The following is a 144,179-nucleotide window of genomic DNA, read 5'->3' on the forward strand; positions in this document are numbered from 1 at the left end:
CACATTCGAATACAGGTATTGGAAACATTTCTCCTGTGGGACGATGTGATTATCTAAGTGCAAATGAATATACTAGGAACTAATAATTGATGTGGATAAATTCAATACTGATTTTCTTATTGTGTTGGGTATTCGTATTCATGGTGTTCGATATAGTTATTGTGCTCGGATTTTTAAACTGACTTTTTGAGAATAGTCACTGTTTTTAGATATTATTGATGTTAATTATATTGCTGTATTAATGTTGTGCAAATTTTTAATGTTGTATTGAGAAATCATATGTTACTATATGTTAATTGGAAGGTTACCATGGGATTTACATAAAATAAATAGTTTAGTCTTGATCTGGCCTAATGGCATCAAGCTAATGTTGTATTTCTTCTTATTTATGTAAATCAATATCCAGATTTTCACTCAAGAAATCTTATAATGTTCTATTCTAGGATAACAAACTTCTAGTATGGATATTTAATGCTTTTCTTGAAAAGGAATGCTACTTTGGTAATTTCATGAGTGTTATAGCGCGATTCAATAATCAATCAAATTCAATTCAACACAATATACATAAAAGAAATCAAAATACAAAACATCACAATCAAATAATAAAATACGAAAACCAGGCTGAAAAGAAAAAATGGAGGAAAAACCTTGCCAACTATGGTTTCCCATGTAACAGGCAGGTAGAGGGTATAAAAGTACGGAATGAAGTGTGAAGAGGAGCGGAGAAGGAAGAATTGGAGAAGAAGGTAGGTAAAAAGAGAGAAAAAAATATGAGCAAAAATTGTAAACGAGTCCACTTTTAACAAATGTATCAAAAAGAAATGGCTTCAATAGTTAGAGCAGAAATCTCGAGCCTCATACGTCGATATAGAATAATAATTTACTTTATATGTCCAAGTTTTTATCTCTAGTTTTTCTACTAATCTAGAGTTTATGAGGAAGTGGTCCGGAATAAGTTTTATTATTTTAGTGCTCATATAGATCAACTTCTATAAATATTATATCTATAGAAGATGATGTATATAAGCACTGAAATAATAAACCCTATTCCGGACCACTTCCTTACAGACTCCAAATAAGTAGAAAACTAAACTAGAAATAAAAACCTGGACCTACAGTAAATTTTTATTCTATATCGACGTATGAGCCTCGAGATTTTTGCTCTAACTACTGATTGCAAGACCATTATTTTCTTTTTGATACATTTGGTAAAATTGGACTCACTTACAATTTTTGCTCATATTTCTTGGAATTTTCTCTTCTATCCCTTCATTTTGCCTCAAATTGATTCTAATGGATGTTTCATCAATAAAACTTACTAGTTGTATAGTAATGTATCTTGTTGTTATCATAATTTAATGAATAGCATAGTTCTAATAATGTAGAATAGCATTTTTCCCAATTGTTTTTTAGGTAAATATTATGATATCATGATAAGTTCAATCAGAAAGGATAGAATACAATTTGTATTTGTATCATAATATTTACCTAAAAAACAATTGGGAATAATGCTATTCTACATTATTAGTAGTCGTCCAGTAGTATTAGTAGTAGTAAGAGTCGTCCAGTTCCAAAACTCGTTATGTCCTTAACATCAAATTTTACATGAAACAGAAAAAACTTCCTTCTCATGTTCTGGCGGTAATAATTGATCAAAAAAATTATCAAATATGTAATACAATATAAGAAATGATTCTAACATAGCCTGTAAAATCATACTTCAGTAGTTATTAAGATAAAAAAATTTATTTGTTGGACTTAATGTGTTTTGGAACTGTAATGGAACAATAATTATTATTGTATTCTTTTTTTCTCTGGTTCAACGTGAGTCTTTGTGATCTTAGACAGGGGTGCCCAGCCCCCCCCCAAGGGCAATGGCGCATGCCCCCCCCAATCCAAGTGTAATGCCCCCCCAAAGTACCCCAATTCCCTACCATTTAGTTTTTAACATTAGTCAGTGTACGTATGACAATAAAATTCACATCTTACATTCTAATCTTCCAAAGGACATTATTTACCTTTGGTCTTGTGAGGAATTTTTTCTGTTTTCATAATATTGTAAAAATATATACCATCGTTTCTTATCTCTTTTAAAATAGAAATAAAGTATCTTTTTGATATCATTTTTGAGACTAGCAGTACACCCGTTCTTGTTCAGGAGGACTAAAAAGTACTACATTACATCAGGAAAAACTACATGACAAATATTTTAATAAGATATTAAAAGATGAGTAAGGGAGGTTTTGCTTTTTAAATGTTAAGGTTACTTAAAAAAAGCTTTTTTTTCGAAAGTTTTCCAATTTTTCTCGATGGTTCTATATCTATCTTGTGCCGCTGAATTCTAATATTAAATTTGCTGACACGCCAGAGGGCGACTTCACCCCCAAAATTTTGGGCTTTTTTTAGGTTTTCCATTTTATCTCGAGAACCTTGAATTTTTGGAGAAAGAGCATTCTCTATATAATATTAAAGATAATAAAATTTCCAATGAATTGAGTGGTCGCGCAGGACTACTTTTAGGATTTTTTATCTGAAGTGTTCCACAAGATACACAACTTTAAATGTGCGAGAAATTTTTGATGATTCCCTCATTTCCACAGTCTCGCATATGCAACGTTGCGTATCTTGTGGAACACTTCAGATAAAAAATCCAAAAAGTAGTCGAGGTTATGATGAATTTTCTCCTCTTTTCACTCCCATGAATATATACTTTTGTTTTCAATACAGTTCAAAAGTTACAGCCAATTAAATGATGATTTTTATTTTCTCATTTTTCTTGCGATTTTACTGTTATTAAAGAGTCTCTGAAATGAGTACAATACACGATAGAAACTTGCGATGCGTCTTAAATGAGAGAAAATTTCATGTTCTATAAGCTGAGTTGCCTTAAATTGATCTTGCAATACTGCTCATATCGAAAAACTGTCGAGACTGTGAAAATGAGAAAAATATCGCAAATTTCTTGATTTTTTGAAACAAACGTATCTTACTTCACAATTTTATTTTTACAAAAATCATTAACCTCACATAAAAGAAGAGATTCTTTTCTTCAAATCAAGACCAAGTATCATTTTGTGTTACCGAGACACACAGTTTTGAATATAGAAATCGGTCATTTTTCTATGCATTGAAATATGGGCTAAAATACACTGAAGGAGGAATTTCCTATTTTTTTAACAGATTTTAGTGAGATGATAAATGATTACCAACTGCCTTGACGAGCTGGTATGAACAAGCTTCAGTACGAGGAGATGTGATCATTCAGTCAAAAGTTATAAGTGTTTAAAGCTTTGATCCTGGATGTATCCTTATGTGTGTCCCCCACTAAGAAATACTGAAATCTAACGAGTGATTATCATGGAACATAACCCTCGAAAGGTGATTCCAGCCGAGATATGTTTCTTTTTTGTTAGGAAGGCCATGAAGAGGTATTATAATGGAAATTTGAATTTTGGCTGTAGGACATGATTTTCTATTCTTGGGTGTAATCCCCCTCCCACCACTACTAAATTCAAAAATAGGTACCTAAGGTACCTAAGGAATTCTGTTCAGAATTATTAATATCGTTAATTCACGTGATGTGTGGCTTTCTATCATTACTATAAAAAGATCCTAGTTGTATAGGGTAGAAGTGGTAGGTTTGCGTAATTTTGAAAATCCCTTAAAAATACCCCTTTTTTGAAAACTCTTAGCTCCAGAATCAAAAATCGTACAGTTCCGCGCGACCACTCAATTTATTGGACATTTTATTATCTTTAATTTTTAGGGAATGCTTTTTCTCGAAAAGTTAAAGGTTCTCAAGATTAAATAGAAAACTTGAAAAAAGTTCGAAATTTTTTTGGGAGTTTTGGGGGTGAAGCCGCCCTCTGGCTTGTCAGCAAATTTCAGATTAGAATAATTCAGCGCCCCAAAATACATATAGAACCGTCGCGAAAAATTATTTCGGGCTGTTTCCTGAAAAACGACCATTTGACTGGCCTATTATACAAAACAGAAAAAAAGTAATGAAGCATTACAATAGTTACTTGATTAATGTGTGGTAAATAGGGTGTAAATTTGAAAGATTGAAATTGGCTTCATTTGATATTTTTCACAATTTTTTTCTCTGACAAATTCATTACAGTTTGCGATGTTGTTTATAATTGCATTCCCATTTCAGAGACATTAATATCATCATGAAACGCCTTCAAAATTAAAATAATTATTAGATTAAAATGTACATTACAATTCAACTTATCATTGTGCTTTCAAGAAAATTAGGTTGCAACAGCAAGAAACTCAAACACAGGACCATTAAAAGTTAAAATTGAGCAAAGGAAATCAGAATAATATTGGATGATGAAGTTATAATTTTTTTTTGTCAAAGATTTACCTTCAAACTCATAGGCTTGAAATTACTAAAATTCCTGCATAAAAAATATTATCAATTGTATTTTTTATGCTTTTTATTGAGTTACACTTTGCAAAATGATATAACATTGTAACGGTGGGAAAAAGTATTAAAATTAACTACATTAGGATATCTCTATTTAATACCTTAATTTTTTAGCCATGATACAAAATGTTGACATAAAATATAAAAAAATCATGCCCCCCCTCAAAAATGTTGATGGAGCAAATTGCGCCATGCCCCCCCTTGTGGGCACCCCTGATCTTAGGAAAGAATTCATAATAAGTCATATCATTGTAATGTTTCTTGAAGTTAATAATTGAATGCATCAGATGTATTATGATCGTTAGTTAATGTTGAGTCCAATTTTCATTATCTTAGTTAGTATTTTCTACTGTATCACATTCGATATTCTCACAATGCATGAACAAACTTAAAGTATGCTTCCAACCTATTTTCACACCAATATTTCATGAATTTTTTCATTCTTTTTAATTTTTTTAGAGAACTGATTGAAAATGTGAAATTAGTTGGTTTTTGAGAGTTCTGTTTATCATTATTTGATGAAAATGCGGGATTTTCGCAAATATCAATATAATTTCAGATGATTTTTGGTTTTTCTATCATATTTCAATAGTTTTCCGATGAATGTAAATGTTTCTACTAGCAAGCGCCTACCGGTCAATAAACGCTACAAAGTTTTCAAAGTTTCATACGAGGAAAGTGAGTTAAAGTACGATTATCAGACTTAAATCAGCGCTTTCAATCAGTTTGATAAAGGAAAAAACATTTCCACTACATAAAATATAATTCAGGATAAATTAAAAAGTATGAAATCATTTTTCAAGCTAACTAATGTGATGCAACTCAAAAGCTCATGCGGTTTTCTTTCGCATAAAGTTTCTCTTCTTGATAATGGGTTGTAATTGAAGTTATTTTTATGTTTTACGCATGTGAAGAAAGAGCTAGTTGTTTTCTAGTAAAAGATTGAATGTAAAATTAGTTAGTTTCTAAGAGTTCTTTTATCATTATTTGATAAAAATACGGGGTTTTCGTGAATTTCAATAATTATTTTCAGTTAATTTATAGTGTTTCTATCATTCTTCAACGGTTTTCCCATGAATGTGAATGTTTCTACTACCAAGCGCCTAATGGTCAAGCAGCGCTACAAATTTTTCAGTTTCCTACGCGAAAGTGTGTTGAAGTACGTTTATCTCACTCAAATCAGCGCTTTCATACAATTTCATAAAGGAAATAACAGTTTCGCTGCATAAAATATAATCAGGATAGATAATAAAGTATGAAATCATCTTTTAATCTAACTAATGTGATGTCCCTTAAAAGCTTATGTGGTTTTCTTCCGCATAAAGTTTCTCTTCTTGATTATGGGTTGTAATTGAAGTTTTTTTTATGTTTTAGGCATTTGAAGAAAGAGCTAGTTGTTTTTTAGAAGAAGATTAAATGTAAAATTAGTTACTCTCTAAGAGTTCTGTTATCATTATTTGATAAAAACGCGGGATTTCTGCAAATTTAAATATTTTCAGTTATTTTTTGGTGTTTCTATCATATTTCAATAGTTTTCAATGGCCTTCCCATGAATGTAAATGTTTCTACTAGCAAGCGCCTACCAATCAATGAACGCTAAAAAGTTTTCAAAGTTTCATACGTGGAAAGTGAGTTAAAGTACGATTATCAGACTCAAATCAGCGCTTTTATACAGTTTAATAAAGGGAATAACAGTTCCAAAACATAAAATATTATTCAGGATAAATAATAAAGTATGAAATCATTTTTTAACTAATGTGATGCGACTTAAAAGCTCATGCGGTTTTCTTACGCATAAATTTTCTCTTCTTGACAATGGGATGTAATTTAACTTATATTAGGTTTTAGGCATGTGGAGAAAGAGCTGGTTGTTTTGTAGTAAAAGATTGAAGGTAAAATTAGTTAGTTTCTAAGAGTTCTGTCATCATTATTTGATAAAATTACCGGATTTTCGCAAATTTCAATATTTTTTAGTTAGTTTGTGGTGTTTCTATCATATTTCAATAGTTTTCAATGGCTTTCCCATGAATCTAAATGTTTCTATCAACAAGCGTCTACCGGTCAAGCAACTCTACAAAGTTTTCAAAGTTTCCTACGCGGAAAGTGTGTTCAAGTACGTTTATGAAACTCAAATCAGCGCTTTTATATTGTTTGATGAAGGAATTGATTGTTCCACTACATAAAATATAATCAGGATAAATAATAAAGTATGAAATCATTTATTAATCTAATGTGATGCGACTCAAAAGCTCATGCGGTTTTCTTCCGCATAAAGTTTCTTTTCTTGATTATGGGTTGTAATTGAAGTTATTTTTATGTTTTAGGCATGTGAAGAAAGAGCTAGTTGTTTTCTAGTAAAAGATTAAATGTACAATTAGTTAGTTTCTAAGAGTAGTGTTATCATTATTTCATAAAAATGCGGGATTTTCGCAGATTTCAATATTTTTTAGTTAGTTTGTGGTGTTCCTATAATATTTCAATAGATTTCAATAGCTTTCCCATGAATGTAAATGTTTCTACCAACAAGCGCCTACCGGTCAATTGGCGCTACAAATTTTTCAAAGTTTCCTACGCGAAAAGTGAGTTAAAGTACGATTATCACACTCAAATCAGCGCTTCCATACTGTTTCATGAAGGAAATAACAGTTTCAAAACATAAAATATAATTTAGAATAAATAATAGAGTATGAAATCATTTTTTAAGCTAACTAATGTGATGCGACTCAAAAGCTCATGCGGTTTTCTTCCGCAAAAAGTTTCTCTTCTTGATAATGGATTGTAATTTAACTTATATTAGGTTTTAGGCATGTGAAGAAAGAGCTAGTTGTTTTCTAGTAAAAGATTAAATGTAAAACTAGTTAGTTTCTAAGAGTTGTGTTATCATTATTTCATAAAAATGCGGGATTTTCGCAGAATTCAATATTTTAGTTAGTTTGTGGTGTTTCTATCTCATATTTCAATAGTTTTCATTGGCTTTCCCATGAATGTAAATGTTTCTACTAGCAAGCGCCTGCCGGTCAATCAACGCTACAAAGTTTTCAACGTTTCCTACGCGGAAAGTGAGTTAGAGCCTGTTCACATGACAGCGATTTACGTTCGGTTGTCGCGCGGTTGATAAACCGAGCGGTTGCCAGGTATAGGGAAACACATGGTGCCGTACACATGCATTGTTCGGTTTTAGTAGTCGCCGGCGAATCGCCGGAGTCTCAGACTACAACCGCTCGGTTGTCGCTCGGTTGTCGGCTGATTCGAGTCTGATAAACGTACTTTAAAACACTTTCCGCGTAGGAGACTTTGACAAATTTGTAGCGCTGATTGACCGGTAGGCGCTTGCTAGTAGAAACATTTACATTCATGAGAAAGCTATTGAAAACCGTTGAAACATGATAGAAGAACAATAAATTAACTAAAAATATTGATATTTGCTGAAATCCAGCATTTTTATCAAATAATGATAATAGAACTATCAGAAACTAATATTACATTTTTAATTCTAGAAATAACTAGCTCTTTCTTTACATGCCTGGAAACCTAAAATAAGTTTTATTTCAACTCATTATCAAGAAGAGAAACTTTAACCGGAAGAAAACCACATGAGCTTTATATTCGATTCACATTAGTTAGCTTAAAAAATGATTTCATACTTTATTATTTATCCTGATTATATTTTATATAGCGGAACTGTTAATTCCTTCATCAAACAGTATAAAAGCGCTGATTTGAGTTTCATAAACGTACTTAAACACACTTTCCGCGTAGGAAACTTTGAAAACTTTGTAGAGTTGATTGACCGGTAGGCGCTTGTTGGTAGAAACATTAACATTTATGAGAAAGCTATTGAAAACCGTTGAAATATGATAGAAACACCACAAACTAACTGAAAAATATTGAAATTTGCGGAAATCCAGCATTTTTATCAAATAATGATGATAGAGAGCGTAAATCGCTGTCATGTTAACAAGCTCTTAAAGTACGATTATCATACTCAAATCAGCGCTTTCATACAGTTTCATAAACTAAATAACAGTTTCAAAACATAAAAAAAATTCAGGAAAAATAATGAAGTATGAAATTATTTTTTAAGCCAACTAATGAGAAGTGACTATAAAGCACATGCGGTTTTCTTCCGCACAAACTTTTTCTTCTTGATAATGAATTGAAATTAATCTCATTTCAGGTTTTTAGGCTTGTGAAGAAAGAGCTAGTTGTTTTCTAGGATTAAAAATGTAAAATTAGTTAGTTTCTAATAGTTCTATTATCATTATTTGATAAAAATGCTGGATTTCCGCAAATATCAATATTTTTAGTTAATTTATTGTTCTTCTATCATGTTTCAACGGTTTTCAATAGCTTTCTCATGAATGTAAATGTTTCTACTAGCAAGCGCCTACCGGTCAATCAGCGCTACAAATTTGTCAAAGTCTCCTACGCGGAAAGTGTTTTAAAGTACGTTTATCAGACTCAAATCAGCGCTTTCATACTGTTTGATGTAGGAATTAACAGTTTCGCTGCATAAAATATAATCAGGATAAATAATAAAGTATGAAATCATTTTTTAAGCTAACTAATGTGAATCGAATATAAAGCTCATGCGGTTTTCTTCCGCTTTAAGTTTCTCTTCTTGATAATGAGTTGAAATGAAACTTATTTTAGGTTTCCAGGCATGTAAAGAAATGAGCTAGTTGTTTTCTGATAGAAAATTATATAAGAAATGTCGGTTTCAGAGCACAAACGTTATTTTCAATGTAGCCTCTTTCTCAGCATCGCGTTTCAAGTTGATTCATTCGTTGTATATATTGTAAAAAAGTTTGAAAGGTATTTCATTGCTAGAAGTATTATTCTAGATGAATTCTAGTATTTTTTTTATAATGCTAATGACTGGAAAGATTCTGTGATTGTTGACACCTGTTGCGCCTTGGTTCAAGCATTGATCGCTTCGTCACCGCTTTTCAATGATAACGTGTTCAAGAAAGAATAACATTTCATGAAAAAACATCGAAAGCAGTCACAAATAAGCTACAATAACAGTTAAGCGCACATTCACATAAAAAGAAAATAGAAAAAAATGCTAGTGCTGTCTACATTACTCGGAAAATCTGAGTTGCATATGGTGGTAGTGCGCTGCTAGGGAAGATTTGATGTGGAAATCCTCGTGTCTGCCTGGTTACTGAGCGAACTGCGAGGTGGTCGTGAGGTTGTTCTCTTTATCTATCATCAAAATTGCATGCAGGAGAGCTCAGCGGATTTGATACGCGAGCAGCCACTTGCAACAGAGTGAATTTCAGATCACTCTCATGAGCATCAGTATCAAGTAAAGCTTTATTCAATAACTGGATTCATCATAATTATAAATTACCAATTCTTTTCGAAGACATCATTATGATAACAATACTTTGAGACTTGATAATGTCGTGAATAGTCCGAGAATAGTCACGTCTCAAATAAAAAAAATAGATTATACCAATAGTTTTTTGCAGTGATAATCTTTGTATCAATATTTCGAGTGGCCCATTCAAAATAATTGAATTTTTGCACTAATACATGAGACAGTGGCTCTTGCTCATGGAAATTGAAATGATGTGTTCTACTGCTCAGGAAAACATTGTCTGTGGAAGTAACAATACAATATTTATCTACAAAGAATATTTGGACTCAACTGGATCACTGTAACTCGGAAATAACATTAGATATCTTTAACAATCGTAGATAGTAGAACCCGAATCTGTTTCAACCATTTTGCATTATTAATTCTATTTATAATCATTATAAGAACATAACAAGATCAAAACTGCAGCTCTACGGATTTGAAGCCTACTGAAAAGCAACTGTCAGTCCGATGCAGATGAAGAGAGTAAAGCAGCGATTATCAAATTAGAAAAATCTGCTAACATGTTACTTTTGAATAAAGATAAAACGAAAGAAATACCTTTCCGGACAACAAAAGCAGGTAGCTTGAAAGTCAATGACCAAAATATAGAATCAGTAAATGAGATGCTAGGTGCTAGGAGTGGTGATTGACTCTAGCCTTACATGGAGACCTCATCTGGAATGCCTGAAGAATAAACTTAACTCTGTAATTTTTGTTCTGAGAAAACTAAAATCTACCCTGGATTCGTCTTCTCTCAGAAGTGCTTATTTCTCTAAGGTTCCACTCACTCACAACCTACGGAATTATTTTCTGGGGAGATTCCAGTGGTGTGTTGGAGGTGTTCAGATTACAGAAGTGGGCCTTGAGGGTGATGATTGGGAAATCAATACGAACATTCGAACAAGTTGTCGGCCCTACTTCAGAGATCTTGAAATTCTTCCACTTCCTAGCATTTATAACATATTCACGAATTTAACACAGGTAAAGCATTTCATAGATACTCGACCAGGCACAGAAGTAACTTGAGAGAGGATGCGCACCGGAGTAGCATGTATGAACGAGGTGTATTAGAATGTACAACCTGTTGCCATCTCTCTTGAAAGAATATCACCAGGGAGGAAATTTAGAATTTTATTGAGGAGGGAACTGCTTTCAATTAATGCATATTCAGTTGAGGAATTCAATGAATATTACAAGCCTCAAGTTGGAGGTTTAAGAGGGTTGTACACATTTTCTTGTGGTATAAATTTGACAAATCCATATACCCCTTTTGTAGGAGGTCAGTGGATAAAATGAAATGAAATTCAAAAATTAACACTTTTCAATCATGAATGCAATGCAGGCAATTCATGAAATAATCCAGGGAATATTTTTTGAATGGATTTTCTAAGCCACTATCGTTCTCACTATCATTCACTACCATTCTTACTATCGGAGAATGTAATCAGTAATTATTGAATGACAAAAATGTGAAAGTCGGATGGATGTAGTATTTGCATTTTCAAATCTGAAAGTAATGAATAGTTTTCCTGTCAATGATGAGCGTGTTGATGGATATTGGATATGTGGAAGAAAAATCGACACATATCTGTGATTGATCTGCAAATGTGAGATTGTCAATGATTACTGCTTTGAAAGACACTGCAAAAGAGAAAATGAGACAATTGCTGAAGCCCTACAAATAGATGTGACCTTTAAATCTCCGCCATCACTCGCATCTCTCAATTTTTTCAACCGTCTCAAAAGACTACAAATTCTAACATCACTTCAGTCTAAAATGATCTAATTGGCTATTAATATCATCTTTCATTTGCTAATGGAGCCTTATTATGAAGCTTAAATCATTCTCTCTCTGGATACCTATGGATCTTGGGTGAGAGTCCATTTAATTCAAGTTTACGAGGGTGTTTAAGAATAATCATCTTGTAAACACACTCCTAAAGGCCAGACAACATTCATCATTGCATCAATACAATATAAATAACGTCACAGTAAAAGAGGTCAAAGAATTTCAACATTAACAACAATTCAATTTAGATACTCCTGAATTGAGTAAAGGCTCATAGAAATTAAATATCTCTTCAGTTCTCTCTTGAAGTCTGCACCCTCCTTCTCTCTGACATCAATCGGCAGCTTGTTGAAGAACTTTGCTCCCATGTATGATGGCCGTTTTTCAAAGAAGTGTCTCCTGTGCTGATGAAGTGCATATGTTCTCCTTGAGCGTGTATGATACCGGTGGGTAACATATTCTTCATTTTTAAATTTCAATGTCAGAATACATTCCATTATGTACAGTCCATAAACATTCACATAGAATACATGAGAAGAATATAAGAAGAATAGATGGGAAGATAATTTTTCCGATTGTTACTGGGCTTGTCTCATTATGATAACATGATTATTCTTAGCATACAAATGATTTTCATGGATTTACATCAATTAGCTTAGAACAAAGGAATGAGACAATAAGACAATAATACATGAGACATACTATAGAGCCCATGCATTTGAGGTGCATCTAGGAAAGTTATTATGCATTCAAGCTAACTATGTTCAAATAGTTATGCATTCACATGTACTGAATACCTAAATTGTATCAGAGTGCACTAGCACATTATTAAACTTTAAATGACGTCATCAATTAATTGACTGAACCTCTCAGCTAAGATAGTCATTAATCTTAACTGAGACATATAAAATTAAACTCGCGCTTCGCGGTCGGTAGGGGGCTTCGCCCTCTGCACTACCCAACCGCCTTTTACGACTGTACAGGGGTGAGTAGCAGCCTCCGTGCTTCGCGCTACAGCTGGGTGGCGGGCTTCGACCGCCACATAACCATATAGATTAGGTAAGGTAGGTTAGGTATGATGGTGGTTTAGGTAGGGTGGTTAGGTGGTTAGGTGGTTAGGTGGGGTAGGTTAGTCAAGGTGGTTTACGAAGGTGGGTTCGGGATACTCCCATGACCCTCCTGAATATACGTGTTTTACGAAACCATTGCATTGCGGACTTCCGGGGGGGGGGAGTCCTGGGCGGGTGGAAAGATGGGAGCTCTGCGGGTTCAGGCTATGTACGACTGCTACGTATATCAACAACCTGCAAACATTCATCTTTCCACTTATTTGTTGCGCTACCCCTGTTATTTCTTCTCTTCATTGACTGGAAAAATAACTTGTTTTTCATACGTTGGTATAAATAATACCATAACTAGTAGAAACCCGTGCTCCACAAGGATCTATTCTAAAACTTGACAAACTGAAAACTTGACGTAATGAAATTTTGAAGAATTGAAAATAGGCCTATAACCATCCTTGGTTAATTAAGAATCTACATGCAAAATTGCAAGTTAGTTTCAGTCCAGTAGCTTATATTGAATGAACTCACGGTTAAGGTTTGCCTTTTTCTGGCCGTGCAACAAATAATTGTATGTATAATAATAATATGTTCGACATTTTTTTTTTGTAATCTTGTTGTCTATTAACCCTTAAGTGGTCGCGCGGGGTGTTTTAAACACCCCAGTAAGGTAAATTTTGCTCTAGCTTGATTGATCGATTGGCTAACCTGCTGACCGGTACAGTACCTTCAAACCAGTGCATTAGTGGGAGAACCAAATCGAAAAAACAGTTCTGCGACACTAATTGTACGAGTAAGATCTCTTCAATTGTCTTTGGGGTGTCGGCAACACCCCACGCGACTACTAAAGTAACTTTTTGTTAAGTTACTGACACATGAAAACAGTATGTAACAATTGCCCAAGCTAGGTGAATGATGTTGATGCAAATAAAATGTAAGTTGAACATGGCCTAAATTTACTTTTTCTCATATTTTACGTCAATTTTCAGATCAATATAAAGTTACCTATTTAGTAAAAATTTCTGTTACACCTTCTCGCATAATATATGAATTGGTCATATTTGGATATGAGCTGCCATGTCATGGAAAGCATGATTGGATTGAAATTCATGGGATTAATTTAGTATTATTCATATTCAATGCAGTAAAACATTGAAAACAAGAAAAACATTATTCTGAATATATATATTTTTTACAAAACTTGTACAAATACAGCTTGACTCGAAATCTGGTAATCTTTTATTTAAAAATCTGATAATTATAAACTAAATTTTGAAATCACATGAGTGTAAGCACAATGATATCAGGGAAGTCCATTTTATTGTTTAAAAATAGTTTCTTCCCTTACTAACAAAAAGGAAAGCAGTTATGAAATTTTTCATTTGGGGTGTTCTGAACACCCCATGCGAGCACTTGTGTTTCAAAAAGCTGCGCGACCACTTAAGGGTTAAGAAAGTTTTCAATGTGATTTTTGATTGAAATAGAATTTGAATTTGAAAAAATAATTATCAACAAACTCCTAACCAAAGAAAATCTCTGTGCTCTGTTCTAATCGGAATGTATGAAACTCCATATACAGCTGATAGAAGGCGCAAACCGAACTGGCCAAAAATACAACAATGAAACACACACGTGGCAAGCTCGCGCTCTCGATTTACGAAAAATTAATTCGATCAGCTGATTGATAAGATTATTTTAAGCTTTCCAATTTATTACAACATATGTTAGAATATCATGTGTCATTGATCTCAGTTTCATATGGTGTTCACCTTACCATGTTCATAAACTTACTTAATAAGATCCTTTTTCATCCTTTGAAATCCTTAGAGGCAAAATATCTCAAAATCCGTTCTTAGTGCGCGTCTAGCATGTTTGAAGAATGTTTGTGTAAAGTTTTAAGTCTGTAGGCCAATCAGTTTTAGCTGTAGTGTGATTTTACATAAAAAAAATTTCGAAAAAAAGCCCTCTCCTGAACCCCCCTGTGCTCCTGATCGGAATTTTTCTGCATAGATCTAATTATTTTTCGTAGCTGAACAAAAAAGTTCCTCATGACTTTACTGTGGAATGAGCGGTTAAAAGGTACAAAATTTTTGGGGGCCCCAGCTCCCTCAGGGGGGCAAATTTTTGAAAATCCTTCCGTAGTGGATGTTTTGAGGCTACCATAAACAAATGTGCAAAATTTCAAGTTTTTAGGCTCAGTAGTTTGGGCTGTGGTGTGATTTCAGTCTGTCGGGGCTTAGCCTTTTATAGATATAGATGTAGAGCTAAGATTTGTTTATCATAAATGTAATGTATGGACAATAGCAGACAATAGCAGTTCAAACCACGATTAGCTCAACCTAGAATTGAGTACCATCTAAGTTTAATGCTAATCCAGTATTACCCGTAAATATGTTAGAATTGCTCCCCTCTACCAATAGTTCTAGTAAGTTTCCAATTCTATCAAGTATTATTTCTTGAAGCCTCACCTTAAAGCCCGGCTATCATCATAGATCGATTTTAGACTAAGAGTCTATTTTGTAGATACTTACACTTACTGTCAAGAATTCCATAAGTGCTGATCTATGGAGATGTTTGCACTGTAGTCGTAGAAAAATTCCAATTATTGGACTAGAATGCTTGTTATGTCCGATCACTGGTAACTCGTTTGACAAATTTCTGGCTGCAGGAGTTTTGATTCTGCTCAAAGTAATCGCTTCTACTCCACAGTACCTATTTCACAAATTGTTATGATAGTGACATTGGAAAATTTAAACTTACCGCCATAGCTGGCAACACAGTGGCAACACTGAATGAGAGAACTTGAAGATTTATTACAATTATTAACATTATTTATTCACAATTACATTTATTTACATAATTTACAATTTATAAATACAAAGACAATTAATTCAAACACTGATTTCAATTCTATTCATATTGCTAAAATTAATTACAATCAGTGTGAACTGGACTCGTTCGGCTCTGCTTCTCTAGTTCTCTTGTTCATGGTTAACTTCAGCCTAAATTGTTCTGTTCTATTACATATTGTATTATGTGCTTATAATAATTCATGTTCCCGAATAAAATTTTTTTCACTTCAATATTCGTTGTTTCTTCAACACAACACAAATCAACTGACCAATATTGATGACCATTCAAAACTGACTCTGTGTATTATTTTGTGTTGGTTGGTGGAATTCGAAAAATCTAACAAAATATTCTCATGAGCTTCAATAAGATAGATCTCAATGGAGACACTTTGTACTTAAACTACAGAGTTTGGATTCCTGATCCAAAATGTGAGGGAATACTTTAAGATCAAACTAAAATCTCCCAGATCTTATCTCATCTAATTTGACAACCGAGAAAGAGTAGGAAGAAACAGGACACGCATTCTACCTCTACTTTGAAAGCTTCTCCAATTTTTCAGGGGGGGAGTGCGTACATGGGCCTGAATGGGTGGGTGGGCACCCCTGAATAAGATAATACGGAATTAATGATTAATGTTTTCAAAAACTTGTTGAGCACAAGAACATTCATCATGGAAGAGATGTGATAAATTGTTTTATATCCAGCTATGATTGTCATTGAATCGAGCTCCTCAAAATAACACTAACAAATTGCATTTGAAGAGAAGAGTGTAATTCCAGCTGTAATTATGATATTATAATGTTTCATTGGAAAATTTATAACAACTTATTCTTCAGACCCCATTACTGTCTTGGTAACGGAAACATTCTATGACTTGGGCTAATTAAGTTGAGTTTTTTGATGCACCACAGTCGATTGACTGGAGAATCGTCAAAGTAAAGCCGTGGAAACACTTGTCATGTGCAGCATTCCGATCACACTCCGATCCGATAACGGATGACAACGGCCTAGAATGTTTCATGCCGCACACGTCCGTCATGTTATCTATTCTAAATTCAAATTATTAATTTGAAATTTCATTCGTTTACAATATTATTCACAACATGTAAAGAATTTCTGCATTTGGGTTCTACTACCAACCCTCCACCACACATGAATATCGGACATGAGTAGGATTGGAAAGCTGCATGACAAGTGTGTCCCGGTTTAATTTTTTCATCCAAGGTGTCCTGGGGTGGAAATACTATATAAGTAAAGTAGGGTCATAGCACAAGAACCTAACTTACTATCTCAAATGGTCTTCAATTTATCGAGTTACTGCATAATATGGTTTTGCTAGTGGAAACTGTTTCAATTTCGAAATGAAACATGCACTTTTGCTTTCTATAGATTTGAGATGAAGCTGTTGATTTATAGATGGCATTGAGCCCTGTACACCCCCTATTGACCGAACGTAGTGAGGTCTATGTTTCAACTCGGATTTTCTTTTGTATGTTTGTATGTAACGCAATTATTTATTTATTTATCTATTCATTCATAAATGGAGACAACGGGGGTCACCCCAAATCTGTCACCTTTACATATTTGTACAATAAAATATTGAGATTAAAAAAAGGAAAAAATAGTTATGATATTATTGATAATAATAAGAAAAATATTAATAGGAAAATTAATGTATAAGAAAAAGAAGAAAATGACAAAAAAATACAATGAGTACAAAAACTTGTAATCTAGTTGAAAAAGAGAAAAAAAATTGATAAATGCAAAATTGAAAAAACAACGATTGAATCAAAATATGATCAGAACTTTTTATATAAATAATAACAAAATACCGTACCTCTCGTACCAAACCATGTGCACAGCCACACCCATGCATCCAAAAGATATTGTTGACATCCACCTAAACCATACTAGCGTATAAAACTTTGCGGAATTTAGCACGAGAAAACCAGAAGACATCTAGTTGCCCCGTTAAATTATTGTAAATTCTCTGCATTCTATTCAGGGGGGAGTGATAGTTTCTTAGAGTTCTGGAGCGGTGAACCATGAATGAAAAATCAGAACGTCGAGCCATAGGTGATACATATATATTCAACTTAGATAGTAAATGTGGTGCATCTATTTCATTATTCAGGAGACCAAAGAGGAAAATGAGTGCTCTGACATCACGCCTTACTTTTAAAGATTTAATGTGAAATAAATTTCTCAGTGACTCAGTTGGAAAATCTAACGGACAATAGTAATTGAATTTCTTGTAAAACATGAATCTCAAAAATTTATTCTGCAATCGCTTCAGTACACTAACTCTGTCTGCATGATATGGGCTCCATATCTCTGAAGCATATTCTAGGAGACTTCTCACAAGTGACTTGTAAATTAATATCAGAGGCAAGACATCATTAAAGGGTGAGCAGGTTCTCAGAATAAAACCCATTTGCTGATTTGCCCCAGTAGCTATCCAATCAATGTGTGTATTGAAAGAAAAATCAGAAGCAAATTGAACTCCAAGGTCCTTGAAGTATCTTACCTGCTCCAATGGTCTGTCACTTATATGATACACATTTATTTGAGGGTTGAGTTGACGATTGAAACTCATGAATTTACATTTTTAAACATTCAACCTGAGTCCATTAGTCTCACACCAATGAAAAAAATTATTGATATCACCCTGTAAATTCTTGAAGTATCATCAACATTCTTGATCTCCTTGAACAATTTCACATCGTCTGCATAAAGGAGACAGGAAGAATTCTTTATAACTGATGGAACGTCATTTATGTACAGGAGAAATAAGAGAGGCCCAAGGTTGGAGCCCTGAGGTACTCCCGATGAACATATGAATGATTTTGATTTAAAATTGAGAATTTTAACAAATTGCGTCCTGGACTGTAGATAACTTTGCAGAAGATTGACAAGGCTATCACTGAAACCCATCAGTCCAAGCTTTATCAACAAGAGCCTATGGCTGATAGTGTCAAAAGCCTTGGACAAATCGGTATAAACAACATCTACACGACCTCCATTGTCCAGTACCTGGGATACTTTATCACTGAAGGTCATAAGATTAGTCACTGTTGAGCGACATGGTAAAAAGCCATGCTGCTCCTCTGCTATGACACTCCTGACCTGCATAAATATATTTGAATGTAGTATTTTTTCAAAAACTCTTGAGAAACAATTCAAAATTGAAATTGGCCTATAATTCATTATATCGGTTCTTTTACTAGATTTGAAAACAGGAGTAATTCTAGCAGTTTTCCACTTCTGAGAAATTTACCAGTTTCCACAGCTAAATTCATGATAAACTTCAAAGGCATTATAAGAACTTTTGTGCAACCCTTGACAATGAAAGTTGGTGTAGCATCAGGGCCCTCAGAGCACCCAGACCTTAGAGCTCTTATTGCAGTTAGAGCCTCATTGGTAGAGATTACCCCAATTTTAACATCCAACACTGGCATCCCAGATGTCTCCGGTCTCTCTTCTTGCTCACCAGGGGTGTTAGGTGTATCAGCCTCATATACAGACTGAAAATATTCTGCAAACCCCTCAACAACGTTACAACCACTGTAGAACCGCCCATTGAATGTCATTGATGACTCTACAAAAGATGTTTTTCTCTTGGAATTAACATAATTCCAAAAGTTTTTAACATTGTTTGTTATGCCCGCCTGAATCCCTGCAATATAGTTGTCATGTGCAATGGTGATTCTAGCTTTAAGAGATGTACGCAAAGTCTTGAATAGGTTATCATGGTAAGGAGAATTTCGCCTTTTCCTTGCACATTTATTTTTAATTTTTAAATCAGAAATTATATCATTAGTGAACCATGGAGGGTACTTATTACTTTTTCTCTTAATCCTCACTTTTGGAATACATTCATCTAAGCAAAAGTAAAGTTTTCTATAAAATTCATCAATGGCACAATCAACATCAGTACAGCATATTATATAATATTTGGACGATTTGTGACAAAATCAGGAAATTGAAGAAGTTTTGGGCAATGGCCTGTTTTTTCTTTTCCGACTATTGTATTGTTCGCTCTATCTAATAAATAAATAAATAAATAAGAGGGAGTCCCAACAACAGTCTCTGAGCAGGTAATAAAGCCCAAGAAAATCACCTCTTGCAAAATTGTAACGGTACTCCTGAGAATCATTTACAAAGAATTCGGAAGGATGGTCAATATATGAGGCTTCAACACACAACGCGGGATGATATTTAGTATTCTTACTTTAATTGAACCAGCTGCAAAATCATATTCATTGGAAGTGATTTCAGGTAAATTAAAATCTCCAATTATCATGAGCCTACCGTCAAGCACACTACTAAGTGACTCGACATATTCTGCATATTGTAGGAAAATATTTGATTGGGTTGATGGGGGAAAATAAACCGCGCTAATGTAACAGAAATTATCATCTAACTTGACTTTAATTGCAACGGAATCATAATGCGCACTATCTCTAGACAATTCATCGCATAATTCAGGGTGTAAAGATCTTTTGACTGCAATCAGCACCCTACCTCCTCTCTGACCCCCACCCCTGTCACTCCGATAAACAGAATAGCGCTCATCGAAGAGTTCCGAGCTCACCATACCACTATGCAGCCAAGTTTCAGTCAACACAATTACATCATAGTCGGTGCTCAGTAAGGATGTGTGAAAGTGCAACGATTCGGTACGAAGTCCTCTAACATTCTGATAATAAATAGAATAATGAGAATTTGAAGACATACAAAAGAAAAATTTTTAAAAAAAAGAGAGAGAGAAGAAAATATGGAAGGTTTTAGATAAAATAATTTATCAGAAATCAAGCTAATGATATCTTATATCTATGGTAAAAAGTCAGTTCTAGCCACTCACAATCAATAAATTGATAACACGGACAATCAGAAAAATATAAGATCCGAAATTCAAAGTTAATCTATCGTTTATCAGCATTCCATAGATATAAGCTTAGATGATTTTTAACTAGCACCTTTCTGCAATATTCATTCTCAATGAAAGACTGCTCAAAACAGATCAAGTATCATTATATCAAACAGAATATCATTTATTCGATGTAAGCCTCAAATATGGTGATAACTTAAATATAAAGAGCATGTATAAACTATAAATAGATCCAGAAACAATTTTCAAATGAGAAGTTCTGATTAATAAATTTCTGAAGAACAATATGTAAATAGAAATATAATAAATATAAAGAAAATAATTGAAAATCTCAGTACCCTTTTTTAAAAATATTTTATCACGACATGTTTCGGTCAATTATGCCATTTTCAAGTGATATGAATTAAATAAATGAATACTAATGGAAGACTCTTATTTTGATCATATGTTAGTGTATTCATATGTTTTTATGAACTAGGACTGTAAATTTTGGGTTTAAATTCGCATGATTCTATCAAAAATGGGGTTATTGGTGTCTAATTGGATCAAGTTTATTATTTTATCTCTGTTTAATTTTGCTGCTTTATAAATATGAAATTCTTCTTTGACATTTAGTTTTTGACTTTTATTACCATAATTAAGTATTTTCATATTGGAATTATATCTGTAAAATTATGGCCTGAATCTATCAAGTGTTCAGCAAATGCCGACTTTTGTGTATAATTTTAGATTTTAGTGCTTGGATATGTTCTCGAAACCTGATATGGAAATTTCTACCCGTTTGCCCGATATAGAATTTGTTGCAATCACTACATCTAAGTTCATAGATACCAGATTTTTTAAACTTATCTTGCTGTACATTTAAATTTGATTTCTTTTTTATCAGTTCGAATGCATTATTTGTTGTCCTATAACCTAGAATGAATTTATTTTTTGTAAAGGTTTTTCTTATAGCTTTATTAAATTTTGTGTTATATGGAACACAAATATATTCTTTATTTCCTACATTTCCTTGATTATTTTGAGTTCTATTCTGTATTAATTTTCCTTTTTGTTTGTGAATCATTCTATCAATAGTTTTGGTATTATATCCATTGTTATTGCCATATATTTTATTATTTTCTTCTCTTTTCTATAATTATATTTTGACATGGGAATATTTATTAGCCTATATATCATTGCATTGAAAGTTGAAATTTTTTGTTGCCAAGGATGATTTGAATCTCTAGGAATAATACAATCTGTATGTGTGGGTTTTCTATAAAAATCACACATACAGATTGTATTATTCCTAGAGATTCAAATCATCCTTGGCAACAAAAAATTTCAACTTTCAATGCAATGATATATAGGCTAATAAATATTCCCATGTCAAAATATAATTATAGAAAAGAGAAGAAAATAATAAAATATATGGCAATAACAAATGGATATAATACCAAAACTATTGATAGAATGATTCACAAACAAAAAGGAAAATTAATACAGAATAGAACTCAAAATAATCAAGGAAATGTAGGAAATAAAGAATATATTTGTGTCCATATAACACAAAATTAATAAAGCTATAAGAAAAACCTTTACAAAAAATAAATTCATTCTAGTTATAGGACAACAAATAATGCATTCGAACTGATAAAAAAGAAATCAAATTTAAATGTACAGCAAGATAAGTTTAAAAAATCTGGTATCTATGAACTTAGATGTAGTGATTGCAACAAATTCTATATCGGGCAAACGGGTAGAAATTTCCATATCAGGTTTCGAGAACATATCCAAGCACTAAAATCTAAAAATTATACACAAAAGTCGGCATTTGCTGAACACTTGATAGATTCAGGCCATAATTTTACAGATATAAATTCCAATATGAAAATACTTAATTATGGTAATAAAAGTCAAAAACTAAATGTCAAAGAAGAATTTCATATTTATAAAGCAGCAAAATTAAACAGAGATAAAATAATAAACTTGATCCAATTAGACACCAATAACCCCATTTTTGATAGAATCATGCGAATTTAAACCCAAAATTTACAGTCCTAGTTCATAAAAACATATGAATACACTAACATATGATCAAAATAAGAGTCTTCCATTAGTATTCATTTATTTAATTCATATCACTTGAAAATGGCATAATTGACCGAAACATGTCGTGATAAAATATTTTTAAAAAAGGGTACTGAGATTTTCAATTATTTTCTTTATATTTATATTACAAGTAGCCCTATACAGGAAAGAGATAGAAATATAATGTATGATAATACGATTAGCTCATACATGCAAGTACGTTCATTCACACATTCACAGTGCTCATTAATTAGTAGGTAGGCTACAACATTTTGTTACGTACTTGCATGTCTGGTATGAATTTTTTTTCAATCTTGAAATTTGAAATGCATTGTTATTGCCAAAATGAAAAAATTGAAGCAAAAACAATTACACAGAAACTTGGAACATGGAACAACGACACGATTTATCATTAATACAAAGTATCACTAATAAAATCTGAAATTGTTGGTGTGATTAATGAATATCGATATCACACATGAATGACAAATATAGAGAGGTTCATTCAACTATAACTATTATATTATTTAACAGAATATTAAGTTCATTCAACTCAACACAGATTTTAATATATGTGCATCAACACTCTAAATTCACTCTTGCATATCGTAGATAACGAAATAATCTATCTTGAGGAACAGAATTATTATAATAACACCAACACAAAACTCTTCTTCCATGCATAATAAAGGCTACATCAATAATAAACCGTATACTGTACAGTAAGTTTTCAACTGAGTAATAATCTGCTGACGTAAAGATCAATGAGCAAATAATACTAGTTCTCGAAGGAAGAAAGTATAAATATATATATATTTAAAATGTTACTTCACCATTTAAATAAATAAGGAAAAGAGAAATCTACACAGGATATAACCCTGAATCTACTCAAGCAAATTTAACCCCAGACATTTCAGCATCCACAGCAACAATATCCAAATCCTTTTCGTCTCGAATAGTATAGACACGCCCCCCCCCCCCCCGGAACAATCCTCACTTTAACATTTCCGCCTCTATCAACCCAAACATATTTCAAATTCAATAGTTTTTGCAGTTTCCTAGCCTCATTAAACAGTTTCCTTCGCAGCATAGTCAATGATAAGTTAACAAAAATCTGTCGTTCCTCACCTTGAATACCGATGTGTGTTGTTGAGAAGCCTTTTACCTGGCGTCGTGCACCCAGCATAACATGCGTGTGCGTTCGTCGCACAAACTTGACGATGATTGGGGGCGGCGCATTGACACGGCCCTTCAGCCGGTGGCAGATGTCTATCGCCTCGGCCGTCACATTCACACCCGCCGCCACACACGTCTTCACCACTAAACCGGTCACGTCCTCCGGCTCCGTCATCGGTATACCCTGGATCTCGAGAGTATTCCTGCGTCCATACTGCTCTAAATCATCACACCTTAACGTTAAATCACTAACTTTCTGTTTCAAAGATTCATTCTCTGATTGTAGAGCCTTTATAATCTCCTGCTGTGTCTCAATCAATTTTTCCTGTTTCGATAACAGAGTAGAATTTGCACCTAATTTATCGTGACAAATTTTCAAAGAGTCCTTCAATACAGCTTGACCTTCTAAGATCTCATTCCTTAAATCACTTAGTGCTTTTTTAAAGTCAATGATAGATGTCTCGGATACAGTCTCTCGCGAATCACAAGTTTCTGACACATGTTTCACCGGGGTCATGTCCACACTAGCACAACGGTTCTTACGAAATTTTGACAAGCATGCAGGACATTTCCATGTAGTTATAGTAAGTAATTTGAATTCGTCGTCAGTTAACTCCTTACCTCCACCGGCATGAATACATTTACGGTGGAAAAGTGATCTACAGTCCGTACAAGAAATTGTGTCCTTATCCGTTCTTTCCACTGACAATTGACACTCAGCACAAGCACTCATTACGAAAATTTTGGTGAAATTTAACTCGAAAAAAAGGAGAAGAGTATTTAGAGTCCGTACTTAATCTTCCAAAATAATATATCGGGCTGAACTAGGTGACTATAGAAGTTAAGTTGTACTATTCATTGAACAGGATTAGTTACACAAAACGATAAGACAAGCACAACAAACAAATCACGTCCGACCTCGACCAGCTCTAATCGTCGACTCGGCCAAACGCGTTGATAGAATTCGATGAGATTTGGCAGGAATATCCCTTTTTCAAGTGCGCATCGATGTATACACAAGGTTTTTTGGAATTTCACATTTTAAGGCCAATATGAAAAGAAAAGGAATTCCTCCATACTCCGATATCACTATATATATCGTCTACTCTGAAGATAGGATTAATCAGACTATAGAATTATTCATAATCAATCAGTGAATTACACAGATGTCTGGAGAAGCTGTGTCTATTTCTATAAGGTCTATAGTTTCAATCAAAGACCTGAGGTATGCATCTTTAAGGTGTTTGATTTCAATATTTTGTTTTGCAGTCATGGTGTTATTATGCGTGCCCATCAGTATCAACATCCTCACATTTGAGAAAACTAATGTAATAGGTGATTAAAAATAATCAAATGATCTAATGCTGAAGAAATTATAATATTTTTAATTGTAAAAAAATAATTTTCATCAGATAGGAAGATTATCACTGAACTGGATAAATTATATGATATGGAATACAAACTCAAACGTGAACTGAGTTTGTTAACATTTCAAACAGGTGACATCAGATACTTGTGGATGAGAAAACTGCGTGAGGTCTACTGTTCACAGAGCTACTAGTTAAATCATCTTCCTATTAGTTGGTCTCTACTGCTCAATCTATAACTTCCCCTACAGCATTGTTTATCGTGGTAGATTTCAATGTATTTTCGTTTTGTTGCATGCATTCGACATGATACATTAGTTCCACTGATGAAGAGGAGGAAGAATGGTTGTCGATAATTTATCAACTTGAGAAGATGGAAATTCAGCCTTGAAAGTTGTATGAATGTATAAATCAGAGAGCAGCTATTCCTACATCTATAATGTAGAAATGAAATTTATAATAACTATTATTAAACGAAAATCTCAATTAAAACATTTAATTGGGACTTCCGTTCAATAATTATTATTCATTAATTAGCATTTGAACAAATGCAATTTCGAATAATTTATTTCCATCTATTTTCATCTTGGAAAAATATGAGGATACGAGAAACAAAGAATATCTTAAATATTCAGTTTAACCACAGAGGTAACGTAGGTAATGATTGCATTCATCCTCTATGGTAGAGCTTACTTCCAGATATAAGATCGTATATACCGAGAACGTATATAGGAGAACGTATATAATAACAGCACCTAAGGTAATCGCTAACATAACACTTCATCAAATAAGTTTGACTGGACAGGCATTTGTCTTCAAGTGAACTTGAAAAGCAAAAAAACACAAACGCGACTTTTAACCAAATGGTTTTGAACAAAACCATTACTCAAAAACGATTTGTGCAGTCAAAAAATAAATTACACTGCTATCAAATAAATAGTCACTCCATAATTGTATTAAAAATATGATTATATTCTACTGTAAGATATTTGACTGGAATAGAATTGAATTTTTGATTTTCATTTCGCGTTTGCATAATGAGAATAGAACTATTCTATTCCCTTCTCTGTTCTTTCTGGTTAGCAATGATATTTAGAACTTAAATAATAGTATAGGAAACCCAAGCTAGAAGTAGTGTTAGAAAATATAGTTCTAGAAGTGATATCAGAAGACTTGTTTTCTGACAATATAATGTGTAAAGATGAGTAGAGATATACGCGCCACGAGCACGCTCCGATCATGAACGTTACGCGAGACGTTACGCGAGAGGTTCGCAATATGTTCGCAATATGATCATGCGCTCGTCTTATTGTCGACTTCAATATGCTACAACAATGAACTAACCTTACTTAATGAGAAGCATTCAATCCAGCTGATCGGGCTACAAATAAAATAAAATATATATAAAATATTTTATAACTAAATAAAATATTCTGATCAGGAATGATAGGTAGCCTAATAAAAACCTCATGTTTATTAATTACATAAAAAAATAATAAACAATAATCAATAAATAATGAATCAATCGATAGTAAATATCATGTTTATTTTTACACAAGCTTATTTTCTATTATAAATGTTTGTCAATGTTTGAAAAGGTGACAGGGTCGGTTGGGAGTTCGGCTTTTTGCTTTTAAATGCCAATATGCTGGTATAATAACATTGTTCTAATAACTTGATATTTTATTATAATTTTTATAATTGATTATTTATTTTGATAATTCTATATTTTAACGCATTATAGATATTTCTATATTTTTCTATCATAACTGATCTAACAAAAACGTTAACTGCGCATGCGCAGCTATTGGCTAGTTTGCCCTACGAACTCGCCAAGTTCGTGTTCTGTTCGCTTTCTGCTCTTGCGCGACTGGCAATCATCTTACGAACTGCTCACGTACCGTTCGTTTTCGGGACAGCGCATGAGTCTGTATGCAGCTTTAGAAGACTTGTGATATACGAGATCAGAGGATTTGATACAATGGAGCGAAGTTGAATATTATTTGCAAATCTTAACTTCGAACTACGAAAACACAGAGCAGGATGAAGCAAGCAATCGATCAGATACGCGTAGATAATTTCAATTTCTGGTCCCAGGTAAAGCTCCCTTCTCCTCAACTACTAAGCTTACGATCAAATAATATCGTTAACAATCTTTAACATATCAATGAAGGCTAGCCCTACATGGATACATATCATGTGAGCACGGTTGTCAAGGTGACTGTTTCGGCAACGAACTGTTTATGAGAAAACAACAAGTTAGAGTTTTATGATGAGCGTTTCAAATTGATGAAGTATATCATTTTTCATCTTGTTCATAAATGTAAACTTTTGATGAATAGAGTGTTAATTAAAAAAACACATTTGCAACATTGATGTCGGAAGTACGATTGAATCCTTGAAAAATTTGTGCTAAAAGTGTGTAACACTTAAACACTAAAATGTTTTTCATGGAAATGCGAGCAAGATAAAAAATGGTGATGGAGCACTCAACGAGTTAGTAAATTCGCTCAAAAAAAAGGTATGTTATCTTTACACACAGGAAAAGAATCTGTATCTAATATGGGACAAAACTTGCAAAAGGAAATCGAGGAAAATTTTCAAATATTGTTTGAGACTGTTTGTTGGGGGAAAAAGAAAATATGCTGGTCGACTTTTAGAAGAATCATGGTCATTGGTTTGCTCTGCACTTTGATCAACCTTCCAGGTTGGCTCTGACATTTTAGTATAACATTGTTAGTGTGCCACAAGTTATAGTGATTTACTGACAGCGAAATTTGATCATGTGGAGAGGCTCACAAGAGATACAGGCGATTGGAGTCGATTCTCTTGTAACCTGGTCTGACTGTTTGAAGAATTTTATGAATTTTAAAACAAGATTTTATGAATTTGAATTCCTTCGTCTGATTGATGAAGAATGATTTTAATTAGATAGAAAAACTGGGAATGTATTACTATGCAGTAATGGAATGAATTGAGAATGGTCTAGCTGATTGTGAAATGGTTTCAAATATTAAAAGTTGTTCAACGATAACGCCAAGAGAAGAATGGTATTTCTATCTCCCGACCTAGAGTATCAGAGATGGATAGTTGGAAGCAACAGACCGTTTGAAGTAACATTGTTTGATGCCTCAAAGAAGTTACACATAGGTTGTGTGCACAGGTAAGGCTAGGGTGTGCAGGCTACGACATGCATTAGAGTATGCATATGTGAGACCATCAGGAGCAAGTGAGGGTATCACTAGCTCGAATGGGACTTCTCAGTCGTCAGCATGTAGCTGAGAGGAAGCACAGCTGTCCGGAACTGCAGACGCATGGCTATCTGGCAGGGAGGAAGTGTGTCTGCCCTGAGGTTTGGCTTAGCAGATGAATTTGAATTGAATTGAATTGAGTTTATTTCGCCAAATTATACATGATTACAATATTTAAAAAGGGCACAAAATGCAAGCAGCACAACTTAACAATTGTGTAAAATAAAACTTAAGACATCATGACCTAAGGAGTAATACAATAATTCTATACAATAATTATATTAAATTATAATCGTGATACATATTATAAGAGATAATAAAGGTTGATATCTATTAATAGTGTTATAAATAGAGAGCTTTAGACCATTATAGTTTATCCTTAGATCTGAGAAAATTGCACTGCTTAGCAAATCTGAACCCTAATAGTGAAATACTAATTGCCCACATAGGCCTAATGGGCCTGTTCGTGGGTCAATGAGTTCAGAACTGTATAATATTTATTATTCTACTGATAGTATTTTATGTTATTTAATAATAAAGACACACACACACACCACACACACACACACACACACACACACACCCAGACACGTTGAATACGGAGCAATCACAATGGCATGGGATATATCCATGAGAAAAGGGTCTTCACTTGACAGTCTGTTGACAAAGAGAGAAAGGGGGAAAGAAAGAGGAAATTAGGTAGGCCAATTTAGTGTTGGTAGGCAGATTGTAGCAGCCGCTCACATTGATCTACATCCAGAGTCTTCAGCCAGTTTGAGACGTTTTTTTTTGTAATTGGATATTTTATATATGCCCGGCTGACTAATTTCATGAGAAATATTATTCATAATGGTGTGACACAGAAATGATATATTCCTGTCGCAAACTGAGCGTAAGAGACCCGAGTGATGAAATCGCGCATGCCTAGTAAAATGAGGGTGATTGGACTCTGAATTGAAGTATATTTTATTCTTAAACATGTACAAAAGAACTGCCTTGATGAAGAGTTGCCTAATTCTGAAAACATCAAAAGTCAGGAACAACTGATCAGATGGAAATCTTCTGCAAAGGCCAAGGCCAGCTTTTATAATTGTTTTCTGGGTGACTGATAATTCATCTAGTAAGGTTTTGGGCGCACCTCCCCATAAAACAATACCATAGGACAAGACAGACTGGACATATGCAAAATAAACGGTTCTCAGGTGATTTATACTTAAGATTCCCCTCAGCTGGCTGAACACATAAATCATCTTCCTCAACCTACTATTGAGATATCTAACATGAGTGCTCCATGTCAGTCGACTATCTATGCATATACCTAGGTATTTGTAATCATACACGGTTTCTATCACATCACAGCTGCAATCGTCACACCAATCAGCACCGCATGCATGAACCCTCAGTTTAATGTTGGTAGGAGGAGCACGGCTGTCACGTAGAAAAACAGGCAAACATTTGGTCTTTTTAGTGTTCATACTGAGTATATTTGTATTGAACCAACTTTTCAATTGCCTCAGCTCACTTGAAGCAATTCTGTAGACATGCTCCCAGCTGTCCCCCTCAAAATAGATTGCGGTGTCGTCAGCAAAAAGCATCATTTTCCCAGACATATTTTCCTGAATGATATTATTGATGTAAACCAGGAATAGAATCGGACCAAGGGTGCTACCTTGGACCACACCATATCTAATGTTTTGTACGTTGCTTTCTACTTCTCCAATGGATACCAATTGGCGGCGGTTCGACAGAAAACTTTTGACCCAATCATGTGCTACACCAGTAATTCATTCCTATGGCCGTTAGTTTATTTATCAGCAAATCATGATCAATAGAGTCAAATGCCTTTGCCAGGTCAATAAATAGTAATAGGATATATTTATTATTATTTATGCCCTGTCTCAAATAATCACTGAGCTGGAAGAAACAGTTGGAAGAGTTGCGGTCATCCCTAAACCCAAATTGGTTATCTATTAGTATGTTATTATTCTTTAGATATTTGATGAATTGCTTCTTGAAACATTTTTCGATAACCTTAGAAATGAAGCTGAGAAGGCTGATTGGTCTGAAATTATTCAAATCGTCTTTGGCACCAGATTTATAGAGTGGAATGACTTTTGCTAGCTTGAGAACGTCTGGAAATGTACCCGTAGTGAAGCTTCTATTAATAATGTGTTGGAGGGGAACTATAATAGAGTTAATATTGTTTTTCAAAAGACTTGCTGGTATACCATCGCAGCCGGGTGAAGAACCACCACGCAGCTCTGTAATGCAATTTTCCACATCCAACTCACTTACTTGTTGCAAGACAAAAACCGAGTTGATTGGCGGGTAGTTCTTATGAAGTAGGTTATTATTTTGGTTTTCATTTTTTATAACATTTGCAAGAGCTTCTCCAACTTTAGAAAAAAAAAATATTGAATTTATTAGTTATGTCAAAGGTGGTAGAACAACTCTCTGTCTGGGGGTTCCGGTTAGCATAATTACCATTTAGAAATTTTTGAATTGGGAATGAGTTATTTTGAGGATTAATACCCGATATCTCATTAATAGTTCTCCAAAATGATATGGGTTTAGTAGCGGATAGTAATTTTTGCCTGTAGTAGCTATTTTTGGTATTTTTTAATGATCTGTTCAAGGTTTTTCTATAGTTATTATAGTATTTTTGATTTTTTAAAATAATAATATACAGTGCTTAAAATTCAGCTCATAAAACTAATAATAAAATTTGAATATTGAAAATGAAAAATAATAAAATATTGAAAAATGATATCATTCCTTTTCTAGAGAAAATAAAATAATACAAAAGAAAATATTTCCAAGAAAACAATATTCTATGTTCAAATGTTCAGATCCGAAGATTTAATATTCATTTACTCAAACGTAATCCCAATAGGATAGTTGTAGAAAATTCGAATAAGAGAATAAAAAGATTGAAATAAAAGAGATGAGTTATTATCGATAACATAATAATACTATATACTGGTATTCAATTAGTATAATCAGAACATCGTCACAGAAGGTGTATATTTTCTCTGATCAATTATTGAATGAGACAATAATCTCTTACTACAGATCAAATAAAATAATTCTCTGGATAATCTAAGAATATCAGATGGTATTGTAAATAATTACAAGCGCAAAAATACAGAGCTTCTAAAGTGTTCAGCTCCGTTATTTATTTAATTACTCTAAAGTAATCCTGAAAGAGCTCCTAATATTTTTATAAGAAGAAAACGATAGATATAATAACGATAAATAAACATGATAGCATTAACTTATGCTAGTATTACTAGTTCAGTGATAGTTAAATAAATTAATAAAAGCGTTGAGCCAAACTCCAAATAGATAAAATAATTTCCTAAATTATATCAAAATGAACAAAAGTAAACTTGAGAAGAGAAATATTCCTAGCTCAATATTATTCAGCTCAAGTAACTATTTTTCTCATTTGTTGACTCAAAAATAATCGTGATGGAGAAATTTCAGAATGTTAAAAGAAGAAAATAAGTAAAGAAAATATAGATAATAGTGTTGAAAAATAATAGTATTCTTGTTGAAATAAATCCATATCAAACAATAAGCACACTAAAGATGATGATGATGATGATCTTTCTTTTCCACTAAAATGCAATGAATCCAAAACAAAATTAACCTGACTAATTTACTAGCTAAAAATGAAATATTACAAAGGATAATGATTAGAAAAAAGATTATTGTTCGATTCAGAGGTTTGAGACATCTTTGGTGGGGACGCGATGGAGCCCAGAAGGTTGAGGATCAAATGCTGCTATATAAAATTGTTTACGTTTGTTATTTTGCAAGAATTGAATTTGTCAAATTAAAAAAAAAATGTTTGCTCAAAATTAGAAAGAGCAAGGGGAGACCTGTACTACATTGTGAAGAGGATAATTTTGTATAGGATTAAGAAAACTGAAAGGAGAACCAAACTTAAGGTTGTACACTAATCGTATAGCACCTTATCAAGGAAATCTGGATATTGGGGACCAACATCCCTGAGGGGGGATAGTGATGTAGGCTAACCCTACATGGATACATATGATGTGAGCACGGATGTCAATGTGGCATTTACATTTAGCAACGAACTGTTCATGAGAAAACAACAAGTTAGAGTTTTATGGTGAGCTTTTCAAATTGATGTAGTATTCTATTTTCTATCTTGTTCATAAATGTAAACTCTTATTGAATAAAGTGTTAATTAAAAAAGTACATTTACAACAATATAATAGCACATTATATTGAGGGAAAACGGGATAACTGGTGCAGTAGCTACAGTCCGAGAATACTTCTTGCGAACATCTGCGATGTATTCAGCTACAGTCTATGTGTCGTATAAGCCCCAAAAGCAGGGCACATAGTGAGGTCCACGCTATAATGGCAGTGGAGAAATATGGGAAAAAACGTTGCCCATCAACAGTCTTCAAGACAGTCTTCTCTGTCTTGTAAATGCCTTCTATGGACAGTAGCTGATACAGGTTTATTAATGGATTATCAAATTTTCATTCTCGTTTAAAATAATAAAATATATTTTATTAAGCAATAAATTATTAATATTATTTTTCAATAATTTCATAATGAATTTACATAATTAAGATGAAATATTTTGTTCAAGTACATCTGTACTTCCATGTTTTGTCAGTATATTATTTTGTTCTGCTCTATTATCTGTATCAACGCCTTTAAAGTTAATGGAGACAAAGAATTTGGACAGGTAAAGCTTTAATGAGTTAATTGAAAGGAGAATTTCACAAGAAATTCTATGATTCAATTAATAGATAGTATGTTATTGTTACTCAACAGGGTCATATGTCTGACAGTATTGACTCAATTCAAGTTCATCCTACCTCACGGTGGAAAATTAATTTTCTTTTGTACGTCTTCCTCCTCGAGACTAGAGTCTTCACTTAATATGACATCAGACAGGAATGAGGGGAGCTAGCTAATGGAATGAATTCCTATTCCAATCAATAATTTATTCAGGAAGAATATATTGAACCCTGACTAAGATTTTTTGTATTGAGAACGTCCTTGATTAACATGAAGCAAAGGAAGACAGACTCAAGAGGAGGATCAGACAAAATTGAATTAATTTGAAGTAGATGAGAAGAGTGTAGTGTAAATGAGAGATTCCTTTTTCTTATCAATAGTTTATTCGGAAAGAATATTTGAAAGGATTTACCAAAACCTAATCAAGTGTTTCTGTATTGAGGAAGTCATGACCCTGATCACGATACAAGATACTGGAGCCATAAATGATACGCTGTATCACGATACTGAAAACGGTAGATTGTGGATATCAATATCAGGGCATCGTGGTACACATATCATCTCGTGGTAACAACATTCATGTTGTTATAAAAGATGCTAATATTTATTTCGAGAAGTAGTTGAATTTCATGTAAAATCTAACAAGCTTGCGTTTCCAGTTTTTATAAAGGGCTTTGGATTAATGCCAAAAATACGCCCAAAATCGGTCGTTTTTCTAGAATTTTTCAGCATTTTTTGCGTTTCGTCAGACTTTTCAAAAACTAATTGACAGAAAATATTCAACTTTGATAAGTTAAGGTGCAGAAATGTTGAATGAGAAGTGTTTTAGTGTAACACAAACAATACACCCGAAATTGGCGTTTTTTTCTGCGTATTCTGAGCTTTTCAGAGAAATTATTGTCAGAAAACGTTCAACTTCGATACAGAGGTTCATCTAGGGTTTGGGAATTTAATGCTCAATATTTCGCTTAATATATTCTTCAAAATTCGCGGCTTATATAGGTTTTCTTTATTTTTGCAGCTTTTTCATTATTTTATGCACAAAAATTGTACAAATTTTGTACACAGGCCCACCAAATATTTTCTCGGAGTTTGTGATAAGTTCAAAGTGATTTTTTTGGGGGTTTTCAAGTTCGACTGAAGTTGGAAGTCGATATGAAAAGTCCACAGGTTCATCTAAGGAGGGTTCTCTGATTTCTAATTCCTTCTCACCAGTATTTCATCAAGTTTTCAATTTGTTTTAACTATATTTCTCAAGTAAATTGAAATTGAAAGGGTTGAATATGAATGCTTTGTAAGTTCTCTACATCATCTCTATCTCAAATTATTTCAAATAAATTGACTGAAATACGATAGTTCGAATTCAAATATAAATTCAAAGAATAAAGAATTAGAATTTGAATACAATAATATTCTAATAAAATCTTAACCAAGTCTCCACGAGGGTATAACTGAATATTTTATGCATTCTAACAGGATTGAAGATTTGTGCAACCCTCTGCTGCACAATTCAGATCAACCAGGTGATTGAATCTAGCCTGAAAGTCTCTTTCGACTTTTTGATGGAAGGAAGCAAGCTCAGATGACAAATGCAGGGAGCGAAGCGAGTCTTCTGGTATTATTTTTCTGGTTCATTTGGTCGTGGGCCGGGGGTGAAGCCGCTTGTCTAGACGAATAAGGCAAGCGAACGGAGCATGCCGGCTAGTTTAGAATAAAGAATGGAAAGAATATATAACAATTTAATAGAGAGTTTAATCTAGAGGAAGAGTATTATGTATCTAGTCATTGAGAGTTACCCTAGCAAATATACTAAAGTAGAAACATTTAAGCAAACAATTAATTGACCAAACGTAGTGAGGTCTATGTTTTAACACGGATTTTATGTTGTCGATGATAGAATTTTATGAGATTGGGCAGGAATATTCCTTTTTCAACTGCGCGTCGATGTATTCACAAGTTTTTTTTTTGAAATTTTGCATTTTAAGGATAATATGAGAGAAGAAGTAATTTCCTCTATACTCCGATATCACTATATATATCATCTCCCCTGATGATAGGATTGATCAGACTATAGAATTATTCATGATCAATTAGCTGACAAGTGGATTATTAATTGCATGCATTACACAGATGTCTGGAGAAGCCGTGTCTATTTCTACAGCTAAATAATGTGAAGAAAACGTCCATCATCTTCACCATATTCAACATTTTATTCAGGAAGTTTAATAGACTGTAAAAAATATGACAGATATTTTGTAGAAAGACTGGTACCGCTGGATGAGAAAACTGCGTGAGGTCTACTGTTCACAGAACTACTAGTACATTACATATGAGAGGTGATTGATTATTCATAGGTAATAATGATTGATAAAAAGTTAGAAGGAATTTGAGAGACTGTGTTTCGTCATGCTTGATCGACCGACGGAACTATTCACAAACGTACTACACCTGTGTACGACCCATCAAAAGTGCAAAAATGTGTATAAGCCCACATCTCAGTTGAGAATAGCCTACGCTGCATTCTCTTCATTGATTTATGCTATTCATAGTTTGTTCTGTTGATGGCAATAAAGAATATCATCATGTGCGATCTTGTAGCCGTTCGAGGAACGTGATCATCATCGATATATTTAATATCATATTAATATCATATTTAATATCATATTTAATATCATTAATCATCGATATATTCAATAACATAATTATTTAACTAGCTTAAGAAAAAGATGCTGTGCATATTTCTCTTGAAAGCCAGCGTTCTCAACTTGAACTGCTCTCGAAGGGTTCTAACAGAGAAATCAAACGGCAATATCACTCTATGTTTCATTCAGTGCAAATACCTAAGGAATCGATCCTGCACCCTTTCAATGTAATTAATTGCACCAACCCGTTCAGGCACCCAAACAACTGAACCATATCCCAATCCACTCCGTACCAAGGCACTTTATATACTCTGATAATAGGAGTACAATGATTAAAATTAATACATTACCTATATAAAAATCCCAGAACTTCTAATGGGTTGTTGATAGCATGTGATCATCAAACTTCAAGATTTAATCAAAGATGATACTGAGGTCTCTTAATAGTTTCACACAACTCTAAATTACGTCCCTCTTGATGTGCAGGTAGTGAACATGTTCGTCAATTCGGCTTCGTATTCGAACCACTTTTTCGTAGAGTTTATCAGTTCTATAAAAGTTTAATTTCATATAAATATATTCAGTTCAATTAGTGCTGTGAGAAATACAAAGGCAGCTCTAACCAGGCAGAGTAACTAGATTTGATGGAATGCTTGGCTTCAAAAAAACATTCCGAAATTCCAATAATGTTGAAATCCTAAAATCGGAAGATCGCTCTGAGTTCATCAATGTGACAACAGTTGTAGTTACTATGTGATTGAACGTTCAGGTGACAAACTTTGACATGCTTTTTGGAAGGATGGAGCTCATTTGATAGAATCAGACCTGTGTCATCATTAGTATTACTATATTATTATTTTTTTAATTCATTCATGGGTACAATATTACATATTATATGAATCTGATTGGGGTAGAACAACTCAGCGATTGAGCGTGACTGCAAAAGAACTTGTCTTCTAAATGAACTCGTAAGCATAACTGGATATGAATTAAACAATATTGCACGATCAAAATGTCTTTCAGATATGCAATAGATGGATGATTAACTAGATGGAGTTGGTATTAACTTAGCTTGAATTTGAATCCGTACGATTACGATAGGAACGAATGTGTTTTCAAATTAAACGAGGTTGTAAGATTCATTTTATTTTAATTCGACTTTAATTCTTTGGATGAATTTTGATTGTCTAAGTTATTGACTTTATAGAAATTTCTGTTCTAAGGATTGAATGATCGGCCGAGCTTGTTATGACCGACGTGAGTGTTTTGTCTTTTATTACAAGTTTGTCTTATCTTCATTTTCATTAATCTATTGGCTTTTCTAAGAACTGTGAATAATTTTATCAAATGATCATGTAGTTTAATTATCAGCAGGGTTGAGGTATTTTCACAGAACTGTATTTCTGTTAGCTGATGAAGAATACACTAGTATTTGGGAATATTTAAAACTTGCATTTCCTTTTCCCATTATGATTATTTCAAATTCCATGGTCGTCTTTTTGGTGAAGGGGGAACATAATTAGCGTGGGAAAGTCAGTCTCAATCAAGCCGCAACCGAAATCAGATTAAATCCAGAGGTAGCCCCGGGCCTCGAGTGCCCAAATTAAACGTGTTGAATTTAGTGAGAATTGTTTGTACAAAATTTGTAGAATGTTTGCTCTCATGATTTTATGAAAAGTTCTTGGATACATTGAAAGTGTACTTGTGCCAATTTAGTGATGATATCAGTATCAGTATCAGTATCAGTATAATATAGTGTAGTGGACATTCTAATGAGGAAGGATCAATAATTTATTCGGTGATATGGTGAGAGCCATTATATTTTCTAGCTCACGTCTCAAACCCCGAATTGACTGAGTCCCTAACAATTTATTTGAATTGGTGAAACAATAAATGTTCACGCTACCTTTGTAAAATATTGCAGATCAGTTGACAAAATCTTACCATGATGAAATTTATCCAAATAACCTGATTTTACAGTTGATTTGGTTTGCTCAAAATTTCAAGAATATTACCGCTCATAACTCAATAAAATATACAAATTAGATAAAAAGCAAATGTGCAAAAGCAATCGATCACTTGCTTCACAGATCATAACTTTCAGATCTTGCTAACCGGATTCCATTAATCTATCAAGCTAATATTTTTGTAATCTAAACTTGATTCGAAATCAAATTTACACTCTTAATGTTTTTCGATGAAATTCCTTGTGGAGGTCGGATTAATATTTAATTCCTTGACTATCTTTCACCTCCACTCTTTAAACTGTGTTTTTTTTCGAGTAATATCTACCTGAATTCGAGGGCTTAGGATCACATGAGCGTAACTACAGAAATTGTTATTTTTGGATTTATTAGCGTATCTGTGTAATTTTTGTTCTCTATTTAGTGACACATGAGCTTATCTCATTGCCCTATTGGTTTACAAGTTGGGTTATGAGCCTATCTACATTGTGAAAAAATGTTTAGGATCACAAAAGCATATGATGAGTTGGGCTAATGTGACTCTAATCTAGTTGATGGCATTTCCTGCATAAGTAGAGTTGAGCTTCTGTGGCTCTAAGCATATGTCAATTCAGCTGATTTCTAGCCATACATAAAGCAGCGCGTGGCACACTATACAACCTCTATTTCAAGTCTTTCTTGTCACCTCCTTCTAATATTAAGGGTATATTCTGGTTATTCTTAGATATTTTGGGAAGGTTGCCTGTTCAATGAAGACAATGAATGAGTTTATTATGTCCAACAGTGGAACTACTAAATTCGTCACCACAGAATTACAGAATTTTGCCAGTTATAGTGTTGTATCCATCTGAGTTGTTGAACTTTTGCTTTTTTAGAAGTTGATCCAATCCCGTTTAAGTCTTTCAAATTCACAGAGTATTGGAGCATCTTCTATGTTTTGTTTGTTAAATTAGTAGTACTGTAGTTAGCTTTGTATTTTGTGTGAAGTAAGCATTTAGCATATTGCTAACATGGTATGGTTTATCTACTATCCTGTTATCTTTTGTAAAGTGAAGGTTTTCACGTTTGCCTGCATTTAGTTTGCTCCTCTCCTCATTTATAATCCTCCAAAGCACCTTTTATTTATTATCATCCTTCTCTACCTTGACTTCGATTTGCATAATTTTTTTATTCATCACATCCAAGTCAAAAGATCTTTTTAGATTATTGTAGTGTTCTCCATCTGCCGTAGATCCAGTTAGCATACATTTTAGATTTGCATTGAGCAGTCTATTCTTCAGAGCTATGGTGTCTTTGTTCCTGAAAACTGAGTTTTTAAAACAGTTTATTCTCTTAGGTTCTCTAGGCATTATTTCTTCTATAAGTTGTCGCATTATTTTTGTGAAGTGATTATATTTAGTTTCAGCCTGTAAAGAGCCTGACCAATAACAGGTCTCCAGTCAACACAACGTAGCTTTGATTTAAGCTCTACCAAGTTGGACATAGAATAATTTCTGGCATACCTGTACATAGCCGCTTCATGTTCAATCCAACAGTTTATCTCACAGACTATAGTGTGGTAGTCAGGAATTTGATTTGGATAGGCCATGGATTTTATCATTTCTATTGGCAGATTGTGATAGCAGTCGTCAATGCTTGTGGTTGGTGTCCGGTTACCCTAGTAAGCAGGCTCGTCTATATTGGATATTCCTCTAAAACTAGCTTACAATGCAGCATATAAAATCAACGCCGAGAAAATCAACGATTTAATGGTCTAGTGCAACTAAGGGGTTATTCGTGAGCAATACAAAAACTTTTGAAGAAGTTTGTTTCCTGAATCAGCAGGAGAACAATTAGATTTCAGTGATTAAGAAGCATGAAATAGGCTAAACAGGATTGGGCAGGGAGGTATGGATGATTTGAAATAACAATTATACACTCATTTTTAAACGAAACTCGAAATTTATTTTTTCAGTGTGTACCTTGGATGTTGCCTTTATTAGAGAGGAAAAAATAAAAACATTGATCATGTATGAATAACATCTGTTATATGCTGTCCGATTTTGTCCATTTACTCCTGTGGACGTTGTGAGAAGTTGTCTATACTCCTCAGAAGCATTGCATGTGGTACCGTCAAGGCAACATTCAAGGTACACACTGAAAAAATAAATCTTGAGTTTCGCCTAAAAATGAATGTGTAATTATTATTTCAAATCATCAATCATACCTCCCTACCCAACCCAGTATTATTGCTTACAGAATATCATTTACCATTGAAAGAATTCATTGGAAAAAATCAAATTCATTGAGATTTTAGATCGTTTTTTAGATATTCAAATAAAGAAGAATTCATTGAAGATTCATTACATCATTATTATGATTCAATAATTTATTAACATCTCATTTTCATTTTGTTTGTCTAGTAGTAGGCTTTAATTAAATGATAAAATTATTGAAAAAAGCCGCTGTAGGTCGATTATTTCAGTAATAAAAATAATATATATATATATATATATATATATATATATATATATATATATATATATATATATTTCAACTTGCCTAAAATATTATTTTTCTTTATTTGATATTTTTTTGTATATTTAAATATTATTTATTGTTTTTTTTTCAAGTAATATCACGCCAGGAATAGCGAGCAAGAAAACATCCTAACAAAGCCATTCATGAAATATATTAGAGTCACAAAAGCGTAAGTCAGGAGTAAATTTTTCAATTTAAATTTGTTCGATGAAATTTTGTTTATTCTTTGTATGAGTTGTATAATAATGAAGCAGTAAGAACCATATTTAAATACTGTATAAATGTTTTAGTCATGGAAATTGTATAAATTGCAGGAAAAATGAAAAATTAATTCTTAAATCAGTTTTTAGGCTGTACTGAAAAATTGCCATTTTGTAGTTACGCTCCTGTGATCCTAAGCCCTCGAATTAGAATCTACTACATGGGTCTAGGGTCTTCTACATGTCCTTCTATGCTCGTATCCGTTTTTCTTCAAGCATTGTCATAGCATCTGTTCTTTCCCTATCATTGTTGTTCTGTCTCTTTTTGCCCGTTCGTGCCGTGTGCGGAAGTATGTATGTGTGTGAGTTCGTATACGAGGAGCATCCACATCTTAAACGTCATATTTCAACTTCACCGTCTTCATTTATCTTATATTCTTCTGGCAGAATCAGAAGTGAACATATATCTTCTTCTCCTACGGCTATCTGAAGTGCACTTCTGAAGTGTGGTGCGTTATCATTTCATTTCCCATACTTTCCTTGTTACGATTATCTACAGCACACGCTCTCATTAACAATCGTCGAATCTAGCAGGTAATGAGCACGGCAACTCGTGAAAATTACATTTCACATTAAATTACTAATATTTTTGTATGAAACACGTATTGGTGTCATTAAAAATTGATTATCAAGACTGATTTCATGAAGCCAATATATCCATGTTAACAACTTGGCATTGTAATAAAACTGTAGCTCCATCTGTGATAGATATATAAATGTATAGATGTATAAATTCTTATCAAATTACTCTTTCTCTAAATATATATATTTTTATGATTCACAATATGTTTTGGATTCAAAACCATTTTTAAATGAATTGACTTGAAAATAGCTTTAAAGTCGAAACATGTTCTGAATGATACAAAAAATACATGCTGCAAAAGGGTACTTTGATATATTTTTATTAAAATAGAAGTAGCCCTAGAATAAAAAGTGAACATGTATAAATTCCTTTATTCTCACACTTAATACACTTGATAAGAGAAATAATTAATAGAATACAATTTGTCGTAATTGGGGCTGATAATATTTCTTGAGCTACGACACGCTTTATTAAAGAGGTCTGAATACAGCGCATCAGAATCTATGAAAGCAATGCTACCAGTTATTATTGTCAAAAGCAAGCTTTCATAATTGACTGTATCTGACGCTAAGAAAAGGAATGAAGTCGTTAAAAAGTTTGAAAATGTATTCTATTCGCTTGAAACGAAAGCTATTTTCAAAGTTGAGCCACACAAGTAGCCTTTGTACATTCCACATTCAAACTTGCTTGAGACGCGTTTGGAAACCAATTTGTGACTCCAAATAAGGAAATAAATATTTCAATATTGAATCATCATCTTTTCCGATTTTGTATCAGCGCATTTTATTGTGCAAAAAGTCACAAGACGGTGAAATTTGAGCAAATCTTCAACTAAGATATTTTCAAGTTGGAGAGTTTCAGGCAATTTTGATCTGCTTCTTGTAAGCATTTTTGCAAGTATAGAATGATTTTTCTGTGCTTCTTCAGGAAAATCTAGGGACTCTTTTTAACAAGAATCGAAGAATTTGACCTTTCGATAGAAAATCCTTATACAATAGTCAAGGAATACTACTAATACTGTGATTCCATCACAATTCGATTCTTCAAATAATGAGTAAATACTCATAAAAATCATTATACTGGAAGAAATATCCTCGAGGAGAAAAACACTCCACATACCAGGCGTTCAACGGATTCCGCCACCGGAAAAATGAAGGCGACTATGTCGATAACTATAATCATCTTTTCACGCTTGGATTGAGTAATTTGTTGCGACCGACACTCAAAAGAATCTCATCCAGACGTACTCTTTTCATAAAAACAGCAAACAAAACTTGTTTCAAGACACATTCACTGTTCTAACTTCTCTTCTATTTCATTAAACTTTCTGTTGGGTTTTCTACAGTTCAATATAATATTATATCTCAGTCTGGATCGGTAGATATTTCAAGTTGAAAGCTAGGTACTTCAAGATTAAAAGCAAGTATCTATGTAAAAGGTTGTGTGTACAGAGGAAGTGAGAGATAGAGAGAGAGAGAGAGAGAGAGAGAGAGAGAGAGAGAGAGAGTAAGTGGTCAGGCGTTCCTGGTTTCAGCAGTCTTAAAATGATATAGATTTATTATATGGATATCCAGTGGCGTAAGCAGAGGTGCACAGGGGGCACGTGCACCACACAAGGCAGTAGAAATTTCAGAAAAGGTTGTATGTGGATATTAAAGGGTTCTTCTCAATCAGCGAAAATTTATTCAGTAATTTGCATTTGGTTATTTTGTAATTAATCAGGGCATCCCACTTTAAATAGGTCACTTAGATATTGGTCACTTGTGATAACGTCTTGTTTTACTAAAACTTCCCCCGCAATTACTTTGTTGATCTATTGTTTAGTTCAAAAGGGAGTAGGCTACACCTTATATTATACCTTACATATTATACTTAATATCCTATGGAACTGACTCGCATCCATTCATTTACTCAATCACCTATGAATAAAACTAGGTTTCTGCTAGATCAAATACATTCAATTTTACAGATATGCTCGGTTGGCCCTCTACAGGCGCACTGAGAATGGATCTGAAAATATCCTAAATTCATTTTCCAAAGATATGCCAAAAATATGCATTTTCACAGCTTTTAGAGAACAAATGAGCATAAAATATTCAAATTTGGTTCAGAAGTTCAGTTGAGGTGTTCAAATATTGTGTCAGAAGGGGATTAAAATTACGCCAATAAGCTCGGAATCGGTGTTTTTCTCCATGGTTTCACATTTTTCAAGAACCGATAGACAGAAAATTTTCAAATTTGGTACAAAGGTTCATGTAAAGGTGCCTACAGACTTACGCGCTGGTTTGGTACAAAGGCTCATGTAAAGGTGCATACAGACAGATAAAACAAACAAACTTTGCGCGAGCAGTTCACAAAATGATCGCAGGTCGCGCCAGAACAGATTGCGACCAGAGTGCGAGCTTGGACAAACAACGCTCCCAGAGTTTCAATTGTTTGAATTTGATACTCATATTCTGATACGGTCTGGATATTTACGTATTGAGAGGCTTCAAAATGTTGCACAAAAATTCGCCTAAAATCGGCATGGTTCATGGAAAACTGTGTTACGAAGTGTCAAATCATGCCTTATTTTTATTTCGTGATTTGATTTTTCAAGTTTTCCAAGAGTTTTCAGGAACGACTGAGCTTGAAAGTCCATACTCAATACAGGTTCAGCTCTCAAGTAGTGAGATTATTACATTGTTTATTCCTCCAGTTTTTCAAAGATTTTTCCTAGATTTCTCAAGTACATTTGAATTTGTAAAAGTTTCAATTATGTCCTGTACAACATTTCCATCTAGAATTTTAACAAACAAAACTGATTCTGATATACAATGAATATCATCGTTTTTCAATATTTTCTTCGTGGGCAATTATATTTTGTTTATTAAAAATATTTAAAATGGACAGAGAATTGTAGTTGAGATACAGATCCAAGAAACAGGTGATTGAATCGAGCCTGTAATCTCTAATGTATAACATTACAGACATGACAGAAAGGTGCAAGTCCAAATGAAAAATTCCAGTTTAATCCGAGTGTCCAGAGGTCAGAGCCTCCTTGTTCTGCTGGCTAGACGGATAAACCGAGCCTGCCAGCTAGTTTCCAGGAACCCTGGGGAGTCCTCAATTTCCATTTAGGTTATAGAAATTTGACAAGAGTTTTTTCTGTTTTTGGAACACTCAGTGTATTAATACAGAAAAATTCTGTTTTTGTTTTTTAATTTTGCAGTGTATTAAAATAGAAAAATGCTGTTTCTGTTTTGATTATTAGAATTTTAATTTTTAAGAAGATAGTATTTCACATTATGTAATCTTCTTAATTGAAATTTTGTAATAATATTCTTTTTCATTCTATTTATCTGATGGAAAATAGAATTTATTCATTATTAGTTGTATAGATTAATGCTAGATAGCGCTGGCAGTAAACATGATACGAACCAGGCGGTACTGTATCATTTACTCAGCTACAAAAGGCTATCTTGGTTCCGAGAAGAAGAAAAAGGACGAGGAGAAGAAGAAGAAGACTTCCAAAAATCAATCATCTTCTTTCAGCAGCGTTACCACGTCGAGACTTTATGACCAATCGCCGAAACTTCTATCGCTGCACTGGTGATGGGCGCAATTACTAAGCCGAAACTACTATCGCTGCACTGATGATGGGCGCAATTACTACATTTATTTGAATCATTTATTTTATTTATCCCCAACTTATCATCCATGCACTAATCATAAGCCGATGCAGACATTATCAGTAAATGAAGAAACAATAAACACATTATTATTTATAATTGGAAGTATGTTACTGAACTGGTTGCTAAAACCGGAATCATAAATGTCAATGCAGTAATCGTATTGGAACGCTTAAAAGTGTCATCTCTGAATTCTTTCAATTGGCATTATTTTTGAAAGATGTTCCATTATCCTCTATATTTAGTAGCACACTGCAAATGATTTATTCAAATTATCAAATCTTTGTACAGATATGGTAACCTAAATTATAAATGCATCGTTCTAGTAAATTAATATCTGAGTAGCTTGCAAATATTCAAGCCAACTGCTCCGAACGGTAAACAAAAGAGTAAGTGGGCCAAAATTTCTAATTCATTTAATTCGACGCTAATAAACACTGATATAATACTGTCACATCTAAAGAATATATGACCAAGCTAGTCCAATACAAATAAAAGCCAATCTCTTGAGTAAGTGTTACATGAATAGGAAATTACATTTCATTTCATAGATATTGCATATCAGACAGTCAAATGTGATTTCAAAGAATGCTCTTCCGAGATGTCAGTTGTTTAGTTACTCTCCAAGTAACGTTGTCGATTACAATGTATTAAACTGCAACCAGACGTTTTTCAGGTAAGAATTTTATTCGGATTTCATTGTGATTACATCTGTTGAAAATTATAATTTCCATTAAATCATAATTGGTTAATTAGAAACGCTCTAAAAAGCGTCTCAGATTTTTCTTCAGAAAAGTTCTAGAATAAGTTTTCGCTATTATTTCAAGTTATAAATACGGTTTATGTTGAATGAGTTACATTCACAGTTATAGATTTCTGTTGAATTTATCATCTCATGGAGGTGAAGCTTATTTCAATTCTATTATCATCCTCGTTATCATTTGAAAAAAATATATAAAGTCGAGGATGTTCAATATATTTTTTAAAAACAAACCGATTGAGAAGAATAAGGAATGAATTGTAATTATTCATTTACAATAGTTCTTATAACTGTAGACTATCAAATACGTTACGAGAAGAATCTATGTTTTGGAATCGGTTTCCATAAAACATTTTCAGTCATATGGAACAGTAATACTGTATTTGACGAAACGATGCACTTCTTATTACATGGCACACCTATGTCTTGTTACACAGACCATGTCTATCTAGTTTGAATTGCGAGAATGTGTATTACGCCATATCAATGGTGTAGTACACTGTTCTTGTATCATCGAATTCTGAATTTCTTCACACAAGACCCTGTTCCTAATTACGAAACAAATGGTAGGTAGGTGCCCTATGAATTTTCAAAGATACTTCAATTACTATTTGTAACTTATTGTAGATTCATCCAGAATATCTGGTTATTGTCTGATGATAATAATGAACTTGTAAATATTTCACGGAGAGCTTTGTAATCAACAAAATAAATATTTTGAAAAAATCATAACCGATGAAAAACGTTTTTTTATATTTATCTAGATTAATGGCCTAATTCCATTCAAAAAGTTAATGGAAATCAAAGGATGCGAGATATAATAAGGACAATAATTTTCCGCAACTTTGAGAAATCGATTATGCTATTTCAACGAATGTGAACTGTTCATAACCGAAGCTTTATGTGGCAGTATTGTTGATTTTATACAATGTAATATTTGTGTCGATACTTTCAACAATTGCGCTGGGAATTCATTTCAGGTGGAGAATAAGATCAAAAGGATTCTCCTGATATTCAATCTAAATTTCATACAGATTTTCCTACCGAGGTTTTCATGAAACTGTTCAATTAAAAGCTGGAACATGGAGGAAAATGCTACCAACGTATCAGATGTCAACAATTTGAAAGGTTGGAACTGTACAAATGTTCAAATATAATGATTTATTGTTATTGATTGAAACCACCAGCAGAACAGGAAATGCAACGAGTAACAACTCATTCACTTTTCAACTTTCATGCAATTAATGAATAGCTGTTTGATCAATTTCAAATAAAACTAGTGATGAGGTTCATATAATATATAATATCGCACTCGATTTCAATCTGAATTTGTCTCTATAGCCACGCTGTATAACTATATCCACAAACCGCAGCCACAGCCTTCAATTACCAGTTTTCCAATTCATGCCAATCTATCAGCTATCTCAGTTTCCATTTTCCAATTAAATAAAGCGATAGTCCAGACCATAGATATTTTATCTGCACGAAAATCTCCGCTTCATTTGATCATACGCTCCGAGCAACGCGTGACGCTTGTTTCGTTAATGACAGAGTGTCAATGTCACGGTTACTTTCCACCTAGTAAAAGGCTTCGAAATAGATAAAAAAAATGTTTTTATGAGGTGTTTGATCCCCCTAATATCCTTCGATATTCTATTTTTCTTCTCTGTTACAAATAAATTTGATGCATTTATTACGCTCATTATCACGTATATTTTTCATTACAAGTGAATGGGGAAGCGATTTGGTTTCGTGGTTGCGCTGATAAGCTATCGATAAGATAAGGCAAGCTTCATGTGCCTGCTACTCCCTTAGTAAGAGCCGAACCCCTTCAAATACCATTAATGAGTTTAAAAATTGCTTCTTGGTGGTTCGGAACCTACCTACAGATTTAGATCCACTCATCTCTCATCATCATTCGTCTCATTATACACCATTTTAATTCAATTTTAATGATTAGAATATATGATCAATCAGAGTTTACAAATTTATTCAATAGCATAATGATAAACTTATGAATAATCTCATTTTGTACATCATTTTCTAGGTGGAAATGATGAGGAGTCAGATTCTATTTCAAAACAGACGGAGAGGAATAATAGATTGAACAGTGATAAAAAAACTGATTACAATGATCAAACAAAAGAAACGGGATTTTCTATTGATGATCACCCTGAGCCAATGCGTGTTCATGATCTTGCCTCTGTTGACAGCACAAGAAAATTCGAGCTTTCTGATGACGATCACAATTCTCATAGGTAAAACAACTCAATAATATTCCGTTACAATTCACTACCAATTATACATCTCTTGCAAGATTTTGCAAATTCAGACTTGAGTTCCTATGATTCATGGCATTTTCAACATTCTACATATCTGATTATGATAATTCAGATTTAGCCGTGCTGTCGATTGTATGATTGTCAGCTTCAACAAACTGAGTTATAAGCTTTGAACTTTATTACGGTGGTTTGGAGTCCACCTGAAACCGTAGGTCTTACGTCAATGAAAAATAGAAACATAAGATGAGAATATGTTCTATTTAAGATATTAAAACTAATGTTTTTCTATAGATATCAGTCACACACTACAAAACGTTCACGGTAACGATAAAGAAAACTATTGTTCTAAAAAATAATTTTTCTAAACGTTCTGTATGTAGTTCCCTGATAACTCATATCTTATCACATATTATTAGTAAGCTGGATGTAATGCATAACATCGAATGAACTTGATACAAAAACCCAGTTTCTATTATCCAATACCCGAAACTATCATTATTTACTCAAGATGAACAAATAACCTTTTTCAAACAAATATCTCTTACTAAAATTTCCTATTTGCCTTGCACAATCCGACTTCCCATGAATTATTGTCATGAATAATCGAAAAGGCTCCCATAGAGTACAACTACAGTAGTTAAAATTATTTAATTTCTGATGATATTATAAATTCATTATCAACAGTGTCTAATGAACCTTATCTCAGTTGAATTGGATTCATCATTTATCATAAAAGGAATGCAATTAAAATACACAGAATTTCACAAATTTAACAGAATCTTCTGTTTTTTAGAACAACCAGCATTTTCAATAAATCTTATGAAATTGAATCAAGCGATTATATCTATTGTTTGATTTGTTTAATCAAAATGTACATAATACAAGTTTTTATTAATATCTGGGAAATTTGAGAAAATAATTATTGAATATCCTCCTGTACTAGAGACCCAAGACGCTGTTTTGCAATAGAATAGAGTTGTATGACTGCTATAGATTAAATAAAATAGGCTTCAGTACAAGTGTATTTCAAAATGCAAATCATTTTATATGAAGTCTTTAGCTATATCAGAGATTCAAATCTGAACAGTTCAACACAGAATTGATACAAATGACTCACCACTCACTCTTAGAAATGTCGTGAATATTACAGTTTCAAAGAAATCAGTTGATCTTTGCAGGTAATCAGTTCTTCAATTTATTGGCATATACAGTGCATTCTCTCCGAATATATAGTATGGGTGCAGCTCAACGATTGGCCGTCAGCTGTTGACCAATGACAGTTGACTTCAACCATCATCATCATGATGGTTGAAGTCAACTGTCATTGGTAAAAACTAGACACGTCCAAGTATTCCAAATAGAACCGTTACGAACTGGTCGTGAGGAAAACGTTAAGCAACAAAAAAATGAACAAACAACAAACTCAGTGACCTAACAAATAGAAACCAAATGGATAATATGAGAAGGAATGGAAGAGTATACAATTACAAGTCCAGTTGTACAGTATACTGTATTTGTCTAGATACCAAATTGTTTGTGTTTACAGATTTTCAAATTGTACATTCATCCATTCCTCCTCATATAATCATATTATCCACAAACCAGTAGGTTCGCTTCGCTCGCCTTATCCGCCTAGCCAGGAGGCGAAGCCCCCTGGATCCCACGCTGAATAATCGAGAGATAAAAAACAGCAGACTGGCTTCGCTCGCCTGCATTCTTCATTAGAGCCTGCTTTCTCCCGTGGAATAGTCAAATACAGAATGATTCAATCACCAGTTGACTGAGACCACGAAGGAAATCACCGATTTTGGTCGTATCGCTCGCGAAATTTGGAAGCTTTTTCTATATTTTTAGGCCCTTGCTGAGCCTGTATACCAAGTATATGTTTCCTATCCATCAATTATCGAAAAAGTTTAAATCAACTGACTGTCTGGGTTAAGAAAATGACTATCCATTTTGAATATGAATATTATTTCCCACGTAAAGTGATTAAGATATGATAATTTTTTTCAGTCTAGTTTTTTGAATCACATAATGTACAGAGCTTACAAAACATTCATTCAATCCTTCAAAGTTCCTATCAACTTGAAAAATCTGGTAGAATGCATTGAAAAGCTGTAGAAAAGGAACCCTCAAAAGTACCACCGCCATTACCGTAACTGAATTCTTGTATCGATTTTTAACTTTCAGTCTTCTACTATTAGTTTTAAAGTTCAGTCATCCCTGAAAACACTTTTGAAGGATCTTGAATCTCTCTCCCCACAATCTCTCTAGACTCTAGCTGGACCTCTGCAGAGCCTCTGTTCTAGCAGATGTAAACGCTTTCTGTTCATTGGTTCTCGAAAAAGCTGGGAAAGGCTGATTTAGGAAGTATCTTTAGTTGAACCACTGAAACAACTTATCTATATCTCAAAGTTTTCTGTCAATCACTTCTCATGAAACTGAAGAACAAATATTTTAGGCGTATCTTTGGATTTTTCTTCAAAATTCATTCTTAGTGCGCCTTCAGAGGACCAACTGAACAATGTGAACATGCATACCAAATTTGAACGTTTCTATATAATTATAATAGATTTGGTATTGTCAGCTTTTTTTGCCAAGTTTCTCCTCATTCTTGTTATTGTTCAACGGTTCATTTTACCATATTTGGACGTGTCTAGTCTCGACCAATGGCAGCTGAGCTCAAACTTCATTGGTCAACAACTAATGGACCATCATAGAGCTTCACCCATGCTATAATATGCTGATGCTCAATGTTCAAGCTTTTAGTTCACTATAGATTGATGATGGTTTAGCAACCGAAATCAATATATCAAATTGTTCTAATAAATTAGTGGTTTTCACAATATCAAGTCATTCCCATTGAATATCAAGACAATTTCATGCCATACAATGTTTGGGGGGGGGGGATTTATTGATTCATTCTAATTGGAATGTGGAATATACTGTATTTATGAATGTTAGCAATATGGAGATTTCAGGAAAAATCACAGGTTTTATGTTTCTAGATGTGGAATATTCTCCTTCTCACCTGACTGGTTGCAGGCTTTTACTAGCAAAAAGTCCTTCGTACTATTTTATGGAGTTTTGGGAATGTCTCAGTTTGCGCTCTCCACCTACTTCGTAGCAACTATTTCAACAATTGAGAAAAGATTTAAAATGCCGACACGCACAAGTGGTAAGTTTCTTCAAGTTTTTTTTTATTTTGCCATATACGTCAACTGTCTGGTTTATGGAATAGATGATATGCTACTTATTTCATTCAGGTCTAGATGTTATGCTGAGCTGAACATTCAATAATGGCAACTGAATAGACCCACTGTTTTTGGTGGCTTCCTTGTTCTGGATTTGAGATTTTCAAGCTCACCTATTATGCTTTCTGTCAGTAGAACTGACCTCAAAAGTCCAGTCAAAAGCATTCTTTCCTCAACAATTTGGAAACATTGTATCTTTTCGACATTATTGACCTAATCAAAATTGAATCTCATCTTATTCACTACAAAAGCTCCTCTCATCCGATACAATATACATCGCTGAACATAACGACTACAAGGTAAAACAGCATAATATTCAATTCAATTTTTTCAATTTTTTCAATTTTATTTTCCTTTACACACATACATAAAATACAAGTAATATTAAATTACAACAAGAACAAACAACTAGCAAAATTAGTACAAAAAAAAAACAAAAATGTCCGTACAAGATGCTAATTCAGAATTTGGTGTAAAAAAAAAAAAAAAAGGGGTGGGATTGGAGCTCTTCCAACTATGGTTACCCATGTACTAGGAAGGCTTTCAATCCTTGAGAGGGAAAAAAAAGGATTAGGAAAAAAGGTGAGGTGGGATGATAGGATAGTTAATTTAATAAAGAAAATAAAAAAAGGTCCACACTAGATTGGTAAGTGAGCACACAAAAACACTAAGTTCCTCTTTTACATTGTTTAATTTACAGGTAGAAAAAATAGTTCGTTTTAATCCAAATACTAATATCATGTTTTATTTTTTTAGTCAATTTTGCGCAGCAGATATATTCTTCAGGAATTTTATTTATCAATTTAGTGCTTAAATATATAAGTTGTCTTCTGATGGTTTCAATGTTTGTATTGTACATAAGATACTTATTTGAGGAGGGTCTCAGATTGTACAGGTTATTGATTGTGTTATTTGTGCAAGGAAAATTAGCTTTATGTTTGATTATATATTTCGCTACATTTATTACGTACAACTGCCTAACTGTTAACACATTAAACTCTTTGAAAGTCAAGTCGGTTGGGTAAAGTCTGGGTTTATTCAAAATTGTTTTGATTATTGATTTTTGAACTATGAAAAGCTCTTCTAAGTGAGAATTATAACAGCCCCCCCATACGGATATACCATACTGAATTATGGACTGGACCAGTGCAAAGTAAACCATTTTTAGATGTTTTGAGTTCAGGATTTTTTTTGCTTCGTAGAATTTATAGGATAGATATCTCATTCTTCTGCAAATAAATTTTATGTGTATGTCCCACTTCAAATTTTCATCTATTTGGACACCTAGATATTTGGTACTTTTGACTCTTTTTATAGTAGGGCAGGTGCAGTTATTGTTGCAGTTTGAGTGGAGTTTCAGATTTAAATTCTCATCGGGTTTACCAGTTGTATTGAATGCAAAGGTGATGTAATTGGGTTTTTCAATGTTCAGGCTCAGGGTGTTTCTGTCCAACCAATTTTTTATGAGCAAACAGTTCTGTTCTGCAATTTCATGTACCCCAGTCCAAGATTCCCCATGGAAAATAGCTGCAGTGTCATTTGCGAATTATATAGTTGTGGCGTTTTTTAATTTCAGCTTTAATAAGTCATTGACATATAATATAAAGAGGATTGGTGATAGTACCGTTCCCTGAGGCAAACCGTAGGAGGTCATTTTGGAGACATCAGTAAGTCCGTCGATTGTTAAAGACTGGGTTCTATCTCTCAAGTAGCTCTTTATGAGTTCTAGAAATATTCCCCTAAAGCCATATCTTTCGAGTTTATTGTAAAGAAAACTATGTGGTATAGTATCAAAGGCTTTTTTAATATCCAGGAAAACTGCTATAGATTTGTAATTGGAATTCAAGTTTTGTGAAACAGTATTAGAAAATTCAATTAACGCATCTTCGGTACTTTTCGCAGTCTGGAATCCAAATTGATTCTGATCTATTATTTTATGCTTGTTCAAATACACAACTAATCTCTTCTTTATAATTTTCTCCATGATTTTTGCTAGATTACTAATAAGGCTGATTGGTCTGTAGTTACTTGGGTCCAAGGGATCTCCTTGCTTGAATAAAGGTTTTATCTTGGCGGTTTTGAAATGTTTAGGGAAGTAGCCTTGTTCAAAGCATTTGTTGAAAATCACGGAAAGCGGCTGTGAAATAGTGTGGCTTATATGTTTGAGTACTGTGTTATTGAGATTATCCAAGCCTGGGGTGCAGTTATTTTTCAGCTCTTTTATTGTCGCTTGAACTTCATTGAAGTTTGTCGGTCTCATAAAGAAGGAATTCGGTAGAGGAGTTTCAATTACATCGTTGTTGAAATTGAAGTTTGGAGAGCTTGTGGGATCATTGTTTATAGTTCTAGCCTGTCTCTCCCCAACATTGGTGAAAAAGTCATTCAACCTCTTGGCATCAACTCCAATTTTACAACACTCTTTCTTCCCCTCCCCGATAGCCTCATTAATACACCTCCAAAGCTTTGAACTATTGGTGTTACATTGTTCTATTTTATCCCTATAATAGTTATCCTTCGCCTCACTTATGAGCCTATTCAATGTATTACGATAAACTCTGTATGTATTTATCGAATCAGCATCTGCAGGGCCTTTTCTTATTTTATCATGCATTTTATCCCGTATAATAATTGATCTTATTATTCCGTCCGTAATCCAAGGTTTTAAGGGACGCTTCCGGCGAGGAATATACTTCTCAGTTTTACTTGAATCCATAAAACCATTTATACGATCCACAAAATTGTCAACTAGGGTATCTATAGTATCATCATTTCCAAAAATAGTATTCCAATTTTCTTTTTCCGATTTTTCAGCAATTAGTTTGTAGTTGTATGCAATTTTAACGTTATTTGTAGGCCTGTTTCTATGTGAAGTGGTTCCAGGATTTTTCTCATTACCCAAGTGTAATAGTACAGAATAATGATCAGTTATTGTTGTTTTGAAAATATTTCCAAAGATATAGTTGAATTTGCTGTTATTTTTGAAAAATATGTGATCTATGCACGATTCAGTTGTGGTCGAGACTCTAGTACTCCCATTTATATAAGACTTATAACCTCTGCTCAGTAAAATATGCAGGTATTCCTGAACCTGTGTGCTAGTTGATTGAATATTAATATTTATATCACCAACCATGCAAACAGTTATTGAATTAGGTATATTATCGAGGAAGTTATTTAGACTGCTGATAAAATTCTCAGTGTTTTGATTTCTAGGTGATCTATAAATTCCTATAATTCTAAAAATCTTTTCATCCGACATCTTCAATTCCAAGCACAAAGAGTTGGCATCAACTATGTTTCAGGCAATCTCACAGACATCAATACTATCTCTAACATAAATGCACAGACCGTCGCATTTGTTCATCTTTGAGCATTTATTTACTTCGGTGAAACCTGAGATCTTGTAAGTGAATGGCATGTTCTCGGTATGCTAAGTTTCGGTTAGAACAATTACATGTATATCAGTTTTTAAGCTGTTTATACAACAAATGAGCTGGTTGAAATTTGCATGGAGGCTACGGATATTAGTTGAAAAAATATTTAAAAATTCAACATGTTTTCCATTTATGGAAGGAACAAAATTAATGTAGTCATCGATTTCTGGAGTGAAGTTATCAGTTTCCAGTGATGTAAGGATTTCATCGATATCAGCCATGATCAATTTTGTTAGTATTAGCTTCTCCTTTCAACAACCTTTCTCGATTCCATGACAAAAGCTCTTTTCCTGTCCTGTCCTTCACTCTATCAATTATGTCCTGAACTGCATCATTGTAGCCTGTTGTTAGATACCTGAAACTTTCTGTATGCCTGGATATTGCAACAATAGCATGCGGCACACTGTTATAAATTGTATTGTCTCTTGTGTCAATTCTCACTAATACTACATCCTTTGATGTGAGCCCCTGTGCTTCGTGAATTGTGTTAATTCTTTGAGACTTATATTTTTTCATTGAATCACTTAGAATTTGTTTCTCTTTTTGCGTAAATGTCAGTATCAGAGTATCTTCCTTTAGCTGATGAGTTTCGCCGTTTTTGAAAGTTGGAAGTATAGATTTTATTTGGGGGTTTTTTGTGCTGATTTCGTGGTAGAATGATTGAAGGGCAAAACAGACATCTACAGGACACCGCTTAGTCATTGTTATATATTCCTCAGGCTCACAGAAATCTGAAATTTTGTTCCACTTGGTAACTACTGGAGATCTTTCTATGTAAGGTATCTGGTTGGAGTCACCTACTACTATAATTTCCGTTGCTCCACTCAATTCTGCAATAAATCCGATGTATCCCGCATGCATCATTAGTCCCTCATCAATGTAAACTTTTTCATATTTTTTGCCCGAATTATTAATTATGTAGGATGCTACTGTCCTATAATCTAATTTAAGCTGGATAGATAAGTTCTCTTTTGTGTAACGTCTTGAGACTGATTCTCTTATATCTTTAATGCTTGCTCTAGTTTGAGTTAATACTAGATCTTTTCCTGGCGTGTGTTCTCTTATGATATATGTAGATTTTCCACAGCCAGGTACTCCTTCTATCCAACTGACTTGTGGGAATAGAGGCTTGTTGATGTGTATTTTATTTATTTTAGTTATTAGCTCGCCATCCAGCATAAGTTCTGTATCCTTAGTGACTAATATGTATTTTTCAGTAGTTTTGAACTTATTTTCGGCTTCTAGGAATTCAACATATTTGCCTCCTTCTTCTAGACTATACCCCATTCTGTAAAAAGTGTTTGTTTTGAATAAAAATTTTCTCATATCATTATCAAATATGTTCATATTTTTTCTCTTCACAGCATCAATTGTTTTGTTCGTTACGTCTTTGTATATACTATTGAGAACTTCTTTATATATTTTAGCATTTTCAGCATCCGCCTTTTCAAGGAGATTACGCAGGTCTATCATTAGATTAATATATCTTTCGTACTTTGATATACCCTCAAAAAAACCAGCAGGATACTCAGTATCGCTGCTATTAAATTGACTGGGTATTTCCAAGTAATCAATATTTCTAATCCCTTGATTATAAAATACAAAGCGAAGGGAGTTCATTTTCAAGGACAGAACTCAGCATACTTATTGACGGTATATTATCTTGAATCGAATAGCTAAAAATATCAATTCCTATTACTAAAGGGTAATTATCCAAACTCCACCTGTTAAGTAGAGCAAGCATATTATTAAATCTTAGTTGAGCTTGTTTGCTTGTTTCTACAATGAATACAGGACAGTGAGATTCTACAGAAAAGGCCTTAACATATTTTACCTCAGTGTTAGGAAGTTGTAACCATTCGTTAAAATCAATTTTGGAGCATTGTAAGAATTTTGAATGCCCCTTAGATAACATCATGTTGTCTCCTTCTTTACATTCAAACGAGATAACTAAATCTACATATTCACCATAATTATAAACAAGATTGATTCTACTTTTTGGGGTTTTAACAGTCATGTTGAACATTTTAAATGTATCTAGTGTTTCACATATATTCTTATTGGTAATATTATTTTGTGTAACAATAGAAACTTTCTGTTTACTGAAGTGTTGCAAGGCACCGAGAAAAATCTTTTTAATACCCATAGTCGGTCTTTTCAACAACCTTCCTCAGCGCCTTTTCATACTCCGGACAGTTTTTGTCACTTACTTTGTGGTTAGCTGGATTGTTACGTTTTTTACAGTTTATACATACTGGTTGTTTATTTAGATTTGGACACGACTTGATATCATGATTGGTCTCTGCACAGTGGCTGCATGTGTTGTGTTCCTGGGAACAGAAACGTCCGATGTGGCCAAGTCCATTGCATTTGAAACACCTACTTACTGATACAAAGTCTTTTACATTGCTTGATGACCAGTCTATAAATACTCTTCTCATATTTTTTTATTTATTTCTAATATCTGCTGCGCATTCTACAACCCAGTTAACCTGCTTCCTATCTTTTGGGCCTATCTTGAAAATTGGTTTAAAAGAATTTCTGAATTTCTCAAGTGAAATATAATCTTGAAAGTTCCTATTGAAAATATCGCTAACTATTTCTTCTTGACTCATCTCGGCAGGGACATTGTATATTACCAATTTAGGTTTAATTTTAGGTGGCTCACTTACCTCGAATTTAGCATCTTGTAGCGTAGAATCGCTAAAAATTTTATTTTTATCTACACTAGAGTCCATCACAAGAAGTACTCCTCCGCCATTCACATTGATTGCTTTTTTAACTTTCAAAGAGTTCTCGATAGACATAGTTTTTTTAATAACTTTTTTCAGGTTCTCGCTGGTCTGTTTTTCCGTTCCCTGGATCTCCTTCGGCTTTATTAGGATAGTCTTATCCTTAGGAACCGGCCGGCTCCTCTGCTCACTGGATTTCTCCTTTGTTTCTCCTGGCTTCTTTTCTTCTTTCTTCTTGGGTAGTTGGACCATCTCGGCGTAGCTAGGCTTCTTGATTGGAGTTGAAACTATCAGACTTGATGAAAGCTTCTCAATTTGTTTTTCAATCATGTTAAGTCTTTCATTTACCTTTGTATTTTGCGCGTTTCCCTCACTGCTCACTTCGGTTTTCCCTGCGATTACTGCAAGATCCTCACAAAGCACAAGAAATTCTTTATAGTCTGCTTGACATATTTTTTTTTTATCATACAGCTTTGTGCCCCAATCTTCAAAAGATGCCTTTAGAGTCCAAAGTTGGCTAACCAAATTATTATCTTTATTGGGCTCCATTGATTTTTGAGGATTATCACTTTCACATCTAGTATTTTCACTTTCCTCAAACTCCGATGCTAGAAACTGAGAAAGTTTTTCTGGCGATCCCATTTCATATCGAATTTACAGTATTCAACGTTGTACACAGTTCAATGCTCTGACCTAATTATCACTACTGACGAAATTTTTGTACACTCACACAAAAATTTGCTGACTACACTAAACTACGACGAACAATTAAAACGATGTTCTCTCTACGACTTCTGAATTGCTACTGCGAATATATACTTCTATATTTGGTCATACACACGCAGCATCATAATAATATAGCCTAGCAACACCACAACAAGGCGAACAAAATCCTCGGTGACTCGGTGACATAACATGCATTTTATTGCTGAAATTAAAATTCATTTTATACTGAGATCGCTTGTTACATTTCACGATGAACTAACGAGGTAGCGTTCAAGATAAAATTTCTTGGTGAAGTCTTTTTGTTAAGTTTCTAGTGTGAATGTTGTATAACTTTTCCATAATTGAAGAGACTTGAGCTGCTATTGTCAAAAAATCAAATAATAGTTTTTATTAAAATAAAGAGGATTTTTTGACAATATCTCAAGTCTCTTCAATTATATCTTTTCGTATTTTCCATTTATTGTCTCAAGAAGCTTGGTATTTCAATCTTGGAGCAAGAATATTGCGATTCCATGGATCTCGGTGCCAACAGAACGAGTGAGTCACGATGAAAATCGTTGGCAATGATAAAAACATTTGGAGTAATTGATATAAATACAATAGATAAAGAACGCTAGCGAGCTGAAACCTTCATATCAATCTGACCGTTCTGTTCGTACCATTTGGAGCTACAAATAATTAAAAATTGTATTTATATTCCATGCAATGGGTCAACCAAATCTTTCTTTAACTTTTTCATATGTTTCGGGATGTTACTGGATGATGATATCATCATCACTAATTGGATAACTTGGCATATTATTTGAGGAGCAAAATAACCGACCACTTCTGTAGCTCAATGGAATCTGAAAATACTTTGCGACGTGATACACAGAGTGTTTGTAAAATGGACCGACAAACGTCGTTGGTGGTTTCCTTACAACAAAATAAAGATAAAAGCTCCAGTAAACATGAGGCCAAATCCAATGAGTTAATTCTAGTTCATTTTTGAAAGCTACCCTGTGACCCATCAAAATTATGTTGGCATCCACCGGTTGGGAACCGCTGATATAAAGCACTAGTATGATTGATTCAATATTTTCCCTTGTGTCATTTTTCCCTCATTCTATTTTACAGGTTTGATAACAAGCTCAACAGATCTCGGCTACATGGCAGTTTTGTTCTGTGCCTATTTCGGACGATTCGGTAACAAGCCATTGTGGGTTGGTGCTGGAGCTATGCTATGTGCACTGTCCAGTTTTGTGAAACTGCTGCCACATTTACTGTATGGTCCCGGTGCAGATGCTCTGCAATTGGGCAACTCTAACGTGGATATCAAAGATCATAATGGAACCATCAGTTTTGAACCAGGTTGGTAGCTCTGAGGTTCGCATTTCATCCGTAGGCCGTAAATATACTAGATGTATTATCCATACTAGAAATATTTAATCTGATTTGCAAACTTAATTACAACCACTGTATCCTTGATATAAAATAAAGTAAATTTTGATGCGGATCAAAACAAAGGGAAGCGGTCTCCCATGTCCCACATGTGCACATTCTATTTTACATTCTTTCAAGCACTTTAATTGAATCAAAAATGTGTGAAATATAGGTTTGATAAAGCTGAAAGCGCTTTGTGCTGCATAGTACGATTTTCCCAGTTCTATTATGAAAATCATCGTAACAGAGTGTCAGTCTAGCTAATCAGTGAATATCTATAATATTGCGGTATTCAAGCTTTGGTATAATCTCGTTTTACAATGACTATAGAGAGGTTGATTGATTAAATAACTTTTTCTCAGCCTAGTTGGCCAGAGCGTACCTAGTCGTCTCTTTTACTTAAACATCCTATAAAGTTCAATTGGAACTATCACTACGATAGCTTGAATGAATAATACAATAACACTCAGTCCATTTGTTAGAATTTTGGAAAGAACATAATATCATCGGTTTATTTGGGAAAACGAGCGTTTAGTCGCCTTACGGGTACAAAATCGGCATCGCCAATACATAGATTTATATGGGACCCGAAACTGATTTTTAAGATTTTGGTTTATACTTTCACTTTGAAACGATAAATATGAGCCTAATAAAATTTATAGAAACACTTCTTTTTGAAAATCAACGTTAATAAAAAACTAAACTGTGATTAACTTCTGGTTAATGTCATCATCGCTCTGTCTTCCACTTGGCTCGTTGGCTCTTGTGTAGCATTGGTTTTATTGTTTTATTCAGGGTAAATCTTATTACTGGGCTATAGTCTATCATAGTAATTTATTATATCAAATAATTTATCATTGATCCAATGATCTTCTATCTGGGTTGAGTTCAATAAACGTACCAGTGACGTATCTGGTAAAATTTATATTCTCATAACATTGGCATAAAAAGCTTCTGAATTTTGTGGGGACACCTGGGAGGAATAGATACCCCACCCCCTGAAATTGATTAATTCTAGATCAATAGTTTATCACTATTGGAATGTCTTATTTTATAACATCAGTTGCATTATCCTAATGAATAATGCTTCAAAATTTCATTAATAGTTGGAATATGCCTTACTCAACTCTTAAAAATAAGTACACTTTGGTATGACTACCACTAGTAAAGGACAGCCCAGATTAACAGATCAACATATAACAGAACAGATTAACGGATCTGGTGACATTTATCTTTAGAAGATTCTAAAGCAATATTGGGTTCGAAGAAAGGAGGAATTTCCAGAGTTGTTTATCAACTGGTCGATGAAGGACATATTTGATTTTCAGATTATAACATTTTCTTGCATATCTGTCACCTCTTCATTAACGATAATTTAATTTAAGTAGAAATTTTTGGATAATTAGTCAAGTAGCAAGTCACACAAAGTGATGATTAGTCAAGTGATGTTATCTATCGGTAGCTGTATGAGTTACGGTATCTGAGTTTCCTGAATTTCCCAGAGTTTCCAGATTCTCACGGAGGATTTCGCTACTCTCCCATTCCGAGATCAATAAATGTTACGCGCCCCATTTGAATCATTGAATCATTGATGTAGATTTATTAAAGCACTGATGTGAATTGGCATTACATGTACATTCCACCCTGAAGTGACATATGCTTAATATACATAAATAGATAGCCAATCTATAATATCATAAAGGAAAAAATTGGCTTATACATGTACGGGATAGGAAATACACGAATGACGCATCAACACCTCCGAACTGATTAACTTCAAGTCTTTCGTAATGATTCTAAATTTACCAAAGATGGTTATAAGCCCATTTCCATTTCAACAAGTTCTCAGTTCATCAAGTTTTCAATTTGTGGAGCTTCCAGTTTGTTATACTTTGCTTGAAGTCTCTTCTAGTCTATTCTACGATTTATTATTTTTTCTACTTGATGTATCATCTAAGCTAGAACTACTGAACTGATCAACATGGAGCTATAAAACTAAATGCAATATATTTGTGTTTGGAAAACACCCTTGTGGAGCACGGGTTACCTGCTAGTCGTAAATAATTTCAAATTTCTATGGGAAAATGATGGTGAAAATAAACAACTAAAAGCTTTTAAATCACTCGAAAAACTAGTTTTGAGGAGTTGAAATTTTGTTTCCCGGGGGAGGACACCTGGACACCCCCTTCATAGATTCCTCCCTCCGTACCGGAACATTCAATTGTAAACTAGGCACTGCATCAGAGCAATGTTGCAATTCAAGGTTTGCAAAGATTTCAAGAGTGTTTGATAATGATGTACCAAACGTGACTTGCTCCTCGTTATTTTTATAAATGAACACCTGCAAGTTTTCTTATTCAATAAGGATATAGTAGGGACTTTAAGGTATATATTAAGGACAATAAGGACTTTCATGAGTAGACGTGACCAACTTGTCTAATGACATTATCAACTTCACAACTACACATGACATCTTTCAATTTTGACAAACCTCAAATCAAATCAAATCAAGTTTTCTTGTTTACATCGGTACACATCAAATAATTATAGACCTATAGACCTATATGCCTATAGACGTATGGTAAACGATAATTTCATTTTTATTCATACATGTATAATTTATACATTTCTATTCATACATGTATAATTTATACATTTCTATTTATAGAATATCTGGCCCGGCGAACTTCGTACCGCCAATAAGTCAATGTATCTCATGTCACACTTGACTCTATTTGGTGATTCATGAAATTATCCTACAATCAATATTTTCATTCACATCTCAATACGGACTCCCTATGTGCTAAGTCAAGCAGCGTTTATTATTCCGAAAACATATTCTTCCCAATCAATTGGTAGTAATATCTATCAGTCTATCTATTGGTAGTAATATCTATCTATTTGGTAGAGAGTTAGTGGGGAGGATATTTTTTTATATTCTTTCCGAAGAATGGACATTGATATGTCCAAAGCTCCGCCAATTTATGTAGATGCATAACAATATAATTATATATAGTTATTATATTACAAATTACTTTTTCATATCATATACAGTTCAATAATTATTTTCTTAGTCTATATTATGTAAATTCATCTATAATTTTGCTGTATTGTAAGCTATTGTATATAAGTGTATAAGCTAGTATATATTGTAATCTACATAAATAAAGTACTCAATCAATCAATCAATCAATCACTAGAGTGTTGAATTAAAAAAAACATAGGTTAATTCAGTGTTTCAAAGATGAATTTAATGCGTTCATATTTGTTGATTGTCAATAGATGGTGCAGGAAATATGCGATATACGATGAATCACACAGAATTCCATCTTCTATTTTAGGATGAATATCAGCTAAGATGAATTCCAAAAAATTGTAAATTATAATTGTAATTAATAGTGTCATTCTTCAGTAATAATGATGCAATATTACTTATCTTTCATGAGGTAAAACAATTTTTCCAACATTTTCCAGTTTCTTAATGATAGGAGAGTAATAACTATTTGTATAGGTCTTCTAAGAAACTATTATCTACGGCTGGTACCAATCAACTAAACTTCAACTCCAAACTACTATATTAATATCAGTACACAATTAATATGTTTATTACAGCTGGTAACTTTAGATGCTAAATCATATTATCACAACATGATCTTAAATCATGCTCATCTTTCCGTTCATCGGTAGCCGCTCGGCCGACAATTTCGAAAACATAGGTCTGTAAATAGAAGAAAGAAATAGCGGTCATCTTTCATGTCATTCATCGGCCACTCATGGACATAGAGGAACGGACTTCATCATCAACCATCAGATTAAAAATGAGGTCACAGAATTCCGTTGTGTATATGACTGGCTTTTCTAAGACTAGAAAAAGGCAATGTGAAACTTCTTATAATACAAGTTCATGCTCCAACATCGGACAGCACAGAGAAGGATTTGGATCTTTTCTATGACACACTTGTGGGACTGATGCAACTGAAGAGAGTGGGAGAGAAACTCATCGTAATTGGTGATTTCAACGCCAGAATAGGAAGGGGAAGCGAGGTTGAGAGTAGAGCACTCGGGCCTTACGGAGTTGGAGTCAGAAACGAGAGAGGAGATAAGCTCTTGGAGTTTGCTTCATGCAATAATTTGAAAATAATGAATACCTTCTTCGAGGGTCAACTGGTAGACAAATGGACATGGCAGTCGCCCAATGGAAATGTACTTTAAATCGATTTTTTCATAGTAGAGAACTCTAATAATTTTGTAAGAGAGTTGAAAGTGCTCTGTGGGCTGAAGTTTGATTCTGATCATAGACTCCTTATGGCAAAAATACTTCTACCAAAGAAAAGGTTCTATATAAAGAAAAAACAAATAAAGACGAATACACTAAATGAAATGAGTCGGGAATCTGGAACAGGAGTTGAACAATAGGAGAATTTCGGATAACAACTCAATCGAAGAGATCTACGAAGGAATATTGTTGAATCCATTGGAGAGGCAGCAAGGAAAACAAACAGAGTGAACCAACAGGGCGCAGGACAAAGACGAAAAAGTAGTAAACTATCAGAAGAAACAAAACGAATGATAGAAGAAAGAGAGCGGTTGAATAGAATCATTAACAAGACAGAAGAACAAAAAGATGAATGATGAATTTTGAAAAAAGATGAATTTTGTGGGGACACCTGGGAGGAATAGATACCCCACCCCCTGAAATTGATTAATTCTAGATCAATAGTTTATCACTATTGGAATGTCTTATTTTATAACATCAGTTGCATTATCCTAATGAATAATGCTTCAAAATTTCATTAATAGTTGGAATATGCCTTACTCAACTCTTAAAAATAAGTACACTTTGGTATGACTACCACTAGTAAAGGACAGCCCAGATTAACAGATCAACATATAACAGAACAGATTAACGGATCTGGTGACATTTATCTTTAGAAGATTCTAAAGCAATATTGGGTTCGAAGAAAGGAGGAATTTCCAGAGTTGTTTATCAACTGGTCGATGAAGGACATATTTGATTTTCAGATTATAACATTTTCTTGCATATCTGTCACCTCTTCATTAACGATAATTTAATTTAAGTAGAAATTTTTGGATAATTAGTCAAGTAGCAAGTCACACAAAGTGATGATTAGTCAAGTGATGTTATCTATCGGTAGCTGTATGAGTTACGGTATCTGAGTTTCCTGAATTTCCCAGAGTTTCCAGATTCTCACGGAGGATTTCGCTACTCTCCCATTCCGAGATCAATAAATGTTACGCGCCCCATTTGAATCATTGAATCATTGATGTAGATTTATTAAAGCACTGATGTGAATTGGCATTACATGTACATTCCACCCTGAAGTGACATATGCTTAATATACATAAATAGATAGCCAATCTATAATATCATAAAGGAAAAAATTGGCTTATACATGTACGGGATAGGAAATACACGAATGACGCATCAACACCTCCGAACTGATTAACTTCAAGTCTTTCGTAATGATTCTAAATTTACCAAAGATGGTTATAAGCCCATTTCCATTTCAACAAGTTCTCAGTTCATCAAGTTTTCAATTTGTGGAGCTTCCAGTTTGTTATACTTTGCTTGAAGTCTCTTCTAGTCTATTCTACGATTTATTATTTTTTCTACTTGATGTATCATCTAAGCTAGAACTACTGAACTGATCAACATGGAGCTATAAAACTAAATGCAATATATTTGTGTTTGGAAAACACCCTTGTGGAGCACGGGTTACCTGCTAGTCGTAAATAATTTCAAATTTCTATGGGAAAATGATGGTGAAAATAAACAACTAAAAGCTTTTAAATCACTCGAAAAACTAGTTTTGAGGAGTTGAAATTTTGTTTCCCGGGGGAGGACACCTGGACACCCCCTTCATAGATTCCTCCCTCCGTACCGGAACATTCAATTGTAAACTAGGCACTGCATCAGAGCAATGTTGCAATTCAAGGTTTGCAAAGATTTCAAGAGTGTTTGATAATGATGTACCAAACGTGACTTGCTCCTCGTTATTTTTATAAATGAACACCTGCAAGTTTTCTTATTCAATAAGGATATAGTAGGGACTTTAAGGTATATATTAAGGACAATAAGGACTTTCATGAGTAGACGTGACCAACTTGTCTAATGACATTATCAACTTCACAACTACACATGACATCTTTCAATTTTGACAAACCTCAAATCAAATCAAATCAAGTTTTCTTGTTTACATCGGTACACATCAAATAATTATAGACCTATAGACCTATATGCCTATAGACGTATGGTAAACGATAATTTCATTTTTATTCATACATGTATAATTTATACATTTCTATTCATACATGTATAATTTATACATTTCTATTTATAGAATATCTGGCCCGGCGAACTTCGTACCGCCAATAAGTCAATGTATCTCATGTCACACTTGACTCTATTTGGTGATTCATGAAATTTATCCTACAATCAATATTTTCATTCACATCTCAATACGGACTCCCTATGTGCTAAGTCAAGCAGCGTTTATTATTCCGAAAACATATTCTTCCCAATCAATTGGTAGTAATATCTATCAGTCTATCTATTGGTAGTAATATCTATCTATTTGGTAGAGAGTTAGTGGGGAGGATATTTTTTTATATTCTTTCCGAAGAATGGACATTGATATGTCCAAAGCTCCGCCAATTTATGTAGATGCATAACAATATAATTATATATAGTTATTATATTACAAATTACTTTTTCATATCATATACAGTTCAATAATTATTTTCTTAGTCTATATTATGTAAATTCATCTATAATTTTGCTGTATTGTAAGCTATTGTATATAAGTGTATAAGCTAGTATATATTGTAATCTACATAAATAAAGTACTCAATCAATCAATCAATCAATCACTAGAGTGTTGAATTAAAAAAAACATAGGTTAATTCAGTGTTTCAAAGATGAATTTAATGCGTTCATATTTGTTGATTGTCAATAGATGGTGCAGGAAATATGCGATATACGATGAATCACACAGAATTCCATCTTCTATTTTAGGATGAATATCAGCTAAGATGAATTCCAAAAAATTGTAAATTATAATTGTAATTAATAGTGTCATTCTTCAGTAATAATGATGCAATATTACTTATCTTTCATGAGGTAAAACAATTTTTCCAACATTTTCCAGTTTCTTAATGATAGGAGAGTAATAACTATTTGTATAGGTCTTCTAAGAAACTATTATCTACGGCTGGTACCAATCAACTAAACTTCAACTCCAAACTACTATATTAATATCAGTACACAATTATATGTTTATTACAGCTGGTAACTTTAGATGCTAAATCATATTATCACAACATGATCTTAAATCATGCTCATCTTTCCGTTCATCGGTAGCCGCTCGGCCGACAATTTCGAAAACATAGGTCTGTAAATAGAAGAAAGAAATAGCGGTCATCTTTCATGTCATTCATCGGCCACTCATGGACATAGAGGAACGGACTTCATCATCAACCATCAGATTAAAAATGAGGTCACAGAATTCCGTTGTGTATATGACTGGCTTTTCTAAGACTAGAAAAAGGCAATGTGAAACTTCTTATAATACAAGTTCATGCTCCAACATCGGACAGCACAGAGAAGGATTTGGATCTTTTCTATGACACACTTGTGGGACTGATGCAACTGAAGAGAGTGGGAGAGAAACTCATCGTAATTGGTGATTTCAACGCCAGAATAGGAAGGGGAAGCGAGGTTGAGAGTAGAGCACTCGGGCCTTACGGAGTTGGAGTCAGAAACGAGAGAGGAGATAAGCTCTTGGAGTTTGCTTCATGCAATAATTTGAAAATAATGAATACCTTCTTCGAGGGTCAACTGGTAGACAAATGGACATGGCAGTCGCCCAATGGAAATGTACTTTAAATCGATTTTTTCATAGTAGAGAACTCTAATAATTTTGTAAGAGAGTTGAAAGTGCTCTGTGGGCTGAAGTTTGATTCTGATCATAGACTCCTTATGGCAAAAATACTTCTACCAAAGAAAAGGTTCTATATAAAGAAAAAACAAATAAAGACGAATACACTAAATGAAATGAGTCGGGAATCTGGAACAGGAGTTGAACAATAGGAGAATTTCGGATAACAACTCAATCGAAGAGATCTACGAAGGAATATTGTTGAATCCATTGAAGAGGCAGCAAGGAAAACAAACAGAGTGAACCAACAGGGCGCAGGACAAAGACGAAAAAGTAGTAAACTATCAGAAGAAACAAAACGAATGATAGAAGAAAGAGAGCGGTTGAATAGAATCATTAACAAGACAGAAGAACAAAAAGATGCACATCGATAGCTTAGGAAGGAAGTAAGAAAACGAATAAGAGACGAAATCAAGAATTATGAGAAAAGTATCATAAGCACAATAATGGATTCTACAGAATCGACTAAAAGTGTTCAGAAGCTCATAAGTACCGTAAAGAAGAGGTGGATCCCAAAACTAGAGACAGAAGAAGGAACAATTTCGGATAGATGGGGAATAGTAGAACAGGTATTCTATGAGGAGCTATATGAAGAGAGAAATGACGAAAGACAAGCGGAGGAAACAAACGTCACAGAGCATATAGCAGATCATCAAGTACCAGATATATTACAAGAAGAAATAAGACATGCTATTAAACGCTTGAAAAAGAACAAAGTTCCAGGAGATGACGGTATTACAAATAAAGTTATAATTTCCGCAATCGATGTGCTACTTCGACCATTGAAACAACTCTTTCAATAAAATTATGGTGGAGGGGACAGTGCCTACAGATTGGAGGAGAAGTAAAATTACAATTCTGTTCAAAAAAGGTTCTCGTACAGCTCATCGAAAAAAGCATAGAGTATAAAATTCCCTTATACTTTGGATTTGTGGTCTTTCATAAAGCATTTGATAGTATCAACCACGAACAAATGTAGAAGGCATTGAGAGATTCGAGCATGGAGACTGGCTATATTGAGATATTGAGAAGTTTGTACACAAATAATGAGGTTGAGCTTGAGCGGAAAGGAAGGATCATCAAGGTGGAAAGAGGTTTAAAACAGGGGTGCCCACTCTCACCAATTATTTTCAATTGCTGTTTGGAATATGTTTTTAGAAGACTGAGTTGGGAAAACAGAGGATTATGCGTGGATGGATATCAGCTGTCAAACCTAAGATTCGCAGATGACGTTATGTTGATTGGAAAAAATGCTGAAGAGATGAGAGAAATGTTCAACGAACTCATAGATGCATGTGAACGAATCTGAATGCAAATAAGACAACAGTTATGACCAACTCCAGCAAGAAGAGGATTGAGGTCACTGCTGGGTCGATAGGCTATGTGGATGAATATGAGTACCTGGATCAACTTCTATCTTTTGAGAATTGAACAGGAAAGGAAATAAAGCAGAGAATAAACAAGGGATGGAAGAAGTATTGGATCCTGAGGAAAATATTCAAAGGAGACTTCTCAAATGAATTAAAAGCGAAAGCCCTCAGAAAATGTGTCTATCCATCACTGTTGTATGGGGCTCAAACATGGACACTGACAGCTGAACTTGACAAAAGATTAGAGACAACTCAGACAAAAATGTCAAGAAGTATACTCGGGCTTCGACTGCAACAGAGAGTTGGAAACACGGAAATTTTGAAAATGATCAATGTGAAGTATCTGCAACGGGAAGCTCATCTAATCAAGTGGAGATGGGCCGGTCACGTGGCAAGGATGGAAGCTGACAGATGGGCGAAGACATGCACGGAATGGATACCACGGGAAGGGGACGACCAGCACTCCAGTGGAGGGATGAACTTTCACAACGAGTTGGAGATTTGTGGCTGACCGAAGCTAGAGACAGGAGAAGATGGTCAAAAATTATTGACAGATGCTGAATTGAAAAGTGAAAAATTTTATAATTTAAATTAATGTGAAATTGTATTTGTTGCCAACCACATATATACATCATAAGAGAGGCTTTTGTTCTTTCAAGAATGTAAATAAAGCTATTATTATTATTATTTTTATCCTGTTTGAGGTTTTGATTGACCACTCTTCCCCTGGGCTCCGACCCCCAAAGGAGAGTGACAAGCGATTTTACCAGAGTGTTTGCTCCATATGTCCATGTTGTAAACAATCATACTGGGTCCGTTACCATTAAATCGTTTGCCCTGAGTAGACGTAATGAACCAAGGATGACAGCCTTCTGCATTTGACCTGCGAGTGCAGTAGCAGCTCTCTCACAGGCTGGAATGGTTTTAAGGTAGACCAAAAACGAGGATCTCATGCCACCCAAAACTCCTATAATCAACACCACTATTCTTATGGAGTAGCCTGGGTTAAGCCTGCACAGCTCTTTTAATAGGTCATTCCCCACACACAGATCCGTCTATGTGGGGAAAATATTCACAAATCTGTTTTTAGATATGTTGTCTATGTATCTTGTGCTTTGTATTATGAATTGAAATTGAATAAAAATTGAATAAGCAAGGTCTTGATATTTTGCCTGTTTTTCCTCCTCCTTGCTGACAATGTTGCCTTCAGCTGGTGCTGAGAACTCGATTACATACATTGTCTTTGCCACTATGTCAAGGAGGACAACATCAGGCTTTGTGGCTCTTAAAAGCCTGGTGGTGGAGAATGAGTAATTCCAATACACTCGGCACCTTTCATTCCCCACAACAGACTCAATCTCCCCTGGGGCATAAGGCAGCTCTGGTGCTCTGTCAATACCATAGGAGAGTCTAAGATGGTAATAGAGCACTCGCAGAGCAGCATTATGTCTATGGATGTAGCACACAGCTGCATGAACAGAGCATGATGATAAGATGTACATGATCGTTTCTGGTGCTCTATGACACACCCTGCAACTGATATTTGGGACATCCATGTGCATTACTCTGCTACGGAATGACAAGGTGTTGATGACACCATCTTGGCTGCCAGAATGGAACCCTCAGTCTCAGATTTCAGGGCTGCTGACTTCATAAAAGCAAAATTCAGCGTTTTGGACAAGCCCTGCTCCTCAGTATGCCAATAGAAGACACCATGCAAGGACTTGTCCTTATGCTGCCGCAAAAGAAGTCTAGACTCAGCAGACTTTACTCTAGCCCTTAGTTGATTAGGCTGAAGCCCTACCTCCCTCTCACTGTTGAAATCGAGACCAACAGCATGCTGTGCTGCCTTATATAGGAAGGCCCCACCCCTGCAACTTCATGATCGTGGACCAATTGCATCAGGGGGTCAGAGCATCTTTTTATGCTGCAGACAAACTGTATGGCCACCCTGTTGTGCAGATTCTCCAGACCAAGCAAACCTCTGCCTCCCTCATGTCTTGGCAGGTGTATTCTGTCAACAGAAGAGCGGGGATGCAGACTCCTCTCCATGTGCATTCTTTTTCGGGTCTCCCTGTCCAGTTCCTGGAGCTCATTTCTGTTGCACTTGACCACTCCAAATGAGTAGGTTGCAATGGACTGGCACAGCGAGCATGTTTGTGGCGACAACTTTGTTCTTTTCTGATAACTCAGATGACCAAAATCTTCTCTTGTACTCACTGCAGAGAGCCTTCTTTATATTAGCAGAATCCTGGGCTTGATTTTGATCAAATCTCTCCAGCATTCAGTGCTCTTATAATGTTGCCATCAACGAGCTCCATTCCCTCAGACAGGCCCTTCAATCTTCCTTTCAGAAGGTAGATCACTCCACACTTGTCCAACCCAAGTGTCATGCCAATATCCATAGAATATCGCTGTACCATACCCACAGCCAACTTGAGATAGGATTCACTGGCTGCATATATATTCAAGTCATCCATATAAAAGAGGTGACTGATTTTATGAATCCTATCACCTGGTGTGCCACAGCAATAGCCCTTTGTCTTATTTAGGGCTGTGGATAAGGGCAGCAGTGAAATACAGAACAGAAGAGGGCTCAATGAATCACCCTGGAAGACACCTGTCCTATAAGTCACCACTCTGGTTGACACCACTCTCTGTCGTGACTTGATCACAAACCGGGTCTTCCAAAGGAGAAACAGGTCATGCAGGCATTTTCTGCAACAATATCTTAAAGAATGAATATAAAGTTTATCGTTATGGTTTGAATAAAATCATAAATCTAGCAAAGGAAGTCTACTATAAAGGGAAAATTGAAAATTGTAATAACAACAGCATGAAGTTGTGGAAGTGCATAAACGAAGTTATAGGTGAGGACAGTATCAAGGACAAGAGTACTGAACTTGATGCTCACTCCCTCAACAATTATTTCACAAATGTGGGTAAATTACAAGCTCAAACTATCAATATCCCTGATAATACTGGTGATCGATTTCCTGCAATACAGATCGATAACACGTTTTTTATGAGACCAACTTGCCCAGTTGAGGTTGAGGCAACTATTAAAAATCTAAAGAACAACTGCAGTCCTGGTACTGATAGTCTAGGTAATATTATGCTGAAGAAATAGCCAATTCTATATCTCAACCTCTCGCTTTCATTTTTAATAGTTGCTTTGAGGAGGGATATTTTCCCGAGCACCTCAAATCAGCCAAAATAGAACCTCTATTCAAACAAGATGACCCGACTAATCCCTGTAATTATAGACCGATTAGTCTTATCAGCAACCTTCCTAAAATAATGGAGAAACTAATAAAGTCAAGAGTTGTTTCTTTTTTGAATCTTAACAAATTAATCAACAAGAACCAATTCGGTTTCCAAAATGGTAAAAGTACATCTGACGCTCTAATAAAATTCGTCAATACTTCATCTGATAAAATAAACTCCAATAAGAAAACTATTGCGGTCTTCCTGGATATAGGCAAAGCTTTTGATACAATACCCCATAATACTTTGTTTAATAAACTGGATTTCTATGGTTTCAGAGAAGTATCGCTTAAATTGTTCGAAAGCTATCTGAGTAATAGAACCCAGTCCCTAACCATAAATGATCAATCTAGTGTAACTAACTTAACTTCTTATGGCCTTCTTCAAGATACTGTACTTTCTCCCATCCTTTTCATACTCTATGTAAGTGACTTTTTAAATTTAAGACTTCTAAACTCAACTGTGATATCCTTTGCAGATGATACTGCAGCTATTTTTCACGGTAATCCATGGAATGAAGTTCATACCATAGCTGAAAATAATATGCTTTTAATTAAGAAGTGGTTAGATAAGAATACCTTGAGTTTAAATATTGAAAAAACGAATTACATAACTTTCTCTGCAAATAGAGTAGGGCAGCCCAACGAGAATCAAGATTTGAGACTCCATTCTCAGTGCAATTTAAACTTGGGTAATTGTGATTGTCCCACCATTGAAAAAGTCAATAATACTAAGTACTTGGGAATCATAATTGATGAAAACCTTAAATGGGATGTTCATATTAAATATATATGTAGAAAAATAAGATATTTATCTTTTTTATTTTATCAAGTTAACAAAATTCTTAATAAGAACCACCTGAAAATGATGTATCATGCTCTAGTCAAGTCAATTCTGCAGTATGGCAAAACATAGAGTTTGGGGAGGCTGTTTCAACCGTCATATTGCTGAATTATTTGTAGCACAAAAACTGATAATTAAAACTATATTAAGCAAACCCAGGCTCTATCCAACGGATATGGTTTTTAGTGATTTTGAGGTCATGACTATACGTCAATTATACATAAAAACCGTAATTGTGTACTTAATAAAATATAGATCCGATTTTCCTCTCACAATAAACTCTATACTTTATTATTATAATCTAAGGGCCACTGCTAATAAATATGTAACCTATAACACTAATATTGAATGTATAAGGAGGCAGTTAATTTACATAGGTACTAAAATAATAAACCTCATTCCAAATCACATTCTCATGGACAATAAGATCAGCGGAAAAATTAAACTGGATATGAAAAACTGGACATACAGTAATTTCTTCTTCCATTTAGATATATGACTCGAGATTTCTGCTCCAGCATTGTTTTTTCATTTTTCAGTGGACTCGCTTACCTTTATTTTGAGTACCTATTCCTCTGTTTTCTTCCTTCCCCCATTTCTCCCTTACCTTTTCCCTCATTACTTTTCTTCTCTTCTTTGCCTGCCTATTTACATGGGAAACCATAGTTGGCTAGGTATCTTCCTCTCTTTTTTTCTCTTCTCCAACACACCCAACCACAAAGCCCATGGTTTTTTATATTTGTAACATTTTATTGTGTTTTATTTGTTTCATATTTCTTTGTAATTTTGTTTTGTCTTGTTTTGTGTGTTTTTAATAAATACTAAATAAATTTTATTATGCCTGGTGATACAGAAAGGCATTGCAAAGGGTGCACAATAAGTTGATGTGACGTGCTATCAAATGCCTTTCTATAATCAATCCAGGCCATGGAAAGGTTGCGTTTGTATTGCACTGCATCTTGCATGATGCATCGATCAGCAATAAGGATTTCTTTACAGCCTGCCATGTACTTTTTGCTACCCCTTTGTTCATAACACTGCTGCCACACTGGCTGAATGTGCTGCAATATTCGATCACTAATGATCCTTGTAAGGATCTTGTAGCAGACATTCAGACAGGTGATTGGTCTATAATTGCCCAAATCGGACAAATCACCCTTCTTGGGCCAGAGAATTGTTCTACCTTCCACCAGCCAACTTGGGATTGGGTGGTGATCACACAAATAATTTGTGGAAATTCCGGCCAAGTGATGGTGGGTACGAGGTAGATGCTTCCACCAGTATCCATTGATGCCATCAGGGCCAGGTGAGGAAAAGTTTCTTAAACCTCTTGTCACTTTTCTCACCTCCTCCTCAGTGACTGGTGCACAATCTGCCCCCTCATTCTGCAACAACCTGCACATTTCTGCAAAGGCTCCCAAGGCTGGAGTATCCTTCTTGAGCGGAGGCTCAACCCCATAGATCAACCCCCAGAATGCTTCAATTTCCTCTACAGTAGGTATAGCATTGTTTCCTTCAACAGGCTTTTGTTCCATTAGCAGTCTGGAAGGATTGAGGTTGAAAGTACTATTATCCTCAACATATTTTACCCTTTTATCCAGTGACTGCTGAGCAATTTTTAGTGCCTGTATCCTATCTACACAATGCTGCTTTACTGTGAGAAGAATCCTCACATTCAGAGTGTGATGCTGCTGCCTTATTTTCCCGGCAAACCTTTTTATCTTTGGTGTAAACACTCTGCCCGCTCTTAAGAAGTCAATCACACTCTGAACTCTAGATGCCTGCTGTCTGGCTATTAACATTTTCCTCTGAAGCTGTTTTATCCTTATTTTTGCCTTGACAGTGAAGCCATTATCTTTGGGCTTGGGCCCAGCCTTGGATAAAACTATCTGATAGACAGCTTCATTCAGAGTGAGGATGTCCACATTGTTTGGGAGTCTCTCCATGAGGCTTTGATTCAGCTCAGCCAGTTCTTGTGGCTTCACATTGAGTCTGAGGTTGGTGTTCTTCCTCCTACCACTCGAATCTGTATTTAAATGGGCTCAATGATTCTGGATCTGAGCAGCTCTTCCACTTGATCTACTGGCGTTATTAACTCCTCATCTCCAACAGCTGGTATTACTGCTGTATAACCACTTTTCCGTAAGTATAGGACACATAGTCTCTCAGTTTTTGAGCAGAGAATTGCAGGTCTGGGTGCTTTTGTATCCAATGTCTTTGCAAACGTGCCATGTATCCTCTTCGCTTAGGAGAACTACCCTCCAGTCAGATAAGCAGGTCATTGCGAAGGTCATCTGTCCACTCAAAGCGTTGTTTGTGTTCTTGATTTAATCCGGGTTGGGATCCTATCCTAGCCTCTCCACCTGATCCCTGACTGCTATCCGACTGCAGCCGATGGTCAGAGGCTCTTCTACTGCTGTTGTTACTTGTAGGCTAACAGCATGATGTCAGGAATAAGGTTTCTTAACCCCTACCCCCCTATTGTCGCAGTTGATGCTTCAGGTGTACTCAATATCCTCTGTATACCCTACTACCAGGGACGCAAAGTTGTTAGTTGTGGATTGCCACACCCCAAACAGAATAATAAATTCTGTCCCCTGCGGTATTTATTATTATTGTTATTATTATTATTATTATTATTATTATTATTATTATTATTATTATTATTATTATTATTATTATTATTATTATTATTATTATTAAGACACGTGTCTTATGAAGAAAATTACAACTTCACACGATTCCGTGAAATTCATGAGTAATAGCTTTGACGAAGTTCTATCACGTGTAAAAGGAAATGATAGTAAGATAGCATCTTTGGAAAAACGTTTAGTTATTAAAGACAAGAAAATCGAGGATCTGGAATACAAATTGAACTCTGTTGAATAATACGGTCGTAGAAATAATATAGAAATCTTTGGACTTGAAGAAAATCAGGATGAGAATGTTTATGAGCTAGTGACAAAAACTGTTGAAAAAATTGTACCTGAGTTTGTGATAGGAGATATTGATATTGCGCACCGTTTACCGACTAGAAATAAGAAACAAAATAATTCTATCATTGTCGTTCTGAAAAGTAGGAATTTGAAGGAAAAAATTGTAAGTTCTGCTCGAAAGGGCCCTAAAATTAAGCAATCTCAGATAATTTCCTCCTGTGCTAAGAATGATCAATTAGTTAAAATCTTTCCGCCTATTTCAAAAACCTAAAGTGGCTGACCAAGCAGCAAGCTGTTAAGCATGGATACAAATATGTATGGTACAGAAATGGAAAGATTTTAGTTCGTAAGAATGAAAAGGAACCTGTCATTGAGATATTGAGGGATAATGACCTCACTAAAATCGTTTGAGTTATTTCAGAAGCATTGTTCAGATATGCATTTTCATTTTTGATTCGTGCCAATGTTTGATCATGAAGGAGACGAATCAGTTCATGATTTGTTTACTCAAAATTTTGCAAATGAATTGAATCCAGACTAAGATTCATTTGTAAAAGAGAGTATTTTCCATGATGTTACTGAGCTCGAATTGTTTGTACCTCTTTCTTCTTCTTTAGGGACCAATAGACATAATATATGAATAGTGTCAAATACAACTTCAATTCACTTACTCTCAATATTAGAAAAATCAAGTTGCACTTTGATGAATTCATACTAGCTTATGATAAATTTATTCAATCACTTGACTTGATATTTTTTACAGAAGTACAAACTAAATCTTACCTGATGGATCATTTCAAAATTGAGGGTTTCAATAAGCATTTCTGGTTGCGAGAAAATAGAGGTGGTGGTGGTGTTTGTATGTTTCTAAGAAATTGTTTTATTTTTGAAAGGACAGATTATAATTTTGTTACTTTTGAAAATGTTCAAGGATTTTTACGTTCTAGTATTAATGCAAATTTCAAAACTTATTTCTTGGGTATTTATCACCCTCCTAATTTATCTAAGTCTAATTTTATCAAAGAGCTCAATGAAAATATTAATAAAGTACCCATTGATTGTAAATTCTTGTTGTCAGGTGATATCAACCTCAATTTGAATGAGGATAGGTCTTCTATTATAAAAGAATACTCAGATACGCTCTATTCCATGGGATTTGTTAGAGGTATTTGGAGTAATACAAGAGAGGTTTTCCTGCAGGGAGTACCGGTTAGATCTTGTTTAGATCATTATTTTGTTCGATGGATGAAGTATGATGAACCAATCTATACTGGTGTAGTAAAAAGTAGAATAAGTGATCATTTTTCTGTTCTATGTTCATGTCCAATAGATCAAAATCTTAGTGTGAATTCAACTATTGGGAGTGATTATAAATATATTTACTTAAAAAATAGAATAAATCGTTACCTCAGCGATCTTGATGTTAATAGCATTTTAAGTTTGAATAGCTGTGATGAGCTCTATAATGAGTTATGCCGAGTCTATGACTTGGGATATGAAAAATCAAAAATCAAAGTTAAAAACAAATCTCAAGTTAAACTTAAAAAGAATTGGATGACTCTAGAGTTGCATAGGAGATTGAAAGAAAGAGATAATTTGTATAGACACTCTGGTACACCAGAGGGCTTGGAAGCATATAAGAAATATCGTAACAAATTAAATAAAGATATTAAAAAGGCAAAGTGTAATTTTCTGAAAAATGAATTTGAGACAAACATTAATAGCATAAAAAATACTTGGTCATTAATCAACGTTGCCATGGGTAGACAAGAAAAGTTGTCAGTTGATGATAATATAATGAAACACATAGTGGTTGGTGATAGGCAGGTTGAGGAGGTTGTGGACCATTTCTGCAGTGAATTCACAGAAGGTGTTAGAGCTGCAAAACATGAGTGTAATATAACTACTCATTTAGAAAATGATAATGATACCAATGTTAATTTCCCTAGCTTTGACTTACCTGATGCAGATGAATTAAAAATAGGTAATATCATCAGAAGTATGAGTTCAAATAAATCTCCAGGGATTGATAATATTTTGATGTCTGATATAACAAATCACAGTATCAAGTTCATACCAATTATCACAAGATTAATCAATTTATCATTAGAGGAAGGTAAAGTTCCAAATAAATTGAAAACTTCCATAATAAGACCGATTTTCAAAAATAGATCCAGATCAGAAATTTCTAACTATTGGCCTATTTCGATACTTTCTTCACCTGATAAGATAGTTGAAAAGTATATTTGTAATGAATTAGTTATGCATTTAAAAAATCACAATTTAATCCCTTCAGCTCAATTTGGATTCCAACGCGACAAATCAACTGGTCAGCTTTTATCCCAATTATGTAACTATATAAATAATAAATTAAATAAGAATTACCATGTTTTAATATTATTTCTAGATTTCAAGAAAGCGTTTGACACTTCATCTTTTCATAAAATTGTACAGTCCATGAGTGAAATTGGTTTGTCAAGATGAGGTATCAACTGGTTGATAGATTATTTGAATAACCGAAAGGTGACTGTTAAAGTAGAAAAATCCTACAGTCGCCATGAATTTGTCACCTCTGGTGTGCCACAAGGTTCCAATCTTGGACCATTGCTTTATCTGGTGTCAGTAATCACAATAGTTGGTGTTTCAAAGGAAACTAAAATATTTCAGTATGCTGATGACACAGTTATGGTAGCCAGCTACACAAGTTTTGATGAAGCAAGAATATTGCTACAAAGAGACTTTGATAGAATGCAAAGATGGATCCATGATAATGGCTTGACTTTGAATTTTAAAAAAACCACTTGTACGCATATGAGACCGCCACGTCAAACCTCAAAGTCCACTAATATTACTATGCATTCCTTAAATTGTCTACATGAGAATAACTTTGGAACTCCTTGTACTTGTAATGAAAAGGTCAAAGAAGTTACAATTCAAAAGTACCTTGGTATTTTCATTGATGATTGTTTAAAGTGGGGTCCTCACATTGATAGTGTGTGCCAGCGTCTTCGCTCATGTCTATTTGGTTTATATAACTTACAGCGATCTGTCTCAAAGAAGACATTGATAGTTGTTTATAAAGCCCTAGCTGAATCCGTAAAGATACGGTGTCAATGTTTGGGGTAATGCAAGTGGCTATGAAATTGATAGAGTTAAGAGATTACAAAATTCCTTGCTGAAAATAGTTTATTCAAAACAAGAGAGTTACCCTAAGCCAAATTTGTTTAAAAAATATAGCATTCTTCCTGTAAACGAGCTTTTCAGATATGATATCTTATTGAATAATTATTTTTCTAATAACTATGAAGGGTCAAGTAGAATTTTGCATGAGCGAAGACAAGGTGCTGCTTATAAGAGGTTTATTGTGCCCGAATACAATAATTATCATGGTAAATGTGAACTTAGTTATGTTGTACCAACTATTTTCAATGAGTTGCCAGATGATTTAATTGGTCTGGATAGAATTTCAATTGTTAAGAATAAGATGAAACACTTTTTGTTGAATAATTTGAGTGAATTTGAATGATCTTCATAAATTCTTTCTTTTTTTATATATTTTTTCTTGTGTATTATTGTTTGTGATAAGCAACAACTGAAAAACCATTGTTTTATTATTTTATTGCTACACAATACAATTAAATGAATTATTATCAATGTATCAATTAATTTTTTTTCTACCCAAGATTGACAACTATTTCTCTTTTGATATGATTTAAATTTAAAATTATTATTTTGGGATCACTGATTGATTATATCAATGTACTATTTCTATGGTTTTTTTAATATAATGTAAAACTTGACTCCTCCAGTCAAACCTGCTTCTTTAGAAGGTTTTGGAGAATTTATAATTCGTCTGGTTTATGATATTTGAAATGTTCTACTGAAAGGGAATCTTATTATCTTTTGTCATTCTTGCTTTTTTTTATTATTCTTCATTTGTTTTGTTTGTAAGATTTCTTTTTATAAGTGTATTTTTCATTTTTGTTTGTTATATTTTCTATAATAAACTTCCTTCTTCTGGGGGTACCAGGACGAAGGAAAAAGGAAAGGAAAGGATTATTATTAAGGAACATACACACATACAGACATTAATTTCCATAAATAGATGTATAAAACCTCTCATTCAGTGGATATCTATTTTTTTATTAATATTGCATCCAATCAACTGATAATTCTATATTATTGATGAATAGCAATAGTTGGGGAAAGGTAAAAGAGAGCACTGGATGATTGAAAGTGGGCACTCCCATATTGTAGTAATTCTATACTAACAATAGGGAATTGGAAAAAGTTATTAAATTATTGAGGAATTTACGATTGCTCAACTATGAAACCTCTACTTCCGTTACTATAAAATAGAAGACCAATAATCCCATTCTTAGTACACTTTGGTATGACTACTACTAGTAAAGCACATTCCAGATTACCAGAGCACTCATCACTCTGGCTAGAGTTACAAAATATAATGATTTTAAAGCGATTGTGTTCGAAAAAAGAGGAATTTCCAGAAATGTTGTAGTCGATGGAGGATACATTTGATTTTCATTTCAAAAAATTTTCTTGTCAACTCTCTATCAGTGATAATTGAATTGAAATGGGATTTTTTGGAAAATAAGGCAAGTGATGTTATCTATCGGCAGCTGCGTGAGTTATCAAAGTTTCCCGAATCTCCTAGAGTTTTCAGATTCTCCTGGAGGGTTTCGCTGCTCTCCCGATTTGAAATCAATAGTTGTTTCCCGCCTAAGTTGAATCGTTGAAGTAGATTTATTGAAACAGATTTGCTGTGAGTTGGCATATCAAGTTCATACCACCTTCAAGTGACATATGCTTAATATACATGAAAAAATAGTCAATTTCCTATAATATTATAAAGAAAAGCATAATTGGCTTATACATGTACTGGATAAGGAATTCACGAATGACGCATAATCACGTCTGATCTACTGATCTTATTAACTTGGAATTTTGCAAAATTATTCTCACTTAACCGAGGATTGTTTTAGGCCTATTTTCTGTTCTTCAAGATTTCATTACCTCAAGTTTTCAGTTTTTGAAGTTGACATTTCGTCAGGTTTCCATTACATCAAGTTTTCAGTCTGTCGCGTTCCCAGTTTGTAGTCAAGGCCCAAATGTACTTCCGTGGTCATTTTCGGGTAAAAGCCGTGAAAAATGATATCTTGATTTTTTCCTTAGGACTAGTATAATAGTCCAGACAATGAATGCTCGAAAAAGGGTATAGAGGGAAATGTTCCGTGGTCATTTTCGAGTAAAAGCCGTGAAAAATGATGTGATTTCTTCCTTAGGACTAGTATAATATAATGAGACACGCTATGATGATCGGACGAAATCACAAGATCGCCGCCAAAATGTTTAAGGGTTTATCTATATCAGTTGTATTCTCATAACTGCTGAATATATTCCGCTGTTTTTTGCATGATATTTTGAAAACACTCTTCTACAATTGTTTCATATGAAGGTGTCTTTTAAAACGTTCATTTTATTAGTTATAACCGTTTATATTCTTTAAACATACATTTTCTCAAATTTCTTCCTATTATAACTTTTCTTGTGCGAGTGATAAATAAAACTATCAAGTCTATGAAATTCAGATCGTTCTCATAGCTTTAAAATGATATGTCTTCACGCGCTGTACGTCAATAGTAATGTGTTTTTCAGCGCACTCCAAAGAAAACCTTGCATGATTTCTGGTCCGTCTTCCATATGAGGTACAGCTTCATTACCGGTATTTCAACAGATTGCTTCTCTTGAATAATAGAGTTCCAAATTGGGCAGTGCGCTTGGAAACTGGTAGAAGAAAAGTAGAAAACTCAATATTCTTCTAAAGCTTATTGTGTTTCTCATGAAAATATCAGCTTTACCAGATCATATATACCCAAAAATATGTTTGAGAAGGTTGATTATCTTGTCTAGTAACCAGCTTTATGGAATCAGAAACACGCTTAACTGGGTAAGACTAATGCAACAATAACAATTTTCTTTAACTTCAGTCACGATTAATTTATTCATTATTATTTATTTATTTCATGATACTGAACAAATGCATTTCAAATAAAAATAACAAACATTTTTTTCATGCATGGGCAAAATGCCTGTGTGCAGGAAATAATAGTAATCTGAATAATTCATAAGTAGTTCACATGATGACAAACACGACATACATTATTCGATAAACGTTTGAAATGGAGCTCCCACATCATTTTCACTCGTAATAAATTGAAGAAAATTATTATACGTTTTCAATTTTCCAAGTAAAATAATGAAAACTGAAATTGATGCCTAAGCAAGTATATTATTCATATGCCCAATCTATCATTCATTATGGTATCTTAGCTTGTGGACATGTAATGTATAGTACATTAATAATTTTGTAATGAGTCCAAGTAATAGAGCTCTGTGTCTAAGTTCCTCAATCTACTTGAAAATATGAGTTACCGTACTAGAACAGATCGGGCAGGCAACCGCACAATCAAGCACTAAGTAATCGGAAAGATAACAAACTCATCAACTGCCCGATAACAACTCTATTATTGAACAGCTAGCGACCGACATCTTTGAGATCTTTGTACTATTACGTCGACCTCTTCATCAAAAAAATAATTTTCTTGGTTTTTTCGTTATAAATAATGCTAATACCCAAAATTAAGTTTTAAGACGGAAAGAATTTGTGATGAAATGCCTGCTCTTTCTTATGAACTGAGATTTTTTACTGATAAATGATCCAATCAATAGTTATAACGAATTTGCTACTCAGTTCTCGCCAGAGTTCTGTGTGATGGTTCGTATTGATACCTACAATGGTTTTTATCCGGTACGAGGCAACGTAATTTTAACAGGTGTGCGGAAAGCAATGATAGACCGCACACCTCATGTTACAAAATTTTTGGACGGTCATCGCCTACGTACTACGTAGGTGATACGTGACCATCCACCCATCATCTACACATACGTAGGTGATGGCCGAATCGTAATAACATAGATGATCATTTATCATAATTATATCAAATGACTTGTTGACAATATTGAAGATGTGTAGATGATACCAGTCCATCATGACCTCATGTTATCAGTGAGGTAATAATCATCATGGAGGAGGATTCCTTAAACAGGATTCCAGTCACGACCTCCTCCTGTTGTATGGACGAACTGGAAATTTTGGTTGGGTGTGAGGGTTGTTTTATCTACATTAAAATCCAATTTTAATGGGTTATTGTCTACATTTTCTATTTCAATGAAAATACATAAAATTCAATGTCGTTCCGTGTGCGTGGGGGGAGGGGTTATTCAGAAGGGAATTCTTTGGGAAAAATTTCAAATTTGACCTGAAAAAGGTTATTTTTGAAAGTAATCTACAACGTTTCAATTGCTTAATTCATTTATTTATAATTAATGGCTTACCCAAATTTAGAAAATATTCTTTTCTTTCTTTGAGGTAAGTACCGACGCGTACTATCGCAAAAACATTACTGGTTATACCCATTAATTCTAATAAATTTTGAGTTATTTGCTCATTCAAATTAATTCAAAATAGAAACTCATTAACATGAAATATAAATTTATTGAATGAATATTTTGCTCATAAACTGTTATCCACTTGAAATTATAATTTCCAAAAACTACTTATGTGAAATTGTAAGATTATACTCTGCAACAATGCATCGTAAGAATATGCTTATCGTGGATTTTTGGAGCATTGATTTCTCTTCGATTTGATGTATTATTTCACTATTTCTTGTTTTCCTTCTATTGTTATAACAGCGGCGCTGAAAATTTCACCGCCCACATTGAATCTGCTATAACAATAGAAGGAAAACGTGAAATAGTAAAATAATACATCAAATTGAAGAAAAATCAAAGCTCTAAAAATCTGAAGTGAGCATTTATTTTTACGATGCATTGACGGAGAGTTATAAGCCCAGAAACAGCGAAAAATTGGATTAAAAGCTGTTTGGAAATTTTGATATTTTTACCTCTCAACAACCCTACTAAACAGAACTGCGTGTTCAAAAATTATCTCCCAAACTTTTCCCTGTATAACCCTTCGTTGACTGGACATTATCATCTATAATATATCTATATTTTTAAATCTGTCGTATATTGTCTAATTACCGTACATAAACACAAACATAACCTCTAAAATGCAACTAGCAAGGAAAACTCAAAAGCATGGTCTTCGTTTTAGGTTACAGTAGGGTTCGGCAAAACTATACATGAGGAACAGGAAGGAAAAGGGGACTAATATATTTTTATAATAATTTATTATAATTAGACCATAGAGCAGAGGGGAAAAAATGTAGTGAGCAGTATGCATCAGGTGACTGAATTATAATTGTGATAATTTTCGTAGGCAGGTAGGCTATATAGGTACGGTAGTCGTATTGTGAGGAACTACGATAGAAAATTATTAGCCTGTTACAGGGACAGGCTATGTCTATACTCAATTCTACTAAGTAGGTACTTTTATCCAGATTCTGTTGTTTGATAAAATATTGAACATTGATTTCATTAATTTTTCATCAGTGGGAAAAATATCAACGACATACGGTGCTCTCTATGAATATGCCCCCTACCCTTTTATGAATTATGATATAAATGATAACCTACAATGAGATTCACGTCAAGCAATGGAAATGATAGGACCACAAAATTGCCGATTTTCATATGTCCACTGCCTTTTATAGTAGATAGCATGATTCAAGTTAGATATCTGATCCTAATTACAAAATGGCTCATTCTTGTTAAAAACGTGATGACGATAAATTAGGTATATTTTTTCGTCAAGAAATAGTTATTTGTGCAACTAGTGCGTAAAGTGACAGTTTGCTGCATCGAAAGAAACGTTTACGCCCGAGCCGTAGGCGAGGGCGGAATGGTTTCTTGAGTGCAGCAAACGAACTTTGCGCACGTATTTCACATTAAATTTTTCCTACAGTTACCTTTGAATATGAAAAGTGGGTAATTATGGGTAGAATTGCCTGAATAATGTAGTAGTGTTTGAATGGCGGGGGGCAGCTGTGTGGTGTGTGCTGTGGTGGCACTGTGCTGTCGTTGTCCTTGGTTATAATATCTACTTAATAATTAGCGCGTTGTGCTTCGTTGCACCTCTGCTCACTATAGCAGCCCACTCACTGTTACCAACTTAATTTTGATTTTGCTGCACTGGTGCTCCATATAACCTTCTAACTATTTTGCGTTGTCATGCTGCAAATCTGGAGTACGCAAAGTACTCACTTTGCGCACTAGTGCGGAAAAGTGATTCTTTGCAGCCTGCAATCAGTGCACAAATGGTCACTTTTCAGGGTATCTGTAGGAAATAGTTATTTACTGCACTCCAGATTTGCAACATGGCAACGCAAAATAATTAGTAGGTTATATGGAGCACCAGTGCAGCAAAATCAAAATTAAGTTGGTAACACTGACTGTGGTATACTGAGGTCCACGTTATAATAATTATTAAGGATAACGAGGACAGCCACCACATGTGTACCGCCTTCATTCATTTACTACATTATTATTCAATTTTATTTATTAATAATAAAATTATACAGAAAAACATTTTGATGGATTTCAGGGAATTTTACCCATAATTACCAACTTTTCATATTCAATGGTAACTGTAGGAAAAATTTAATGTGAAATACGTGCGCAAAGTTCCTCTGCTGCACTCAAGAAACCATTCCGTTTCTTTCGGCGCAGCAAACTGTCACTTTGCGCACTAGTTGCACAAAAAATTTTTCCCGCACTAGAGCGGAAAAGTGATTCTTTGCGTTCTGTAATCAGTGCAGGAATGGCCACTTTTCAAGGTAACTGTAGGAAAATATACTTCTCATTGATTTTATTATAAGTTTCGTTATCGAGATTGAATATTTTGGTAGTTTATAATATTTCTACATAGTCTACAAAGAATTTTATAACGGTGCAGACTTCTCGAAAAGGATCTATGAGTTATGCAGAGATGGAGGAGATATTAAGCAGCTTTCTGCTTTGTCCAATGAGAGACAAGATAGCAAACCAATACCATTAATCAGATGCGTTAACTTAATTTTATAAACTGCATTTCACTATAGGGACACCAGATTTTGGTATTCGTCTTGTGGTCTTACTAGTGAAGCCAGCCCGGCCACTATGTCTCACTGGTGTTGCAGCTTGCTATTTAAACTCGGACACCACTTTATATTGATACTAAATAGTAGGCCTATCTTTTTTTGTCTCACCTATCTGGTGACACAGCCTGGTGTCCAATGTAATACGGGTACAATTTTTGTTGGTGGGCATTGATATTTCATATTGCACTAGGGCACCACACACCAGATTGTAGTATTTGGTATAGGCGTAATAACTTATTTTGGATGGCACATTTTTGCTGTTCACAATGTAGATTGCTTCCTATTGACCCAAGAATTCAATTCTGAAAAAACGGCCTATTGCATCTTATATGTAGCTCTGTATAACAAATGAGCCATTTACAACTTATATATTGAAATGAACGCAGAGATAATTTTCCAATAATTGGCTACCTAAGTTCATTGGACTAAGATCATTGAATATGTATAAATTAGTATTGGTTTAATCACTTATTTTCTATTACAGATATGGGGAAGTCCCTTTGTGGCAAACTCGGGGCATCAACAGAGCATTGTGAAGATAATCTTCAAAGTATAATTGTTGCCTTCATTTTCATTGTCAGTCAGATTCTGAATGGGCTTGGCTGCTCCACCTATTGGTCTCTTGGTTTCACCTACTTGGATGACAATGTTCGAAAGGATAAAGTCGCTTTACTAATAGGTGAGTTAACAAAAAACTAAGCGGTATCAAGAAATCTCAATTCAATTCAATTCAATTCAATTTTATTTTCATGTTATGCATCGTATATAATACAATATTAACACAAGTCATAAACATCACATCATAAATACATTACATATGTTACTACAATATTTATATAATATAGTCTAAATAATTGAAAAAATAAGCTAATATTACAGATGGAATTGAAATTAGATGAACCAAAAAACAGTGGAATCAAAAGTCTCGAATTCTGAGAAGTTGCAGATCATAGAATTAAGTGGCATTTTTAGTTTTTAATTAACCATAATTCAATTTATTACTTGTAATGGCTAAACAATGGTAAGCAAAGACAATAGTCACATACATTCAAATTTCAAAGTAACATTCATTTACAAAGTAAGACTAGATAGAATATCTAACAGAAGTTCAATATTAGTTTTCAAAGAAGATTCTAGCTGGACTATTCTATCAATAAGACTGTTTCTAAATTTCTGAGCTTTACAATTATCATTTTCAAAGCTATCAGTCAATTGTGGCTTAAAGATTTCTCTCTCATCAATACTACAGAACCCGATACTTTCAGTCTGAGTACCAATACTAATGATTTCATTGTCAAGTGGGGGAGTACTATTTCTCAAGACATCTTCATCCAAACTCTCAGTTTGTGTACAAATATCAACAAGATCTTTGTCTCTAAGCTCCATAATCAGCTTGTCGTTCATAATCAATCTATCAATGGCTGCATCCCATTGAATCTTCAATCGAGAATTAGCATCTATTAAAGCTCGGTTTTCATTTAACAACCTCTCCACCAGAGCAAAACAATTATTGCATTTATAGGGATCTGGGGAAAGAGACACATTATCTAATGGAGGGTTCACTATAGAGACGTTTTCTTCCAGTTCAACTGTAGTTATATTGAGTCTTGCATTTTTATTGGGAGTAGAGCAAGATCTGCCATTGATAGAATCAGAAGCATTACCATCTGGGGGAGAATGAATATGAGTGACAGGGAAATCGATTATCCTAGATAGGTTTTTATCTGTTTTTAGAGAAGCTTTACAAGCTTTATTAAGACAACGCCACTGGACATCTCCAGTAGCAGTGTCAGCCGTCTTTCTGAAACTAAAATTATTGAATATGAGTTTGGGGTTACCACGACTGGTTACACCTATCGTAAAATTACTCATTGTGAAATACTAAGTCAGGCCCTTGTTTTCACTAACAATTCAATTTAAAATGCCTATAACAAAATAGTAAATGGAATTGGGAATGACAGGATAAATAAATAGGACGAGCCAAGAGAGCTTTCAAGGCTATTGGAAGAAGTTGGAAGCTCCTGGAGTGACGGGTATATTAAACAGGAATGCGAAGAGGGTAAGGAATTGATATTTAATGAACTAAGCCAGGAAACCTAACACGGTATTTCAATGCAAGAAAGTTAATGCACCAATTACAATTAAGCAAATCCACAATTGAACAGTTTGATCAAATCTGGCGCTCTGTCTATGTTGGTTTTGGTCAGCTGTTTCTAACAAGTTTACAGTGTTTCTATGGCAACCAACAACGCCGAAAACTGTTATCTATTGTCACCACTGTGGCGCCTTGTCACCTTATCATCAATCAGCTCCGACTCTTATCATTTTCTGGCGAAGCAAGGCGATAAGCTCCTCTCTCTGAAATGATTGAAACAGTTTCTGTTGCCGAATAGATGCCAGCATGAATCCAATGCCTTGCTTCAGTAGTGCCTATCTAACTACAGTTTAAAGTTTACTGAGCTTCTTAGCAAGAGAATTCTTGAAAGCGGCGTGAAGACATAATTGGAGGTTATAATACACGAAGTCAACTTTCACACACACCAATCATAATCAGGTACCAGTTAGTCACACACTATCTACATTAAATAACTCGATATATGACTTATCCGAAATAACACAATTCGAAGAAATGAATCTTTTAGACAATTAGATAATTTAAATTTACGTAGGAGCACAATCTGCAGCTTTTCACTCAGGCAAATCAGTCTTGCCAACCTCTATTTTATTTCCTTATTTCCATTAATTACCGTATTAGTTGAGAGAAGTTGAAAAAAGTTCAGAATAGGAATCTTATATTATTGTTTACTAATGTGATTTACATTTCAAGATTGACTCGGAATAACTATGGGATTTCATTGTGAGCGATTTATAATCGTAGATTTGCTGAAGAATGTCCATACAAGAATGTTAATACAATTATAATAATGTTATATGTACAAAACATGAAAAAATAATTTCATTTTTGTTAACTTGAAAGAACTCACTCTCCACTCACAGACTCAAGTCTGTGGAGAGTATTCACTGTTAACTGTTTAAATGAATTTTATAAAATTGTAATTTTGTGAAAAGCCATTTGATTTGAGTTGACAGGTAGAGAATACTTTAAAGTTTTAACTCCTCCTAATATTAAAGTATTATCATTTCATTTTACTCAATGACTTGTGAATGTTGTATTATTTGGAACTATATTTTTTCAATGTCCATCGTTGGCCAACTTTTTTCTAGAATATGATGCAACTTTATAATAGTTTTATAAACCTTGGTATCAAGGTATTTGCATACTAATAGCAATAGAATCTCGTATTAAATTCTGCATTACTGTGTATTGTACAGTATCTTGATCCTACTGATTCGGAATTTTAATTTTAATATGCGTTGTACACATAGTATAGCCAACATATACGGTACATTTCTAGTACCAATACATTTTTCACTTCAAGTATACTTGAATTGTGTATTAACTTGTAGTGCAATAACTAATAAACTACTTGATTATCTAATAATTTAACTACATTTAAATAGTAAAAACACCCATAAAAATTGAATACATGATTGATCAGTGATTAGTGAGAATTTTGATGAACTATTGAACTACCGGTATCCAAATAATCACTGCTTTGAATAATACCCAATGACTCTGTTTATTTTTCTATTCCGCATAGATAAGTCTGATAAGATGTTATTCTAGATTTTGTAATAATTAATATTAGAGAGAAGTAGAATTTACAAAAACATTGTTTTTTGTATTAACTACCTATCTTGCAATACTCGTCTTGGCTCCAAGAAGAAGGTCCAAATTCACAATTCAAAATGCAGTTGAATAGTCCTACAAGACAGTGGTGAAATTGAACTGCTTGCTTGAACTGCTTTTTAATCCTATTCCATTTTATTCACATATTTTATTGTGTCTCTGTCACTTGTTGGTTATCCAAAGTGTGATTATAATTAATCAAATATTCATTGTTTATATTTTTTATTCTATTTGTACATTAATATTAATGTGTTTTCGAATAATCCACGTATACCTATATCTGCTTAAAATCAGCCATATGCAGCTTCATGAGATCCTTTGGACCAATGGTGGGATTTTTTATATCATGGATCGCTTTGGATATGTACATAGTACCAAGTCTTAAACCTTCTATAGGCCCAAGTGATCCCAGATGGATTGGAGCATGGTGGTATGGTGAGTTTATTCAAAAGTTTCATTTTCACTTCAAAATATTCAAACATCATTGATACAAAAAGAGGCAACTGCCTGATAATATTTACAAAGAAATCATATTGCAAAATTCTTTCCCAATAATTGCAATTCTAATAATCACTACCAACCAATAAGTACATATTTAATTCGAATAATATATTATACTTATAATTCTTCCTATGACGAAAAATAGTTCGTGTGATTGGGAATGAGAAACAGTTTTTCCTTTGAACAAACACAAAACGGTTTTTATAATTAAAATCTTACAAGTAGCCTACCGTTACAATTTTATTCATGTCAACATGTTCAACTTATTCTAACACATGTCGCAGTGAATTTTCTTGAACTATTTATGTAAAAAAATAATGACTCATTCATTTATTTACAAGTGGCTCTCTGGATTGAAGAACTCGCTCATAAATAACTGCGTTTTATTGATCTTTGAAATCCGCAACTTGTTGCAATCATCCGCAATCATACAGAGATGGTGAAAACTATAGAAACAGCCTCATTTACTGTGTAAATTTCTTTCATAAAAATAATTTGACAGTAGGTTTCATTTTTTTTATGCACTTTCAATGTTATTTTGATATATCCTGAAAAAAAACGAAGGAGTGAGTCAATTTCGTTCTTCAACTATACTTGATCTGTGGAAAGGTTCGAAGAATATTAAAATTTGAAGCTTATTGATCAAAGATTACGGAAGTTATTGTAGAACATACGGACACACAGACACACAGATGGAACAACGATTGAGTCACTTTACTTTGAGTCAAAAGTAAGTACTTGCTAACGCTCGTTCAATAATGACACTGATTTAATAACATAGAACGATAAAATTCTAAGGCAATCTTTGTGCTATTTTTTCTTCCAAATTCAGGTGATGACACAGTCTAAAATAAGATTAGTTTTCCACGCACAATTTATATTTAATTTTAGTCCAAAATTAACATGCAAACTATATAAATGTTGAAATTATATCAAATTAATAAATGAATTAGAAATATCCCACTAAATTATCACTTGAAACGAGAAAATTATTGGGTTCACTAAGAAAATTACATTAAAATAATTATTTGCGGCCAATACAGTAAAAAAAAATTGTTATATACCTAGGCTAGGTATATACGGCGAATACGAAATATAACTAAGAAATACTAATACGGAAAAAATAATCAGTGTCCATATTAGAAACAATATAGTTATTTACAGTACTTTCTCATATATATTGGGTTTTTCTCCTGATGAGAAAATATTGTAGCATTATAATTTAGAGGATGGAAAGGTTGACATTTTAATATTGATGAAAATACATGTTTTTATGTTTGTTCCACCCATTTTAATTGTCAAGTGAAATTCCTCTCTCCATTTAATTTTTGTTACCCCTGCAGAAACCTGCAAAAACATCACAGCAGATTAGAGTATTTTAACAATGTGAGTTAATTTTTTTTTGTACCGTAATTTTTTATCGTTTATTTTTGTAATTTTTTTATTCTGTTACAACAGGCTGGGCACCTCTAGGCATAATGATGATCCTATTCGGCATTAGCATTGCATTCTTTCCTAGAATGCTACCAAGAGCCGCAGCAAGACAAAGACAGGCTGATAATGCAATCACCCAGAGAATATTAGATACCAATATGAAAATACCAGAAGCTGCGGCTCTCATTATCAAAGAAGCGGTCAAAAAAGAAGAAATTATCCAGGAGCGTACTTTAAAAGGTATGGTATCCGATCATCAAATAGTACTTTAAAAGGTAAACATGCTTTGGAAGGTGGAAGCTTATTCTCATCAGCTCAAAGATAAAGATATACAATTCGAAACAAATCATTTCTCATTTTGACGAAAAACACAATACAATAATTGTAATAATAATACTATCACTAACTCTGTGAAATGAAAATATAAACTTTTATACAGTTAGTTGCTGTCAAAACAAAAATACTACTTGCTTATTCAATTCTCAATTTGTATGCAAGCAGGATGACAGAAAAAAGGCTTTTGATGCTACACTCACTCACACATCTTTCTCTTCTAAAACTTTAATATCGGGGCACCGAGCTTCGCTCGTTACCTATTTATTTATTGATAAACAGAACACAAATATTTAAAATGATTGGGGAAGGACCAACCAGGTACAGCCCAAAACTGTTTCTTCCTCGAATCTTGTTTTATACACTATAATAATAGTCAAAGAAGTATGTTATGCTCTATACACTTGAATTCAGGTCCAATTTTCAGTCCAAATATTTGAAAACAGAAATGTTCTAATTTAGATTGTTCACAAACCAAATTGAAAACAAAATAAGACTCACTAATCACTTAAAACTTTAAAATAATGATTAACTTTGAAAATTATGATATTACTTCAATTTAGAATGATATATCATGTCATGTCAACAAATCAGATTATTTTGAACAAATTGATTAAAATTTCTAGATTCATATTTCTCGTGAGATAAGCTGATTGATTGCAAATAGTTGAACAGCTGATCATAATTCTGTCTCTCTTCCACACAGGCACTCACATCTTCTGTTATCGACAGATGACGAAATTATCATCTGTCTTTCCAAGGATGAATTATTATTATCCTTTCCATGTCCTTCAGCGAGTTTTCCCAGGGATGAGACCTAGTGCAATCGAATTTTCATATCATAAACCTACTATGTTCCAAATTTCGTGAAAATCGTTAGAGCCGTTTTCGAGATCCGTTGGACCTACATAACCAGATAACTATATAACCTTATACAGAAATTGCTCGCTTAATATAATAGGATGTGCAAAAACGTGATAAAAGTATATTATAAGAAATAGAATTCACATAATTACAGAAAAATAACTCAATAGTTTCAGGCAAACATCCAATAAGCCATTTGAATGTTTGTTTTTTAAAGGATTTTGTTCTCAACATTTCTTATAAGATCAGATAAAAATGTTGGTCCCAAAAAGACAAAGGGTTTCTGGAAAAAGTGTTATACGCCCTGGGATGTCTTACTAAATTGTCAACAACACTCCTAGTTCGTAGAACAAAAATAGATTTTTATCAATTGGATTTTCAATTTATCAATTTTCTTGTTATTCAATACCTCATTTGTGATATCAACTTTGAATTGTTAAAAATTTCAAAATCATAGATTTTATATGGCGGAAAATTTTAATTTTGTCAAAATTGCAACAGATGAGCGACTATGCGGAAAGTTTTTTTTTTTTTTTTTTTTTTTTTTTTAAGATTACGTCCTAAAGACTCCAGTCATTGAGTATAAGACAAGTCATGTTATTACATAATAATTCTAACACTAAGTAGTTCAACCTAGTTTAGGTTTGAAAGGAATTCTTGTACACTATAAAAAGCTCTATCAACTAAATATTTTTTAATTTCTTTTTTGAAAATCTTCAAATCATCATTACTTTTCAAGATTTGAAGTAGCTTGTTATAAAATTTCCTACCAATATAATCTGGTTTTTGTTCAAATAACCTACTATTGTGACCCATTATATGATAATCTGCTCTGTTTCGCGTATTATACTCATGAACATCTGAATTCTGGATCACACCACTCGTTTTCACATGCATTACAACTTCATATACATACAAATGGCACAGTTAATAGACTAAGCTTTCTAAATAAAGGCCTACAAGAGTCCAACCTATTCAATTTCTCTATACATCTGAGTGCCTTCTTTTGAATCTTAAACACCCTGTCCATATTTTGTTGAGATGAATTACCCCATACTAAAATAGCATACCTAATATGAGATAGTATAAGTCCATGGTAAGCAGTTAACAGTAGTTTTTTATCATTCAGCCTAGCAAGCTGCCGCAGGACAAATACCCCAGATGATATCTTATTACATATCCTCTCAATGTAAGGATGCCATGTTAATTTCCTGTCCAATAAAATTCCCAAGAATGCTACTTTCTCTTCTTGGTCTAATTCATTTTCCTCTACAAACACATTTATTTCTCTATCCTCTACTGAATTATATTTACTTTTGAATTGTAGGAATTGACATTTCTTACTATTTATTGTTAATTGCCTTTGCTTCAAGAATTGGACAATTGACTGTACTCCAGTAAAAGCATTTATTTCTAGACTATCTAATAAATAATTGTTAAAGATAAGCGATGTGTCATCAGCAAACAACAGAGCTCTGTGATCTTTTAACTCTTTTGGTAATTGGTTCACATACAACAAAAACAGTAAGGGACCCAGAATTGAGCCTTGAGGTACTCCAGCCTGGACCTCCAGTTTTTGAGATTTAATTTTTACTATTTCATTCCCATCCACCTTGGTAAGTTCAATACACTGGTTTCTACCTATGAGATATGATTCAAACCATTTTAGTTCTATACCATTCACACCTACAGTTTTTAGTATTTCCAATAATATTCTATGGTTCACACAATCAAAAGCTTTGGATAAATCAAGAAATATTGCGGCTGCCTTCTCACCTGAATCTATTATATCTATTAGTCTTTCAACAAGGGATACTATTGCAGTCTTAGTAGATTTCCCTTTCTGGAACCCATGCTGTTCATCACATATGAAATTAATTTCTTCCAGGTGCATCAATAGCCTATTTAAAACTACTCTTTCAAAAATTTTACTTATTACATTTAGAATACTAATGGGTCTATAATTTTCAACTCTTTCAGAATCACCGCTCTTGAAAATTGGCAAAATTTTTCCTTGTTTCAGATCATCAGGGAAAATACCCTGCTCTAGTGAAGTATTAAGGAGATGCAATAAAGGGTCCAGTAATTCATTTTCACATTCTTTTAAAATTTTGCTTGAGACCCCATCCAATCCTACTGTTTTTTTGTTATTCAAATTTTTTATTATTCTTGACAACTCATCTCTTGATAATGGATGAAATTTAAATACCTTTTCAATTGGCTCAGCATTTAATGTAGTTGTATTACAAGTATTAGTGTTCAGTGACTTTTGGAGATTATATGCAACCTGTTGATAATACTTATTGAAAAAGTTACAAATGTCTATACTATCATCCATATAATTTCCATGTTCATCGATTATCCTAGGGACATTAGTAACTGTATCTTTTTGAGCTGCTCTCCTATTTCTATTAATTACCTCCCAAACAGCAGAGTTAAAATTGGTACTAGTTGTTAATATTTCAGCTGTTTTCTTACACTTAGCTTTCCTCACTTCTTTTGCATAGTTTTTCTTTAGACATTTGTATTTGACTTCACTCGGAACATCCCTCACTAATTTAAATTCCTCATAAGCTTCCCTAACAATATTCCTTTGAGTAAGAATATCTTCAGTTATCCATTCATTTACTTTGTTTAATTTACTTTTTACTTTGACTTTTTTTATTGGACAGCATACACTAATGTGAAATCTTAGAGTATCAATGAATTGCTTATATTTGTAATTTAGGTTACAACTGTTATAAACACTACTCCAATTTTCTTGAAGCATTTCCTGCTTCAAACAATTTATATTTCCTAGCTCATATTGCTGAATTTCTTTCACAAAAGTTTTTTTTCTGCTTGGATTCTGGCCCTGCAACTTAACATCTAAAATTTGATAGTTATGATCTGATAGATCTGAGCTACCTAACATGACATTACAACCTTCTATATTTGTGAGGATATTATCAATAATTGTCTGTGAAGTTCGAGTTACTCTTGTATATTCGTGGACCTTAATTTCTAAATTATTCATATTAATAATATCTCTAATATCCTTTGTCATTTTATCCTGCCTGGCAAAATCGGTATTGAAATCTCCTACTACTATAACATTTGTGAAACGAGCGGTTGTAATTTCCAAAAGTGTATGGGGCAGCTCACAGAATTTTTGCCAGTCTCCATTTGGTGACCTATAGATACCTAACACTGCTACCTCAAATCGATCATCAATTTTTAACCTTAGTCCCGTCACCTCTAAATCCATCTCAACAGAAAATCTCTTAACAAAATCCAGTTCATAAGTTTGGGTACCGTATGTTTAGCATTGCTAGTGAATATACATACACCACCACTTCTATGAGCTATTCTACAAAATTCTGATCTCAGTGAATAGCCTGGAATCCTAACTTGATTTATTTCCTTTATTTTTAAGCCATGCTCTGTGAAAATAACAATGTCAGGATCCTCCTGTTTAAGAAATACTTCTAATCTGTCAATTTTGTTGCGAAGATACTGAATATTTTGATGATAAATACTAAAAAGCTTACCATCTTGTGCTACTCTATCTCTAGCATTTGTAGCTATTTCCCTTTCCCTGTTTTGAGCCAATTTACTAAAAAATCGTTATTTGTTTTTTGACTGTTTTTAAACCAGAGGATTGCAAACGGCTTTCAATCAGCTCTGCCAATCTATTACAAAAGATTACTTTGCCAGATCGATTTAGATGCAACCCATGATTAGTGAAGTTATATGTCTTTTCAGCCTTTCATTTAGAAAACAAATCCCCAGTTGTTTAGAATTCTTATTTTTTAGGCTGTTGATTGTATTATGGATTGATTTTTTTGTCGAATTGATTGCTTCATTTAATTCTGGCCTATCAAACCTATTAGGAATAGTACTTATTATTAAGTTTGTTTTTTTGCTGAGTGGCACAATTTCCTTGATTTTTTCTGTTACTTGAGGAAGATGATTCAAGTTAGGTTCATTTATATTATTTGAGCCACCCAGTACAATTAGATAGTCATTTTCATCAAAGTCTTTAGTTTGTTCCCTAGCTGACTCTACAACTGCATTGATTGATGCACTTGGCTTGAAAAAACATTGGACATCAAATTTATTTTTCAATCTTTTATCAAGGAGATCACTGCAATCACGTCCATGACTGGACGTCAGTAGCAGAACTCTCCCTTTCCTATCTTTATTTCCCTCAGCTATATTTTTGGTTGCTGTCTTCAAAGCCTCACTGTACGTTTTATTTCGACCATTTTCAGAGCATTTCCCATCATTTAGGTTAGATTCTATTTTTTTGCATTTGGACGGAGGTTCTAACATACATTTAGTATTATCAAATTTAGATTTTAGTTTCTTTATTTCCTCCGACATTAGACTACATTGATTTTTTAGATTTAGTATTTCTTTTTTATGGTCTTCATCTTGTAATTTTATAATCAGTTCCAAAGATTTAATTTCTTCTACCATCCCTAACCTTTCTTCCTCAGACGTTTTTAGAGTTACTTCTAATTGGTTTTTTAAATTAGTGTGGCTACTTTGTAGTTGAGCAACTTTTTCTGCTAAAGTAGTTTGAGGAACTGGGGTTTTTGGTTTTGGCGTTTTTGAATTTTGGTTTTGGGAACGCGTAAGTACTCCCGCTATGTGTACATTTCTATTAATAACCTTCGGTGTTCTACTTGAGCTCATCTCCCTATCTAAGAAATTATATTACTTGTAATAATAATAATTGATTTATAAATGATAGGATTTTAATTTGGTTATAATTTTAGTCAAGTAAACTATCTATGTTTATTTTTAAATCTCGAAAACCTAACCTCAAAATAACCTCTAAACGATGTTTGGCTTATAAAATAGAATTAAGAATTAAAATCTAAAACAAAATGATAAAACGTGATCAAAAAACAATTAATAATGAAATTAATACAAAATTTGTACTTATCCGTGACTATTTATAACACAAAATCTTCCAAAACCCAGGAGCGAAATTATGTATGACTTTCATTCACAACCTCAAGGTCATGGTGACAACCTCAAGTGTGAACGGTGGTACTCGTAAGCCATGACAGAGTGGGTATTTCATGACGGTGCTATGATTTGTGATTTGTTTTGCCATTCCATTACCAAAATATTATTACCAGACCTTATTGATTCAGCTAATCAAATTCGAAAACAAACACTAAGTTAATTCTCTTCGAATCAGGCTCAGTATTGTTCTTGGAATGAATTCTAGACCCGGGTCTATGATAAATCATTCAATATTGTGACAATTTTGTACAGATATTATCTCAATATTGTCAAACAATGTTTACATGATAAATCATTCAATATTGCGACAATTTTGTACAGATATTATTAAATATTGCTGAACAATATTTACATAATATATACCGTAATTTAATATCGTGACAATGTTGTTTTGATATTATCGCAATATTGCCAAACATTATTTACATGATGTATTATTCAATATTGCGACAATGTTATATAGATATTATTAAGTATTGCTGAACAATATTTAAATAATATATATAATCTAATATCGTGACAATGTTGTATTGATATTATCCCAATATTGCCGAACATTGTTTACATGATATATTATTAAATATTGCGACAATATTGTATAGATATTATTAAGTATTGCTGAACAATATTTATGTAGAATATAATTTGATATTGCAACAATATTATGACTATATTGCTACAATATCATAATGAAAATATCTTCAACAATGTTGCTGAATGCTGTGGCAATAATGAGACAATATTTTTTTGCTACTTGGGCCTCTAAAATTCAACCATTATACTTTTAAACCGTAATTCAAATAGCACTGATTTTTCCAATACGAATTTTAAGATGCGGTCCAAATCAAAAATCAATATCCATTTTCAAGTGTGAATTTGTAGTGTAACATGTCCGAAAAATATGAACAAATTAACAACAAATTATAGATTCTGCGTCGTAGGACTATATCTAAGGAAAGTTGGTTTCCCAATTTTATTGGGAATTCTAGGGCAATTCGTCAAAAAATTAACTGCTTTGCATTACTGATGATATTTTTTGCAGAATAGAATCTCAATGGCATCGATATCATCTATGTATGCAGCACCGACTCTAGAATATCGCAATAATTATTTATTCTTGAATAGTGTGGTAATCAATGATTATAATATCAATAGAATAGTAGAAATGTTAAATATTTTGTCCTATATAAATTGTATCCGATTCAAGTTATTTTGTTGACCAAATGAAAAAACTACATATTAGCTATCTTTGAATTGCATAATAATTGTAGTTCAGAATCTCATAATTCGCCGTCACTTTCTTCCAGATTTGTTCAAAAACATAAGAAGAATCCTTAAGAACAAACTGTTTGTCCTGAATGTGATAGCGTCATTGTGCTACATGTTTGGAATGATGGGCTATTGGGCCTACCTACCAAAATACATGGAAACTCAGTTTCATGTATCAGCTTCAAAAGCCAATATTGTGTCAGGTAAGTCATTCCTCCATAAATAACGCATAGAAAAATTATTCTCTCTCACATGGGTTAGTAATAGTTTACACCAACTTGTGAATAAAAAGTATTCTCATATGGATCCACAGAGAATTCACATTCAGAAGATTTTATTGAAGTTTATTTGTTCTAAATATGTAGAAGTACTGTAATTCAAGAGCTTTTGCACACAGAGAGCGGTCAAGACCGCTCTGATCGCTGAACGCTGACCATTCTCTGTGTGAACACATCTAAAAATAAATCAGTATAAATTCACAAACATTATCCATTCATGTAATGTAGATAAATTTAAAAATCACTATTATTTATATTTATACTGTATTGAATATACGTACTGTGTCTATTTTCTTACATCTATCCACATCCAATTCATTTCTCTCTTCAAATTATTTATTCGTATGTATTTATTTTTCGGTGGTTAAATTAAATAGAAGTACTTTATGTGTAGCCAGAGGCCCGTTCCATGAAATATTTGTAATACAGGGCCTGCATTACAGGACTTATGAAATAAAAAGTACAATTCCTGTAATATCTGTTTCATAAAAAATATTTTAAGTGTTCCTTACCTTTTTGTATGTATCTATTCATTTAATGCACAGTTCAACCCTGAGATCTCAGTATAGCCACTGAACCAATATTTAAGCTTAAAACGTCAAATTAGGGGGATGATGAGTAAGTTTGCAGAAATGCATTAAAATTTATGTTTTTCCAAGATCAAATTATTATTTAATAATTTGTCCATTCCATACACCCTAAACTTGGCTGTAGTGACATTGTCAAATTCCATCAATTTCAAACAGCTGATCATGCGTATCTATTCCAACATTTTTTCATGTGTACAATATTTCTACCATCATGTAGTTTAATAATTTTATCATCACGTCTGAACTATGACTCATTAACTTCTGATTTGGCATATAGATTTTTAATATTTACTGAGAATGATTATTGGCCTATTTTAATGTCCTCCAAGATTTCAGTGGATCAAGATTTCAATTAGACCCTTGGTTGACACGCTAGTTTGTAGGCCTAGTATATTCTTTGCTACCATTTTTATACATTAAATCAGCTCCAAGTTATTTTAAGAATATTGTTTGATGACAATTTTTCATTTGAATATTTTTGATTATGAATTTTTTCTATGTTGAATATGAAAATAAAATGTTTAATTATCAACAAGAAGTCTTTTTCATTCAGAGTATTCAAAGACCCCCATGATCAGCATGACCCCATGTGCTCATGAATGTGTGAAATCGGCCCTGATTATTAAATAATATTAGAATTTTGTATTCAAATTACTCTATGACAATAATTATTTTCCAATTACTTGATGACTATAATGAATCAAAATATGAATTCCAAGGTGCTGTGGGACTGGTATTCTCTGGTATAGGACTTCTAGCTTCAGGAGCAGCCATCACATTCTTCAAGCCCCGTGCGAGATTTCTGGCTGGCTGGAACACATTTGTGGAAATCATAGATGCAATCGGCCACTACATGTATGCCTTGATCGGCTGTCCAGATGGGGCTAGCAGCTTCCATGGAAGTTTAACTGATGATTTCAAGTAAGTGAACTAAATATCCATCCACTTGAAAACCCTCTGAACCTTCTCTGAGTGTTTAGAGAAAAGTGGTCCTATTACCATCAATCCAAAACAAACAAGAATTTTCTCTGGAAAAAATGCATTTTATTTTTCATTTTCTTTGTTTCTCATTTTAATAAATTATATATTTTTTCAGATTTGTTGAGAAAGAGAAAGATTCTTAAGAACAAACTGTTTCATGTAACGGTACTCCGTTTTTACAATATCAATTATATCTCTAACATTAATAGACCAACATTCCCAGTAAAATAAATCTGTAGTGATTATATGGATATTTAACAAATATGCCGATTTATTAAGTACCGGTACCCAGGACAAATGGATATGAAAATCGAAAATTTGGTTTCCAATTGATCTTAACAAAATAATCTTCGACTTTTCTAATCTTGTTGCATGAACGCTGTATAGACCAATCAATCAATAAATCATTTTATTCAATAAAGTGCATTACAAAATTGGTCCCGCTACACATAGGCTAAATAGATTTCACAGCAGGTGCCTTCAACATAATTAAATACAATAAATAGAATGACATGCTAACTTTGAACAACAAACTAAGGAAAAGATTGCAGTTTTTTGACAAAGATCTATCTATCTCTGATGTGCCTATTCGAGTTAGGCCTAAGGTAACTTACTGGGAATATCCTCTTCAATATTAAATTATAGGCCTACTAAATATATACAATTATGATAGAAATACAGACTGAATCGTCTTGAAAAATTACGCTTTTAATTATATTTTTATTATTATATAGACACTGCAGATACAAACTTGTTATTAGTTTCATTGGACTTGATAATTATTATCAAACGAAAATACAAATTAAATGCTGTGATAAATTTCATCTAGCTGTTCACCCTGTTGTCAATATTTGCAAAAGTCTTCGGGGTGATTTAAAGTATTTAATTTGGATTTTCGTTTGATAATAATAATTAATTATTTATTAGCATTTGAATGAATACAATATCTCAGTAATTTCCATCTGTTAATTGGACCTATTGCAAAATTTGTTTACAAAAAACGATCTTGAAAAATATAAAAAATAAGTACTGAGAGATAATAATAATATAGTATTCTTTTGATGCCAGACACAACATATTCAGTGTCCAAATAATCTGATTTAGGATTATGGATAAGATATGTACAACTAGCTTAATAATATGTTGCATAAAGCTCCTAAAATTACATTTTTTATTAGATTCATAGCGTACGTCTAAACTAAGTGAATACTTATTATTAAATGTTCAAATTCTCAATTATTATGTTAAAGATGGAATATGACAGACTCCTGCAACGCTGACTGCTCTTGTAGCAGTGCTATCAAATACGATCCAGTTTGTCAAATCAGCAAAAATCTCACATTTTTCTCTCCTTGTCATGCCGGATGTAGTTACACAGAATATAATGGCACATCTAAGGTAACTACTCCAACTATTACAATATTTTTTTATCTTACTTAATTAAAACGTCTTGATATTTTTAAAACTACTACGGTTTATCAAAACAATTTGTGGCACATCTATTTACTTAGTATACATAAAAAATTAATGATCAAGACATGGATTCAAAACAATTTTCAGTAGTTTTTTATGCGATTTAAAATAGCCCGATTAATATTGAAAAAGTGTCAGATTAGGTTGGCAACCAGCATTGAAAAGCACCCAAAATCTTATTCCGATAAAATCAGAAGAGGAAATTAGGTTATCACATATCAGTTTATGTTATTACAGACAATATCAAGATTAGCATAGAATTACTTCAATCATAAGAAGAAAATTTGATTATATTCATTATATTTCAAACAAAACCATTTTTAGATTAGTGTAGTGTGTAGAATTACATCTTGGATAACTTTTTTAGAATCTTTACACCAATATTTTAATATTGAAACGATAATTTTGTGGTTGTGGGGATTTAATGCAATGTTTCAATTACTATGAGATGCGTATTAAAAGTGTCAAATGAATACATTCCAAGTATACTGAATTGAAGTATTTTTGTTTCAACAACTCGATATAAATAAAATAATACAGCTTGTAATATATGAATGTTGTATTTGTAATAGAAGTTTAAAATATAATGATATTCAAATTATAATATAGTATTTCATACCTTCATTAAAAAGGCTAATACTATAATTTTAAAATCCCTTTAAAAATTGGGTCTCCTTTTGATTTGTAGTTCATAATTATTACTCTCACATATTTCTCATTATTCTGAGTCTAGTTGGACTATTTCCAAAAGCCAATGCATAATTCATTCTGCAAATTAAAATTATCGCTATAACATATTAAATACGTATCAAACATGTAAAAATTATTCTTTTTAATTATTGATGCATGTACTAAAATATATGTTTCAACTTCTGACCTCACATAAGTGTATAGTTAATTTTGAATTTGTTTTTAAATTAAAAAGCTATTCATTTTAACATATATATTTGTACTTGAATCAGTTTTAATTCTTGTTTTGTTCAAGATTTTCATGAACTGCAGTTGCGCGGATAATGGCCCCGTTGTTCCTGGTTTCTGTCCTGTAGACTGCTATGAGCAGTTCATGGTGTTTGTGATAGTCATGAGCTTTTTACGTTTGTTGTCTTCAACAAGCAGATCCAGCAGTTCAATCATCATGATAAGGTAAAGGTATACATTTCAGGGACTCTGCATATGTACTTTCTTGCTCCTCTTGGTATACTTATAAATATTATTATTTCTCTCTCAAGTTTCATTTATCCATACAAACAATTGGAAAAAATGAAACTAATGTCCACCACCTATCATCGATTCATATAAAAGCGAAAGAATGGCGCTCACTCGCTCATCAAGAGAAGGGAATCTATTGTGCCAAAAACTTTCATATTTAGTAGGTATGTTCTGTTGGCACTCTAAAGACGCACTAACAACATAATGCTAAGAACTATGCTCAATCACTAATCCTAATCCATGTTTTTTTTTAATAGGTATTGTCTCTAAATATTAATTCAATACTAAAATGATCTATCTTTAAAATCAGACTCAGTGTAATTTTTTTACTGGTATTCTGGTTACTGGAATATTATTATCACCCCGACACATATTATTATAGTGGGGTATCATAATTAGGACTAAGTTTATTATTAGCAACTTTTGTATGTATATTATAATAATTATGTATATGTTTTGTCATAAACTCCTCTGGTTGCAATTCATTGGCAATCAGATAAATTATTATTATTATTCTTGTGAAAATATTGTAAACATGTTTATGATTGTTAATGAATCAATGCAATTCGCAATACTCATGTGAGAACTACAGTTATTTAAATTTATTTTGATCGAAATATAATATCATAGTACCCTTTAAAAACGTTTCAATATAAAATAGTAAATTAGAAAACAACCAGTTTCGGAAGCTTACTCCATTTTTATAAGTTTTTGAAAATAAACTATTATTTTTAATAAACAAATATTCTCTTCAAATAATTCTTTTCAACAGCTGATAGGATAAATTTATATCTAATTAATTTTACTAATCAATTCAATTTTGGCTTGTATTTTATATTATCGATGATTGCAGGTGCGTTTCTATAGCGGATAAATCCATCTCCATAGGAATACTAGAGATGGGACTTATTCTCTTTGCTTTTCTTCCAGCTCCGATCATCTATGGTCTGATTCTGGGTACGTAATGTACAGTTTATTTAATAAATATATATTATTAATGAAATTTCAAGTAGAATATTATGGTAAATTATGTTTAACATGGAAAGTTGTATCTTAACCAGCACTGCTGCGCACAGGAATGTTGCGCATAGCTTCTATTAGTGTAGCCACTATAACGGCCAAGCCACACTATAGTAAGGTCCACATTATAATGGCAGTGGATAAAGATAGAAGAATAGCGTTGCCGATTCTCTCCATTAATTAATTATATTTCTACACCGTCAAAAACTTAATTGGCACCGTTGTGGACCTAGAAAAGGATAGTACCACCGGCTTTGTCGAATGATAGACAAGGATAGCAAAACCAAAGTTGATTAAATACTGTCATTATAACGTGGACCTTACTATAGGCTTTTTTTAGTCGGGGGCGCGACAGTCGAGACCGACGACAGTCGAGGCCTACGACAGTAGAGGACTGTTTTCCAGTCCTCTACGGTCGTAGGCCTCGACTGTCGGGAGTTTACGAAAATTTAAGAGTCCTCTACTGTCGCCTAACGCAGGCGACATTTGAGGACTCTTTTTTAGAAGTCCTCTGCGGTCGCAGGTCTCAACTGTCGGGGCTGTTCAAAAATTGAAGAAACCTCAACTGTCGCCTAACGCCTAACTGGCGACATTTGAGGCCACATTTTCAGGAGTCCTCTACCGTCGCTGGCCTTGAATGTCGCAGGTCTCGACTGTCGGGCCTGTACAAAAATTAGAGAGTCGCTTGCAGCAGACGACAGTTGAGGACACATCCTACTGCGATACCAGACTGTACCTGTACTAATGTCAATAGTGCATCTTTATCTAGTGTTTAATAGATGTTATGAAATACATTTTGTAATGATTATAACATCTGATTTGTTGGAAGCCAAATAATGGAAACTTCCTTTATGAAAAAAGCATATGAACTTTGAAGGAATAGGCCTATGACACTTGTCGGTATACAGGTCATCTTTGTGAAGAATTACAGCTTAATCAGTCAAGTATTTCAAGCGTGATGAGCTCACAGACAAACAGACAGAAAGACAGACACCATCTCCTCTTATATATAGATAGAAGTTGAATGGATGTATAGATTTTTCAATGAAGGAGGCATAATGCAGTAGTAATGGATTCTCATTACTTAAAAATCTGTTTAGGGACCACCATCCAAGTACTGGAATGTATATCATATCAAACATACTACCGGGTGAACTGAATGCTCTTGTGAATTGAAACTCTTTTCAATTTGATAAGACTTGACCACCTTCGTTGACGAAACTTAATTGGAGGGTGGAAAGATGTGGGTTTCTTTATTTTACATGTTGAACTTGATAGAAATAAAAGTTAATTATTGACATAAAGAAAATTCCAATGCATAGTCAACATCAAAACAATTTAAAAGTTACAAAATAAGCTTCAGAGAATCAAAAAAGGTTACATAGTACGATGATTAGAGTAATAACCTTATATAATCTAGGAAGTTGATTTGAAAAATCGGCAACTTTATTTAAACATTCTTCCTTAAAAATAGTTTACTGTGTTTTTGAAAAATATACCCGAAAGATTTCTAACAATTACTATATATAATCAGACTATATATATCATTTTGTACCTTTGTAAAGCCACCTTTTTTGAGATCTTGTAATTTGTAAAAATTCAGTTCTAAGATTATTTCTGTGCCTAGTATTTATAACTTGCACTTTGCGCTCGGCAGGGGATAGGATACAACATAATAAGTTCAGATAAACATTCTCAATTTGTAATCTTCCAAATTTACTAATAATAAGAAAATTATTTTAATTGATAATCATTCTGTCTTATTCAGTAATTAATGGAGTAAATGAGAGTGTAATATAATAGCCCGCGAACTTGCCTTCACGGTCGACGAATCATGTGCCTTGGCGCAAAAGTTTGGCCAATTGCGAATAGTGCCAGGAATGCTAGTCGAAGTGGGAAATTTGAATCGATCTATCGGCGCGCCAGTTCTTGAGCTGTAGATCGTGAAATTACCTACGAATTTTTTCCAAGAAAATCTCACTACACTATCGATAAAATGAAATATTGAATGATTTAGCTAAAAACTGACAAACATATATAATTTAGTCGATGACGAGCAGTCAAGCGAAGCGGTTGTGTTTGTTCAGCGCTCCCTTATCAGTAAATGACAGAGCTATGTTGTTAACCATTTCAAGTTATTTCGTTCTACTCGTTTAGAATTTATTGTTTATAATCGGAGTTCGATTCATATTCTCTTAAAACTGAATATAATAAAAGTGAATATGTCGTGCAAAGTGTGCAGTAAGTCTCTTAGAGTTGGGAATGATGTCGAAGTTGAATGCAGTGAATGTGATAGTAAGTTTCATGGTAGTTGCGTCAACATGAAAGTCGCGGAAGTTAAATATCTAACCGACAGTAAGAAAAAATGGCGGTGTGCTGATTGTACTCAGGAAAGGAGACAGATCCAGTCTCATGAACCACCCTCGAAGCCCGAAGAAGTCACCCTTGGACAACTAGCAACAATGATCGTAGACTTGAGCAACAACTTTGAAAGAATGGAAATGGACCTCGGAACTTCCATCGAGAGGTGTCACACGGATGTTGAGAGTATTCTGGAGCAGCTTAAACTCCAACGAGTGCAAATGACAATGTGTTTTCAAAGAATTGATACACAGGATACAGAGATTAAAGCGTTGGAGAAAGAGAATGAAAATCTCCACCGAGCAACTTCCGAAATGCAGCAGTACTCTAAATCCAACTGTCTTGAGCTGCATAACTTCCCACAAGAAAAAAACGAAAATCTCCTAGAAGTAGTGAAATCAGTCGGAAAGGCTCTAGGGCATGAAATCACCGACCAACAGATTGACAATTGTCACCGCTTACCTACCCGAATGACAGACAAAACACCTCCCATCATAATCAAGCTGACACGGAAGATCGATAAGGATGAGCTTCTACGCAGACGAAGAGTCAAGCGTGACTTCTCGACACGTCATCTCAACCTACCGACCGACATCCCGTTGTACCTGAACGAGAACCTGTCTCCTGAAAGAAGGAAGCTGCTGGCAATGGCGACAGTTGCTAAGATGGAACAAGGATACAAGTACCTGTGGATAAGAAATGGAAAAATACTGATGAGGAAAACAGATGGAAAACCGGTGATAACTTTGGAAACACTCAAGGACTTGGAAAAGCTATCTCAACCTGTGCACCCGACGGTAACCTTCGGAACAATCGTGGAAGTGAATAAGTTGGCACAACAAGAGAAAGCTGCAGATGCGAAATCGAATGAGGAAGTACCGGTATTAGAAGAGACTGAGCAGAAGTAGAAACGTATTATCAACTTTTAAGTATTCATATTCCATATGAATACTTAAAAGTTGATAATTATGTACGTAAGTTACTCAAATTCATGTTATTCATCATCCTTTTTCATAGAGTGAAGAATTTAATATTCAAAAAATCCACAATTTCTCTTGTTAGTCTACACATTGTAATTAGATTCTTTTCTTTTTATTTCATATGACTTTGATAAGTATCAAAACATTTAAAATATTCCCTTATTGAATATATTTGTAGACTTATTACAAGTATTTGGAGTAGTAGTAGAATTCATAGATTTAGTAGACGTATATTTTAGACTTAGTAAGTATATTTTAGAACTTCAAGCCTTTCACATACATGATGCAAATATTAATATCCTCATTGTGATTTTGGTTGAAAAATCTAATAACTATACGAAGATAATATGTAAATATTTATATGGGCTTTGCATTCTCTTCAGTACTCCAGCCAAATGCCAAGCATGATTAATGAAAATACATTTCTCTGTTTAACTCAAAATATAAGGAGCATGCGGGAAAATCTCGATTTATTCACCAATGAGCTAAAAAAATACCCAATAAAAACGATTTGTTAGTATTAACGGAAACTTGGATTTACAGCGAAGAAACAGGTCAATACCCTATAAAAAGATATAATTGCTTTTTGAATTGTAATGACAGCTACAGATCAGGTGGAGTTGCAGTTTATGTTAGAGATCATTTTGAAGCATCAGCCGATAAGATAGCGCTGGTTTCCGCTGACGCTCTGAAAGTGAGCCTAGTCATCAATAATACGACAATCACTCTGATTGCACTGTATAGAATTCATTCAATATCAATCGCTACTTCCTGTGATGAAATAAAAGCAACGTTAGAAACACTAGGAGACGAGACTATCATTGTTACTGGCGATGTGAACATCGACCTACTTAACTCCGATTTTCAAACCGATGAATATGGTTTTCAAACCATGGCAAGCTTTGGCTTCAACTCCTATGTAAATGAACCAATACGTGTTTCATTCAACTCTTGTTCTTGCATTGATCATATTTTCATCCAGTATTCCCAATTGAAATATAATGTTAATCCTTTTGCTAAAATCCAGAACAGTGGAATCACTGATCATTGTACACTGGAGTTGTATATGAATATTACCACGGGAAAGTTAAAATATAATAAGAAACTAAGCCCTGAATATAAAATAATCAACAAAGAGTTACTAAATAATAAGCTAGCAGAGGTGGATTGGTCTAGTATCTATAATATTAATGACATAGACATTGCTTTCCAGAAATTTTTGTATATCTTCAATAGCTGTATCGAGGACTCTAGTAAAGTAAATGTTCGAAAAAAGAATTATTCTACACCCCTAAATAAACCCTGGTTAACTCCTCAGCTGCTAAGTAGTATAGAAACAGAAAATAATCTTTATAATAAGACATTAGTACAACCTTATAATGAAAGCCTTATTAAAAGATACAGGAAACTGCGATAAAATCAGAATTCAAATTCAAAACTCCAAATGTATTTATCTTACCTTAACCAAACATTTATAAAACCTTAACCAATTTAAGAGGTATTGTGAAAGAAGGCTGGAGAATCGTTAATAATCTGATCGGCGAAACGAACACAAACAAAGAGGTAAATCGAATAAAATCAATGACAGGCGCGTTGCTTAGTAAGAGCATAGAAATTGCAAATGAATTCAATAAACACTTTGTTTAAATTCCAAGTAAATCGCAAGAAAAACCCAATACTACTCACGAAAATAAAAAAAACTCAGATCATTCCAGATATGAAATCCCTGATGTTTTTCATGCCTGTATCGAGGCATGAAGTTGAAACTATTGTAAAATCTATGAAGTCGAGAAAGGCTCCTGGCTTTGACAATTTGAGAATTGATTTGATAAAAGACGTAGTTGAAAAAATATCCTCCATCCTAAGTTATCTATTTAATCTTAGTATGACCTCAGGAAAATATACCAATCAACTAAAAAATGCCATAATTGTTCCAATTTTCAAAAATGGGGATAGAGAAAATCCAAACAATTACAGACCGATAGAACTATTATCTGTGTTTGCTAAAACTCTGAAAAAACTAGTTTGAAACTAACTTCCGAAATTTACAATGGTATAAATGAGAACAAGAAGTGTGCTAGCCTCTTCCTTGACATACGAAAAGCGTTCAATACGGTTAAACATGATATATTAATCACCAAATTGTGCAATGCCGGAGTGAGGGGTGTGTGCAACGCCTGGTTCAAAAGTTTCCTGGGGAATAGAACTCAACAAGTTAAAATTGGCGAAGCCCTTAGTGAGAAAATGTACATTACTTGCGGTGTACCTCAGGGATCAGGACTTTCCGCTGAGTTATTTCTTGTTTATATTAATGACTTGTGCAACAGTGACCTCCATGGAGCCATAACTGCATTTGCTGATGATACCGCGCTGAGCTACTGTGCTGATAGAAAAGACCAATTAGTTCAAATGCTCACGGAAGATCTACAATCTTTAAGCTCATGGTTCCAATTAAATTCCTTAGAACTAAATGCAGAAAAGTCCAACATAATAGTTTATGAGCTGCGATCTAATGTTAAAGATGCTGCTAGACCTAATTTGTGTATTCCATTGCATACTGCTTCTTGCAAATATCCCTACATAAATTGTAAATGCAATTCCATAACTGAAGTAAAACAAACCAAATACCTTGGAATAATTATGGACTCGAGCCTCACTTGGTGTCAGCATATTTCTAAATTGAAAAATCACCTCAATTCAATATGTCAGAAGTTATATCACATCCGCTATCTTTTTCCTGAATATATTTTGCGCTCTCTATATTACACGCTGATAGAAAGCAGATTACAATATGGAATCACAGTATTGCATACTATTCCACTATCAAACCACTTATTGTAGGACATAAATATGTCATGAGGACCTTACCTAAGAAGCACCGTATGACAAGTTCATATCCCTTATTCAAAGAATGGGGGTTTCTCCCACTAAGATATCTATATTTCTATAGAGCCACCTTTACCGAGCCACCGGTCTGTGAGACCAGCAGTAAATTTCTTTTTCTTGTAGTGGTCACACTGATTAAGACTGCCAGCCCATCTACTCCATCTACTCCCATCTACTCCCATCTACTCTGCCCCCCCACCAATGTTATCTGTCACATTCCAGCATTTCACTCAGTTTGAGTTGTTCAGTCGGTTGTCACAGGCAGTTTCTACAGTCACGGTCTGAAATACCGGGTGGCTCCAGTTGTGCAATATTGTGTCTGGTCCAGTTTACCGGGTAGCTCCAATAGTGTGGAACTTCAGTGTTTTCTATTAGACTTCAGTTTGAAATATTCAAGAATCTAACCCAATATTTTTATTCATTTCATTCCAATAATATTCTACATAATATAAATAGTTTTCAGTGTTTTCTATTAGACTTCAGTTTGAAATATTCAAGAATCTAACCCAATATTTTTATTCATCTCATTCCAATAATATTCTTCATGAAGTAATGGAACAGCCAGGCACAAGTAAAGGAGTTCCTCTCAATGACTTGAACTATACTGTGATAAATCGGCTCCTGAATGATGAACTCAGTGATATTAGTGGTTCAGAGGATGAGGACGTTATGGATGATTCTGATGCTGATCCAGATTTTGTTCTGTGTGAAAATGATATAGCATCAGAGGAAGACACAGAAAATGAAGAATTTGATGAGGGTGAGGATGACGTTGAATCAGCTTTAGATGATTGTGAGGCTGCTGCAACAATAGACAGATCTCTTCCACCTTATGTATTTGGTAGACTGAAGAAAAACGAATCTGGACCACCATTCCCATGGTTTACCAAATCCCCCAACAATCAACATGTGCGTACACCTGCACACAATATTATTAGAGGAGGTTTACCAGGACTCACAGCTGAGTCAAGAAGGTTGGGTAACAAACCTTCAAAACAAGAAATTTTCGAATTGATTTTTGACCCATCCATTATTGAATGCATGGTTATAAACACAAATGTCAAACTAGCATCTGTGAGGAACGGTTTGAGTGCAACTACCAACAAAAGTACATATAGGGATGTTGATAGCATTGAGATGAAAGCTTTAGTTGGACTTTTGATGCTTTCATCTTTATTGAAATCTAACAACGAAACAATGTTTTCAATGTTTTCAAAAGATGTTACAGGGAGGCCATTTTTCCTAGCAACTATGACTTACAAACGGTTTGAGGTTTTACTAAGATGTCTGCGGTTTGATAACAGTGCTACTAGAGCTGAACGAAAAAAATTGGATAAAGCAGCTCCCATATCCGAAGTCTTCAGTAAAGTAATTGAAAATTCTAAGAAATGTTACTGTCTATCTGAGCATGCCACAATCGACGAAATGTTGATTCCATTTAGGGGCAGGTGTGGCTTCCGCATGTATATGCCTAAGAAGCCTCACAAATATGGCATAAAAGTTATGTGCCTTGCAGATGCAAAGACTTCCCACTTATTTGATGCTTACATATACACGGGAGAAAACAGTGATGGTGTTGGGCTTACTGCATCAGAACAAACACTCAGCAAGCCAACACAATCAGTTATTCGGCTGACAAAAAGCATACAGAAAACCAACAGAAATATAACTGCCAACAATTGGTTTACTAGTATAGAAGTAGCAGAAGAGCTTCACAAAAGAGGACTTACTTATGTAGGGACATTGAAGAAGGACAAGAAGATTATCCCAACTGAGTTCCTTCCTAGCAGTGATCGTACCATAAACTCTTCCAGGTTTGGGTTCAAAGATAATTACACACTGGTCTCAATGGTGCCCAAAAAAAAAAACAGAGCAGTTCTGTTTCTGTCAACAATGCATCACAATAGGGAAATAAATCAAGAAAAGTCTAAGCCGGAAATAGTGTTTTTCTACAATTTGACAAAAGCAGGAGTAGACTTACTTGATATGAAGTGTGCAATCTACTCATCTAACAAGCGTACAAGAAGGTGGCCTATGGCTGTCTTCTATAGGTTGATTAGTGTGGCCAGTGTGAACGCTTTCATATTGTACATGTGCTACTCTGGCAGCGAAATGATGACCAGGTTCCAATTTACAAAGGAGCTTGCTCAATTGTTAGCACAGCCACATCTACAGAAAAGACTTGGAATACCACACCTGCGTCGAGATGTCAAGGAGGAAATTCGTAAGGCCCTTGGCTTGAACAACGAAAAAAGAAGACTTGAAGAAAATCCGACTGATAGAATGGAAAAACGCAAGACTTGTGGGAAATGTCCAGCAGTTAGGGAGAGGAAAACCCAATACAAATGCATACAATGTGAAATTCCTGTCTGCTTAGAGTGCTCAAGAAAACTTTGTGTAGATTGTGCAAAGGATTAGGCTTGAACTAAGTGTTATATATCTTATATGGAAAAGGTGAAATAAACTCTAAAAATGAAAAAATCCACCTTACCAGTAATATTTCTCATAAACAGTACACATTTTTCATGATTTTTTGAATTACATAAATAAAAATATCAACAAACAATGCTTTCACTTCATTATCTTTATACCTATAGTGAAAGTATCAATGAAAGTAGTTACTACTATTTGCTAACTCATATGAATTATCTTACATTCTAACTATCTTGCATTCTTGAGAAACATAAAAATCTATAGTCTGTTCACAGAAGCTACAGAATAGCTGTGTAAGTGTGTGTGTGTGTGTGTGTGTGTGTGTGTGTGTGTGTGTGTGTGTGTGTGTGTGTGTGTGTGTGTGTGTGTGTGTGTGTGTGTGTGTGTGTGTGTGTGTGTAAGTGAAAATCATAATATGTATATGGTTCTGGCTGCCACCATTGCTACTGACTGAGTCACACTTTTGCACACACAACTACACACTGACACCTTCAATTGAGTGTCATTTGTCCAAAGACAATTCATTTTTAGTAAAACCAGCCTGCAACATTACTCATGGCATGAAAATTTTCAAACAAGTACAAATTATTAGAATATATGTATAAATATCTATGTAAGTATACTAGTATTTTAATATACATATTATATATATATATATAATATATATATATATAATATATATATATATATATATATATGCATTTGAGTAAGTACATATTGAAAAAACATATTAGTGTACCATAAAATGCATGCATACATGCGTGAGTTTAATATATACTGAAAATTATAGGTATATTTCAATAAAGGTTTGTGAGACCAGGTGGCTCTACTAGCGTTTTCAGGATCAGGGCTCAGTAAAGGTGTTAAACCCACCAAGAGTGTATAACATGTTACCCGTAGAATTGAAACAGCTGAATAATATGGTAAGCTTCGAGGTTAAATTGAAAGTCTGGTTATTAGAAAGAATGATGTTGAAGTCTTCTTCAACAAATTAACTTAAATCCTGATAGAAATAATTTTGTTGAAATATTTTTTTTAGACTCCGAATTCTACAGTTGATTCCAATGATGTATAATTTAAGTAAAGGACTGATTCTGAATAATATTGACAACACAAAATTAGTACGTTGTAGCCCGACCAAGCACCGTCACCACAAAATAACAAATTAAATCAAACATTTAATATTTTAATGTAAATAATAAATAAGTTTACCTCAGTTTATTATTATCTTTTTGTTCATCTACAAATTATAAGTGTGTTTCTGGTTTCTTTCTTTATGCTGGGACTCCCATATAGGCCTTTGCCTCGGGAATACCTAATTATTTCCTTTCGGATGTTTGTGTGTGTAGAAGTGATATTTTGTTTTGTTTTTTTCACGACATTAGCTATATACAGACTTTGGTTTCACTTAACTATTCATACAGTGTAATTAATGTTATTTTATATAATATTGTTTCTTGTTATTTTGTACACATCTTAATGGAAATAAAAAATTAAAAATTATTAATTATTAATTTCTCTTCTGAACATTCAGTAATCAATCAAAATCTTTTTAGGTACCACAATCTTTCCCAGACACCGGTGGGTTTTGATATTTTTAGACAATTATTTCTATTTTTGTCAACTTTATTATATTCCAGTATTTTCAAGCTTGTTAAGCATTTCTGGAACAATTCTCTACATTATAAATTTGATCTTGTCGGTGATATTTTTTCATAAGACACGTAATTATAATTCAATGCCGGCAATAGTTTTATCATAACTGCAGAATATTTTTTCAATGCGAGAGGTTTTAATAAAAGCAGTGAATAAAACAATCTCTCTCTCTCTCTCTCTCTCTCTCTCTCTCTGTCTCACTCACATGTTTCACTCTATCTCACACGAGTTTTCCCTTTATAATAGCCAATTTGATAAATCATTGATTTGAAACAGAGCCACCGTTCTGAATTATTATTATTATTGTTAATAATAGTATTATTATTCTTATTCAAAGAAATACAACAATACCATTCGAAATAGCATTCGATCAACTCTTCATCTACCTTTTTTTCACACATCTCTTACAACTTCCCTTCACCACCAACTTTTTTATGTAACTTATCTTAACTATCTATCTATCTTATTTTAACTATCCTCCAACTTATAGGAAATACTGACGAATTTTATTGAATCACACTCCTCTTCCTTCTTCCATCTCTTTCTTTTTTTCTTCTGTTTTTCCTTTCTTTTTCATCCTCTAATTCTATTTTTTCTTAACTTTTTTGTTGAACTTCTTCATTATATCTTTTCCTTTTCTCAACTGCACTTTCACTTTCATCTTTCCAGTGGAGTGTTGGTGAAAATTATATCCATGATAACCTTTTCCAACGGTTTTGATAATGAACGGTTTAAACTTGGCCGATTTAAGTAGATATAGAAAAATATTGTATTATCGAATACAAATTGCATTTCATCTCCAGACCGTTCATTCATTTTTCAAATTGTACTGTAAAGAATTAATTAAAGTTAGCTGTATCGTTGATATCATGAATAATTACGAACCAACGATCATGATGCTACAAAAATGATTACAGCTGCAACCCTAAACTCTAGACTAACAATGAGAAAGAAAGAAATGTACAACACTATTCATTCATTTTGTATAGGCCAACTAAGGACCACAGTAATTCACCATTAACCATTATCATTATTATTATTATTTACGTTGGTCTCCCGCTTTCGCCTCCAATACTCTTTCATCCTCGCACTCTGAGCGATTCGTCTTTCTAACGACCAAGTTTCAATTCTGGGTTCTTCTGGGAAAACATCAACTTTAAGCTGATTCCGTAGCCCTGCTCTGATTAGTAAATCTGCCTCTGTCATATTTAATTTTTGCATATCCTTCTTAGACTCTAAAAACCAGTTCAATTTGGATGTCCCACTTATTTTCTTGGGGTTCATTGAAGTTATTTACAGTTCCACCACATGACAAATTAAAGAGAATGAGAATATTATTTTCCAAGAAATTTCTTTCTTTTTCTGGGTCATTGTAAACTGATGGTACAGAATAGCATTGTTCCTGACTTGTTATTTCTACCTGGAGAAGTGTCACCGAAACCCTTCTATTGTCTAGCTTTACTGCTCCTACACATCTCGTTTATTGTTAGATGTATCGCAATTCCCCAGGTTAGTTGGGCACATTTTCAATGGCTGAGTTGATGTACAGTACAAATACATGTCTACTCTGTTTGGATCATGAAATTCAATTTCAAACAATAATGAATTTATCATTGATGAATATGAATTCTCATCTGAATTGATAAGAACATTTATAAACCAATTCTAAAAAACATATCTTACATTCCCTATAATCGCAATGACGGTTAAACGCTTTTAGACTATTGAAATTGAAATTCATGATCCAGATAGAGTAGACATGTCTTTTTACTGTACATCAACTCATACATTGAAAATGTGCCTAACTAATAGGATCAAGGATTTATATTATCTGAGCTAATATCAGATACTCTTCAGGTAATGTTTCTCTTCTCGAAATATGAGCAGACATGGTGAACTTGAAGACTGCACAATACCAATACAAATGAATTTATTCTGCTAACTGACAAAATCAATCTAAATATTATAGACTCAAAGAACTGGGAAGAACTGAGATGAGTTTTGATGGTTAAGTGCAGTTGAATCTATCCAAAAATACTATTAATACCGTTCCAACCTATTCCGCTTCATTAATTCCATTCACTTAACTCTTATAATCATTATCATGCATCATCTTCATTGTTGATTGTTTATCATGCATTGTTTATTATGCATCATCTTCAACTTCATAGAATTCTTCATAGAATCTCTTTTGGTATCGTAGAATTCGAAACAGAATTTGTAGTAACTATAATCACAATCAAGAAGTTAGTCTTGACGCGGAGTTGACTTCCTAACCATGGTAAGTTGGAACATTTTTCAAAACCTAGATTTGAATACCAAAATAAATCTAAAAATTTACAAGCATTTGATCTGATTTCTTGTAATGATAACTTGTCAAATCCTTGCAGTGGAGAATTATTGAAAATTGATGATCAAAAACTAGAAAGTAATAATGGTTATGCCAGTTCAAAATCTATAGCCCACAATCATCTGCACATTGGAAACGTTAAAAAGAGGAAGGAAGAGGTGATGATGGAATAGTGGAGAGGAAAATGGAATTGAATCAAATCATTAAATTGAGGAAAAACTTGAAGAACGGAATGGGAATGTACAAAAAATGAGGAGAGATGAGAAAGATGTGGAAATGGAAGAGAGTCAAGGTATGAATTTAGAAAGAAATATTGGCTAGTATTGGAAAAAGTGAAATTGATAAGAATAATTATAGAATGAAGAATATGTATGAGCTGATGCATACTCAACAAAGAGAAGAAAATTAATGAAAAAGCAATTCAAAGTACCCCAACAGCCAAAGAAAGTCAGTCTTATCAAGCAGTGTTATGTTTTGTTCACGTTCGTTTAATCTTGTGTGTTTCGTTTATGTCTGTTTTATTTTCCATGTTGTTTTGTTCATGTTTGTAATCCTTTTCATATTCATCTATTTTATGGCTTGAGGGCAAGCCAATTTGTCAGAATGGCCGAGTGTAGGATATGAGATTGTAGCGATGGTAATTCTATTTTGACGTATGATGTTATCATCATATGAGAGTAATCATTTGATTAATTCCATGAAATAAATATCTAATTTATGGAAAAAATTTATTCCATCGTTAATGAAATAGATAAACAATTTCGTTTTTACGAGAAAAGCTCAATGTATAGATCAAGAAAATGTAAAATGTGAATGTGTGAAATTAATAAAAGTTATTGATTTGTAACAGGATATTGATTTGTAGAATGATATCTTACATCTATAATGTACTGAGAATTTGACATCCAAGAATCAAAATGTTATTTACGAGTTTGAAAATTTCGTTTTTTATGAAGAAGCAACTAAGGTATATTTATAGTTTTAAAGTTGTAATAATTATTCATAATATGGAAGGAATAATAGGATATAATATATTATTCAATTGCTGGTAAATCCATACTAATTAAATGGTAATTCTTTTGGTGCTGTCTGCCATTCTGGAGAGCCTAGCGCAGGCGACAGTTGAGGCCTCTTTTTCAGGAGTCCTCTACGGTCGCAGGTCTCGACTGTCGGGGCTGTACGAAAATTAGAGAGGCCTCAACTGTCGCATTGTTGCATTCTGACTATTTGTAATGGAACTTTTGGCAAATAAAATTTGATTTTAATACCACATTCAACCCTAAGAAACGAAAGAACGAAGCTATAGAATATCATAATAGTTCTCAATAATGATTCCTATTTAATGCGATATGGAATACAGTTTTTAATAAATATCAAATATCATTCATTTAGTTATTCTTTTTAAAGCTTCATTTATTGTAGACCTAATTTAGAGTACTTTCAGGATGTTGAAGGTAATTTTTCTGTAATTGATTTTGTGACAACAAAAATGGATACTCAGAGAAATTATTGTGAAATATACCATACCACACAGTAATTAAAAAGTCTGTATATATGTGTCTCATCAAGTCTTATGTTTAATGTTTATTAAACGTTGTCATCCATTTCTAGATAACGTTTGCTTGGTCTGGGGTGAGACCTGTGGAGAGACTGGAAATTGTTGGTTATATGATGCCGAAAAAATGAGATACTACCTCAACTTTACGTCCTCAAGTGAGTATGACCGTTGAAAAATCGTTCTCATCCTAACTCAACTTCCCTCAGCCCTGTCTTTCATACCTACCTCCTTTCACTTTCCTTTCACACCTTTTTCCTTGCTGTTTTACTTTATCTGCCAATTGTTAGTAGGCAAATGGTAAACCATGGTTGGGAAGGTTTTTCCTCCATTTTTTCTAGCATACCACATTATATTAGCAATATTCGTCTTGTTTTATTGTGTTATATTGAAAAATTGTGACTGCTATTGTAATTTTTCACTTTATACAGTTTTTGTCATTGTAATTTCTGTCTGTTGTGAATAAATAATAAATTGAAATTGGAATAATAATAAGAATTTAATATTATAGCCCAAGTTGAAAATATTTCTAATTGAATAAACTAGTGCCCTTCTAGTTTTCTCACAAACATGTTTAGGAGTTACTACTTCATTGATTCAAAAAATATCGAATAGCCCTGTGAAAATAGAGCTGAAGCTTAGTCCAATAATTCTATTTTTCGTAGTTAAAGAACAAGATTATGAATATTATTAACTCATAGGTACCGTACTTGATTTCATGCTCTGTAATTATTTAATTACATTAGCCTACTGTAAAGATAATACCTGCATTTTTGTTGTTATTATGAGTAGTTCAGTCAACACGCTGGATGTAGCTTCAAAGTAGCTTCCACTAGCTTCCAAGGGAACACGGAATTGGAATACATTATATCTACATTCGAGCTCCGATACCGCGTTCCTGCGACAGCTGGTGGAAGCTTTTATTGTTCCTGTGTGCAGGCTGCTCGTTAAATGAGCAAAAATCTCTTGAAATGAGTTAATAGGATCGACCTCTTATCTATTCTGTTGAAGTAATTTCAAGTACAAATATATTAAAAAATTCTCTTTATATTATGATGAATTATGTTTACTTTCTTTATGGAATTCATTAGTACCTTTGTGCACAGTTGTCTAGCCAAAATGACTAATCCTTCATTCATACAGTTCGAATCAAATTTATTTCAATTCATGCTGATTTGATGACATTTTCAAAGTCATTATTACTCATATTTTCCATTTTTATTTGATAATTTCATCACATAATATTCTCTTCCTTTCAATCTTGACCAAATAATATGTTGCTATTCCTAAATTTTAAATCAATTCTACTCTTGTCAAATTTTTGAGTAGAGTACCATAACTCATTAAAGTAATCCATATCGACTTGTTTTTTTGAATATATTATATTCATTTTATCACTTCTTTGCTATTAAATAGAACGACTAGCAGTCAAATTTATCCAATAAATGAATCTATTCACTTATTGAAACAACAAATGACGAGAACTAAACACAATAGAACAGTTCGAAATATACCTTCAATTTAAAAGAAATAGACAATGCATATGCCTACTAGATGAGTAAACCAACTTCAAATCTTACATTATCTTCGATTAGGTACCGGTATCTTCTCCGCCACAACAAACCCAATAGATACCAATAACAGCACACTAAAATTTGCCATCCAAACCTACTTGTCTATGAGCACAACCATGATGATGGGGGCAGAAAGATGCTGTCACATTGAGTGAATAAATTCATCTATTGAAGAAATTTGACTACTAGCAGTTCTATTTAATAACTAAAAATTGATTTAATCGTACGGTAAGCAGTTCGTGATGGAAAACAACATTGAAGAATTATATTTATTTATTCATTTTAATTTGAAATGTGATACTTTAATGCAATGTAATACTATTTTATTATCTTTAATGTCCGAAACATGTTGTGAGAAAATCATTTAAAAGGGTACTGAGATTGATACTTATTTGATATGATACTGTTTTATAATGTCCTTCGTTTCAAAGGTTACCTAATTAATCTACAATCCAACGTTCATGTTATTATCATAACATTACTATTAAACATTTTGTTGTATGTTGAATTTTATATTCATTTCATTTTGGTGTGAATTTTCTCATGTTTTAGCGTTTCTGTTGCTGGCTGCATTTGCTGATCTAGGGGTATATTTCCTCTCGAAAGACTTGAAGATATATGATGAGGAAATTGAAGAAGAAACTCAAAAGAAAAAGAAGAAGAAGAAAAAGGACCCTGAGGATGGTTTGGAGTTTGACGAAATGAGTAAAGAGGCACAGCTTTTAATACTACGAGCAGTACAGTCACCAGTTGCAGTTAAAAAATCTGATATTGCTCCAGAAGAATAATTATTGCTATTATTGGTACAACAAAGACTCATAAATTTTGAAAATTCTACAAGGGAAGAGTCATTTCATGCAACCTGCTCAACCTCTTTCATGTGTAGTAATTACAATTCAATTAACATCCAAATTCCGTTTATCTTACATTAAAAAAGTAGATATTTATAGAGAATTCTTAACCAGCTCAAATGTAATCAACCACATTACTATTTCCACCTTATAAAACCCTGACAGTGTTCTAGATGTAACAGGTTCCATTATTCCTATTCAGCGACTAAAAATATTAAGTTATGAGAATATACTTAAAAATCTGGAGATTTGCTTTTCTTAATAGCCTACCACTTGTTCAACCTAACACAACCTAGACATGATGTTAATGTATTAATGTAAAAACAGTGCTTTCCATCTCATAACATGTACGCGAGACACGTACACTGAGACTCATTAATGATCTATCACTGAATAATCAATTTTTCAACCAATATTGTAATCAGCTTACAATGATTTTTGAAAACTGATTTAAAATCACAAGACCACTTAGTGTGGCTTCTGATATTGGAGGGAGGTCACCTCGTATAAAAACTGCTGATAACAATCAGGAATTTAACAGAATTAAAAATTTTATTTTTCACAACGGAAGTACACATGTGTCATTATTACTAGTGATCAAAGAACTGCATAATAGTGGTGTCTTATCTTGACCGTTACCGTCGAGCTTAGCTGTGATTCTTATCAGAACTCTAATGTCAATAGTACCGAAGACAATACTAGCCTATTTTCGTCAAATCTAATACCGTACTATCTGATAGCCTACCTGCTGTATATCTGTGATTAAAAAAAATAATAATATGTCAGTCACTACTTACAAAACTCCAAGAAATACCATAGGCATATATCATGAAAAGCAATGTTATAGAAGAAGCCATCCTCTAATCAACGGCGATATAGTGTGGAGATGTATTCATAAGGGCTGTTCAGGTACAATTACGACTGATTCAACATTAGGAAAAATAAAAATTTCTACTGTGAAGCATGTCAATCATCCGATACCTCTTACTCCAACGAATATTATGAATAATGATAAGAACTATGACAAAGGAAATGAGAAAATTGAGAAAGTTAAGAGCACGGCTACCCTTCAAAGATTGTCACTCGACTCAAGAATAATTAATAACCGGAAAGTTCAAGTATGTAGCACAGGATGTCAAACAGATGATTTAATATTGAAGGAGAAAGATGAATTAGTCACTCGTGTTAATGAGCTGCTAATTCACCGGAACGCACTTATTCAAGAGATACAGAATCTTAAAGATGATCAACCGAGTGTTTCACAAAGCAAGCAACCGGAAAAAGATAACCTTTCTGAGAACTCTGAGTTAAAGAAGATAGCGGACCTAAAAGAGGAAATACGGAAGCAAGATTTTATTATCAAGGAAATCAATGAACTTAATGACTCTATAACCAACAAATACGAATCTCTGCAACTCCAAGTAAAAATTCTCACAAAAATCACCTCTAAGAATCGCTCAACCTCTTTCAATCCAACTAGATTAGCTTCGACTCCAACCGACCAAGTGAACTCACTCTCAACCAATGCACATGTTCCCTATAGGAAAATCCACTTCTATGGTGATAGTCATAGCAGAGATCTCGCTATTATAACCAATAATCGTCTTACTGGAACTGAAGTATTTGGAATCTGCAAAGCCAACGCCGGCTTACTGGACATTGTGAACTGCGGCTCTATTGGGAACGGTTTGGGGAAGGAAGACTGCTTAATCATAGTGGCAGGTGCGAATGATGTAGCTGGAGGCAGAGTCGATACTATCTACAAACACCTAGAACATGAGCTTTCAAATCTCAATCATACTAACGTTGTCTTTGTAAGCATTCCTCTGCGACGTGATATACCACTTTCTCACACATACTACAAAAATATTGAAGCGGCTAATACATATATCTCCGAAGTGGCAATTGGATTAAATCACGTTGAATTCTTCGACATAAATGAAATCATGCACAGTAGACATTTTACGAAACACGGATTCCACTTTAACAGTAAAGGAAAACAGATGCTTGTCTCATCACTGATAGAGAGACTTCTCTCAAGATCAACTTCATGGCGGAGGCCGCCAGTAATACACCACTTTGAAGCTCCTAGCAGAATCAATACTACCCCTGCATCTCAGTGTGCAGCCACAAATAATTCGACAGATGAAGAAGAGAGGATGAATCGCGACTTGGTTGCTGTTGTTCTCGATAGTGCAGAGTGCCGGGATACGAGAGAGAGTGAATCTTTACAATTGGACACAAACTGTCAGTCATCTGCTGAGCTCATTCATACCGGTGGTGATGATAATGACTCTAGTGTTGTTTTTGCGAATGGGAACAATTTTTTAGAAGCAAGAGAGATGTAACTCATTCAGATTCACATACCAATGATAATAGTCATAACAATAGCAATAATAATGAAAACCATGGTAATAATAGTGTTAATGATATCAATAACGATGATAGTAATAATAATGATAATAATAATGATGAAGGTAAAAGTAATTATAATAATGATGAAAATAATAATAACAATAGTAATAGTAATAATGATAATGATAGCAGTAATAATAATAATAATAATAATAACGGTTATAATAGTGATGGTAATAATAATGATAGTAGTGATTATCATAGGTATGATAATAATGATGATGCCAATAATAATAGTACTAATAATATGCTCAATTCTCAGGATATGATAGAGGTTTCATTCAGTGAATTTCACTGGAATACTCAAGGTATCATACAGAATAACAAGCTAGACGAGATTAATTTGTTCATTGCCAGTTTACAAAAAAAGCCTACCATTATTTGTTTAACCGAGCACTGGGTAGGAGAAAACAACCTCTTCCTTCTACATAGATTTCACGAATATAACCTAAGTTCGTACAATTTTAGACAGCAAAAAATAAGAGGAGGGTCGTGTATCCTATCGATAGATAGTCTATCTTGTGAAGCTATACCTGATTTTCAGAATTTTTACATTGAACAGTACTTTGAGTGCTGCGGAGTTAAAATTAACGAGCATTTTAATCTAATTGTAATTTGCATATATAGATCTCCTAACAATTCCAGGCATTCCTTGAACATATTTTTTGAAAGATTGAATAATTTGTTAGAATTCTGTTTCAAAAAGTATCCCAAATACAAAAGACTTCTCTCAGGTGACTTCAATATAGATATAATGAAGGAATCAATAGCACGATCCAGATTCCTAGATTTATTACAATCTTATAACTTGTTCCTGCACTACACAGATGATCCGACTAGACTTACACCGGGCTCTAGAACATGTATCGACAACGTAGCTTCCGATTTTGACCCACGACAATGTAATAGTACAATCATTGACAATGATTTATCTGATCACACAGCACAACTGGTTGACATTCCAAATAAACTGCTTACTTCTTGCAACCGAAACAGATCAAATACAAATAAAAAAAGAGAAACCTTTAAAACAATAAGAATATTTTCGAAAAATAATATTGATCTCTTCAACACCATTCTATCAAGTGAGAGCTGGGAATCGCTTTTTCAATTGAGTGATACTATCTCCGACCCTAATATTTTGTACAATAAGTTTCACACAATGGTAATCTTATATTTTGAACAATCTTTCCCGCGAAAACCTCATACAAAAGAAAGATTACTCAACTGTGATAAGGGATGGATTACATCTGGAATACGTAGATCATGTGCCAGGGCCAGGGAGCTACACATGCAAGGCAGATCACGTGACTGCTCTGAATTCAGAGAATATGTGAAACAGTATAAAAAAATATTGAACAGATGTATTAGACAGGCGAAAATAATATACAACAGCAATAGAATAAAAAATTCTGACAATAAGACAAAAATGGCGTGGAAAATTGTTAAGCAAGAAACAGGCATAAACACTAAAGAATTGAATCTATCTAAAGTATTTGAAAAAACTCCTATAGAAACCACACTGAACTCATTCAACAACTTCTTTGCTAATATTTGCCAAACACTCAATCTAAATATCAACATGCATGCAGCTCTTGATTATTGTAGAAAGCAACCAGAAACAAATAATATTCTCATTTCATTTAATCCAGTCACAGAGCATGAAATAATTAATCTAATGAAAAAAATGAAGGCATCAAAGGCACCTGGATGGAATGAGTTCCCTCCTTTCATCTTAAAGAAATGTATTGTAAACTTGGCTAAACCCTTAGCCTTCCTAGTCAACCAGTCTTTTAGATATGGAGTGTTTCCCGATCTCTTAAAGTACAGCAGTGTGCTACCCTTTCTGAAAAAGGGAGACCCACAGGACTTTGGAAATTTTCGACCCATAGCAATACTATCTGTATTTTCAAAAGTATATGAAATGGCGGTCGCAAGCAGGTTGACTGCTCATCTTGAAAATAATGGATTATTTAATGAGAATCAGTTCGGTTTCCGTAGGAGCAAGGACATTGTAGGTGCAATTTATGAATTTGTCAGGGTTATGTCGCATGCGATTGACAGGTCGCAACATGCTGCTAGCATCTTCTGTGACCTGTCAAAAGCTTTTGATTGTGTGAATCACGAGATATTACTGAAAAAGTTAAGCCATTATGGAATACATGGCACAGCTCTAAAATGGTTCAGCTCATACCTTTATAACAGGCAACAATGTGTGAGAGATAAATTGTCCGCTAAATCTTCTTCATATGCTTTAGTCCCAAATGGAGTCCCTCAAGGATCCGTACTAGGACCTTTGCTTTTCTTAGTATATATTAATGATCTGACAAGTGCTGCACCTGATATAAGATTAATTATGTATGCAGATGACACAACTGCTCTGGCAACAAGCCCCGATCACATCACTCTTGCAAGTAAATTGAAGAGTGCACTGTCAGCAATGTCAAAGTGGTTTGAAGCAAACGGTCTATCGTTAAACTATAATAAAAGCCATCTCGTAATCAAACAGCAGTGAACAGAGTACATCTTCCAATAATTGAAGACAGTGTTGAAGTGTCCTCTTCAACAAAATTCCTGGGACTTATAATAGATCAGAGTTTTACTTGGAAGGAGCATATTCAGGTCCTTGCAAAAAAACTAAATCAAGCTTATTTTGTAATTCTCACCCTCTCTCACTCACTAGACAAAAGCACCCTATTGGCCGTCTACTACGCATATGTCTACTCATATCTAAGCTATGGAACCATTTTCTGGGGAAATTCTGTTGATAGCGGTAAAATTTTTATAATCCAGAAAAAAATAATAAGAGTCATTTGTGGATTGAGATCAAGAGATTCTTGCAAAGCATTCTTCAAAAACCTAAACATTCTAACGCTACCATCTATTCATATCTATCAATTGTTGGTTTTTGTTAAACAGAATTTAGATAAATTTCAATTTTGCACAGATAATCACGGGTATAATACACGCAATAGTAGTCTCATTGCTTTTCCAGTACATAGACACACAGCTCTAGAAAAAACTCCATTCTACTCTGGAATACGTTATTTTAATGAATTACCTGCAGCCATCAGAAATCTAGATTCAATAAACAAATTCAAACTAACAGTCAGAAAAATGCTAGTAGAGAAAGCCCTATACTCTGCTGCCAAATTTTAATTTGTGAAAAGGGGCTGTAGAGTGTAACTTAACTTTTTGTGACTTTCATTTCCATGTGAATTTGATGAGATACATCATAGAGTGTATTTATTTATTTTACTTTTAAAAAGTTAGAACTAAGTCTTTTAGATATAATTTTGTTCTAGTATTGACATGTCACCAGTCAAATGAGTGTTACTCAAAAATTGATGTAATGTGACGATAAATAAATGAATGAATGAATGAACATAAATATATACAGTGCTGGTTTTTTGACGGTACGCCGTACCGGTATCTCTTGGCCAAAATAATCGATTTTTTTAAAATCTGATTCAAAATTATTCCTGTTTTTTACTTATCTTGCCCTATTACCATAGGTAAGGAAAGAAAGTATTGCTTTAAGGAAAGTGTGTGTGTGTGTGTGTGTGTTGTGTGTGTGTGTGTGTGTGTGTGGTGTGTGTGTGTGTGTGTGTGTGTGAACACGATAATTCCATTCCTAATTAACCGATTGACTTGAAATTTTAAACTTAAGGTCCTTATACCATGAGGATCCGAAAATAAGAAATTCAATAAAATTCAATTCAAAATGGCGGATAATGGCTAAAAATCCATGTTTTTCACGTTTTTTTCGAGAACGGCTTTAACGATTTTCTTCAAATTTATACCCTAGATAGCTATTTATAAGCCCTATCAACTGACATGAGTCTCATTTCTGGGAAAATTGCAGGAGCTCCGTAATATTCCTAAGAAGAATGAATTTTGTTAAATTTCTATCACGATTTTCTCAAAAATGACTCGACCGATTTTTTTCAAATTCATACCCTGTATAGTTATATATCAGCTCTATTAACTGGCATGAGTCTCCTCCCTGTGAAATTAACAGGGGGTCCACCCCATCCTTGAGAAATTTACGTTGTAACTTCCTTCTCGTGCGTGAGGTAGGTAGGTAGAGCAGTTTATTCAAAAGAACAAATGTCGATATTTTATTGGTAGAACAGCTGTTTTGAAAACTTTTAAAAAATCCTCAAATTTCATAATTCAAACAAAGGAAAATGTACTCTGAAAACAATAACAATAGTATAATCGTAGTTTTAATTATTTAGCCGCCAATCGGCATAATGTTATTCCCCTAAATTATCCTCGTTAATGAGGCTTATAGATCAATGAGCAAGGGAAGTTTTGTGAGTGTACCACACCAGATTTTTATCCTTGCTCGCAAATATCTTTCTAAGGCTTAATTTAATTTGTTCCATGGGGTAGACCCCCTTCTGAATACCTCCTAGACTACCCGAACCACATTGCGTACCTATATATCATTAAAATACAGCACTAGATAGAAATATAGGTCCATAGATGAATAATAATATTATTTGACATACTTTTTTATTTTGGCATTGGATTGAAACATTCTATCAATGTAATTATGCCAAAATATATATACGAGATTGTTGTGTGTTATTTTTTGCTTTATTACAAATAATGAATGTTGTGGGGCAAAGAGAGTGAACAATCTCTCTACAATGTTGATGTTTCCAGTTGAGTGGTAGCTATTTAAAACAAATTCCTTTTTCAACAAATCATCGTTTCTTGATTGGTACCTTGAATATGCTACTGCTACATTCTACATCTCTAGCTGAATACCACACAGAAATGAGTTTTCAGTATCCAGAAGTCAGTATCTTCTTCTAATCTCTCAGGGTTATGCAGTTTCTCCAATCTCCAATCAATACAGATTTACTAATCTGTAAATTAGTGTATAAGCCAGTAAATATTTTAATATACATAAATAAAGAACTCTAATCGAATATAATTTAATCTCGATCATCAGTGATGATAAATCTGTATGCATGCCTGGGACGTATCCCGGTACATTCTATACCATTTTAATTCTCTAGAACAACTTGAAGTGAATATTACAGTGGTAATTCTCTCTTGTGTCCTGCATATTTTCTGCCTACTAGAGATAACAAAGAAAACAGGAGAATTAAAGCTGTTGGTGTTTGTACAGTTCTTGTAGCTGGGTAATTATTTAGAAAAATAATTGTGTGTCATTGAATCAATTAAAGAATAATGTTTAGAATGTAGACCACTGCTACCACGTAATATGATGCAAGTGTAGCTCAATGTTTGCTATACGATGCAAACCAAAGCTTTATTCCAAACACTAGGTAACAGACTTATTGAAATGAGTCCCTCACATACACAATACTTAGTCTATATAGTTTGTATCAAGTAGATTTTGTGATATTGAAGACATATCTCCTCTCTCTGAAATGGATAACACAACTCTCATCTTTCATTAAGAATATCCGTATTATCTTAGCAACATGAGACCCATATACAGAAGTTCAGCTAGGGTCTAGGAATTTTGTCTTGAGATTTATCTAATTTCCCATTTGATGTTGATAAGTTAACATCAAATAAGTTAGAATGAGTCAAATAACTCAAAACTCATCAGAATTATCGGTTTATTTCATAGCATTAAATATTGAAACTTTATGTATTAATTAAAACGTAGTCACTGATAGAACAATCCCTCTCCCCCAAACATAATTTTCGGTTCACTGATACAACAGGAGTATGATGGAGGGGAAGAAATTGGCTCAAGTCTCGTAAGGGATTCAAAACTGTTGTTACCTCACACGTGAAACGTGATGGATCCAAATGACGGTATCATCTACACTTCAGTTGGGTCCGTATCACAGAGACAAGCTCTCACAGACACAAGTAGTGTTTTTGAACGATATTAGTGTCACAGAGACAAGTTTCATAGGAACAAGTATTTTTATAAATGGCAGGAACAAGTTCCCACAGAGACAAGGTGAGTCTCACAGAGACAAGGTGAGTCTCACAGAGACAAGGTCAGTCTCACAGAGACAAGGTCAGTCTCACAGGAACAAGGTTGGTGTGGTGTGTTGCCTACACATGAAGATGAAGGCATTCCATTTGCTCTAATAAATTGGATGTCATCTGTTTTTTATTATATAAACATATTTATTATGGTGACATGAATAGAATAGAATGACTGCCTTTATTTTTCTTAGAGAGGGAAGTTAGGGCGCAGTCGACCCTCTCTTACACTGAACTCTCTATCAATTATTATAACAATACAAAAAAAAATACAAATAATATGATTAAAAACAAACAATAGTTAAGTTATCTATTTATTTAATATAATAACAAACTTTAAATTATTGCAAAGAAAGAAAAAAAAATGACATCGAAAATAATACATAACAATGCTGAATAATAGTATTTTCTGATACTTCATCACTTTAGTGAAAAATAAGACACTACAGAATACAATACAGTAGGCCTACATAGCAACTGAAGTACAGAATACAATACAGTAGGCCTACATAGCAACTGAAGTGTTTGCTATACATTTCATTTCCTTATCACTTCTTATTATCGCTATATAAATCTCGAAGTGGATAAGTAAAATACATTATGATTTATTTAAATTGTAAAATAGAATCTTCCTTCAATCAACAAACAACGTGACAAACAACGCTCCTTCAATCCACGTGTCATACATATATAAATATATAATTTACATATGTCAATAATGTGGTGACATCATTTGATGCCAGCTTTAAACGTTTCTCCTGTGGAGAAAAAATGATGAATTTAGTGGACTGTTTAGTGTATCCTAGACATTTAGATTCAAATCTACATATAAATTGATTCCCCTTTTCATCCAGAATATTTGTGGTTTCTTAAAATTTCGATTTATTGACCGATTGAAGTGAGTTCTAAGATTCAAGTCGACGGCTTTGCATTTCTCTTTATGTTTATATGTTCCGCAATTACGGCGAAACGCAGCAATAGATTACCATGAAATTTGACAGGTAAGTTATATTTCTTTTTAAAGTGTGCCTCGACGTATATACAAGGTTTTTTGGAAATTTTGCATTTTAAGGTTAATATAATAGGTAAAGTCTCCTTCGAACGCCAATATTACAGTAGAAATCAGAAAAGAATCATCCATAATAATTCAGCTGTTGAGTGGATTTTTAATTGCATCCAATAACGCATGCAATTGATATATCAATGTAACTTAGTAAAAAATCAGCTGTGATGTTGACTATTCATTGCATGCAATTACGCATGCAATTAATAACGGAAAGAAATCATAGTATTTTCTCTTTATCTGCTTTCAACTCGGGCTGACCAGTTGCCAGTCTGTTGAAGGAGATTAGCTTTTGATGTTAGCATATTTTTGATACACTAACCCCAACAGCTATTAACCGACATCTTGCCGACACAACATACAAACAGGATTTACTCTTATGGACAGTATGAGACGAGGCTGTGTTTTTTAACTGCGCGAGGTCTACTGTTCATAGAACTACTAGTCCAGGATTAAAATGTCGTTTTACCAAAATCATCAAATATTTAATAATTCAATACAATGATACATGTACAAATGTAAAGCTGAATAGCACCGAGGTAGAATCAATTTAATCTTAAATAATTTTAAATATATTTCAAGTTGTTGGGCTTCATTTATTCATTGAGCACCTATTTTATCATTATGGGTTATCAGAACCTATTAGAATTATGAATATTATGTTTCTGTGTCAAAAAAGAGCTTTGCGTGTAGGATAAGTCTATAATAGACAAATGCAACCTTGAAAAAATAATCCTTAATTACATACAAAACGCATGAAAAATAGAGAGCTTACCAGATTTTGTCTATTTTTCATGCGTTTTGTATGTAATTAAGGATTATTTTTTCAAGGTTGCATTTGTCTATCATAGACTTATCCTACATCTTCCTCTTTGAAATTAGATGTTCTACAATTTCTGTGAGAAAATATTTCGTGTTGATTGTACATGTAACATAGTAAATCTGCTTCAAACCACGAACTTGTTTTTCGGGTCCAAGTTTCGCGTATTTTGTCACATATCTTAAAAAATACTCTTGCTAACGGTCTGGAAACGTTTTCATTCAATTTCTCAGTTCATTTTACATAAAGTACGCTGAATTTAACGTCTTAATTGACAGCCAACAAATACCCGTAGGGCAGGAGAACTGAAATTCAGACGAAATCTTTCACTCTGTATAATTTGATAACTAAGAATTTCGGACCTATGTTGATTAGAACTTTTTTTTCTTCTTTTAATGTAAGGGATCACCCCCTGGCTTCTTGGCACCTCTTTCGAGAACACCCTGTATAACGTTTACTTGTAAACAAAGTATCAATGTTATATTATTGTATCCTCGAGTAGTGACTTTTGTCAATGCAATTATTTTGTTTGTGACATTCTTGATTCTTGAAATAATTCGGTGGATGATCAACTGGTACTGTATAATCTAATTATAAAATATTGTTGGCATCGTCGCCAGGCTTGGATCCTCTTGCATCCAATGCTTTCTTGCTCTTCTGTTTATTTAATTTTTTTTGCTCTTTTATCTAATCATCTATTTGATTTTCACCCAGTCACTCTGCGCTGTTATGTTAACTATATCTACTCATTTAAATTAAAACTTTATAAACTGTGATTAATTAGACTCGATTCATTCTAACAATTACAAATTAGTTCTCAAAAGCTCACATCACATCAAAAAAATTACATCAAATCAAGCACTAGATTTTTATTAATATGATTCCTTGTGATATTCATCGAAGAATAGATATGAAGGGAATAGAAACTTTAAGGGAACGTATTTCACTGGGACAATAAGAATTACTTAACTTCTGATAGAGATTATTATAAATGTTAATGATAAGTGTATATTACATGCGGTTAGGTTTTATATAATACTCCATATACGTACTTGAACTTGAGAATAATGATGATGTGGGTACTTACTTCGCACACTCTCCATCAAAGATGTGTCGTGGCTCTGTTGTTTCCCTGGAACAACGTTGCAATATGCACTCCCTCAACATGGTAACACCAACAAACGTTGGGTTGGGCAGATGATTATGATTGATAGTGATATGAAAACTATCAAAAGTTCTATTTGCCATACAAAGTGGCATTGAGGCGCGACTTGCACACTCGCGTACATTACATTTTAAATAGATACGCGTTTGGTCGCTGGAGGTCACCCGATAGAAAAATCCATCGTCAATATGGTATAATGTAGTATTGCGGAGCGTTACGATTTCCTTGACCAATTCCATGTCGACTGAATGTGTTTTGTCAACTATTGAACTCGCAACGCAAACGCACAGGTAAAGCATCCTCGTAGAGGGGAGGCAAACAATACTAACCAAAAATCTATTTTTTCCAGGAAGGGTACAATATGGAAAACACATGTTAAATTTCTGGTCGGCAGTACAAAGGTGTTAAGTCAATTTTTGATCAAAATGAGTTATGTCAATAGGAAAATGTAGAAAAAAATTTGCGTTCAGATGGTACAAACGGCATAAGTCTACTATGAATATTATCTAAGTTATTGATGATGGTATTTTAGTCACATCTCACATCATGATATAAAGGAATTTCACAGAATGGTACAAACGTCTTAAGTTGACTTATAACATTAGTATCATCTGTGATGAATTTCCCATTGTGGTACAAAAGTCTCAAGTCAACATATGGCATTCATATCACACCACTCGCGTTCCACCTTTTGGTACTTAAATCTTACTTGTGACGTTGGTACCACTGACACGTTTTTAGAATTATCATACTGGCAATGGCATAACACAGATTGAACATTGAACATTGGACACTTGGAAAACATGACTGTATGGAATTGATTTGTTTTTGATTGATTATCTATATAATAAGAGAGAGTAGGGTTGTGTTTGTTCGTTTGTTCGTGTGTTCGAATAAAGCATCAAAACATGTCAACTTGTGAATTGCATACCGGAGAAACGGGAATGATTTAGATCTCCAAATTTTGCACATAGATTCTAAAAATATCAATCTCGTGCACCTGGAAGCCCAAATTTTAATTTTCCTTCTAGATTTTTCAAAATTAATGTTTGAATTTCATTAATGGTACATTCAATTTCATTAAAAAATCATCAAATCATATGGTCGAAATTAAAAAAGGAGCATCTGTTTCTATATTGCTTTCTACCTGAAACACATGGTTTTGAAACTTTGTTTTCCTGATGCACTGCTTAGGCCTACACGTGGCATGGATTATTTATTTTTCAGCTAGAAATTTTTGAGACAAAGTGCTACATAAACGTTTACAGTTTCATCAATGCTGTATCAGCAATATGAATACGCATGCAGTTGATATGTCTTTGAATGAAGGTGTTGTTATTTACATAAAGAAATTATATTCTTCCATTTTTATTTAATTTAAATTTCATGCGTGCCCTGATAGAATGACTGACTCACTGTACAGTCAGTCGAAAATTTTAATATTGGAATGAGGGGTATTTTGGCAAGCTGAGCGAAAAAATAAGGTCATATGCACCTTTTCGTTATATCTTCAAATGAAAAATGAGTTTTGTGGGTTGTCAAAACCCCCTCTGAAAGGGAAACTATTCAACTTATTCTATATTTTAGTAAAATAACAATGATCATCCATCCATGTATCATCTTCTATACTATAATAAAGGAAAGGAATTATTATACTATAATAAAAGATTATAAATGTAGCCTATACAGGTGTAAAGTATAGGGAAATTATGTTTGACGCATTATCACGTCAGAACTACTGGACTGATTAACTTGAAATTTTGCATATAGATTCTTGCTTAACCGAGGGTGGTTATAGATCAATTTCAAATTCTTCAAGATTTGATTACATCAAGTTTTCAGTTTGTCAAGTTTTCAATTATTTGTCATGCTTCCAGTTTGTATGGAAGCAGCAGAAGATTTCTCTTAAGAGGTTAGACTGATTTATCGAAAATTTGAGTTTGATTCAATTTTTGCGTGAGGAGTTGCATTCTGGCTAAGTATAGAATGGAACAAAATGACAATTTTGATAGTCATCAGCAAACCATAATGTATTCAGCAAATAAAAACTCACACGTATCTGTCATGTTTATGAAGGCTGTATCTGATTTCCCACACATCCATACAATCAACCATAAATTTCTAGTTCCAGGACATACTCACATGGAATGTGATGTTGATCTTTCAATCATTGAAAAACGAAAGAAAAAGACCCAGGTACCAATTTACCACCCACATGACTGTTACCAGTTGGTACGGTCATATGGCAAGAAGAATCCATTTGTGGTACACGAAATGAAGCAGGATCATTTTCTAAGCTTTTCCCAGTTGTTGAAAGAGGGTTTAGTTCTCAAGAAAAGAAACGATGAGAAAGAACAATTTTTCTGGCGCAACATACAGTATGTTTTCAGTATGTGAAGTCTGAAGTGGGTATTGTGCGTTACAAAGAGAGTTTAGGGGAAAATGTACCATTCAAAAGAATAAATTTCAAGAGAGGGGGGAAAAACATTATGTCATTTACATGTAAAAAATCCTACAACGGGATTTTACCAATTAGTTTGGAGAAGAAAAATGATCTTTTGGATCTTTTGCCTCTGATTCCACCTCTATTCCACGAATTTTACAGGATATATATATATATATATATTATATATATATATATATATATATATATATATATATATATATATATATATATATATATATATATATATATAAGTATATATATATATAGTACAAAAACCATATCCATAGATTTTGGAGGCGACATGTCTCTATCTTTTCAATCTTTTGAAACAGCATTTATTGTCTAAGGTTGGTGAAAGAAGTTTTCTGCATTCCATAACAACAAACTGCAGACTGACGTCTCGGGTATTAGAACCAAAAGGCCTTGCTTTGTAGAACTATAAATACTCATTCAGTATTACAATGCCTTGCTTCCATGAGACAAGTCAAATGTTTCCCGTTAGGTACTTCTGGAAAGCCCGGTCAATCAGTCATCGGTGATGTCCTCAGGTAGAACTACCCTGCTCATAGACTACCGTATGTTCACTGACGCGTAAATCATCTCTTCTTTTTCCGAGCTGCGGTCTCGAATTGTAAATTCAAATTGATATAATATTAACTTCAGGCAGTCATAGAGTAAAGCTGCGTTAACACCAATAGATTCTATAGATTCTATTAGATTGAACATAACTTATCATACACATGATGAACATAATTATGTGTTTTTCAAGTGCCGTTCAATCTATAATAATCTGTGAGAATTTTGTTAATAACTTTGGTGTAAACGTAGCTTTAGATGCCAAGATTTATCATGGCGTTCCAAGTTACGGATAATTATGTCAATGAAAAACTTCATTTTCCTCATGAAATCTTTCCCATAAAAATTTTAACAGATTGTTGTTCTACAAGCGTTTCCACATGTTACAAAATGAAAATCCCAGTGAAAGACAAAAAGTGCCACTTTATAATTCCCAAATCATCTTTTTAATCGTAGCTCTGATTCAACTGAGCAATAACTTTCTGATCTTACTGAGTTAATGAAGTAACATTTAAAATTATGATAAGCGCAATGGGACTTGGGGTTCCATCAATTCAGAATAAGAGTATTATACCGGTATTCATTTTTACAGGATTGAAGTAGTGCAGAATTCAGATTAGCACACCAATAGATTTTATTTGTAACGAAGTGAGTTCATTACTCTCATATCAAAGTTCTACTTTTTCCATTATGATATAGTATATTGACGACTACTGCAAAACAATGTCTGGTAGCCCTGGTAATGTAATTTAATGTAATGAAATGTGATCGTATGGTTGATTGGAAGTCTCCTTCATTTATCAGATTTCTTAGTGGGGCCATTGGCAAACATTTTAGAAAAGCCCTGATATTATAACAATGACTTTATTCCTAGTAGATAGCATTTCTAGTAGATGGCTGAATATTCTCGTTACCACATTGCAAAGGATGTTCAGTGAGGTCTACTGTTATCTGGACTACTAGAGTATTGTAACTCCTAATGTCAGATTGAGTAAGAGCTTGAAATTTATTCTTATTTAGTGAACTCCATGTTCAATAATCTGCCACTATCTTATATTAGAAGAAGCTTGCCTCTGAATAAATTAAAAAACGCACTAAATCTAATTCTGAATGAAAATGCTTATTATTCCATAAATTAATTTTCAAATTGTTGAAAATGTGATATTCAGTGCTGTGAGTTTATAAATAGCTTATGTCTTTTTTTTCAATGTATGACTTAATTTATTCAATTGTACTGGGTGATGATAATTATGACTTGATAAGACTGATTTGATGAATGATTACACTATTCAGCCCGAAGGAAAGGGTATGTGTGAGAGAGTGATGTAGTTGAGTGGGAGTGAGAGAGTTCGATATATTATAATATGCTATATGGTGGAAGAGGAATAATAGTGAGTCCCTTATGCTACACTCAAAGATTTATATATATATATATATATATATATATATATATATATATATATATATATATCTTATGAATAGTGTAATCATTCATCAAATCAGTCTTATCAAGTCATAATTATCATCACCCAGTACAATTGAATAAATTGACGTTGAAAAAAGACATAAGCTATTTATAAACTCACAGCACTGAATATCACATTTTCAACAATTTGAAAATTAATTTATGGAATAATAAGCATTTTCATTCAGAATTAGATTTAGTGCGTTTTTTAATTTATTCAGAGGCAAGTTTCTTCTAATATAAGATAGTGGCAGATTATTGAACATGGAGTTCACTAAATAAGAACAAACTGTCATGCAGGGCCTCATTCATTGTTGTCACTAATTAGACAGAATTTCTGGATATTGTCCGTCGTACAGTTATTCGTAATTGTGTTCATAAATGTAACCTACCGTCTTGTCAAGTCACGTCATGTGAACCCTTCCAAGAATGTGGAGTGGACTATGCAGGTCCAATAAATATCACAATGGCTAGGCGCAGGAATGTTTTCATCCTTAAAGCCTACATTTATATGTTTGTTTGTTTGCATGGCGACAAAGGCAGTACACATTGAGCTGGTGTCAGGTTTATCAACGCCTCAATTTCTGGATAGTAGTATCCAAGTGTACATACTGCGAGACTTTTTTGCGACTTTTCCCCCCCTCCCCCCTCTTCCCGCACCCATCCTACTTTCCCCGCACCTCCCCCACTCCTGCCGCACCACTCCCGCTCCTCTCCCGCCCCTGCCACCTTAGAAGAACCTCTCTCTCTCTCTCTCTAGAGGAAGAAGAAGGAGAAGAAGAAGGAGAAGAAGAAGGAGTAGAAGAAGGAGAAGAAGAAGAAGGAGAAGAAGAAGGAGAAGAAGAAGGAGAAGAAGAAGGAGAGGAAGATACTCTCTCTCTCTCTCTTGTCATGCTCTAGTTAATATAGTCATGGCTAATTACATTCAGTCATGCTCAAATACATTTAGTCATGGTCTATTTGATGATTAATAGTAGAGAGAGAGATATGTGTGAGAGAGAGAGAGGCAATCTACTGATAGATTCAAGTGAAACGAACTTCTTGTGAAATTTAACTGAAACATGTTCTTGACAACGGGTTGTACACACAACGAACGTTATATTTTTAATTTTTCCTCAATCATAACTAATGCATAGAATGAACATGTATATCCAAATACACATGTATCTTTAAACTCTCTAGAGAGCGAACTATGATCTTTTATATTTTTTATTGGCAATGTCATATAAGCATTTCCAGAGATCATTAGAATTATTAACAATAGCTAATGATTCATCATTATTTGAACAACCATAATGGAAATGACCAGTTTCTAATGCATCCAGTAATTCAAAAATTTCAGATAGAATTGGAAAGTGAAGATTTTCTGTTTTCTGTCACTCACCTCATCACCCGTTGAAAATTTTATATTCTTTGCAATTAGATCAAATTCATTGAATGAAATTGTCATCAAGAGACAAGATAGTTTCTTGAACTTTGAAAAGCTATAACAATCAACCATATTTTTCAGTTGAGTGTATGTACAGGTGAAACGTGATAAGAAACTACTTGTATCTGCACACTTATAGCATTGAGCTTCAACGCATGTGAGATCTTTACAGCTCAACTAACAAAGCAATACTGAACGATTAAACTTAGACATTGCAGGTACAATGGAAAATGAAAACAATCGAGTATACACTAGAAATTTATATACACAATTCACTACAATTGTTCATCACTTCCTCTTCAATTTTTATTAGTTTACTAACAGACAGTTTATGGGGTCTGTAATAGCATAGATAATCATTTATATCGTTCAAATTCACTGTGTTTAAGAAAATGTCTTTTAGTTGTTTCACCAAATGATGAGTTGAATGTTTAATTGCAATTTCACAGGCAATTTCAATACACTGTTCTAACCTCATTTCCAATTCACTATCAGCTTGCATCCACTTGCACGGGTCCATGATGAGCAAATGAAGAAACTATACATATGTCGGTACTAATATAGAGAAATTAAACGGTTCCTGCGCCTTCCCTCCAATGCAACATACACGAGCAGTATGATATTTCAATGCTTGCGTACAATAAACACATTGAATTTCTTGTCTGTTATAGAAAAAGCCATATCTTGCAAAGTTTTTCTTTTCTGTATTTGAATAGAATTGACATTTTTTCATGCTAAGCATTCTATTGTTTTCGCACATGAAATTTGGAGATGAGTCCATATTTTTCATTATCAAAGTATTGTAATGAACCGCCGCGAATAGCGCACATCGACCGTGCGGATTGCGATGATGAATTTCACAGACATTATAACACCAAGAACTTGTAAAGTAGTTAAAATTTGGTTTCTCAATTTCATCCCGTAAACAACATATGTTTTTGTGTAACCTTCTAAGAAACTTAGCTTTCTCTGTACCTTTTGTGTAGATTTTATCATATCCTTCAAGATAAGATATCAATAATTCGTCTGTATAAATAAAATTACCATCTTCCCAGCATATTTTGTGATAATTGTTCTCTGCCCATGTTACTTGCTTACGCAATTTAGCATTCAATTCCGACTTTGCAAATGGCGACTTGAAATGTAACACAACAAAGCTATTTACCTGATCTACGATTCCAATTTCTTTCACGATAATTTGATTAGAAGTTCCCTTGAACCAATGCATGTCGACTGTTGCAAATTTTTTACAGGAGGATTCCTCCTCTTGTGCTGTTTTGTCCTCCTTCTTCGTCCTCCTTTCTCCTCCTCCTTCTCCTCCTCCTCCTCCTCCTCCCCCATTCTCCTCCTGCGGTTTAGGTGTACTACATCTTGAGTGATAGTAGAAGAAGTCTTGTTCGGTGTCAAGATCACACTGCGTGTCAATAGATTGTGTTTTCTTCTCAGAATTAGAAGACATTATAGGTGTACTACATCTTGAGTCATAGTAGATGCTGTCTTCCTTATCAAGATCGCACTGTATCCCGATAGAGCGTGTTTTCTTCTCAGAATTAGAAGACATTCTAGATGTTAACCGATCAAAGCTAAAACCTCAAATGAGTAAAATTTGAAAAATGCAATACTTATATAGCTTGTGCTCTATTGAGAAATTACTGAACTTCCTTCACCATGGAAGTAAGGGGAGTGTACTCCATGATACGATCACTGATTAAAATGCAATAAGCGGAAGTATTTGGAGGTACAGCTTCCTTAAATTCCATATCCATTCTAATATCTGTGGAGGATTTCAAATGAGAAGATTGATGTGAACAGTCAATTACAATCAGGGGTGCTTTAGTACAAAATGTGTCAAAATCAATCTCTGTTCCAAGCTCAGTATTGATACTATGGTTATAGTAGGCTGAGGGAAAATCCAAAAACATACGGTACATCAATTCTTGTTTACCAAGGAGGTTTTCATAAGGAAAATAGTCAGAGTTCAAGTAGACCTTTGCATTTTGAAGATTACAACTATTAAATTCCGAGATTGATTTATTAATTTTATTCTTATGATCTGTTTGAAATGCTAAAACAACATACTTTGGTGTGTCGAGATGGGATGCGGTTTTTACTGCCCAAGAATGAACAGTGCTATTTTGTAAATTTGGTAATTCTGAAATCTCCCAATGACAAAAGCTCAGCTTCAGCGCTGTATCAGCATCGAGCAATCTCAAAAATTTCAACCTCACATGATCTTCTAAAGTAATATAGGGAATTCTCCATTGAAGCTTCGTTATTTTTATATTAACGTTTGTTGCTTCTGTAGACTCGATGCAATTGAGATCTGTTGGTGATCTTAATAATACAAGTTCTTTTTTCAAGTTTAAAATTATTCTTCGAAAGTCTTCAAAAAATGGTAAAACTAATTTAAGAGGTACACAGAATGTAAACTTATTATCTTTCAGTGTATATCCTGCTCTGTCAAACCCGGCCAAGTGATATGTGTTCTTATCAAACATATTTTTCACTAGTATAGCTTTAATTGTTGATGTTAATCCAATTAGTCTTGATTTAGAAATTTGTTGTCCAGCCAATTCATATCGAATTTCATCAAAGAGATTTCCAATGAGGTTACTGGATAATATATACTTAGCTTCTATCGGAGCATCCCCAGCCTTCGCAGCTGGTTTTGTACACTTCACCTCCCCCTCAATAAATATAAATGATTTGCATGGAAGGCTGTACTAATCCATAGAAGCCACATGGATGCGAGCTTCATCTGAGGGTTTAATTTCTTGACCCGAATATACTGTATGAGTATGGAACTGAAATTTAGTAATATCATTATAGAACTCGAGTTGAGATTCAACATCGAGAATTTCACTAATTGCTGCGCCGTACATGACGCCAATCTACTATAAATCCCAACTTTTCCAATATTCTCGCGCTTTTTGCTGATATAGCACGTAGCTTTTTAGGTGTTGACTCTATCACGTTCGAGTCTCTAATGAGCTTCTGTGAGCAAATGCTAGTGCGAGGTTTGAAAACGAGGAATCCCATTTCAAGTTCTTTGTTTTTCACAAATGTGAAGTCTAATTGTAATTATATCTCCTCGGAAATCAATAAACGATCCTTCTTGATCGGTTACCTTTACATTAATGCTTTGAATTCTATGTGTGTTTAAAGGCATATAGATTATCAGATTAGGCATTTCATTTATCAAATACCCGCTAGGTACTCTAGGTGAGAACTCGTATATAATATGTTTCTGTTTGCCATCGGAGTAACTCCCACAGGCTATATTGCACTTAACTACAATAGAGTTAATATTTGTTATGCTAACTAAATGCTGAGAATAATACCATTTATTCGGTTGTAATATAACATTATCAAAACCAAGCATTTTTCCTATTGAAGTAGATGATGTAAAGTCAATAGGCTTATCAGAACGAATTTCAAGCTTCATAGTAGTTGTGTTAGCTCTTATATTAAGTTTCTTTTCGTCACTATTCAATTTACTCTTTAAAGCTAATATAATGTCATCAACTTCATATGCACCCGTATCAAGATCAATCAATTTATCACCATATTTGAAGGTAGAATTTTCACCTTTTATAACATTTGCAATGCTATTGTAAGTACAGAAATTAATCAATCCAATTTCCCATTCTTTATTTTTATCCAAATCGAGAATTTCTTGTAAATGTTCATAGAGATCACTTGATCTAGATCGTAATGTAATAACAACCATCTTATATGTTTTCGGTACAAATACTGGATTACAACTGGTTCGCAAAAAACAAGAGCATAAGGTGTCCACATATATTTGTATGTAATGGTTGCATGTGCTCAACATTGTAAAAAATATTTACACCTGTTTCTTTTTCCCAATATTTATTCAATTCATAAGGTGGTTGTAAATTACCAATTGGATCAAAATAGTAAACATTTGATCCTCGTTTCTTATAACCAACCCAGTGTGTACCATGTCCGGATTGAGTGTCTAAATTAACAATACAATTCTCATTTTTTAGAATTTTATTAGGTAATGTATCTATCATGTATACACCTCGTAGGGGAATTTGTAATAATTTACACCATTTTATTAGATCATGATTGGACAATTCACCATCGATATTCATTTTTTCACCTTCTTTGTCTTTCTACGTTTTTTAACTCCTTTTTTCTTTGGGAATAAACTTACACCATATGGTGAGGAGGAGGATGTGGGGTTGGGCCCAATCAAAATACGACCACCACTCGAGATTGGAGGGTATGGTTTCAAATAGTAACCTCTACCTGCAATATGCTGTTTCAACTGAGCAATAGCTTTTTTCCTTATCGAGCTGCTATGAGTTTTCCCAACACTTGTGCTCTTCTTCTTCTTCTTCTTTCTCAATCCACCGCCAAACGCTGCTTTAGCTTTCATCACGTTTGTTACAAGATAACTAAGTGCTCTTTCACTTAGAGATGATTTTGGATTCTTGAATATTTCCCATGCTGTGTTTGCAAGAGCTCTATCTGCAATCGCTTGCGACTTATTATCACTATTTTGAGTGTATGCTATATCATGTACCTTACAGGCTCTATCTAATGAATTTATACCTTGATCCCCTCTCTTTAACCTTTCATTAACCTTGGTGCCAGGGCCACACCACTGGTAGCCCCCCGGAGGTGAATTTCAGGTGATGCGTTTATTAATTATTTATAATAGTTGATGTAATGTCCCCCGCAGTACCCGCTATACCTTTGACAATTTTGCTAGCCGAACTCAAGATTCCTTTACCTCGTTTCCTAGAAGATAACTTTCTTCTACATACCATTTTTCATTACCTTTCAACTCAATAGTTGAACATTGACTGAGGTTAATTAATCAAACACTTAACCTCAATCGAGAGACAAAGAAATAGTCTCACTATGTGCTTTATATATTACTACAAAGTTGGTATGTTTTAATCAATAGGGAATACAATTTTCTATCATCATGATGTGTCTTATTAACACACTTGTTAAGTATGTTGTAAGTTTTGTAGAAATTGCAAAGAATTGAACGTTCATCAATCATAAATCTATACCAATGTCTTAGACTAACATCGAGAGAAGCATCTGATGAATTGACACATGATTTGATATAAGATAATGTATGATTTCTTACTAGCAGTGATTCCTGCATCAATTGAGGTGTTTCCAAATCCCTAATCTTATTTCGTACATTTTGTATAGATTCCAATATTCTCTTACTATCATTTTGCATTGAATCATATTTTTTCAAAGCAATATGGAAAAGTAATAGCATATTCACACAACATATTATGAAGAGAAGAACAAATAAAACTCTCCATACGATTATCTTCATTGCACAACTTCTCCATTCAAGTGTTGTAAGCATACTGATAAAAATAGATTGCAATATCTATAGTGAGTGTATAGCGCAAACAGATGGAGGAGAATCTCGCAACAAGGTCAAGACTGACATGTGGTGCATGTGCGTGCGCGCAGCAGCAACTATAAAATAGCTTCTCTTGTGAGCGAACACTCATTGACTGTACAAGAGCATTACTATTCTACATTCATTGAGTGTTCAGTTACAAGAGGATCTATTCTTGCGTGAACAGTGTACTATTCTACATCTTCTTCTTCTTCTTCTTTGACACAACAAACAGGTGAG

At 33.7% G+C, this 144,179-nt stretch overlaps 2 protein-coding genes across 3 annotated transcripts in view; one reads left to right on the top strand and one right to left on the bottom strand.

Annotated features, from left to right (window-relative positions):
• Window positions 1-9,603, bottom strand: part of LOC111045153 (transcription initiation factor TFIID subunit 1) — a 182,180-nt gene extending 172,577 nt beyond the window's left edge. The window contains exon 1 of the mRNA XM_022330471.2: window positions 9,523-9,603. The gene's annotated coding sequence lies outside the window, so the exon portion shown is untranslated. The remainder of the gene's footprint in view (window positions 1-9,522) is intronic.
• Window positions 9,604-45,205: 35,602 nt separating this feature from the next.
• Window positions 45,206-121,411, top strand: LOC111045154 (solute carrier organic anion transporter family member 2A1). 2 transcript variants are annotated; one of them, XM_039441817.1, is made up of 15 exons: window positions 45,206-45,365; window positions 46,430-46,577; window positions 47,497-47,707; window positions 50,740-50,909; window positions 58,994-59,227; window positions 86,282-86,476; window positions 89,843-89,983; window positions 91,508-91,723; window positions 99,007-99,171; window positions 100,556-100,757; window positions 102,068-102,215; window positions 103,276-103,433; window positions 104,353-104,456; window positions 118,797-118,898; window positions 120,867-121,411. In XM_039441817.1, the coding sequence occupies exons 2-15, from the start codon at window positions 46,532-46,534 to the stop codon at window positions 121,100-121,102; spliced, it is 2,328 nt and encodes a 775-aa protein (XP_039297751.1). In that variant the 5' UTR covers window positions 45,206-45,365; window positions 46,430-46,531; the 3' UTR covers window positions 121,103-121,411. The 2 variants fall into 2 exon arrangements, with proteins under 2 accessions (XP_039297751.1, XP_039297752.1); XM_039441818.1 differs by lacking the exon at window positions 58,994-59,227 and having other exon boundaries at window positions 45,209-45,365; window positions 120,867-121,236.
• Window positions 121,412-144,179: the final 22,768 nt, after the last annotated feature.

Source organism: Nilaparvata lugens, chromosome X (genome assembly GCF_014356525.2).
Source record: "Nilaparvata lugens isolate BPH chromosome X, ASM1435652v1, whole genome shotgun sequence".
NCBI classification, from domain to species: Eukaryota; Metazoa; Arthropoda; class Insecta; order Hemiptera; family Delphacidae; genus Nilaparvata; species Nilaparvata lugens.

Coding starts and splice junctions, on each gene's coding strand:
- LOC111045154 (XM_039441817.1), top strand. CDS start 46,532: ATGGAGGAAAATGCTACCAACGTATCAGATGTCAACAATTTGAAAG. Junction 103,434..104,352: donor AGTTCAATCATCATGATAAG/GTAAAGGTATAC, acceptor CGATGATTGCAG/GTGCGTTTCTATAGCGGATA. Junction 104,457..118,796: donor CATCTATGGTCTGATTCTGG/GTACGTAATGTA, acceptor ATCCATTTCTAG/ATAACGTTTGCTTGGTCTGG.